The sequence below is a fragment of the Psittacula echo genome, assembly GCF_963264785.1.
Source record: "Psittacula echo genome assembly, chromosome: 7".
Taxonomy (NCBI): domain Eukaryota; kingdom Metazoa; phylum Chordata; class Aves; order Psittaciformes; family Psittacidae; genus Psittacula; species Psittacula echo.
In genome coordinates, this window is record NC_137740.1 from 13,441,452 (window position 1) to 13,585,630 (window position 144,179).

At 39.1% G+C, this 144,179-nt stretch overlaps 2 protein-coding genes across 2 annotated transcripts in view; one reads left to right on the forward strand and one right to left on the reverse strand.

Moving 5' to 3' along the window:
- Positions 1–15,721: 15,721 nt before the first annotated feature.
- Positions 15,722–87,514, forward strand: ST6GALNAC5 (ST6 N-acetylgalactosaminide alpha-2,6-sialyltransferase 5; the record flags this gene model as incomplete). The annotated part of the gene is made up of 5 exons (XM_080623362.1): positions 15,722–15,787; positions 16,388–16,609; positions 74,277–74,686; positions 79,977–80,084; positions 87,283–87,514. 5 exons carry the CDS (start codon positions 15,722–15,724, stop codon positions 87,512–87,514), a joined length of 1,038 nt encoding a protein of 345 aa, XP_080479488.1.
- Positions 87,515–99,555: 12,041 nt separating this feature from the next.
- PIGK (phosphatidylinositol glycan anchor biosynthesis class K) overlaps positions 99,556–144,179 on the reverse strand; it is a gene marked incomplete at its 3' end in the record, with an annotated part of 68,533 nt that continues 23,909 nt past the window's right edge. Inside the window, exons 10-11 of the mRNA XM_080622670.1 lie at positions 119,376–119,451; positions 99,556–99,672 (exon numbers count right to left, since the gene is read on the reverse strand). Of these exons, the coding sequence (XP_080478796.1) occupies positions 99,556–99,672; positions 119,376–119,451 (193 nt within the window). The remainder of the gene's footprint in view (positions 99,673–119,375; positions 119,452–144,179) is intronic.

Genomic DNA, 144,179 nt, shown 5'->3' on the forward strand with positions numbered 1-144,179 from the left:
AGACTACATACAGTGAGAAAAGGTAATGACAGAAATGCTGATGAAAAACAAGAGAAAGATTTGCTTTCCCTATTTAGGGGAAAGCAAAGAGCAGAATCCTCTTTTATTCTGGTAGGTGATCTGGAGTTGATGGCCTTATGTGTGTTGATGTGCTGAGAATCTGGGTAGAGATTCCCCTGTACTCAGTAACTGGGAACTGGAGGTTACAAACCACAACAACCGTGGAAATCCTCGCTATTTGAAAATGGAATTTTTCAGTGTTTCTGCTTCTCCTGCTGTGTTATGTTCTCAGTAACAGTCCTGACTGCTTTTGATCTATGCCAATGGTTGGACAAGTCTTGCAAATGCATGAAAAATTTTTCATGAAAAAAGCCAGGGAATGGCAGAGGAAGGTCCTAGGAAAGGTGAACTTTCAGGCTTTGTGGCATGTATACATGGTGAAATGGAGCAGTTAGCTGTGCTATCAGCAGCTCTGGACTAAAAGATTGTGAAGTTTTTATGATATGCAGCATCAACAACAAGTTGTATAACTTGTTTAAGTCATTGTACAAATTCACAACGTAGAATGACTGAAACCTACAACTGTTCCTGAAACTAAACATAAATATTAATGGTAAAGCCTGGGAATATGTCCAGGCCTCTACAATACTTTCTATATTTATATTATTCCTCTGCACAGAGTTTCTCTTTGTAAATGGATGAACAGGTGTTAAGATGAACCAATAAAAAGGTTACAGAACATTAGTTGTTGCTTTGAAGTGTTACCTTTAGGGAAAGTAAATTGAGATATAAAGAAAGCAAGCAGTGAGTTTGCTCCTGAGGCAACAGATAAGACTCGCTTGGAGGAGTTTCAGCACCAGATGACCCAGCATTTTACTGCTGCTGAGGGAGGCAGAAAGTAAGGTATACAGCCAAAGGCTGGCCTCTATCACAAGTGTCCACCTCTGAAGCCAGGGAGGTACTTAGAGTGGATACTATTTTCTTAACAAGTTCTTCTGAAGTGGGTAGTTCAGAGCTATTACACCAGATCTTCATCAGAGGAGTATTCCTTAATTAGCAGAATCTGCAGGTGCCTAGCTAAACAGGTGCTATAGCTGGTTTGTACAGTTTTTCTGGAGGCCTGTGATACTCTGTGTGTGGTAAACTTTTGCCCATCTGGGTATTTCAGAGTCACTTACCTGAGTAAACTCCTAGGATGTTGGCTTGCGCCTCTGTCCCACCTGGGGTTGCAATTTCAGCCTTGAAGTTTACATGGCAAGTGAGTGAAGTCTGGATAGAGACAAGGAAATTAATCTTTTTCTCTGCTCAAGTCACGAATAATTTTGCTATCAAATTCAGTGGTAATCAAAAAAGACTTTACCCAGGATATGTAACTCTGACTCTTCTGATCACAGGGCTCTCTTGAGCTTAGCTGTATGGCATGACCCATTCAGAATCAAAGTGCTGCTGTTATGGGCATCAAATAATGTGATGAATTCCTGAGATATATGCCAAGGTAATTCTTTGAATTCCCTTTTAACTTTTGGTCCTATTCGGTGGGGTTTTTTTGTTCCAGTTCTGGGATTTGACATTTCATATTAATAAATAGTGCTTGTGAGACAGTGGGCATTAATATCACAGCAGGTAGGAGCTTTACTGACACTGACATTCGATGAAGACCTCATCTACCTACATAAATCAGCTTGGTTATTGGAAGACTTTCGTGATGTGTTTATTTCTGAACAATAACACAAGCCAAACAGATGCATCAGTAGAGTGAAAGAAAGAAAACATATCAACAGGAGCCTGAACAGAAACCAAATACTGATGAGAATGAAACCTTATCTCAGGATGCAGGACTTGGCATTCCCTGCTGCCAACAGCTTTCACAAACCAAAGAAGAGAGAGAAATGGCTTATAAAAATTATAAAGAAGTTGGGAGACCCCCTTAGATAACTATCCACCTACATGTAGCTGTCACTGAAAAACCAAACAGCAGGAATAAAATCCAATAAATGCTTATTCTTCAGTATGGCCAAATGTCAGCCATGGGGCTCCAGTGAAATGAACGTGCTCCGTCTTGTGTAAATATATATATTAATAGCTTGGAGCTGCACTATCAAAGACAACCAGCTGAACAATAGAACAGCAAAACAAAGAAGCTCTGAGGCCTTCCACTGCCTACAGCAATATACAGTCAAAGATGAATACTGTGCTCATTTCCATTCTGAACTAAACTCCATCTTCAATGGTATCAATATCATCAGTGTCATTACTGCAACTGCTGCATGAGTTTGATGCAATAACTATTAATTAGACCATTTTGCTCTCCTTCAACAGCAGCCCTAGTGCTTCAGTTCCTAATGGAGTTTATCTTATTGTATTTTGGTTTTGCTCAGAGCAGTCTTTCTGAATTCCAAGTTACTGTAAGGTAATTGAAAGTACAGCAAAGGTTATAGAATACCCTTCATACTTTACCAGCTCATCTGCTTCACAACATTACACATCAGCAGCATAAACAGCCAGCTCAATAATGAAGAATGCTGACATAAAAAATAACACCCTACAATCACACACTCCAGCTCTTTTCACTCCTCTCTCGATGGTCAGCAAGGGGAACAAAATTGGGAATGGCAGATCAAAATGAGAGAGCACAAACCAATTAAAACTCTTCCCTCTCAGAGGCAAGAACTATTAATCCTTAAAACATCATCAGCTGTTCCATTTGTCTTATACCATGATGGTTGTCTTGTATATCTCAGATCTTTTTGGATTAGTCTAAATCTATTAGTTTCTTTGGTCAGTCTATAGGTATATTTAGCATATTATCTAACTTGCTGGTTTAAGTCTTTCCATTGGGACATGAAACTGCAGTAAGTTAATTTGCATTGTAGAAGTGTAAGGTTGCTGCATCATCACTGCACAGGGAGTAATGCACATCTGCCTGTGCTGACATCGCTGTGGCTCCTGCCTCCTTTAGTCATTGAGTAGAGATAGGATAATGACTACACATCTTGTTTTATCTAGCTCTGTCTCATCTGTTTTCACAAACACAGCTAAGCTGCTCTGCTTCTGCAAAAATGAAAAAAGAAAAACTCTGGGTATCTCCTGAAAACATAGCTCCTTCAGTTTGCCACAGGAACCAGCCACAAAAAGGTTGTAAAGATTTCCTGATAGTCCCACCAATGTTGAGTTCCCTTTTCCTAATCTGTGGGTATGACACTTGTTGTTCACTGATTCATGAACGTGGAAACTGATGGACAATAGGTTTTGTAGATCATTGCTATTGTAATCCTTGCTGTTACTAGGGGGGAGTTCCTGCTTACTCATTCAAATTATCTGAAGTTTAAGAGCTAACCTGTCAAGCAAGGAAGTTTTAATGTGTACACTCATGTGTATGCAGATATGTATACACACATACCATAGTGTATATGTTAGAATCAGCTGTTCTATTAAATGGCTCAATTTTCTGCATCTGAATTGAAGTATATTTTGAAGGAAAGCACATTCTGGTCAGATTTAATTTCAGAAATTATTGAGATACGTGGGGTTTGGGGGTTTTGTGGTGGTGGTGTGCTTAGGGTTTTTTGGGGGGGTTATTTTTGCTTGATTTTATTTTTAATGGAAAAGAAACTTAGATGGAACCTAAGTTTTTGGAATGACAAAATTCTGTGCCTCATATTTGGTACCAGTTCCTGTGTTTCAGGTTTATCATAACCAGTAAGCCAACATATAACTAGACAGCATGCCTCTGATCCAGCAGCTTCTATGGAAGCAAAACCCCTATTGACTCCTGCTGACTTAAGGGAAGCTTCTTATTGCTAGTGATGCTGAGTTTGAGTTCCTGCAAGTGTGAAGCTTTAGGCTTAAAAATATCCATGAACAGAACTACTGATAATCAGTGTTGCTGAAATGTCAGAGAAGTAACCCAGAAGTGTCATGATGCAGCTTCCTTATCAGTAGTTATCCCTGAAATGGAAGAGAACTACAGGGGCTTTTATAATCGTTTTGTAACACCATTATGGCCTCATCCCTTTAGAACACTTGATACTCTTGGCTCCTAGGATTGGAACGTGAGCGAAGTGAGCACATAGGATACTTGGCAGTATCACACACTTGCAGTCCTCAAATCTTTGATTCTGAGGTCCAGTGCATGTTTTGACTGAGTGATCTGTGAGGTTGATGTTAGGAGGGAGGCTTAAGGAATTAGCCCTAATATGTCTCTTTGGTTTGGACTCACAGGTATTTAAAACTCAATTATTGTTTTAGTAAAGCTATGTAAGAATTTGCTGAAAACTTTGTCTCCCTTGATTCTTAATGTCAACAGGATATTCCTTGTGATAAATATTAATAATTTGCAAGGGCATGGATGAATGCATTTTTATAATTATCAAAAACCAGACATACTGGTTTAGTGTTTAAAATTAATTATAGTAGGGAAACTAGCATTCCATAAGGGAATTACATTAACTCATCAGAGTGAGTTCATTTTGCCTTTCAATTTACATTTGTTAAACTTTATTTACTGATTTTGTTTTAACTTCTAAACAGTGAAATCTCAGTTTTTCTAATGAAAAGGCTTTATTCCTTAATGTTTGGTTTCATGTGTATTTAATTTACATCACCATATATTTAAACCTGTTACAAGTCCACAAATACAAATAAGAGGAGAATAAGAGTTACGAATTTTCAGAAAGGTCCTTCAGCTGCAACATTGTTTATGGTGTGAGACTGGAAAATTATCATTCAGGGCTTTTAGATTGGTTTTCCCTCCATAGATACCTCAGTTTCCCGTGTTACTGACAGGCAAGGGATGTCAAGAACTAGTGGCAGTTAGACATTGCTGATTTCAGGGCGAACCAAAAGTCCCACCACCTTGCCTGGTTCACCTGTGACCTACCATAAAGATCACATTTCATAGAAGAAATGTATTTCCTTGGCCGTGCAATCTTTTTCATAGAAGGAATGATGATCTGATTACACCTAATTACAGAAGCCTGTGATAAATTAGAACCAGCTGCTTAGTTAGTTTCATCAGGTACCTCTCAGCATTTCACCTGTACTTTGCTGATTTCTCTGTTGCCATAGGGACTAATTCTAGCTTCCCAAATCTGTAGCATTGAGAGTGGTGTGGAAGTTACAGGTTAGAGCTCTAGATGAGCTGGTTAGAGCTCTACGTGAGCTGGTAGTGAAAGGATCTTTGCCAACATCTATCTGCAAGACGCTCATCTGGTGCCTGAGAGAACAGAAAGAGAAACTAGGAATGGGAAAGGCTCAAGTAAGCGTTGACATGTACCAGAGAGCACCACTGTGGGAGGATGTTCTCTCGGAGTTATTGAAGTGAGCATAATGCAGGACAGTAGTACAGAAAGAATCTTAAAATATCATAGTAGAGGGTCTGACATTTAACATGGGGGAAGCAGGAAGCCAGGAAACAGAGGAATCCTCATCTACTGTATATCTGGGGAGTTGTTTAGGAACTGTAGATCCCTGCCGAATCTGTTTTAGAATCTCAAAAGGGTCACTAACGTATAATAAAATGGGATACCATTTAAAGGGCAGTTCTGGAAATACAAGCCCTCAGCTCTAACACATTCTATTTTAGAGTTGCCACCCAATCTCCCTAGTTTTTTAAAGATTGGTTTGCTTCCATTACCAAAAATAGCACCAGTGGTGGGCACCCTTAAGTACTCTCCCTCGAAAGTCAAAATTGAGATAGTATTGTGACATTAGTATGCATCCTTGCTCAGAACAGTGTAACTGATGCAATACATTTGCAGCAAATTTTAAAATTTCCATCATAGTAAAGAGAAACTGCCATTCAATCCAGTGAAATGCTTTCTCAGCGTCAAAAGATGCTATTACCACAGGACTGGCATCATTTTTCATCTTAAAGAGGATATTAAATAAGCACAGCAAATTCGTGCAGGTGAACCTACTGTACTTAACATAAAATAAAACCACGCATTGTCCAGGATGAATTATTTTAATGCTTATACTTTGAATCAATTGGCCAATAACTTTGCCAATTTGTTAATACCTGCATTTAGGAGTAAAATAGATCTATGTAACCAGTATTCCTATATGGTTTAGTCTGTTTCAATGTTGCCACAATCAGCACCCTGGAGTTGCATCTGCTGGTCAGCACCTGGTTTGCATAATCTAGTGTTACAAAGATGCAAAACCAGCCAACATCAGCTTGCAGAAAGATGTTCCCTTTCTGAAATGTGAAGGCTAACCTTGTCTAATGATGACAAGATTTATGAACAATTCAATAGCAATAGACTAGAAATGTGAAAGGTCAGCTGCTGTGTAAACAAAGACTAAGCAGCTTTGGGTGAGATGAAAGATAAGATGAAGATCCAGCTTAGATCCAGAGCTGTATTTTCAAGATAGCACAGCATGCTAAGAAGTAACATCCTTATATAGAAATATTTAGGGTTGAATTTAGGAATATTCTTTAATCACCCAGATTTGAATATAGTCTCCCTCTTAAGGGGTCTCAAGCTCCAAGCAGCGTGAGGCAGAGATATTATTTCCCTTTATACCACTTCTCTATTAAGATCTAGAAATGGTATTTCCCTTATATTTGGTATGGTCAGAGAGCAGCCATTGCATACCATGTTTTCTTTGTGTACTATCTTCTACTTCCTTTGCTAAATCCTAATTAGCTGGCTTGAAATGTCAGCAGCCCAGGGCAGCCTTTGGGCCCCAAAGCTATCTTTTCTGTTTGTGTGAGTGAAATTGCACAGATCAGACTTAATACATTTCTTAATATCTCTTTTGACTTCCTAACTGCCTGTGGTGCTGTCTAAGACCTTGTTTATTCCTGACATACTCCTCAAAGTTCTTCCCACACTGCACTGTATCCATATTTGCTGCATATATTCTTTCTGTCACACTAATTTCTTCCCTGTTCTCTTTCACCCTCAAATATGTAAAGCTGTGAATAGGGCACTCTTTCTTCTGTATGTTAGTTAATAATGCCCAGACTGTGAAACTAAAAGTACAGTGCTGCATTTCTAATTAATCAAAAAGACATGCTATAATAATATATCTACAGATAAGTAGCTGTGCTAGCAATCACCCCATGCTTTGTTGAAAAGTGACTTGCCAAGCAGACCCACCATTAGCCAGTTATATTATGGAGCTCTGCCTGGATTGGCTAAGTACATCGTGGAGTGGAGGAAAGAGTATCCAGAAAGGACCTACTCCAGATATTCAGTCACTGGACAAAGGACAGTTTGAAAAAAAACCCAACAACTCCCCCCTCCCCCCCCAAAAAAGAACCCCAAATAAAACAACAAATAACAATAGAATGAAAATAAGTGCAGGTGTATCTACTTGAAGATGAGGGTGGGGGGATTTGAGAAAGGTTAGTTGAAGGTGTGATGTGTTGAGAAAATCAGTACAGGGTAATTTGAAAGTATTGCAGAGATCAGGGGCTCCTGGACATTTCTGGCTCAGCTCTGCATAGTTTCTTGTAGGTCCTTGTACCTTGCTGGCTTGAGAGATGGTGCAAAGCAAAAAGAGCTGAGCAAAGTCCCTACAGAAGATAAGAAAAGGAAACTTAAAACCATAACTGGACCATATGTCTAGCACATATGCTAATAAAGGCCAGTCCAGTTTCTATTAAATGAGCCTGTGCATAGTCCATCTTTACCTTTTGGGAAGAGCGAAGGAAAGACTTTTTTTCCAATGGCCCATTAGTCTCCAATGTGTCTCATCAGCTTTTGATAACTGCTGATGAAAGACTGTGAGATTCTGTAACTTACAGTAGCTAGAAATGTGCAGAATAGGAGTCAAGTAATGTTCCAAGCCAGCATTTGTATGAGGACACTTTCTGCTCAATTCTGTTTGAGACTTTTTTAACTACAAGCTGAGAAGGGAGACATTGATATCACAGCAGTTCTCAAGCGATGCTGAGAAGTAAGAATACTTGCTTTTGAGAAGTCAAGAAAGTTCAGATTTCCAAAAGAGGCTTCTAATTTTCAGTGCCTAACTTCAGGCTTCGTGAGCTTCAATAGCCAAGATACTAAATATTCATAATTATGAATATTTAGCTGGATTTGAGTATCCAGCATTCCTTACCTTCATTACAGAACTATTTTCTGTAAATAGGGATGAGGCCACATGGATTTTGTGAGGACTAAGTAGTGTGTAGACAATGCTTGAAGATGAATAGTGCTTAGGATAAAGCATCCTAAAGAAATAGACCAAGTCAGTAGTTCTGTTGATTAAAATGATTGAGCCAGCTACACAAACAAAACTGGCAGATAATTGCTTCTTTCCTCTCTTAGGAAGAAAGTCCAATATTGTCCACACTTTCTCACCAGCAGGATATCAAATTGTGTACAAAAAAAAATATCTCAAATCAGTGACTGAACAGCTATTGCATTATTTTATGCTAATGTATCATGCCTGTTGTTTTCACTTCTCTGGTAAGCTTTTGTTCTTCATTACTATTTGCAAGTTCTTGAACCACAACCCACAGTGGTTCAACCTAGCAGACTGCTAGTGAGTTGGAGCTGATGGTGCAGATGGACCCGAGCTCCTCTGCACAGGCTCCAAGCTGGGTGATGTGAGCCAGCTTTATCCCAGAAGGCTTTAGTCCCAGTAATATGCTCCTGTGCCCAAGTTAATGTGCCAGTATAGGCATGCTTTTGGATTCCAACCTCCACAGACTGATATTGCTTGGAAGCAGAGAAGCTCTCATTTATCAATGGACAGAAACTGAACCCGGCAAAATGGAGTAACCATTGTTGGAGAGTGATTTGGGATTGTGACAGAGATGAAGCAGTAGGACACTGCAGAGGAAACTCATACAATGAGCAAGAACAGCTTGTGTCACGTTACCACCTGTTCCTTTGACATCTGAATTTATGGTCTAAACCATAAATGGCCTAAGGCTTCATTTATTTGAACTCGGAACAGCAACAGCACATGCCCAACAGAGCTTAGTTTCACATTTGAAGTACTGATCACAAAAAAAACTGAACAAACCTTACAGAATTTGAGGGCTTTCGGTATCAAATAAAATTAGATACTTACCATATGAACAAAAACTATTGTAGAGAAAGAAGAAATAAAATAATCCCATCTAAACTGAAATAAACCACAAGCAAAAAGGGAAAATAAAGCAATTAGATAAATGAGTGTTCAATTAGAATGATTTGGTCTCTTGAGAAATTCAGCAAAACAAAAGGCCAAATGCAATTCCCACCAAGGAAATAATCAGAAGGTAGTCAAAGTACTGCAACAAAAATGGAGCCTGTATCTTCCTGGTACTATAGTTTATGGGAGAGAATAGATACATAATCATAACCTTGAATAAAATATTTAACCGTGATTGGGAAAAGTACAGGATTTTTTAAAGTTCTTTCACTTGAATCAAAAGCAGGAGGCAGGTGGTGGTGACAAAAGCTGGGGAATGTGATAACAAGTATTAATAGCAGTTCAAAGAAAGGAGGGTACAGCTGCTGCAGGAAATGTTGGATCCAGCTCTGCAGCTGAGCTGAACTTGGTCCTCTGCCCTGAAATGTAAGAAAAAAAAAAATGAGTGTATATAGCCATGGATTTGCTGTAATCCATGATTCAAAGTTGCCAGTAGACACCCAAGACATCTATCCTGTACGATAGAGAGAAGACTTCTTTTTGTATTTGTTTAAAAGTGACAAATATCAATAATATGGCAGAAATGTTTAAACAAGGACACAGCACATTGCAAAGGAAGACTATCCATCTGGTTTAGCAGCTGCTTTGAAGCATTCAGTTAGGTATCTATTGCAGAGAAGAAACTCTCCCACTGTTTCAGGCTAGTTCCTACAATGCTTACTCATCCTGGCTAGAAGAGTCATTTAGGGTGGTTTGCAGTCCCAGATTTGGACATGGGAAATAATTCCATAGCCAGATATCTTCTAGGTCCAGATTTCATGTTCAATTGCAACTAAGCAAGCCATATAAATGCGGTCACTATCTCCATACCTTTAAAATGACTGCACCCCAGGCCCATGATCTCTGATATTTCCTGGTAGAAATCTATGCCCATATGAATCTGCAAATGTCTAGAACCAATGCTGTTACATGCAGCTCACTTGAATACAGAGACCCTCCTTCAATTCCTGTCACTTTCCCTGGGAAACAAGAATACTCAGAACCTCTCAGCAGTAAGCTCAAATCCTCCAGACTTCATTTAGGTAGCTGTGTCTGGTGTATACTGGGTAAATGGAAGTACGTGTAATTTTAAAAGCACCCAGGACACGAGCATGAAATTGCTGAGCTATGACAGGAGTCTCTGGCAGCTATTTTCACACTGTACATTAACTGATTTATGGCTCTGCATTTGCATATATGCTTATATAGTGATATACTATATGAATAGTAAAGATGGTTTCTATAAACCTGTAGATAAGAACAGCTATTACCAAAGCTATATATAGCTTGACCACTGATGGACTTTACTTGATTCTGTGACTGTGCCTTTTCAGTTTGATGGTAATGGATCCCCTTGTTGCCAGCTGTTGTTCAGCCTGTCATTGTAAGTGATGTTTGTGTTTGTTTTAGTAATAGCAGGAGAGTTTCTATCGACTCTCTAATAATACACAAAGAACTGCAAACCAATCCATAATGAGCACTTATCCTTCTTCGCTTCGTTTTTTCCTTCATATCTGATATTTGCTTGGTAACTTTTTTTTAGTTTAGAAATTCTTTTCCGTTTAACAGTTTGACTTCCTGTTGGTATAGTTTTTCTCTGCAAAGGAACAGACATTGACACAATGAAAGCCAAGCCATTCAGGACCCTGTTGAGATCTCTTTTATTACAGCAAAGTTACCCCCAGAATATTCAAATGTATCCAATCTCTTGTCCTTGGTTGCTTTAATTCTTATATTGAATCTGTGGTCTGTTTATAGAGATAATGTATGTTCTTTTGTTTTGATGGTGGATGGTAAAACAAGAGGCCATGAAGAACAGTTTCTGGTCATGCCTGTTGGCTTGATCGAGTGGTATTGGGTACCCCCATCCAGAGCCCCCTGTGCTATTTTCTTAACCTTCAAAGTTTCTGAATTTAGACATGGAACCCTGAGTGTACTGTATACTCCAGGATGTGCCTTGTCTAACTTTCCCTCCTCCCCGCAAAAGTGATTAGAATGAAGCATGGTGTTTCACATGTGGTCTTAAAGCAGACGAGTCCATTCAGTTGAGCTAGACAGATTGTTTCTGAAACATCCAATACTTTTATTTATGCTTCCTCGATTGGGGAGAAAACTAAGAAATAAAAAAATAAAAAAAAAAAAAAACACAGCAGATTCAGCAGATCTTATCTCACTATTTTCTCCCTTCTGTTTTCATTTGCACTTCTATTTCCATGCAATATTTCATTTTTTTAATGTGTCTATCACTGTTTGCTTCTGTCAGAAGTTCAAAGGCAGCCTGCTTTCATAAAGAAGAGACAGTATTGACTGATCTGTAATATTGTTTCTGCCTTTCTTGACCAATCCTCAATGCATATTTCCAGTTTTGAAAAGCATTTCATGAATCACTGGGCAGTTTGAAAAATCTATAGTGTAAGCTCATTACTTTGCTGGCTGCTGAATGTTTTGTACCGGTTGTGTTTGCGATGCAAAAATGCAGCCCTTTCTCTCAGGAAAAAGAGGTTAAAATTTCATGTATACATAAATAATAAAACAACACATGGAGGTGGTATCAGTGTGATATATTTCATTTCCTATATACCTTTGGCTGCCCCTCTGTTCATTAATCCACACAAACTTTCATCATCTTCCAACCTCCTTAGTAGCATCTTTGGTTTCATTTTTCTCATCAAAGAATGCTTACTTCTCCCCATGAAGAGTGGCATTCCCAGCCATCCTCCAAAATGTCACTGGCTAGAGGTCCAGGACGAGCAATATTCTTTTCAATGCTAATGATTGTGGTTTAGGCTAATACCTCATGAGGCTGCAGAACTAGAAGTGGGAGCTTTATACTTGTTTGTGAGCTCCTTGCACCAGCAAACGATGAGGGATAAAAGATGTATAAGAGTTAATTTTGGTGGGGCCAGGATTTTACTCTTGAGGAGACAGATCCAAGGCTTCACAGACCACAGAGTATAATGGAAATGATAAAACAATGCAACTTTAACAGGAATCACTTTTAGATTAATTTTATAGTTTGAACAAATATTTTCTTATGCTTAGCCACTTACAGAATCTTGGTGAGTCAGACTTTTCATTTCAAAGGCATAGGGATACCAAAGTGGTCCTGATACAATTAAACTCTCCCCCTCCTCCATTCTATTTAAGCACTTCTATCACCAATATTTTTTCTGGAAAACATCTTCATACACATAGCGTGATGGGAATGTATTTAAGTGCTTTCAGCACTCCTGCAGAGTAAGAGGCAGAACTCACCTAGAGTTTAACTACTTATATCACACAGATGCCTTTTTTTCCTCACTCTTTTGTGAGGCGTAGTAGATAAACAAAACCTTCATTTTCTTACTCTTTTTAAAACTGGGCACAGATCTAAAACAGAGCTCTAAAATATCCTCCTTTTTTGCAGCAAAGGAGTCACACTGCCATCAATGAGTCACAAAATAATAAAACATTTAAGACTGTCTGGGCTTTCGTTCTGAGGAGGTGACAGGGCTGAAGAGTAGCTCCAGCTTCCAGTTTGGAGGCATTCTGTGTACTGACTGCAACCACAAACACCCTGCCTCTGGTTAGGGAGGGGAGAAGAGAGGGACAGCAAGGTCCAGAGCAGGGTTTGTTGGAATCTCACAGGTAGTATCCAGTGTGCTCAGGGAAAATGTCCTGGCAAATATCATCTGGGTCATCAGCAGAAATACTAGCCATTGCCCTCACCTTAACTTCCATTGTATAACTTGGCTGCCACCAGTTGCTGAGACGGACTGGCAGAGATGAAGAGTAAGAAGCTCTTCCGCTTGAGTACTCATTCCATTCATTATATCAAGGTGTAGATTATGCTGTGTTGTCTCTGTATCAGCCTCATGAAAATCAACCACAGTTTGAAAGGGTGTTTTATATCTATACAGTGAAATCTCTGAAAGACAACCTGGGTTAAAATGCATTATAAAAAGATAGTTGTTTCATTCATCCAGACAGCTCAGGGTCAGTTGGTGTTTGAGCAGTTTTATTTAGGAATCAGTGAAAGAGCTCTGTTGCTCCAAGTCCATTGTCAGTTTCAAGAAGTTTGTCTGCATCACTATTTCTTACACGGTTTTTTCACTCATGGATTTTTATTTTGGTCATTTGCATCTTAGGTCCTCCGGAAGCTGCCACAAGCACATTTTTATTTCATTAGACTGTTTTGTCAGCCTGTAGCTACCAGAAAGCTGGAAACAAGAAGGGTAAATTCGAAAAGGGGACAGCCCACTCCTACTCATGCAGATGAAACGTTCTCCTCAGTCAGACTTTGTTGAAAAATCTAACCATGGCTCCTTTTTCTCCCGGGCTAGAGAAAGCAGCTGTTTATGTTTTAATCTGTCTATATCCCTAGCTCTAAAGAGGAATAGAAATGCACAGACAGTGCCGCATCCCTTGCATATTGGAAATAAATTGGTTGAAGGAGGAAGTCACATGAACTTTAAGATGTTCTCTGTATTGACTCTTTTCCAAGTTGATGCAACACTTATGAGTTCAGCCTATCCTCTTCTCCTTTTTGCAAGTCTAACTATTGGGTATACAGATGTGTATCTACATGTATGTAGATTCCAACAGTGTTGAAAGACAAACCTCCAGATAGCTAGAACTATTAGTTCGTGGCAATTTAAAATTAAATTAAATAGCTGGGCTGTTTTCCAGATGATTTCTAAAGTTCCCATACTTACGCGTAAAAATCTCTGCAGGATTTACATTACACTACTGTATTTGTTTCAGTGAGCATTTGACTGCCAAGAATACTGTCTATGACCATCATGGCAATCTAATTAAATATTTGACGAGCAGAAAGCTGGACATTATTCAAGTCAAGCATTAAATTAGAAAATTTAGTTTGTCTCCTTTATCAGTAGATTTTTAAATCAGCCTATTCTAACAAAACCCACAAGTTTAATGAATTTTGTCTGACATACTGTGTAACAGCTGTCTAACATACAGCCACTAGCCTAAATCATAAAAATGGTGCTTCACTTTGGCATGGCAAAATACATTAGAAAGGCTTAGAAAGGTCAGTCACCAGCAACCTGCTTGTGGTCGTTGAGAAACAGCACTGTAAAATGCATGAGCTGCCATTCGTAGTCTCTTGCAGGAAGCCTTGGAGAGCCACTGATAATTTGCTTTCAATGATTCATCAAGTTGGCCCTTTGTTCCACTAATTTGAGTGTCAAATGTGATCTCCTAATAAAGAATTAGCAAGACCTGATAAGATTCTTCTTATATTGCTTCGTTTGTCTTAACAACTGGTACTATTGAAACCAAACCCACAAACTGAATAAATAGCAAGCATGTGTGCAGTATGGCATTCTTCTCTGGAATGATGAAGCGTGTTCACTGCACTATCCCCTGATGTTCTTGTTTCTTTTTGCTTTCTTAAAAGGCAGTGAATGCTGCACACTGTGCCTGTGCTAGGGATGACATTTGTTTCACTGTTAGTCCTCCAGTGAATTAGTAAAAATAAAAAATGGACGTCAATGGCAATTCCAGCCTTGAGAAAGCTGCTATTGTGACCATGGTTGAGTTAGCCTCCTGATCGTTTTCTCCTTAATGTAATTTTTAATGTTATATAGTTATAGGTTAAATGAGAAGCCATCTATTAGAACCATTATTTCCATCAGTAGCTTCAAGAAAAATATGATTAGGAGATAGATGATTTTCCTTTTTAACGCTATGCTGTCAGTTTAATAACTCCCTAAGAAATCAACATTAAAATGGCTTGTTTTGAAGGGGCACATACATAAATGTGGAATTCCCAAAGCAAGAAATCTATGTAATTTGAGATCTGATGAGAAAGTTTTCAGAACTGAACTGTACACCATTAATACAAAGAAAGAAATAATAAAAAACTTTGGGAGGCTGCTTAGGGGTGGGAAAATGTCCGTCCTCAGAAACCAAAAAGATGGCATGGGGAGCAAGCCTGTGAGATTTACTGTTAAAAAACGAAGAGACGTTCTGCCAAAAGGTTTTGAAACCGGTTTTTACGGCTTGGGGCAGGTTGTGTGACAGAGGGCGGTGTCAGCGCCGCACAACGAGTTGAAGGCGTCGATTTTTTTTTTTTTTTTTTTTTTTTTTTGACTAACGTGAATTTAAAGAGTTGCCTGAACGCCGCCAGCCTTGGGAGACCCAGCTGGCGGCGAGAGAGCGACGAATTCTCTGGCAGGGAAAAATACAAAGAACACCATGTGAGGGTCGTGCCCCGGTGCTACCAGCAGGACAGAAGCCTGGGCCAAGGGAGGGAGCCCCTGCGCCGACCCTGCCCGCTCGCCCGACGCCCACCGCGGGCCGGAGGGACGGTGCCGCGCGGTACCTGCCGCGGCCATCCCGGCTGCTTGCCAACCCCCATCCCCGCCCGGGGCTCGCCGGCGGAGCGGGAGGCAGAAGTTAACTTCCACCGGCCGTGGAGCCGCCGCTGCGCCGGCAGGAGGAGGCGGAGGAGGGGGCGGAGGCAGGCGGGGCAGCTGAGGACCCGGCTCTGGCAGGCTCCGAGGGTCCGGCCGGGTGTAATTCCCCCGTAATCCCCACCACGGCGGCGCTTCCCTGGCCGAGCCATGTCTGCGGCTTCCCCGCCATGCCGAGCCTAGCGGGGAGCGGGAGGACTGGCGACCGGGAGGCGCACAAAATGAAGACCCTGATGGTAAGTGCATTGTTGGCACTGCTCATCCCGGCTCCGGCGGCGGGGAGGAGCGGCGCCGCGCGGGGCTGCCCCGGGCCCCCTGCACACGCTCCAGCGTCCTCTGGGCTGCAGCCTCACGGCGCTCCGGGATCGCGCAAAGGAGAACGGAACCCCAGCGGCGGCGGCGGCGAAGAACTTTCCGCTTGCTTTCTTTTATTCGTGTTGCTCGCTGTTTGGGGGTTTTGTGTGTGTGTGCGTTTTAAGGAGCGGATAGAAAACCGATATGCTTAAAGGATGAGGTTGGAGGTAGCTGCGCGGGGTGTGTGTGGGAGAAGCGCTACAATCCCCAACACTCGTTAGAATGCGGGAATGAGATGCCCGACGGGAGACGGCTGCATGGGAATGAGGGGCGCGGGGGAGCTGGGCACACGGAGGGGCGAAGAGGCGAGGAAGCAGGGGTGGGCAGGGGGCAGGAGCAGGAACGAGAATGTTCCCCGGTTCTCTCCTCGCACTTTGCCGGATCTCCGGTGGCGTGAAACTTGCGGGCGGCGGTGCGCGGTGAGCGGGGTTGAGTCTGCGGCGGGTGGACCCCGCTGAGCTGCCTCTCTCTGTCCCCCGCAGCGCCACGGGCTGGCCGTCTGCTTGGCGCTTACCACCATGTGCACCAGCTTGTTGCTCATGTACGGCGGTATCGGCGGCGGCGGGGATCGCCCGGAGCCGCGGCGGAGGCAGCAGCAGGTGGCGGCGGTGCCCAGTCGCCCGCCGGGACGCGGCCAGCACCATCCGGCGCTCCCCGTCGGGGCAGGCCTCCTGGAGGGCTACATCAGCGTCCTGGAGCATAAGGTGAGCCTCGGCCGTGCGGCTGCCCTGTCCTCCCAAGGGGGAACCTGCCCCGTACCTGCAGGGCTCTCTTTCCTGCCCCCCGGCTAACCGCCCAGAGATCGCGTTGGCTTGGCAGCCTTGCTGTCAGGGCTGGCTCCTGCACCTGCTGTTGCTGCTGGCCCTGTGTGCATGGATTAACGGGGTCAGGACCCGGTGTCCAGCCTGCTGTTAGGCCTATGTGGAGTGTTGGTCATCTCCTCCCTTGGCCTGTAGAAGATAGAGGGTGAAGTGTTTTGTTTCTAGTGATGAATGCTAGAGGTACGCTACAAATGTATGTTTATGATGGTGTTAGGAAGGGTTAAAGAAGGAAGTTTAGTTGCTGGAAGGAAAAGTCAGTAGGTAGGTGTTTTATTCTTAGCTCATTTTGTCTTGGGAAACCAAGAGAACTGTATCTCCCGCACAAACGACCTTTTCATCCTTCCCCTGGGAAGCAGAAGTTGTCAGCCATAGTCGCCATTCTAGAAACTGGGGGCATCTCTTTAATGGTGAACAGAATGGTGTCCCTCCCCTTGACACAGGAATTAAGAGGCTGGATTGTCAGACACTAATACCCGTTTACCAGAGATAGGCAGCCTAAGCTTTGATATCTCACAGGAGACATAATGAGATAAAGTGAGCAAGGTGGCACATCCATGCTGAAGAGATACTTCAGTTTCAGTAATTTTCTCAGAAGGCAGATTCCTCTACTTCTTGTGCTGTGCTCAGTTTGCTGCCCTTACCTGGAAACTCCAAGGATCCCCTCTGCCAAAACCCCAGATAATATTTAGTACACACACTTCTTGCAGTAAAAGTCTACTGTAAAAAATAAGCACAGGAAGTGAGGATTCTCAACTTTATGTTTTCACATCCAGACTGACATCTTTCTGAAAAATATGTTTGTCAAACAAGTTACTGGGCTCAGTTTAGAGGCACTGTGTGAAGACTAGTGACTTTGATGTACAGAGCTTTTTATTGTTCCTTCTGGCTTCACTTTCTATGCAAGAGTTATCTGTAGGGCTCTTAACACAGAAAAATAGCTCATGATGGTCCCTTGTAGGCTTTATTTGTTTTCTTACATGATTCTTCTAGAAATCCTCAAGCGTAATGTCTGTGTAGAAAAAGCAAGTTTGGCCATGCGGCTTACTACTGTGTTGAAGTGTTCTCTCATCATTCTTTTGTTCTTCTTGAACATGACTGTAGTGCTGAGGTGTAGATATATATATGCACTTTTTTCTTTTATTATGTTTTTTTTTAAGCAGTAATAATTGAAAAGGCATCTGTGGGAGTTTTTTAAGTTGTATATGTGAATAGCCCCTCTGACACCATAACCCCTTACATTGATTTCTGCTGACTCCTGAACACCCCTCATTAATAGAACATATATAAAATCATTATTCTGTGTTTACTATTTTCCAGAGTAATTTTAATGTTTCCCTGTGTTTTGGAGAAAGATAATACTCTTTTTTAATATATTATAATATGGCTCAAGCCCCACAGATACTGCATTTCTGAATTTCATTTAATGTAGCTCATGCCTCACAGTAATACTCTGCTGAAGGTTTAATAAGTTTTCCACGTAACTTCTGTGGGTCAGAAAGATTGTGCAGTCCCTGCTGTGTTCCCAGCTTGCTTTTTATTTTAATGCACATGAGATCATGCAGAGAGCTGTGCCACTGTGGTCTACAGGGGAGTGAGGACACTGTATTACCATAAGGAGATGGAGAGAAGAGCTTTGACTCTTAATAGTGTATTTGTTTTAGTAATTTAACAGACCTGTATATTTAACGTGGATTTACAATCCCAGAATACATAGGTTTCCTGCAGAAATAAAATTGGAGAATGCAATATAATCACAGACATTAAAGGCTTGAAAAAGAAGGATACAGGATTGGTGATGATGATAAGAGGGAGAGAGATTGCAAGAACTGAGAAATGGTGAAATATTTTCAGAGAGCATGGATTTTTTTTGGGTGGAACAGCGGAGAATACAGAGAAAACAGCTTGAACGGCAAACAGCATTAAAGTCCATCCCAAAGTGGGAGAAAATGAAGGAATTGAGGAGGTTTTAAGGACTATTAGGAGAGTGGCAAGAAGAGAGCAAGATAAAATTCTGTAGCTGTTAGAAGGAGGTGATACTTGAAGGAACAGGGAGGCCTGGAGGGAGTTGACAAGTACCTGTTGTATGAGGACAATGGGCTGGGAAGGGTAAGGGAGGAATGACTTCAGTAATGGTGCATGTTTTTCTGATGGCACAGGGGTGTCAGCTTGAAATGACAACGGATGGGAGATTTTCACAATACAACTTCCTTAATTTCCCACATAGAATCTTGGGATTATTTGTCAGGTTGAATGACCTGAAGCTGAATGACCATTATACTAAATTCATCCTTGGAATGTGTTCATGCATGAATGACAGTTATGGGAGATTAATGCCTAGATCATTCAGATCTAGGAGCTGAAACAGGTTCTTGACTTCAGGAAGACTTTGTTTCTGGATCCCATAGTTTGCTTTAATGGGAAGATGTGTCATATTTTTGATGGTATACCCATTCTGATGTATTTAATGTGAGTAAGCATGCACATATATGTAAAAGCTATTTGATAAGTACTGATGTTATTATAAATCCATAATTAAAATATGAGTATTGACACAGGAACTGTCATAAGGTAGTATAAACATTTCAGGGATAGAATTTGACAGTTGTCTACTTTGTGAGTTACTATATATTACAAATTTCTGTCACTGTGAACAGTACAGCTCATTTAGTAGCGCTGGGTAATCATATATGGAGACTGTTTGCCAGAAAATCAAGGCGCTTAGTAAAGTACCAATGATTTTGAAATAGATCCTGCAGTATTGTAATTACCAATAATTTTCCTCCTTTTATTGTATATTCAGTAAGAATTGTAGTTTCTCATTCATCCTGTCAAGATAAACAGGCAGTTTCTGAAAATACAGCCAAAATACATAATATTCTTTTTACTGTGTTGAGTAGTCTTTTTGCTGTAGTCTTTTGTCATTTGGTCAGATTTGTGTTGTTTTGTTTCTTAGTGCTTTGCCTTCGTGGTTTCTGCAAGCCCAGTTTTTCCCAAGTCAAGCAGCAGAGATCAGAACCCGTGTTCTCAGCTTTAGCAGCCTTGTGCAGTTTAGCAGTGCAAACTTTGTTCTTGTTGAGCTGAACTCTTAAACCAAGAAAATTCAGAAATGCAGTCAATTCAGAGATTGGTTCTTGGCATTTTGCCTCTGCATGTCCCAGAGCAACAGCAGTCATTGTTGGTGGATGTTTGAAATGAATGAATAACATCTCTTTTTGTTCCCAATAGCCAGATGTTTATATCCTACAAACTCCCACATCTGGAACAGAAAACATGGATTGCTGATGGTTACTATTGAAAGGTCAAGGATTGAAATGGAGAAGTAGCAGCTACCCTGTTCAAGGAGCTGTTGCTTCTCACAGATGCATATTGGCAGAGTGTAGCACTGCTTAGTTATTGCAGCTGTTCAGCAATTAGAAAGGACAGGAGTCCCAGGCTGTCAAACTAACATCTTTCATGAGTTCTTTGACTGTAATCCTGAAATTAAAGAGGTTTTGTCACTGGCATGGAGGGAGGCAGAATTATGCTCTTCCATGCAGCGGCATGGGGATAAGACTTTCTGTTGATTTATCATAGTGCTAGCAAGAAATTACAATGCTAATATTTTTAAAGCAATTGCTGCATACAAATAAGAGAGTGTTAATGAAAGTAGGAAACCTAACACTCTTCCAGAACTTGCAAGAAATAAAATATTTAACTATTATATTACTATTCTGAAATGAATGGGAGAACATGTCTCTGGATAGTTAAAAAGCTTTCTACCCAGTATTGACTCAACAGTTGGTACTGTGAATAAAATATGAATTTGTCACATATGTAATTGAATAATATTTCAAGCCATCAAGGATTTTGTTTCTTAGAAAAGAAAAAAAACATATCAAAATCAATCTTGCAGACAAAATCTATGATTTATTAGAACCACATTTAAATACCTTGAGAGCACTGAGATCAATGTGATAATTTAAGTGATCGCAATGATTTCTTTATGCTAATGTAAATTAGCATATGCAAAGAAATCTTTGTGATCCCTTTAAATTAATGTAGATCAGAGAACAGTGTAGTTAATGAAGTGTTTGAGGAAGACTCATTCTGCAAATAGTGCTATAGCTCCTTAATCTCTGAGACACAGTAAGTTGTTCTGGCATGAAACTTTTTTTTTTTTCCAGGGTATTAAACTTTGTGCACGTAAAATAGCAGGTTGGATATCTCAACATTTTATATACTTTTTAATGAGTATTAGATATAAAGAGTTAGGAATTGGAATTTTTTACCTAAACAGTTAAAGCATTTACTGTTTTGGGCTGGGAGAGGTGGAGGGTGTCACTAAACCAACCTTCATAATGAACATATGTGGAGATGGGAAAGAATTAAATTACTTTGAGGGTTGTAGTGTCTTTCAAATGAATTTATCACAAAATCATAAGGGATCTTATGAAAAACCAGCTTGTCTTGCCTGAGGTGGGATCGAGCCCATTGAGTTGTAAACCGTGTACCATGATTTCATTGCGTGTTTCTATTTGCCTCTGAAATTGTTACCTCTTATATTATGCAATTATTTGATGGAGCTTTTATTATGTGAGAGATCCGCCAGGGGGAGTCTTTATTCTAGAATAACCTTGCTGGGGACACCTCTGTCTGCCCAAGATCCAGACGTGAGGTGAGTCCGGGAGGCCCCTGGTTCACCCTTTGGTTGGCTTCCTGGCTTTTTTAAGATCTATTTTATTATTGTTTTGAGGTACTGTAGTTACCTTTTATGCTGATAAGCTGCAGGTTTATTGAACCCCTTCATAATGTTGACAGCTTAAGAAAAGAATTAAAACCACGAGAGTCAGAGAATGTAACTGAATATCCACACACAGGGTAGGGACAGTTGTTTTACCAGGTTTACCCAACATTTGAATAATAACTACCTTATGCTTTGTATTTTCTTACTTTTGAGCTACTGCAGTAGTGTGTTTTTTCAGCCTAACAAATCATAGTACTGGATTAATTCTTTTTGGTGACTGTTGTCCAAAGTCTTTAGCAGCGTCTGTGTGCTAGATGATACTACCTAGTGTGCAATACAGAGTGCACAACAGTGACAGGAAATGATGGTACGTTTTACTGCTTTCCAGGTTGCTTGACACCTCTGCAAAGAACCAGTAGTCCTAGCCTAAAACTGTTCCTACTTAAAGTATTTTCAAATGTGCACATAAAGATATCAGTTAGCTGTGCAGCTTATGCATTTATTTTATGAAAAAGTCCATATTCTGTAGTTGGACAAAAATATTTTTTTTGGTAGAATTCTGACTCCGGTGTCTGCTTGAGAGAGAACACAAATGTGCTATCAAGGGAATAAAACCAAGTAATATTTCACAGTTATCATTATTCTAAAACAAGTGCCATTAGATATGAAATCCAACTAGTGGAGATAGTGACTCCAGGCACGGGTCAGGGCCTGTTGTTTAAAATAATTGTCTAAAAGGAACACAGGTACAATTAAATATCCAGATGTCCCTGAAAATGGAAAGATGTTTGACTTGTATATAATGTGTGGTGTTATTATTTTAATTCTTTAATGTGATGCATAAAAACCTACCCAACCACGTACTAGCTGTGTTCTGATCATTTCCTGGTTATCGAGAAGATAAAGGAGAGTAAATAATAATTGTTATACTGAAAACAGAGAAAGTATTGGAGTTTATATCAGGTGAAGATCTTGCCCCATGTAATTTGTGACATCGTGTGATGTAGCTTTATTCTTTCACAGAAGTTGAACCAAACATTATTTCAGAGACTGTATCACAAAATCTTTATGATTGATTTCAGTCCAAACGTAAATAGGAGGTAGATGGTCAGGTCAAGACAGTTAATGCAGAATCATGTTTTAATTTTATCACATTTCTAAAAAGTCACATCTCACAGCAGTGCCTGATACCAAAAATTGGTCATAGCATTATCTTGGGTTTACAACTGACTAAGACGAATTTCTTTTATTTTCCTTCATAAAAGAAAAATTGCAGAAGCATGAAGATGCTCTTATTTATTTTGTGCTTCTGTTTTTTGTTTGATTCTGGATTATAGCCTCTATCCTGAATCATGAAAAGTGACAAATGAGTAAATACCCACTTTCCTGGTTTATGAATATCTTATGCCTCATATTTTAATAAGTGGGTGCTGTCCATTTCCCTTGTCTGCTTCCCTGTCTTCGTTAGTGAACATGCAGAATTCTTCATTTGATGTATATGCAAATACTTCCAGGCAGGGAATTGGCAACACTTTGTCTGCTAGTGAGATTTGCCTGTCTCTCATGCAAAACCCCTGGATTGTTTTTCTTTTCATTTTCATCATTAGTTTCAGTGACCACATTTGAGCACCTAGTGACCATGAGCACCTAGTACGTGCTGAAATATGTTATATTTGATAACCATTTAAAGTTACTGTATTGTGCACTTTTTTCAGAGTCTCTCACTGTGAGCATTTTAGGCTATTTTCATCTTCCTGTGAAGACAAAGTGTTCTTTTGAAGGGTTTTAATCCTTAGTGGAAGCAAGTCTGAACTAAATGAGATTTTCAATGACAGGAAATGTAATTTTTGTTCACAGCTGATGGATATCTCTCAATAGAGTTCCTTAAGTTCTCCCTTTCTGCTTGTCCTGGGGCGTAAGTGTATATTGAGTGTCATCCTAACTATGTGATATCCTCAGAACAGTAGACTGCAGGTAGTTTCCTTTTTCCCAGTGACCTTCCTTACTATTTTAACCTGTATTACTAGGTAGTGCTCTGTATGCACAACCTTGCTGCTGAGGTGGCATTGAGAGGAAGAACTGGGTGTATTAATTGAACTTCTAATTAGGGCAATTATGATCAAATGAGCAGTTGTTTGGTGCCTATGTAAGCAGATGTGACAGCACAAAAGCTACCTTGAAGGTGAGGTGAAGCATTATGATGTTTCACCTCACTCTGTTTCACCTCATCCCTTAGCAGTCTCCATTAGTCATCACTCTTTTTTGCTCTAACAGTTAAAGCTTAAAGGGTTAAAAGCAGCTTAGTTACTGAAGTTTTCAGTCAGCTGGAAAAGCAAATATTTTCCAGTTCAGAAACTGCTATTAGCTGTTCTCCATTGTCATTCTGAATATATCCAAATACAGTTAAGTGTCACATTGGAAGTGAGGGGACAGGTCAAAGCTGAAGCCTTCTGTCTTCAGAGAGTCTTTTTGCAACAGAAGTGCAAAATACAAATGGAGAAGTGGAGCTCTGGGGTACCCCGGATGGTGTTACATGAAAGACATGACAGGTGCTGAGGAACATGTATACATTCCTATACAGAATATACCACATTTGAACAGAGGTTAGGCACATCTGGTAATACTGTTAGTGCCTGGAATGTATTCAGAGAGATATACAGCATAAGAGCAGCAAAATGTGTATATTAAGTGCCATAATGAATACTAGGTTCTTGTGGAACTCAAGCTTGTAAGAATACTTCAGAATAATATTGGGTTCTTTAAAATACTAGAGTATTTTTTTCACGATGACAGTGAACTCTTGCAGAATGTTCATTGTCAAATCAAAGGGAACAGTAATGGGTTTATATGGGATACAGGCCACATAGATCAGATTTTCTTAATTCAGATTTAATCTGGACTGTTGTAAGTAACATAGAACAAGAATATATAAATATGTACTTCATAATTGAATACACGTTGTTAAGAATTTGTTGCAGCTGTAGAAAAAAATTCCATTACAGAATGGATGGCTTAGTAAGAAATAATGTGGAAAAGAAGAGGTGGTTTCTCAGTAAACAGTCAATATGTTTGGAATATGTGGGTTTTGTTTTGTAAATGTTATATTTTGATTTTAGTGTGTTATTAGCATCCTCAGGTACTGGCATGATGTTAATATTGCTGAAATAAAATATTCTGTAAATTTTATACTGTTGGACAATATTAAATTAGAATGTATCTTGCCCTCAGCTATAGCAGGTCATAAAAGTAAATGTAATAACACTCAGCAGAGCATCAGTCTAAGAGTTATGTCTAAGGAAAAGAAAAATTCAATGGCGCAAGTTTGTGTAAATGTATATCTGTCTAGAGCTTTGTGCACAGGAAGGTTAAAGGACTGTTGTTCTGCTTAAGAAATGGCTTGCTGAGAAATAGACTTATGGAGACTGCATTCATCACCAAGTACATGCTACTTACCAGGTTGCCTGCATGAGGTTTAAACCTTTTCTGACAGTTTGAGAAACCAGGCTGAGTTTTGTAGATAGTGGTGTGGGTTACATTCAGGCCCATTTCCTTTTAAACTTTCTCACCTGCATTGCATTCTCTGTGGGTAGACATTTTTATTCAGTTTCAATGAAATTCACCCTTGTGACTTGTATGAAACATAAGCATCTCAGGAAACAGGTAATCAAGGCAACTGACACAAGGGTAGCACGTGGTTATGGGCCAATAAAGTGTGATGGAGAGATCCCAAAGCTAGTGAAGGTTGGGTCAATAAGCCGACATGGTGTAGTTTGGGACAGGCTTGTTAGCTTGAGTTGCACAGTATTAAGTGCACAATAGTCACACTGTATCTGAGCAAGTAAATCCTGACCTTTTCAGGTAAGTTTCTTCGAGGACTGGCTGGCTCTGCTTTGTGCTTTCAGGAGCAAGATAGGCTGAAGCTAAATGGGGTGCCAAGAGAATAGTGGTACAGATATGCTCAAAACATTTCTGAGCGATTCTCAAGTGCAGTGTCAGGGACTGAAAACAGCATTTGACATACTAGCTGTTCTTTAACTTCAGCTAGCCAAACTATATACGCCTTGTATTTGCAGAGATTAAGCATTTGGCCACAGCAAAGATATGTTTAGAAAACATTGTGGTTTCCAAGACTTGTCCATAGTCTTCATGAGAAAGCTTTTGGCCAAATGCCCGGAAGCAGTGCTCTCCAAACCTTATCCTCAGTCTTTATGCAGAGAGCAGAGGCTCACAGCGAGTGTGTGCTGTTGTACCACCTGTGCTGTCCCTTCCCTGCCTCCTCTCTAGCTTTCAGTTTGGCATCTTAGGGTCAGTCCTTCAGACACTTGGCTAAATTTCATCCCTGGAGATCAGGATAATGACACGTGCTCCTAAATTTTGTTACTGTCCATTTTATTCTTAATGCTACTGTAAAAGGGTAAGTTTTACACATCTTGGCATATTAGTTGACTCTAAAATAGGAACATAAAACCTCACCATACAGCCAGTGGTCTCAGTGCAGCTGCCAGAGTGATGCAGAGTTAATACTGCCTGTCCTTCCTCAGCTGATCTGGTTGTGCCTGGATAATTGTAGGTGGGCTCTTGTTTTTTAAAAACAAAACATAGCAAAACACTTTTTTATTTAGATAATTTCTTCCTTAACACTTGTATTCTATAAAATGCTCATTATTGATGTTATTGATGACTCTGCAAAATACATTTTAAAAATTAAAAACCTGTGGCAAAGTCACAGCTGTTTCCATTTGTTCATCTACTTATGTATTCTCTTTGTAATGCTGCTCTGGATTTCTTCCTGTTTTTAACAGTGATTCATGAGCCTTACAAAGACTGAGACAGTTTGTTATAATATTGCTCACATTAGCCATGAGAACTACCTCGGACATGAATGGGACCATACATAATAACTAGCACTTCACTGAGGGTTTCCCCCTCTTGCTGAGTGCCAGCTGACATGATGTCTAAGCATATGGCTGTGTGGGATTTTGCCAGCAGACAAGAGTGTGCTCTGCCCTCCCTTTGAGCTGGTTGGAGATGCACCGGCTCTGCTCTGGCAGCTGAGTAGCTGCAGTTAGCATGTTGCTAAGCCAGAACTAATAAGCTTGACTGAGAGGCAGGGTTTATTATCTTGGGCTCAGCAGTGTATTTGGTGCAGTTATGTAGCTTACACCATAGAGCTTCTCTGCATACTGCTATCTCAGTGCACAGGCAGAGTTTGCTTGTGGTTGGTTGTATGGAACTTGGTCAGTATTTGCTTGCATCTCTGTGTGAAAACCTGCTAGTCCATATCTGAATGGTTTCCTAATCCTGCTCCAGAGGAGTGTTTTCAGTCCTCTGCCACACCACCAAGAATTTCCCATCAAATACAATTGAGAAATATAACTACAACTTCCAGATTTATTGTAGAATTGCCCACTTCTCTGTGTTCAGTCAGAAGTTCTACTTAACCTGCCTCAGAGTACTCTTGTTGCTTAAATTTTGGTCATTAGATTGCCACCAGTTTAGTGCACTTAACAAAAGAGACTATTTTTCAGCATTTCTTTTTTGTAGAGCAGCCTATATGATAGATGATGTTGTGGATCATCTTTCAGAGTTTGAAATGAGACCCTAAATTAAGTTCACAGAGCATGATTTAGATGACTAACTAAATCATGCTACTTAGATGACTAAGTCACCATTTATGATGAAATTGGCTCTTTTCACTGGGCATGTACTTATCAAAGAAAAGATTTTAATTGCTTTATAAAATCATGAAGTTAAGAGGGTTTTTTGCTTGTAACATGGCTATTTCTATAGACTGGTTATTTCACTTGCAATGTTTGTGTTTTCATTTATGCTTTCTGGTATTCTTACCATGTATATTTCCTGCATATTTCTTTGGAAATGTTGAGGATTGTATCTTAATTTCAGTCAACAAAGAATTTTTGCTGATAGGATATTTAGTAATAGCTTCACTAACGTAAGACTGCTGAGCCTTAATGTTACTCTTTCTGTATGTAATTACCATAGATTTAATTTTAATTTATTTTTTAATTTTTATGAATAGCCAAAAGCTCTACTTTTTTACAAGTAGAATCAAAACTAGGGCTAAATTCTTCACTTTTGCTGTATCTGCTTTATGTCTCAGTAGCAGTGCAGGGCAGCAATGAACCTAGTTATAGGTCTGCTGAATATTCATTCTCAGGAGTAGTGTTGATGTATCCCTGATAGTTTAAGGGCATAAATGAGGTACTTCGTGCAGCTGGTAGATGTAGAGGAGGGATATCAGGGCCAGGAGGGTATCTCTGGTATTAATGTGTCTGATTTCTACAGCACAGTGATCCCTTTTGATCTGCAGCAATTTCTGCGATACAGAACAGCTTTCGGGATATATTTAATTATGCCTGTGGACATTTTGGCCTGGAAAGTGAAATGAAGCTTTAGAATCCTCTTTCACTCTCAGCTGTGCTGATCTGAAACTTTGCTCGGCTTGATACCCACCTTTAAGTGTAGGGATCATGTTTCTGCTCTCATGAAAGATGCTGAATGTGCAGCATCTTGGGCTTCAGTAGAAGGTGCAGATGCTCTGTCTTTGTGTCAGAGCTGTCACTGCTCTCAAGATGGAATAGCAACATATCCTATACATACGTATATGTGTAACCTGTAAGATCTTCAGATCAAAACTAGGTTTGAGACAATTCACAGGACCTGAAAACTTGTCTTTGGGGTTTCATATAGGTATGGAATACAGTGAAATGGCTGCGTTTGGAGCACCTTAAGAGTTTGTGTTAAAATCAGAGCCATTATGTTTTTATCAGTGCTCTCAGACACATACAGAATAAATGATTGATGATAACATGCATCAGCTTTATTAAGGTTTCTCAGAAATGATTTTTTATAATTATGCCGCTTCCTAGGGATATTTTTCAGTGTGTTATGAAGATGACATATCCTATTTGTAGAGCATACTGTGGAAAACCAAATCATTTTAACATGGCAATTAGTGTCCTAACATTTGAACTTTTGGGTATCATGCTTAATTTTATTGGTCTGTAGCCAGTAGAAAAAGAAGATTAATTTTACTTGAAATTGCAAGAGGTGATTTCAGCCACGTCATACTAAGTCTGAGGACCAATAGATTTGTAAGTTCTCAAGACTTTCTTAAAATGGAATGCATTGCTCACAGGAAGTGTATGAAAACCTTGTGACTGAATTAGAGGTAAACCCAGCTATAACAGAGCACTCTGGAAGCCAGTTTAGCTGAAATTGTAGTCCCATTGCCTCTTGATTGTGGATGATGAGGTTGCATCTGCTTGTCTATTTTTATTGGAATTGCTTTTCTGTGTAGCAGTCTGTGCACAGCAATGAGACTTTGAAATTCAAAATAAAGGTAATCTTAAGAAAAAAAAAAGTGAGCTTTCTAGTTTCTCTTTGTTTCCTTTGGAAAACAAATAGATCTGTCAATATTTTTTTTTCTGTTTCATATCCCGTACTTTACATCAGTAAAAGTACTGAAAATTGCATTACACTGTGTTTATTAAAGTTGTGCTGCTATGCAGTAATACACATAAGACATACTGCCTTAAGGATTAAGTTAAGCTCCTTTGTCAAGCCTGTTGGTGTGGCAGGACTGTTAATCTTTAACTGTCAGAGTCTGGTTAGATCCTTCTTTAGACTGGGGCCATGTCTAAGTGCAAAGAAATTAAAATGAATAAACTGTCCTAGTATTTATGCCTTATTTTTGCAGAGAGCAATCAATTAAAAAAAGAAGCTGTGTTATATATATTTGTATAAGAAGATTGCATTTCAAGCTCTTACTTAGCAGCGTTGGAATTTTATGTTTATGCTTGTGAAATACGAAGACAAAGTTGACAGAAGGTGTTCAAAATACTAAATTAATGAAAATAAAATGCGCAGTGGGTGACAGCCCATTGAAAGGAGAACAGGGGAATTTTGTGGACCTACATTTCCTAATTAAAAGTCCATAGAGTTGTCTACAGTATGTTCATGTTTTATTATATCAGTAATTATTCTTATGATTTCCTTTCAAATTACAACATTAAGTCACAAAAAAAGAAGTGTGCTGTAGTTGCAGCATATTTAGGCAAGGCAAGACTTGAAACAAAACTGTATGAAAAGAATGGTGAAGCTGGGAGGCAAAGTTAAATTCATTGTGGAAGATTAAAGCTAGTATTTTAGCCCCAACAGAGTATAAAACTGGTAGTAAGGAGCCACGGTATTATGCTATAGGTATCAAAGGTTTCCATTTCACTGTGGATGTCTGTACAATTTAATTAGTGTTGTCCTACCTAAAACTTCTGAAGATTAATTTTTAAATAATTATCTGATAATAGCCAACTAGTGCAATTAGTGCAAGTATTCATTCAAAGTGGCAACATAATCATACAATGAAATCTGCATTGTATGTTGAAGCAGTAGGTAAAATACGCTATATAGAAGCTTTTGAGTGTGGTAAATGCCTAAGATGTACTTTTCTAATCAGGCTGTATTTTTCTTGAAGTAGTCAGAAAAGAAGCCCTCAAGTAACAATTTCTTTTCCCATTCTCCTGCAAATATAGTTTCAAGTGTCTGTTTTTATATTTTACACACATATTACTTTCCCATTTTCTGAAACGAGATTCTTTCCCTCAACTCATTAAATAATAATACTTTATACTTACATATCGCCTTGCTTCTGAGGATCTCCAGGTGCCGTAGAAGCATTAAATGGAGACTCCTGCCTTAAAGTACAGGAGTATTAATTCCTCATGGGGGATAGTAAAACAAAAAAGTTCAAACCATATATTTGACCTTGAGTGCCCAACAATGAATTTCAGGTAAGAGTTTGAAAACTGAGGGGGTTCAGCTTCATGATAGGTGCACAAGCAGTCACTTGAGAGACCTGACATTCATGCGTGGCTTGGAAGTGCAATTTCAGACCTTGTTCTGTATAACATTGAAGATATATACAGTGGATTGGGAGGGTTATGCACCTCAGTAGGAGATATCTATTCTGCTGTGTAGACCTGCCTGTCAGAAAAATACTCAAGTTCTCTTGCAGTCCAGCTCTTCTGCTGGGACAGGATCATGGAGGATGGTTTAGCCCAGATAAAAGATAATGGAAGAGAATGTGATTTGTGGTCTTGAGTTCGGGATCTTACATGGAAAAGGTGTGTAAAACATTTGAGCTCCTGCTCCAGAAGCTGTTAAAGCACATACTTTGAGAAGCACATAAACTGGAGATTACAGCATTACCTGATAACTTTCCAAAGAGCTTTCTAATAGTTTTTACTGAACTGTGTAACTCCTTCAACTTCGTCATATATGAAGATGTTGGATGTCCTTTGAGGCTGCCGGACTTAACTCTGTCAGATCATAGCGAGACACACAGAAAGAGCAGTGCTTGAGCTCAGATTTAGATGGTGGCTGAACAAGGCTTTTGAGGACCACACAGCTGGTTTTGGCTTTCAGGCTCTGTCAGTGTCATTTACTATGTCTGAGACACTAAGAGCTTACTCTAAATGAGTACACAGGCACTTAAATAAATCACTTGTTTTTCAGAGCATGTTGAACCACACACATTTTGCACTAACTCTGGTGACTTAGGGCAGGTTAACTCTTTAAGCGTGGTATTTGATGTTTGCAGGAGGGCTGCAGTGTTTTGGGCTCTGATAAACTCTAATGGGGCTTGCAAATACAGGCACTGAACAGCATAAAGTGGGCACCCTTGAGTTGTTAGGGAAACTGTATTCATCATACTGGCACCAACTATTTACACAGAGTTCATTAATTGATAATACCTGAAAATATTTGGCATCTATTTTATATTGTGTTCAGTTGTGCATTTGCTATCTGTCATATGACATTAAAAATATATTCTGCATAAAAATCAGATACATTAATTTCATTGATGGGGAGAAGAATCATGATGGTGCATCTCAGATTTCTCTTTGCATATTCAAGTAGTCCCCTCATTTTTTAGTGTAAAGAAAAATAAAATCCTTACCTGACTGCAGAAGATGACCAACAAATAGGATGATTTAAAATGTGTTTGAATATAAATGTGCTTGCATAAAGTAGCTGACTGATAGTTTTGAAGTATGAAGTCTATCACAATGCTGTGAAACAAAAACAGTTTGGGAAGACGAGGAAAAATCTTGCCATATACCCATAAAGATCATCATTAAGAGCAAAGCTCTTGACTTTAGACTGTCAGTTCAGACCTTAACCTTTCAGTGAATGCTGATCCTCGGTTTCCCTGGACATTGAGTCATGGCAAAATCACTTGTGGTATGACTGTGTTTGATCCAGTAGATGAAAACAGTAGGTCTCCTGAAATTCTGTAGACTGAAAGGGCATCCACTGTATGCTTAGTGTTTAGATAGCTCTAGGTTTTCTTTGACTAAAATTTGTGAAGTCTAAAGAGCAAGTACAAAAATTATGAGAATACAGTTACAAAAAGTTTCAGTTATTTCCTGTATAGCTTTAGTGAGATTTGAGCAACTGGATACAGAAGTAGAGGCTTTAGGGAATATTTTCTCTGAAAAAAATTAAGGTGGTCTTTCAGGCTTAAAATTACGCAGCTGAAGTCTAAATGACCTCAGTTTGCCTTGTTTTCAATGGATTAGAAGTAAGTATTTTTCTCTTCCCTTTCAAAGAGTAAAAATAGAGATAAAACAATTCTGTTCCTGTCATTTAAATGAGGAAAGTTGGAGAAGAGAACTGCAAGTAGTGAATCCTGTTATCATGGATAATAAAACTGCAATAAAAGCTGCACTGCACGGTTTTCAAAGGGAATTTGTACAAACCAAACCATTCTCATTAGACACTGAAATACACATATTCCTGCCATGATGTTGCAGCTTAAGCTAGATACATGACTCACAAATTCACAAATGGTGGACCCTGACAAATAATCCATCAAGTGATGTTGAGACTCTGTCAGGGAAGGCAGCCTCAAAAAACCTTCTTTTTTTCCTTTATTATAATCCATCTTGTTGTGCATCTCCTGAGGGTCTTAGATTGGGCAGGCATTCTTGTAACTTTGTATTTCTTGGGAGAACAGAAGCATAGAATTGGGTGACCGAGGCCGTTCCCACATGCTGCTTTGTGGAGCTAGGAAGAGGCATACAAGCTCAGGAAATGCTAGGAATTAAATACTGTTACTAAAAGAGCCCAGTTTTGCTTTTGCTAAAACTGTGGAATTCTCCCCTGGAAATCGGCAGAAACAGGATTAGTACCCACGTCTGCAGCCTAATCAGTTGTTACTAGCAGAGGCAGCCAGTGCTGCAGGCATGAATATGCGAGATGTTGAGCATCAGCTGCTGATCACCTAGTAGAACTCCTCTCTTATGTTGGTGCATAGATATTTCTGGTTCTACTTTGAAGTGCTGAAATCTATAGATCAATAAAATTTGAAGATGGAAGGGACAAGTAGCATGCAAAATCAGGCCCTCTCTGTCAGATTCGTACAGATTAGGGAGAAGAATGGGAGGCTGCAGTCCAAGGCTAATAGTGGTTAGGTCCCAAATATTTCCTGCACTGAATGTTTCTGAAATTTTTTGTATGCGGGTCTCATTGTTAAAGGAGCACAGCTTAGAATATCGCAGAAGAAATTGGAGCCGCAGTGTAAATACAGAATTGCGATTGGGGAAATAATTACAGTATTCTAAAACATTTTTTAGGATTCTCTACATCAAAGGGCGAGAGTGATAGTGATACTTGGTTTTTCTATCAATAGGTCTAAGTTTTAATAAAATACAGACTTTGGCAATACTTATTGTCATATGTTATTCTGATAGTGCCTGTGTATTTGTAAGGAATTCTCATTTGAGGGTTGTTGTTTCAGTGATCATCCTCATATCTCAGGAAATCTCTGTGGTTTTATGAGCAGTGCAAGGATTATACTATTGAGGGGCACTGAATCTCTGTCTTCTCATTCTTGAGACAAGCACTGAGCTCAAGTCCCAGTGGTGCCCTGAAAGGCCAGAACTTCCTTTCATAAACCACTGACCTTTCTTCTTGATTGTCTTTGTGAACTGGTGCTGTCTTTCAGTTAATAGAACTTTGTAATCAGGGAGCTAAGAAAGATAAAATAGAAATGACAATTTTTGCTGCTGGTTAGATGTTAATGTGAGCTGTGAATGCTTTTTAAATGTGTTATTCTAAATCTAAGAAAATGAAGAAGAGCACTTTCATGTATTAAAAAAGCTAGAAAAACAAACAAAAACCGGTTTGTCTGGTGAGATTGAAGGATGTGTCACACAACTTGAAACTGGAGATACAGGTACAGAAACCCTTTATGAGTGTAAAAATACTTCTTATACTTTTGTATGCCTTTTTGAGAGATTTACTGTTTTAAATATAAATCCTGTCTCTAAATATTACTACACAGCAACTGACTTCTGGTTTAGTCCTGTAGTTGAGACTGAAAGAGAAATTCAAGCAGCAAAATATTTCTGGAGCTGGACTGTATCACTTTTGGCCCCAGGTGAGAGTTAGAGCAGCTCCATGCTAACTCTAAAATTATTCTCTCCTTTTGGTATCATCCTTTGTTGTGGTAAACAGAACGGTTCAATTCTATACCATTTGCTGCAGCCTGTACTAATGGCTGAGGGAAGGGTTGGTGTAAAGCCAATCTTGGAGACCTCACAATGTGCCCACTAGAACAGTCCTATATAATATTTTAGGAGTGTGAAACGAGTTTAGTATAAACTAGAACTAAGCTAACTAGTCTTAGTTTAAAATCTTTGGATCTTAAACCTCCAGCATTTCAAGATGAATTTGTCTGTGTCTGGATGTGCTTCAGGTTTCAGATAGGGTGCCCCTCCCAAGAAAATTAAGGCTCTGCATCCTGAGATGTTGCAGCCTTTCCACCAGTAAAGTATATGGTTGATAACTTTATAGAAGCCATTAGCAAAGCTGAAACTGGTGGTGAAAGCTCCATGTCTCCAAACCTTTGCTGTAGCTCCCGCTTGTAAACATTGAATTCTCATTCCTACAGAGGCAGTTTAGAAACAGTGAAAATACAGAACAAATGCTGTCAGCACCCTCATCTGACCAAAATTCAAGAATCCCCATGACTGCATTTTTTGTCTTAAGCAAATTGTTCAAACATTTCTCTAAAGACTCACTGTGGGTGATGTTCTATAGGATGCACCTCTCATGAAATGGTCTTACCTAATGCTTTCTGTTGAAAGCAGCATTTAAATTATAATGTGGCTTCAGCAAGTGATGTTGTGCGGTTCATTTGCTTTTTTAGTACAGAAATGAAAATAATATGACAGTATGTGAGAAATAGTTTATTCAAGGGCATACAAGAAGGAGACTGCTATGAACAGACCTTGCTGTTGTTCCTGACAGTGAACTAATTGGCTCTGAGGGCAGTGCAAACAGGACACAGTTACAAAATGTTTGTTTATGTTAACATTATTCCTTTAAACCTTCTAGAGCAGGCTCTGTGGTGCCAGGTGCTTTCAAGCACAGGACAAAGAGATAGTCCCATTCTACTGATTGTTCTTTTGACATGATACACCTAGCACTTGCATAGCTCTTCCTAAAGCGCTTTGAGCCCTTAGGGTAAAGAATGGATCAGCATTATGACTGTCAGTTTAAAGAGGAAATTCAAAGTGATAATTTCACTATAAACTAGGCAGCCTATGGGCTTGAAGTGATCCACAGGGCTGCTTCTTAGACTGAAAGGAAGCCTGTGTTGTTTGCTTGGGAAATCTCTATTTCTTGGCCAGTGGCTGACCAAGAGGATACTGGCAGCTGATTGAGAGGTACAGCCTGGCTAGGCAGAATAAGACTTACTCAGTTCACATCTGTACCCACACTTGCTGGACCTGCTGCATATCTGCTGTTCACATCTGTGAACAGAAAGAAGATTCACATCTGTATCCACTCAGTTCACATCTGTACCCACACTTGCTGGACCTGCTGCATATCTGCTGTGGTTGTTTGATGAAAGGCGGCAAATACTTACTTGTTTAAGGGGGCTGAATTTCAGCCATGAAATTGGGTAGAGAACGAAATTAGATGTTGTATTTGGTTTGCATGGCGGTGTGTTGGTAGCAGGAGTGAAATAGGGGTGGCTGCTGTGAGCAGCTGCTACCCCTGTGTCTGACAGCCAGTGCCAGTGGACCCACCTCTGGCTAAGGCTCAGCCCATCAATGATGGTGGTAGCACCTCTGGGACAATGTATTTAAGAAGTGGAAAAAAACTTGCAACAGCAATTGCAGCCAGAGAGAGAACATGTAGGAGAAATACCTCTGTAGACACCAAGGACAGTAAAGGAGGGGAGGAGGTACTCTAGGCACTGGGGCAGAGATCCCTCTGCAACCTGCGGTGCAGATCATAGTGAGGCAGGCTGTCCCTCTGCAGCCCATGGAGGTCCTTGCTGGAGAACATACCTACCTATAAAAGCGGGCATTCTTTGCCATCTTTGCCATTTAATCCAGTGGTGTATGTGAAATCACCAGTTTTGAAGATATGAGGGAGAGGACACCAGATTTAGTATTTTCTCACTGATAAAGCTTTTGGAAAGATTATTCCAGCTTTTGAAATGCTTCTGTTGTGCCAGTTCAGATTTGTATTTCAGAATGGTTCATCATCTTATTCGCAGTAAAAGTGAGGGATATGAATGTGATATGTAGTGTTGGGATATGGGGTGGGATGCAGATGTAGTAATAATTCACCTGTAGTTAATTAGTGATATATAGTGAATTTGGTTTAAAACAGAAAAGGTTTGTGTTTTGAAGCCCAATGATGACAATATAAATCAGCTTTTAGTTACATCGCAGCTGTGTTTACCTTAGATTATTTTGAGATGCCAGTGCTAAGGCAGAAGCTGGTGAAATATTTGTTCCCAAGTCAGAGAAACTACCTCCTTGATCTTCTTTCTGTAAAGGTTAAATCCTCTATTAGAAGAACAGTAGTCCCAAAAATGCCAGGTGGACTCCATATATCATCTCAGTGTGACATTTTTTAAAAAAAGTTGATTTTCCTGTGTGTTATTTCCTCAGTTTCCTCAGTGTGTTATCTCAGTGCAGTCTGATGCTGAGCATTCAAATGAAATACACCATTAAGATACATAATACTGAAAGCCTCTGTTTTAAAGTCCAGTGAGACACATTTTCTCTTTTACTAGTAGATAGTAATAATACAAGTCTCTAATCTCATTAGTTCAAAAGAAGCACCCCATAGCACTTGGGTGCTTTAAAAAAGCAAGAAGTAGAAGAGACATGATTAAGTTTGTAGAAATTGGAAGGAAAATGTTTCTTTTGAGGTAACAATACACCTATGCTAGTTCACTATTAATGTCTTGGAAGACAGTGTAAGAGTCTTTGATTCTGAAGTTAATTTGCCTGTGTCCTGCATGAGAAAACTTAGTATTTTGCATTAGTATGTTTGTGATACAACTACAAAATGGCATGTTGATGTCTTTTAGTATTTGTAATTTGTGTAATTTGCTGTCAGTATTCCCTGTTTATCTTCCTTCCCTCAATGAGAGGAGTTGGCGACTCCATTTTTGTTTTAAGCTACAATGTTTATGGTTATTCTCAGGTGTGTGTTGCTACTCTTGGCAACTGCAGAATCTATCAGCATTTCATAGATAAGTTTAGTAAGTAGCATTATTGTTTTATTCAAGCATTTAAATTTTAATAATGAGTTCATATATATGGGGTTTGCAGAAGTCTGTTAAATCCATCTATTTGATATTCTGATATAATTGCCTGTGCTTGTGTTAATGCTGTTTTCCAGAAGATTAAGCATATACTATAGAACCTAATTCTAGTTTTTGAAAGAAAAGTGCTGATGATTTCAGTGTTTGATTTAGGTAGAAAATTGAGCTTGATAGGGGACAAACAAGAAGCAAGTAGTAAGAAAATACATGAAGAGTTGATCTGGCATTTATTCATTATTCCCCTGAGCAATTTTATTGTCTGGTTTGTAGGTCCATCCCATGCCTCTGGATGTCACAAGTCTCATTCCTTTATGCTGCCCTTTAATGTAAATGTCATTTAAAATGTATTTCTCAGCCTGTTCCATTGAAAACATGGAAAAAGGCTAAAAGGTCAATCGTCTTTATCTTAATCCAAATAATTTTAAATAATTGTATTTTCACTCCTCATTGATTCTAATGGAACATAATGTATTATACATGCCCTAAAATAAATATAATATGCAAAGTACTATTTATAGAATTATATGTTAAAAAAAGAAATACTTATTATTATTCTTGTAATGCTGTATGTGTTTTATCAGCCGCATAGTATAATTTTTCAGATATGGTACATTGAATCCCATTGAAATCAATGAGAAATGGATATGTGACTATTCACCATGCTCATTTATTGTAATGTTTTGGTTATTTAGAGCTGCTAAGGGCTGATTACCAAAAGTGTGGTTTTGTGTATATGGCAGTTACCCTTAAAACTTATCAGGTAAATTAGCACTTAGAATGGAATAATTTGCTGTAGCAGCATTTCTGATAGGCATATCATGTAATGTCTTGTCTTCCCTTCCTGTCCTTTGTTTTGTCCTGTTATAGGTAGATGATAGACAGATAGATAGATAGATAGATAGATCTCATGCATATGCATTTAGAGAGTGGTGGTAGTGATGAGGGGGTTGCACGTGTGTATTAATGCAAGCTTGATCTGTCACTTTGAATCTTGCTGTGGAGAACTCAGTTGTTCTGTAGGTAGTGAAGCAAGAATGTTTAGAGGTCCATAGCATGCAGTGTGAAGACTTACTATATTTATATATATATGCCATCTAAGAGATTTATGATAGAAGATGAGCCACATTAAGAAATGAGAGGAAGGACAATCAGTAATCCTAGGGTTATAGTACCATCACCTTGAATTTAAATAGTTACAGACTGTACACTCCTCTCCATAAGGACAGATGCTTATTTAACATAAGCTTGTCCATCATGTTACAGAGATCTGTGTCATTAGTTGGAGAGTTATAGTCCTAAACCTGCTCTTTCTCTGTGTTCTTTTGCAAGCTTGTCACTCTGAAGAACTGTCAGCTTGTACCTTAGTTATTCAGCTGTCTTGATAGGAGTGCATATGGCTCCATATTCTGCCTCCTTGCTCTGCTCCCTGTGAGGTGGTTCTCTAAAATTCGGTGCTTTTCCAAACTATCTACTCAACCATAACCTTCAGTAGCAGTTGTGTCTTCTGGAATGCTAATGACTAGTTGTTCCTTAGGGTTATCTTGGTTTTCATCCTGAATGTCAGATAGCCTGATGTGATGTACACACCATTAGGCATTCCAGGAATGTAGACAGCACTTTCATCTTGTACTTGGTTAGAATTTATTAAATGAATATGACTTGTTTTGGATTCTGATGTCATGGAGTCAATATTGAATTCATCAGTGACTTGTATGGGGCATTTTAAGTGATAGTAATAAATACTGAAATGCATTCTGTGATAGTGTTTTGCTCTTTTTGTCATTGACCAATAAAATAAATTAAAATCATTCTTTACTTTGGGACATGCAGTCTCTTGTCTCCAGGAAGCTAGGAGATATGTTTCCTTTTACTTCCTTTCCACAGAATTTCCAGTTATGTAGAATTGAAAGCCACAGTCCTACCAGCATAAGTTCAGAGGTTGAGCTGTTCTAGTAGTTGTATCAGTATTTTATTTAGTAATGTATATGACAGACACCAGAGCTTGTACTGCAGATCCACATGTTTAAAACCAAAGGGTGCTGTAGTAGGAGCGAAAGGACTGAGTTACTCTAGCTGGACTGTAACAGACTGATATCTGTGATAGAATGGATTTTCACTGGAGACCTATATGGGGATATACATACTGTGTGTGATCATATAATACATTATTCTGATTTGCACACTGAAAACTATTTTGGTTCCTGGAATATGAAAAAAAACCTGAAATGTGGAGGAACTTGTGTCGTGAATCTTAACACTGTAGCGTAGGGGTTCTTGAATTAGAAACTTGACGTGTTCATATACCATCTACTAACAGCTTTTAAGTGAAATGATGATATACAAAGGGCATTGCTTGTCTCCCATCCTATACATTCATTAGCATAAGCTCTGGCTTCTTGAAACCAGAAGATGAGATTTTGTAGTTTTCCTTCCTTTTAGAATAAAACGATATGATTTTTTTTTTTTTTTTCTTTTCCCCAAGATTTCAGTTTAAATTCTCAGCTGGACTGAACACAGCTGGTCTAGTCTTTTGAGTATTCAGTCTTTTCAAAGCTACTATAATGCTGGTGAAATGATTCCTACTGCCTGCACATGGCTGGAACTAACACAGTTCCTATTCTTTCCTCTGTAAGTTAGGTCATTCACTTCAGGTGTAAGAAAAGTCCTGTTCAATATTCTTACGTATTCTCTCTAAGGCTTCATTGTTCATTGTTGTTTTACAAGTATGTCTCTGAAGAGGTGCTGTGCCCTTGTACTAGCTTAGTTCTTGTTACTTCAAGTCTCCATACAGAAGTGTGATACAGGTTCTGTTTTTATACACAGATTTGAGGAACAGAGTATAATCCAAACACTTTTTAATCAACAAATGTGGTTTCATAACCTCTAATAGCTCATTTACCCACTGATGGTAGGGATTACCATTGTAGGTAATGTAGTGGTACCATTACCACTTGTAGGTAGGGATTGAAATTTTTCTCCCTATAGCTGTAGGTTTGTCGTGGTTTAAGCTCAGTTGTAAACCAGCCACGCAGTCCTCACTCACTCCCCCCGCCCTTTCCTCCCCCAGCTCCCGGAGGGATGGGGAGGAGAATCAAAAGAACGTAACTCCCATGGTTGAGATAAGAGCAGTCCAGTAACTAAGGTATAACACAAATCACTACTGCTACCACCAATAATAATAATGATAAGGAAAATAACAAGGGAAGAGAATGCAATACCACTCGCCGACCGATACCCAGCCTGACTGAGCAGTGAACTAGCCCTTCTGGGTAACTCTCAGTTTACATCCTGGGCATGACATGCTGTGGTATGGAATACCTCTTTGGCTAGTTTGGATCAGGTGTTCTGTCTCTGCTTCCTCCTGGCTTCCCCTCCTCCCTGATAGAGCATGAGACTCAGAAAGCCCTTGGTCAGACTAAACATTTGAGCATTAACTAAAAACATCGGTGTTATCAGCGCTGTTCCCAGGCCAAAAGTCAAAAACACAGCACTGCACCAGCTATTAAGAAGGAGAAAAAACGACTGCTACTGCTAAACTCAGGACAAGGTTGAAAGTCAATGCAGGAGGTCAGTGCCTTAAGACCTCTGTGCTTGTCATCACACCAGCTGATGTTGCAGCTCAAGGTGGAGTCCTCCTGCATGGGTTTAGTGTGACGCAGCCTTCCTCCCTCAGGCTCCTTCTCTTCTGTAAACACCTTGCACTGCATTACCTGGTTGGTTGGTAGATGGAGTGTGCTTTTGATCACCTTCCTTTCTTAACCCGGTTTTGATGTTGGGAACAAAGTTGACGAGTGTTATTTTTTCTGATCCTCTTTGAATACCAATTACAGTTGTGAGATGTGTTTGAAAGACCATGAGTTGTGTTCCCACTTACTGAAGACATTTTCTTTAAAAATAGTCCCATGTCATTATCAGTTATATTTTCTGTAAAAGTACTCTCTTTGAGACTTTTGCCTTTTGCCTACTCAATAAGTGAAGTTTTCTCTTTTATATTACAGTGTAATGCTCTTTACTGAGTTTCACATTTTCTTGCCTTTAGCTGTTTCTTCTTCTTTCTACTGCTTTCTACTTTCTGCTTGCTTATTTAATTCTGTTTCATGTTTTGTTTTACTTCTGCCTTTCAGTTTTCCCAGACTTCAGTTGTATCTTTGTGCTCAGTACATCTTGGAGGCTTATGGTACTAATAAGGGCTTACGATGCTTGTTTCGCCTGTTACATATAGTAGGGATCAATACCTCAGTTTGATTCCACCTCAGACTTCCATGTCTTTAAACAGGAATTAGGTTTGAGCCCAGTAACTCTAACTAATGCTAGACTTTATGCCCATAGTCAAACTACTGCAGACAACTTACCTGTTTAGAAACAGATGGAGATTTGGAGGACCTTAACACTGTCAAATTTCCTGATACTCAGTGCTCAACAGAGTCATACCTCTTTGGAGTAAATCCAGTCAGGCATCCAGCATGGATCTGTGCGGAATTCTCACTCATATTTAATTACACAGGTCTGTCTTTAAATTGTGTTTCAACAGGTGCACATTTGTTGTCATAGAAAGCCTTTATTGTAAAAAAAAAAGGTGGTTTGAATTTAAGCATAGAATAAATTTATGGTTAATTGCCTCCCCAAACTACACTGTAATAAAAGCGAAGTTAAATTTGATGCTAGGCACACAAATCTTTATAGTAGCTACTAAATAAAAGCTATCCTATATGGTCAGTTATTTGCAGCTGTAAACATCGTTCGTTATTCTGTATCAGGTGTTTTTATTGATAGCTTGTTTGTCTGAATACAGTTGTAGATATGTTCTGACAGCTGTGAATATTCGTTATTCCTATGTAGGTGGTTGCATGAACAAAACTTGTAAGAACAAAACTTGCCTTCTAGAAGCCAAATGTTACTGAGTATAAGGAACATCGCAGGATATGACAAATGTTATTTTAGCTATTTATTGGATAAATTAATAGCCTGTACCTTTGCGTTTTTTAATGGGCCTTCATAAATAACCCATGTGAGAGAGGTAATACTTCTGAGCATTGCTATATGCTTTCTTAAAATGGGACTGTGGTTTGGTGACTGTGGTTTGTGGAGGAATTAATGACAGTGAGTATACAAAATTGCTTTAATATGCAGTATATTTCCTTGTGTCTTGAAGATCAAAGAAAGCATAAACATAAAACCAAATAGGATCTATTTACTTACTTTGCTCTAAGATAAAAAGGAATCCCAAGTTAAATTAAATTTATTTTAATTACTGATTTAATATCAAATAATTTGCTTGGTAGGAGTGTTTCTCCAGTTGTTTTTAAATGAATGGAATAGATCTGAAAGTGTTATGTGTAGTTTGTATACTTTGTGTTTACCAGTGAGCCATATTATAGTAGTAAAGACGATGAGTTTCTTTCACCATTCTCATGTATGATCCTGTATATAAAGGGACGAGCCTTAAAGAAAACATACTTTGATATCAGTATATCAGTCTTCTTTTTTAGGGATAACCTGCCAGAAGACAAAAGCATTTTAAGAAAAGATATTATTTTTTATTTCAAGGATTTCAAAACCATTTTTTGATATTTGGAAAACTGTATATTTTTTAAAACTATGTTGCACCTAAAAATAAAACCAAGTGAACTTGGAAGTGAGGGACAAAGCACTTGTAAGAAGCTTTGGGGCTATTTTTGGCTTTTTTTAATAACTTAAACCCAAAAGCATTTTGGAAAGTTTTCTGTGACGAGAATCTGTGTTCAAATTGTGATCATCATCAGTATTTTTCTTTTCCTCTAAAGGAACCAGTAATTAATGGTTATGATGGGAGATTATTTTGAGAGGTACAGATGTGCCATTATGAACTTGTATTTATTCTGTCAAATCATTCATTGCCTTTCACAGTGCTGGCATAAGGTTGTAAGTTTGACCACTAAATACATAACTGAGATACTTACATACATCTGTAAATCTTTCATACCACGACTCATCTAACTCCCTCCAAGCAGTTCTCCTTCCCCCTCAGTCCATTCACTGTACAACTTCAGATTCTTGAGAGAAAACAACATCTGAAAGCCCAAAGCTTCTTTTATAGTCTGTAACCTTCTCTTCTGAACAAACATCAAATGCAGTAATTCAGGTTCCAAGTTCCAACATCAGTGCTGTGTGTTGTTACAGCATGTCAGGGGTTCAGTGAATAATCAGGGCAAGTCACGCTTCTCTGTAACTAACAAATTTGGTATTTTCAACTGTACCAGTCTTTGCAAACTTTCTAAATGTTTAATGATGGCAGCATTTAATTGAGTGTTCGAATTCCAAAGATTGTGTTCATCATGAATTATTTACTAGGATGAAGATTTTATTAATTTTTTTAATTCCTTATAGAGGTTTTTAGGAAAGGGGACTTCAGAATCGGTTTTAAAGCCTATTTAATACCTAACTCTCTCTGGCTTTCTGTTGCTTCACAGGCCCTTGGGGAGGCACAGTGTTTAGTCAAATAATGCATGCTACTGTATTTCAGAGGCATCACTGCATTGGCTTTCTGAATACTTAGGGATATCATATCATGTATGGGATAGAGTAGCATGCAAATACTAACTTGGATGATGCTAAGAAATGATTCAATGACTGTGCTGTTGAGGCTCCCTCCTCTCAGCCACTGTTAGTCTTACTCCAGAAATGTCCACATGGTTTGGAGGTCTTTATTGAAAGATACTGGCAGGAAGAACAGACCATAATTACAGCTATATTTCATTGAGGTACTTAAGCATGTGAGTTCATCTGTTGCTTCAGTGAGGGTAATTAAACATTTAAGCATATGCTTTACTCTTGCGCTACTGAGAGCTGTAGTAATCAGCAGTAGACTTCTGCTTACACTAGTCTGATTCCAAAATGGCATTGGCTTCCGCCAGTGCATGCAAGTGTCATCAGTGCATTCAGGAAGTGATGGCCTCTCACGAAGTGATCCAGTATCTTTAGAAGTATGTGGCTACTTAAATCTGCACATGGGTAGCTATTGATCAGTTACGATTGACGGGATCCATAAAAGTGGTGTTAGTGCTTTTTTATCCAGAAATGAAGCCTTGGCATGATAAGGGCTCCTTCTACCCGATGTTCAGTTTAATGTCGTACATTAACAATACCAAAATGCATGATATTTTGTGCATTTATGGTCACAGTCTGTTTGAAAAAGATCAGAATAAATAAGTGTCAGTTTGCTCTACCAGAGAGATCAGTTGTAAATAAGCATACACTCCATGGATCCTACAAAGTAGAGAGTGGGGTTTTTTTTTGCTTTGTTGGGTATTTTTTTAAGGATTGTTAAATTGTACTTATTATGTCTAGCTGTACAGGTCAAGCTGTGCTGAGCTGCCCTTTGATAGGTGCAGTAGCTTGCTGTGAGTGGAATGTACAGATTTGCATTGCTTTGGCCAGAGAGCTAGAAAGAAATGGGTGCTGAGGAGTTGGTGAGTAGCAGCGCAAGAGAACTGCAGTAGAGAACTCTGTTATTGTGTATGTATTTTAAGGCACAGGTAGGGAACCAAGCCTAAATGTGCCAGGAACTCTGCAAACATATACTAAAGAGATCAATTTCCAGACCTTAAGAATCTGAGGATGAAGTATGATGACAGTAGGTAAGGCAAGAAGTTGCAAGTTAACATGTAAGAGTCAGGCGACTGTTATAGTACACCTGCAGCTGAACTATGAGAACTTTCTATAAGTGCTAGAAGGTACTGTTTATCATATTGGTACAGTTGCATAGTACCAATTTACCATAGTACCATAGTTACAGTTGCATAGTACATAGTTACATAGTTACAGTTACATATAAAATAAGTAACGTAAGTGTATTGAACACCAGAAAAAAATACAAGAAGAAAGTTGAAGCATCACAGGATAAAATAAGTAACTAATTTACCTAGGAATATCTGTACTTCTTGTAAGTGCTGCTGCAGTGGAAGGTTCCTACAGATCTGCAAAATGTTTTGAAGGCTCTAAAGTCCTGTGATCCAAAGCCATCTGCCTTAGTAGAAATAAGGTTCTCAAAACAAGTGTGAGGATATATACCTCTGTGTGTCGCTCCTGGTTAGGCTGAATGTGTATGCTAGATAGAACAAAATGTTTTACAGTGTTAAAAATATACTAGATGACATTAGGATTATTAACTACTTACTAGGCTGCAGAGGAATGTTGTAGTATTTCTTTAGAGCAGTGATATCAAAGCAACATATCTGATGCATGGAAAACATCCACTATGGGGATTACCTCATATATCAGGTACATTGTTTAATTAATGTCTGCATGCCTGTTGCTCTCTCAGATCAACCATCCTGTGTCCTTATATTGGTTCTGATTCATTAATACCAAAGGCCACATTTAGTTTTACTCCAGCATGTGTAGAAGGATCGCTGTAGACACACAGTGGAAGTAGAATATTTTGGAGAATGCAGCTAAATATATTAATATTGAATTTTAATTTGATATTGAATTGAATATTTAAGAACTTGGGCATGATGCGGTTATTTTTTGAGGTACATTCCAAAGGAGAAAGCTTAGTATTTTGTAGAATATGCTTTGAAAGAAAGACTCTGCCTCAGTTCATTTTGGCTGTTGCGACATTGTGCTCATCAGCTGTGTAACACTGTAAGGTACTTCAGTGTCTGTTAGACTTGTAATCTGATGAGCTATACTTGGAATAAACCTGAGTTGATGAAACAATCAGTGAGCCTTTGGCACTCTCAGAACTGATTAGTGAAAATCTAGCTGGTCTTTGCTCACGTGGCACATAATACTGTGCTGTATATACTAAGGCTGAATCATCTGGATTTTCCACCAGGACTGACCATTAATGCTAATAGCTGCTGAGGGCATGATCACCTCATTTAGAGAGTTCATATATCCTTTCAAACATGGTGCAACTGTTATTAGATAGATACCTCAGTGTCTATTGATGGGTACCCACCTATTGTGGGTTTTGTTATTGATATTCCAGACAGCTCTGGTCATTTTTCCATGGATAGCAGTAGTGCAGTGACTGTTAAATGCAAAGGAATGATTGATTCAAATTTATGCATGTTAATTTTCAGACTTTTTGTCTAGACTGTGTAAAATTAACCAGTCATCCACTGAGATATAACTGAATTTCAAGGTACTGCTTGACAAACTCCATCGGCAGCTCATGTGACACACCTCCACAAAAAGCGGTGGCTACTTGCTACATAGCTGATGCATGACACGTATGATACCCTATTTGAAATATCATATTCTATGCATTACGCTTGTAATAAATGCACGTAACGTGGTTCAGAAAAACAAGTATGCACTTTTCTATTTGAGAAGGATGTGTACAAACCAATTGATGTGATTAGTCACATGGATCAGATTATGGGATTGGTCCTGAAGTCTTTGGATTTACTTGAAAGCCCAGTCAAGGTTTGTGATCTTCATCTGCAGGCAAGCAAGAATACTACAAAATAAACTGATATATATATATAGCTTTATAGTGTTATATTGAGTGATTTGAACCAAAATCTATCTAATAATAATTTAGTGCAATTCAGAAAATGTCTTTGGCACTCTACATTAGTATCAAGTAATTAGATCCAGCTAAGATAAAATGATGGTTGAGACTGATTCTGGCTATTAGAGCTGGAGTGTTGCTTGCTTTATTGAACATGTTAATTTAAAGCTGCATTAGGAAAAGTTGAAGAAAAAAATAGAAATAGATCATCCAAAGTGAATTTTATAGTGACTTTTTGAAGGACTGGCCACAGGTTGTCTTTAGAAGTTAAAAAAGGGCTGTTGCAATTAACTGTATCTTGGTTGGATGCACACAAGCTGCCCTAAATTGATACTAGTTGGCTACTTCTGGTGTTGAACTTGGTATCTCACATTTAGGACTCTTAAAGGGAAAGATCTCATCTCTTACTATAAAATAATGACACCAAATTTATAATTTTGTAAAACTCATCAGAATGATACATGTGGGAGAAAGAACATAGCCTGGTGTCTTACTCTCTGACAGGCCTTAGACTGGTAAAATTGTAAATGATGTCACTCAGCTTGTGTGGCTTGATCTGGCCATGCTGTTATGGAATCTTTGTATCTAGGAGTGATCAGCAATGCCATCTAAATGTTTTGCCTGGTACCCATAAATGTCATAATACTATAAATACTAGATCATTAGATCTGACACTGATGTTGCTGTGGACTGGATATTGCAGCACAAATGAATGCTGTAATCTTGCTGTCCAGCTTTTCCTTTATGACAGAACCCTTTCCCTGCACTGCTGTCTTCTTCATCTGTATTCTTCTCAAAATCTAGATACTTTTTGCATGAGTTGCATAGCAGCTCTGCTTTTGCTTTGGAGAGGATATGAACAGCTCTACACACTGCTCCTGTGGGCCTAGGAACTCCGTTTCAACCCATCCCAAGGCCATCCATCCCTGCCCCAGTGACAGCAACACCAACTCTGTAGGGTGCCAGGCTCTGGCTCTGCCCCAGCCCAGCCCTGCTGAGGCAGGCCCAGCCCATGGGCTGACATCCTGGCCTGGCCTCAGCACATCCTCATCCCCATGGAGTTACCTGATGTCTGGGCATGGGGCTGCCCTCCCCAGCTATCCTACTCCCTGGCTGGGATAATGAGGCTCTGCTTTGCCAGTCACTGGGAATTTCCCACTGCTTGTGCACCCCAAGGAGCTGCTGGAGCTCGCTGGCCCACAGATGGCATGACAGCGTTGTACGTTCAGCACCCAGTAGTTTGAGCATAATTCAGTATTTGGTGGATTTAGAACCCTAATTTTGCAGTGATACCAGCATAGTAGCCATCACGGTAGAAAGGGACCCAGCTGCCCAGAATAATTGTAGCATTTAAGGCAGTTTGAAAATGTTCAAAATTTTAATACAAGATGATTTTCTTCAATGAGGAGAGTGCTGCAAACCTCAGCTGATGGATTGTATGACTAAGCCAATTTCTTTTGTATGCGAGTGCATTAACTGTGATGATAATACCTCGAGAAATCCAGAGGGCCAGTTCTTCAAAAGTAGTTTGATAAAAATCCTCATTAATTTCAAACAGATTTAAATTAATCTGTGTCTATGTGTTTTAAAGATCTAAGCTAAAATATTTTAAAATCCACAATATTAAGTAGGAATAATGGACATTAACATCTTTTGACTGTGACTCAGGTGAATGTATTGGTTAGCTATTCATCACTGCTGTGGTTCTCACCTAATTCTTTAAATTAGTATTTGCTTGGAGGTTTGTCACAGTTAATCAATTTTTCATAATGGCCCCTGTAAATCCAAATATAAAAATAAATTCTCAGTTGTTTATATTCCTTTCTTCTAGCACAAGAGGAATACTTTAGAGTATGAATTTGCATCAGAATAATTCATAAAGCAGAGTTTGTTTCAGGGCTATTTATTTCCTTCCAAGCCTCTCACAAAGTTGTCATAGCAGAATTATGGATGTTGTGATCTTTTTGCAAATTACTTGTGCAATTGCTGCAGGAGGGCAACCTGATAGGGACAGTGGCTTAGTAGATCTAGGTGCAAGTTTGGGTTCTAGGAGGCATTGCTGAAGAAAGCAACTGGAGATAACAGTGCTCAGTGCTAGGGACAACACAAAAGTTAACATGTTTCCATGCTCTTGAAAGCTGTTGGAGAAATCCAAGCAGAGAAAGACAATATGTATGTTATAGCACATCGCAGTCTGTTCAGAGGGATACTCCTTCAGCTACGAGGAAAAAACCTACATGTATGTTGGTGTCCCAGCAAAACGTTTTGAATATGTTGGTGTCCAGAATATATCTTGGCCACAATTGGGGAAGATGTAGTGTTTTTACATGAAAAGTAGTTTTGGCTATACTCACGAGTTCCTTTGGTATTTCAGAGGAACATTTCTGGATAGCAGCTAGAATGGTTCTGTCAGTGAGAGACATTTCAGATTTACTAGCAGATATTCCTGTCTGAGCACCTGTCCTGCAAAGGTCTGTTCTGTTGCTTTGCTTCTCAGACAGTTTTACATTGTAAACATTTTGGTTCTTATCAGCCCTGTCAGGAAGGAGACAGCGCTGCTCTGTCTATTCATTAAATTGTATTCTGAAAATGGAAATATTTGGAACACAAATGTTCTGAATAATCTGAATAAATATTCCAAGTAGCACAGAGATACAAAGCATCAAAAATGATAAAAATGCTAAGCTCAGACTTGCAAAGTGATAACTTCATTGAAAGCATCTCCTAACTGCAGGTCTATTTCCATCTTCTATAATTACACAATGCGGAGGACTATTAGTGGAAAGTCTGTACATGGAAACCCTGAGGAGGGCATCAATGAGAAGCGAAGTTTCCTTTGTGTTGATAATGGTGTGCCTTTGATGTACAAACAGAAGATAACTGCTTTTTTGGTTGAGAACCCCGTTTTCCCCATTTCTTTTTAAATTTAACTGTTAAAATGTTAAATTTAACAGAAATTTAACATTGCTGTTAAAATGTGCCTTCTTTGTTGGGACTGGTCTCAGTGTGGGTTTTATTCTATTGTGTTAACATCCCTAATGGAAATAGTTGTCATCTGCCATGGGCATAGATGTATAGTATCGGGAGACCTGGCTACCCGGGATTTGGAGAAGGCTGAGGTTCTTAATGACTTCTTTGCCTCAGTCTTCACTGGCAAAGGCTCTGACTGCACCACCCAAGTCTTGGAAGGCAGATGCAGGGACTGTGAGAATGAGGACCCTAGGCCTACTGTAGGAGAGGATCTGGTTCAAGACCATCTTAAAAACCTGAGAGTACACAAGTCCATGGCACCTGATGAAATCCATCCACGGGTCCTGAAGGAGCTGGCGAATGAAGTTGCTAAGCCACTGGCCATCACATTTGAAAAATCATGGCGGTCAGGTGAAGTTCCTGATGACTGGAAAAAGGGAAATATAACCCCCATTTTCAAGAAGGGGAAAATGGATGACCCAGGGAATTACAGACCAGTCAGTCTCACCTCTGTGCCTGGCAAAATCTTGGAGCAGATTCTCCTGGAAGGCATGCTAAGGCACATGAAAAACAAGGAGGTGGTTGGTGACAGCCAGCATGGCTTCACTAAGGGGAAATCCTGCCTGACCAGTTTGGTGGCCTTCTATGATGGGGCTACGAAACTGATGGACAGGGGCAGAGCAGTTGACGTCATCTACCTGGACTTGTGCAAAATGTTCGACACTGTCCCACAGGACATCCTTGTCTCTAAATTGGAGAGACATCAATTTGATGGGTGAACCACTGGGTGGAAAAAGAACTGGCTGGATGGCCGCATGCAAAGAGTTGTGGTCAATGGCTCCATGTCCGGCTGGAGACCGATAACGAGTGGTGTCCCTCAGGGATCGGTGTTGGTACCGGTCTTGTTCAACATCTTTGTTGGTGACATGGACAGTGGGATTGAGTGCGCCCTCAGCAAGTTTGCCAATGACACCAAGCTGTGTGGTTCGGTTGATACGCTGGAGGGAAGGGATGCCATCCAGAAGGACCTCGACATGCTTGTGAGGTGGGCTGATGCCAACCTTATGAGGTTTAACCATGCCAAGTGCAAGGTCCTACACCTGGATCGGAGCAATCCGAGGCACAGCTACAGGCTGGGCAGAGAAGAGATTCAGAGCAGCCCTGTGGAGAAGGACTTGGGGGTGTTGGTCGACGAAAAAATGAACATGAGCCGGCTTCAGTGTGTGCTCGCAGCCCAGAAAGCCAACCGCATCCTGGGCTGCAGTCAAGAGGAGCGTGACCAGCAGGTCAAAGGAGGTGATCCTGCCCCTCTACTCTGCTCTCGTGAGACCTCACTTGGAGTATTGTGTGCAGTTCTGGTGTCCTCAACATAAAAAGGACATGGAACTGTTGGAACAAGTCCAGAGGAGGGCCACGAGGATGATCAGGGGACTGGAGCACCTCCCGTATGAAGACAGGCTGAGAAAGTTGGGGCTGTTCAGCCTGGAGAAGAGAAGGCTGCATGGAGACCTCATAGCAGCCTTCCAGTATCTGAAGGGGGCCTACAAGGATGCTGGGGAGGGACTATTCATCAGGGACTGTAGTGACAGGACAAGGGGCAAAGGGTTCAAACTTAAACAGGGGAAGTTTAGATTGGATATAAGGAAGAAATTCTTTACTGTGAGGGTGGTGAGGCACTGGAATGGGTTGCCCAGGGAGGTTGTGAATGCTCCATCCTTGGCGGTGTTCAAGGCCAGGTTGGATGAGGCCTTGGGTGGCATGATTTAGTGTGAGGTGCCCCTGCCCATGGCAGGGGGGTTGGAACTAGATGATCTTAAGGTCCTTTCCAACCCTAACTATTCTATGATTCTAAGACTAGCTTATCATAGAACAAACACCTTTATACCTCTAAGTCTGCATCCATATTAAGACAATTGTACTGCTTTAATTATACTTTCATAATTAGAATAATATGATTTCTGCACATGCACTACATTTCAGTGAACATGTTGCTTTTGAAATTCTCTGTAAGGTATCCATCTTATTCCTAGCATGTTTGTATATAATCCTACCTCTCACTACCAGTAGTCTCTTACATGTATCTGAGTCCCTGATGGTGCATTGCGCCCTCAAGTCATTTAGCCCTTTCTCTGTTCATAATGGTACCACTGACCCCTTTGAGGCAATTCCTTAAAAGGAGATAACAGTTTTTCCCCTGACCTTGACCAGTGGGCTGACTGTTGTGTTCAGCTCTCATGAGGACACTGTTCTGTTTCCCTCAGGAATGTGAAAAAGTAATTTCCCCAGATAACAGCCAAAAACCCAATTAAGCTTAGATTAAAGAAAAGGAGGATTTATTGGCATTTTATGGAATAGAGAGAAAAGGAAAATACAAGATAGGAGATATTAAATTGCCTGAAGTGGAGAAACAGGCTGTCCGGCTTCTAGCATTACTCTTGAGTTTACAGAATAATTGGTGGATTGTTAGCTGGTTTTAACCATATAGCCGTAAAACATTGGCTTTCTCACAGCCCAAAGCCATGTCTGTCTTTTTCTATGAGAGCTGGAAAGACTGTGACATTCTGTCTTTGAAACACTGTGTGTAGTTGAAAACCCCCTCAGTGACTTCGTCTCTGAATTTGATGCGAAGGTGTCAGTAGTTACAAAACATATTTATTTTCCCAGTGGGATGCTAAAATACATGCAGATTGGGCCAAGTGTACAAGATTTTAATTTCCGTTTTCCTAGTACATTTTATCTTAGCACATGATTTTATAATACCTTTCAGACAATGTATTTCACATATTGTGATCTTCCACAGGATCCATTGTCTTCTCATCACCTATTTAAATGGAACACAAGATACTTGAAACACAAGAAAACGAAGTATTTGCCTATCTTTAATTAACCCTCTCTGTGTGTAGATTAAGATTGCCTTTAGTAACTGTGAAGTTTCTTGGCCAGTTGAATAAACAGCTTCTTGCATGCATTTCAGTTGCTGTGCTTTTGTATTGCTAATGAGACTAAGCAACAGTTTCTTGGAGGCAATGTTAATTTAGTGATTTCATTCCCATTTTTATACGGGTACAGTGTTCCAGCTATGTAATTAATGGTGCCATCTCGGCTTTAGAGGTGGATAGAGAATTAAAAATCAGCATGACAAATGTATCAGGTATAATTCAAATTGTGATGCCATGTTATAACTTATTTTAAATTATTTTTATACCGCAAAGTCCTAAACTGCTTTACAGAGTATATGCAGAATGCGCATAGTACAGACCTTTCTGTCCTCAGAAGGCAGCAGCAAAATGGGCAGTATCTGATTTAAGAAGGTTTAGTCATGGCCAGAACATGACTCTTCTGAATAAGACATGCCCTCTTCATTACTGGTAGCAGGCAGGACTTAGGGCTTTTATGGTGCCATTAAGAGGGTTTCCTCACAGTGAACTGAGTGAGCGTCACAACGTGAAAGGTTGAGCTCACCAGTCTTATTAATATAACCAAATTTCTAACCAAATTAATATAACCAAATATAACCAAACCAAAATCAATGTTTACATATACAGTTGCAGATTTTGAAGTTTCGGCAGCATTCAGAACATTCTACAGGCAAAACTGGGTTCTGACAGCTGCAAAAGCAGTGGGGAAAACTGCAGTACGATGATTTGTAAATGAGCCTTAGGTCTTTTGTAGCTGGTCAGAAGAAACTTGATTAGAAATAATTCTCACCATACTATTAAAACTAGCATTTAGCTTTTTGGCCAGATTACTTCAAAGAGGACTTTAGAATCATTACACCAGGAAAAGCTACCCAGAGATATTCCAGGGTCAAATGGTAAAACAGCATCAGGGAAGGTTAGAGGGATGCATTTGCAAGTCAAGAAGACATTGAAGGGGATCTAATTATAGGCTTAATTGCTGTAGGTAATGACAATTCAAGCTACTATATTTAACGTAGCCTGGATAGTATAACTGAGGTCATCCAACAAATGAATCAACAAATCCAAAGCAGATTTTCAAGAAACATTTAGAAAGGGATGGAAACTCTTAGACCCGCTGGAGCCAAGAGGATTTTTATCAGTGTGTCAAGTTTTCCAGCAGAGCCCAGATTTTACCCTGTGCATAGGAGGACCGTGACTTTGTTTCAGAAAACATCTTCAATGTGATTATTCATAAATTTCTAGTAATGTATAGACGTACTGTTTCACTGGAGCAATGCCCATGATATACTGTGGGTTTCAGAGCTGGAATTCAATCCGGGGTGCTATGGCCCTATTACCAAATCCATCACTGGCTTGCATGGTGACTTTGGCTGAAGCCTCTGTGAATGTTTATGGTTATTTGCTCCCCAGTGTCTTCACATCTAAACTACCTATCTGTCTTCATAAAATGTATACATCTATGATGAATAGTGCTGTGTAAGTGCAGTAACTTCATGTTTTCAAGGAGGAGACAAAAAAGGATCAGTGAAAAAGCTGACCTGCGTAGGTGAAGGCAGCTGTATTCTCTGCATTCCTGCTTGTCCATATTTGTAGTTCACAAAAGCGGAAACAATGTGGTATTAATTCATGGTCTATAAAAGAAATCACATTTTTAGTCTTGCATTTCAGTCGCTCTCATTTTTATGAACTTTGCAGTTGTGTTTCACTTGGGATGTATTTGGCTGCTTGACAAAGTGACTGGAGATTTATAATTCTTTATTAGTAACTCAGGGCTCTAAAGGGAATAACAGAGTACTTATTTACTTTTCTAGGTCAGACTCATGATGTAGAAGTTTAATGAACTTCTGCTAAACAGGAATTGAAGCAGAATTAGAATTTCAGAGTGCATCTGTCCAATAAGGTTATTCATCTTACTTTCTATAGGTTAGATATTTTTTCCTTGTGCAGGGCTGTTTATGCTGCACTTTCTAAGTAATCAGCCAAGAATATGAGATTGTCACATAGAACCTGGTATTAAGTCAATGCACTGATTTGATTTTGCTCTGAAATTACATTATGTCAGATAACTGTATTTATGTATCAGTGTTCAGTGCAGTAAGATCCCGCTTCAAATGTGCTGAAAAAGATTTTGTGATTCATGTTAGCAGCTAAACTATTGCTGCGGTTTTGATGCCTCTCGTACATTGTTTGAATCAATAAGGTGGGCACTTCTCTGTCAAGAACATACTCAAATCTATGTTCTGGAAAAGCAGTGCAGTATCTGGGCTTCCCTGTGAATGTCAAGGGAATACAATGTTTCATATTCTCACAGAAAATACACATTGGGATTTACTTGAAACTACGAAATTAATGATGGAGATAAAGATGCATGGAAGAAAACCAAAAGCATATTACATAACCAGAGCTTACATAACCAGTGCAACGTCTAGCTTTGCGCTAGACTTGTATTGCAGGAAGTAACAGCTTCTCTTTATTGAAAAAAAAAAAAAAGAGTTGGTATACATTCAGAAATGCCTGTGAATTAAATGTGTAAAACACAATATATTTGAAGATCCTAAGTATTTTAGTAGATACTGTTTGAGCCTTGGAGGTATAACTGTGTATGCATATAATATGCCAAATCTCCTTGGTTTATGCAGCATTTAGTAAATATATATCCATTAACATGCGTTTAAGACAGTGTACAATTACCTAGAAAAAAAACCCAAACCAACCACACCAAAAATACAAATCAAGAGATAACAGCAAACAATGAGTGAGGGGTTATGTCAGTATATCCTATCTTCATGCTTATTCATGGCTCTGAAGAAACACCTTCCTTCATGCTGTCTTAAATACTGGTACTGGAATAAGTTCCTCCACCCTTTTCTCAAGAATGAAAGATCAAGGTCACCTTTGCGAGAAAACATCTAATGTTCAATCAAACCAGAAGGTCCTCTGCTTTGCTCTGAAGAGTAGCCTTGTGGTTAGAATGCTTATATAGAATGCAGAACATAAACCCTTCATGTCTTCCTTGGTGAGAGGTGATTTACAATTTTTTCTCTGAGGATACAACCCTAATCTCTAAACTACAAACTAATGTGGGGGTCAGAGTTCTTTGCATTTCTTGTTGGAGCTGTGCCTTTAGGCACAAAGAACTGAGCAAGAAGAAGTGAGAGTTGAATGCTGGGAAGAGCTTGGTTTAACCCCTGCTTCTCTTTCTGCATATTATCCAATGACCATTTTGCATAGAACTCACAAAAGTCCTTGGCGCATCAGCTAGTTTCTTCAGCCTTCAGGCAGGCATATTGTACACTCTCTGTTCACCATTTCTTCTCATTATTCACACTAGTTTTTCCTTTTTCTGTGGCTGATTTTTGCGTTAAGTGATAGGAAAGAGTATTGAACTTTGAATTAATTTTCTGCCTTACTCCTCATCAACCAAGTTGCCAACTGGCAGAGAGTGCAGAATCCTAATTGATCTCTATGATAGAAGAAGAAAGAACCTAGCTCAACATTTGTATCCCAAGTGCTAAGAGATAGATGGGAGAAAATAAAATGGCTTTTCTATTAAACAAATCTGATGTGGAAGAGAGGGAGGAGGGATTTTATGTTTGCTTTCCTGGTTTTGACCACAGAATACTTGGCTTGGAAGAAATAAACTACCATTTTTTGTGCTTGTAAAAAGCACTTAAGAAGCAGGACTGCAAATAGTAAGATGAAATTCATATTTAATAGTAGCCAAGCAAGGATGTGCCCATGTGACAACTAAGCAGAGAAGTGAACAAAGCAACCTTTCAAAGTATTACTGGTCAGTCTGACTTTCAGTTGGTCGCTGGGAGGATTAGGTGTAATGGTTTGTTTGCCAAAAAGAAAGGCTAAAGATAGCAGAATTTCTAGAGCTTTTGACAGGAATGCCTTATTGAAAGGTAGAGATTGCTGGCTTCTTTAGGATGTGGATAATGGGAATAAATTTGTCTGTATTACTGTTGGCGGTGAAGGGAGGAATTGAACACCAGACCTAAGCTAAGGAGGCCTGTGGGTGTTGAGAGAGGAGAAAAGGTGTGATCATGGACGGGCACAGTTGTTTTGAAAGAGATTTTAATGTAGAAGCATTTGTACCCATAAATCTGGTAGAATTTGCCTTGATTGAGAGGGGGTAATGCAGCCTGCCTAGACCAAAGCACTTCTTTCCCATATAGTTGCATCCCTGCTAAGACTGCCTTTTTTCTTTTCCTTCATTTTTTTTTTTAATAATATACTTGTTTTGCTATAACAAGAATGTGCCTCTAGAATAAAAATGACCTAAGAATTGGAAAGGCTGAATACAGAGAAAAAGTGTCTCGCTTTCTCTTTGGGGAGGGGTCAGTAGAGACAATAATGTAATAATAACATTCCTGTCCTATTCATTGATATGGATTTTTTTCTACTAAGATATATGAACTAGCTTGAAAACTAGGTCAACTTAAATGCTGTCACAAGTACTCATCACCAACAGTATATTGCTGCATACCTGTCACACTCGGCAGCTAGAACGAATTTCATGAAGAGACTGGGGTAAAAGGTGAAGCTCAGCAGGATTATTGCCTGTGAAGGAATCACATTTTCGTGGTTTGTCTGGTACAAAACAAAGGAAATGGGGCAAAATTGTGTTAATACTGATAAGTACAAATAGTATTTGTCTTTTTGTTTTTAAAGTGATATTTTTTGTTAGTCAAATTTATTTGCATACATTTGGTAAATGAAGTAGTATTCCCATGGTGGGTTTTTTTGCAGCTTAAGAGACTGAATTTATTGACATATCTAGACATGGAAATTTACTGAGAATTGCTTGAAGCCCTTTAAGGGCTGAAAGTTCTTTAAATGGAATCAGTTTCAGTGCAATAATGGTATTGTTGGTGATAAATTACAATATTACATATTTACTGCTAGCCAAGAAAGAGCTTTTTAGAAGATGCATTTTCCTTTATGCCAAAATGAGGTTAGATGGATGAAAGCCATGTTGTCATCTCATTGCATATCTTCGCTTCAGCAACTCTCGGTGATCATAGTTCACTGCAGAAATTTTAGGATTTGTGCTGGAGAACAGCAGCATCTCATCCTTATTGAGCTGTCCCGGAAGGCTTGAAAAAAAATAGCATGTATGATTGTTGTTCCATGTAAGTAGGTAGCTTGCCAGCCTGGAGAGGGCAGACAGCAGGGCTTAAGCCTGTACTTTCCTCATTGTGTTAACACATTCTGAAAGCATCCTCTGAGACAGATCATAAGCTTTCCAGTGTGGGCAGGAAAGTGACAGGGTGCAGTAGTTCAGGCTACCTCTGCGGCTAAAGCTTGCCCTAGGAGTAAGTGATTCTCATCTGCTTCTACATTCAGTTCTTGGCTTTCTCACTAATGATTACCTTCAGGATGCCAGGAGGCAGTGCTGGCTTTGTGATGCAAATCAGTCCTGCCAAATCTTACTAAGGTGATTCGTTCATTTGGGATCAATTTTTAAGGCAACTTGCAACATCTCTCTCGTTTGGCATGAAGGATTTTGCCGAACATTTAAATGAGACAGTTACAGTCTCACTCATGGTGTTTTTTTTCTAATTCCTTTCATTCCCATTGTCACTTGGGAGTTGTATATCAGTGCCAAGAACTGGACAGAGAAACACATAGTTCACTCTCCCAGAGTGAGGAGAAATTTTGCCTGCAGGAATGAGTTAAGTTGCTGTTTTTTCTCAGAAGGAAGGCAAGAGCAGAGAGGACAAGAGTGATCCAAATGGCCTTACTGTTTTTACCAGAACATGTGGCAGGTAACTTCTTAGTGGCTTGTTGTTCAGAAAGAGAAGTGGAGAAGAAGTAGCACAATCTTTTACTATAGTGGGAAGAATAAAGCAAATATGCAAACCTCAGCAATTTGGTTTAGTGGTGGTCTTGGCAGTCCTGGGGTAATGGTTGGACTTGATGATCTTACAGGTCTTTTCCAACCTAGCTTATTCTGTGATTGTATGAGTCTATGAAATAGAGGCTCCAGTGCATTCGTTTGAGAGGGAGGGAGTAGAATAGACTCACTGAAACTTATGTGGCATGTTCTGTCATAGAGGGATGGAGCCAGCAGCAGGGTGACCCAGCAGAGAGGAGTTGTTGTGATGCTGAAGGCAATGTTACCCTGCAGAAGATTCAGGAAATTCTCAGGTTGTGTTGCAGAACTTACTTTGGGGAGGAGGACATATTAAACTGAGGCTGAGGAAATGCTGGGCTTAAGTGTTTTAGAGCACCTGACCTCTAAGCACTGTTCTCCAAATCCCTGGTGGGAATCCTGACGCTAACAGCGTTAAAGAGGAGAGTATGGTGCAACACTTCCCAGGTAGAATTACTCAAAACTTCTGGATAGCAAGTGTTCCCTTGATAGATGTGTGCCCTTCATCCTTCAGAATGGATTTCAGGGATGTTTCAAATGTGTTCTTAATTTGCCGTATGTGCTTCACTTATGTTGTATCACTGCGATGGCATATATGTGGCACAGCGACTTTAGTCTTGAAAATAAAGATATACTGGTGAGTGAGCAACCACGAAGGAAAGGAAAAAACACTGAAAAAATAGTGAGTGAAGAAGCTTGGTGCAGAGGAAGCAGCTTGGGTTTGAGAGAGAATTCTGTGATGCCAGCCTGCCTTTGAAAGCTTGTTGAAGTGTGTTAGGCAGTTGGAAACGGAGATGTAAAGGAGAAATTTAGACAGTGAAATTTAACTGATGCTGGATAAAGGGGAATCTCCTGTGATGGTGTGTGGCTAATTTTCACAGGGAATGTTTAATTCTTTCAGATATTGCAAGACTGATTTTACCGCTTTAATAAATAGAGATTGCTGCTTGTGAAAATCCCCTTAGTAAATGTTATTTTGGAGGGTGTTGGCATCATACATAGTACTGAGGCTTCTTTATCCACTTTCTACCTGACTTGCTAAACAACTGAAAGTTTTCTTCAATTCAGTAAGCTTTAGCTGAATAAATATCCTACCAATTCTTGATAAAATAGTCAGATAAGGAAAGTCATGGTATTAAGATGAATGGTTAATATGTGGAAAATTATTCAAAATAGAAATATTCTGCCTGCAGTTCTATCAATGCATATATAGTGCACAATTATGGAATATAAGAATTACGTACACCCGCGTGTAGTAGACTGCATGGTATCTACCATATCTTCACATAGTAAATAGTTTACATTTATTACCAAACAGAATCAGAATTTTCCAATCTCAGAGGAAAATAAAGTCTTGTCAGCCATTCATGTTGTCATTATTACTGAACGTCTAGTAACCATTTCCACAAATGTAAAAGCCTAGACATCTTCTTGGATGAGGTAAGTTGATTGATTCCTGGAGCCAGTTTGCTCGAGATGCAACTGTCTGTCTTGAACTTGATGTAGCATTTGCTCTGGGTGAAACAACAAAGAGAATGCTTGTACTTGTTTGTGCTTTGGGCTAGTCTGGAAAGGGTAGAATATTTTATTTTATGTTTTATATACCCCTGCTACAAGTCTTGCTAGCAGGGAGAAAGGAGTCATTTTCTACCATGATGCTCAGAGTGCTTAATTAATACTCACCAGAGATAAGCCCTGTAGAAAACCACAGATAAAAAGAAAAAGAAAAAAAAAAAAAGAGAGAGGCCCACCAACGACTAAGACGCAAATTGCCATGGGTAACACAGGAAGTGTGCAGTTATTTCTGATGAAGATGGTGTGTTAACATTTTGTCTATCTGTGGGTTTGAATTGGTCATTTCAGTTTTTCACTCAGGAGGGACAAAAGCATTGTAAAATACTGCAACATAATGTTGGATAATTGGTCTTCAAATAGGATTAAAAGGCATCATTCAGAACATAAGAGAGAAAGCTCTTTCAGCATGCAGAATGCACAGACTGTATTTGTCTGCAATTAGTAAACATATATGTAAATCACATTTCCATAGTAAGAGTTTGCAGGCTGCACAGAGCCCGTATAGGCTATACTTGGTGGGCAAACACTGCTGAAACAATTCAGGGGGGCGATCAGTCCAACTTGTGTCACTTCCCTAATTAGAAAATTCCGTTGATAAAGAGTTACACAAGAAAGCTGGTTTGACATAAAAAGATATGCATTGAACTTGAATATATAGTTCATCTGTGATACAAGTGCTGCCTCTGTAATGCAGATTTCCTCTCTTAAGAACCATTCACTTCAAAGTGTTATGCAAACTACTGCACTACAGCAGCAGCCACAGAAATATACTGCAGTATGTCCCAGCTATAACACACACCTGTCGGGTACAGGGATCGAAAAAACAATCAGCCAGCAAGTGATAGGATCTCACTGGTGCAATATTTTCTGCCTATTGAAAAATAAAGACCTAGGATAGGGTTGGTGTCATGTCCAAAGGAAGCCTTTTGTGGATATCAAGCTATGGCATAATGCTTTAACCTGTCATCAGCCCCAAAGGAAAGAAGAATCTGTTTTCTTTGGATTATCTGAGTGGCTACTATCTGGCAAACCAGAAATGTCTTCCACTTAGGCACACTAAAGTGAGCATTAAGCAGGGCATGTCTTTATTAGCTCTGGTAAAAAGCTTTCCTGTTCTTGTGTTAGCAAAGGCTAGTATTTATTACAGTGTAGTGTGGGAAGAAATTAGTCATCCATGATGTGGAGTAGGGTATTTTCTCTTTCACATGGTTTCTCTATTTCTGCCTTGTAAGCCACCACTAGCACTTTCCTGCATTTTAGATGATGCATTTGCATTTTCAGGTTGCACATTCCCATTTCTGGTTTTGCTCTTCATTGGCAGATAAGAGAATAGATATGAGAATTAAGGGGAAAGGTGGTGAGGCACCTAAAGCCGTGACAGAATGGTTTTGGGAGAAGTGGCGTCCTTAGATACTGCTGTGGCATATGGATACTTGGAAACTATGTCCATGCGTGTGGACTAAACATAGAAATGCCAGGGTGCTTATAAATGGCCTAATTTACAAGTCATCATTTTTGCACTGAATAACTGATTTGTATTTGCAGTTAACACCATTTGTGTCTGAGACAGAAAAGTAACTGTTGTGTCCCTGTTTGCGAGCAGTTCAGATTTGGGACTGAGTCTTGCCTAGTCAAATTTATGGCTTTGGAACAGCTGGTTACACACTCGGTGTGGGACTGGATGATGGGATTAGAGAAACCCCCACCTTTTCATGTGCCCTAACAGCAAATTGCCTGGTCTGCAGAGCAGTGCTGCATCAAAAGTAGATTAAATCTTTATTTAAGAATCACAGGATGGTGATAGTGCTCTTAAACAGTAGCTGCTATTAAAATGTCAGCATTGCTGTCAGTCACCACTGAATACCTGAGTTAGCTTTTCCCCTGATATTGAGAATGGAAAATAGACAGGTTGCTACTTAAAGTGAACTATTGTAAATGAGGAGCACAGATCTAATCCTTTCTGATATGGCTTATTATCCATCTGTAATATTAAAAATGTATGTTGTATTACTTCAGGGGTTGCACTGACCTCTAGATTTCATGCTTCTGGATTTTACTACTTCTTATGCACCGTTATGTTTTTATTCCGTATTTTGGTAATATAAAGGCTTAGTCATATCTGTGAAAGAAAATGGAGTTAGAGATAATGTAGTAATTGTCCATTTTATGAAAACCTGAGAGCCTTGTCTTGTGAGCATTGTGCAAAATGGCAGATATTGATATCTTAACTAATTATTCAACCAAGGATTGGCAGGTCAGTCAATGGGAATGATGTACAATGGCCTAGAATTGATCACAGTTCATTTCCCATCAATTGGTAGTGCAAATGGTAGCTCAGATAAGCGGGGATCATTGCCAGTCATTTTTGGGCTCATGTCTTCTGTTTGTTTTTTTTTTTTCTCTTCCAAATGAGAACCCCCAGACCCTTTGGTGAAAGAAAATGTCTTCTGATGTTGGTGAATAAAGCAATGCAGAGTTCTTGTAGCCTCTGAGGGATATGACACTATTTCAGGTTTCATAATTGATGCTGCTGTATAGTCCTGTAGTCACCTAATCTTACTGAATTGTCCCCATGTGAAGATTTGATTTCAAATTTAGTAATCATTATATATCATTTATTTTCACATAGATTACAGGTTCATCTGTAAAGGGACAGAATTTCACCCTAGAGCTCTTTGAATGTTTGGCTCTTCACTTTTACTCTTTTTGGATATGCTTGTGACGATGATTTACTAGCAATTAGTAGGCTTCCATGACAGATTTATTGTAGCCTTCCAAAGAGTGATAAATCAGGTATGTGGCTGTAGTTCTCTAGGACTTTATTTAATACAGGAACACAGAGTTAGTGCTTGTGGAGAGCTTTGGTATGTGAGGCAGGACTTAACACAATTAAAGCTCCACTCCTAAACCTAAATGTAAAATTGCAGTATTAAAAATCTTTGCTTAGCTGCTGCCTAACCCTGAAAGCACTAACTCGCTGTTTCCTCATTTGAATTTCAAGTGAACTGGGTGCCTACACTTCTTTTCCTGCATCTGCCAAAATCTTTCTATGATTCACATATAAGGCTGCTCAGGAGCTGGATATTAGTATTTCTTTCTCATAAATGGTGTGCCTGTTTCAGCCAACCCACCCTCCAAACAGCCAGCCATGCCCCCCAGAAACATAGCTGGAAGTGATGATGCATCTACCCAGAGAAGTTGTTTCTTCATAAAGTAGTTCATACTTCATAACAGAATGGTTTGGGTTGGAAGGGACCTTAAAGATCGTCTCCACATCCCCTGCCATGAGCAGGGTCACCTTCCACTAGACCCTGTCCAGTCTGGCCTTAAATACTACTGGGGATGGGGCAGCCACGAGTTCTCTGGGCACCCTGTGTCTCACCACCCTCACAGTAAAGAATTTCTTCCTAATATCTAAATCTACCCTCTTTTCTCTTTGAAACCATACACACACACACCCTTGTCCTGTCACCACTTGCTCTTACAAGTTCCTCTCCATACTTGGTGTGAGGCTTCTGCAAGCATTCCAGTTTCTGAGGTTGTGTTATGTTGTTCTTGTCAAAAAGGTAATGTCCTATTTAGCTTTGGGATAGATTGATTCCTTTGGAAATGGTTACTATTCAAAAATAACCTGGTTTTGACAGGACTACTTGTTTTTGTATTAACAAGCTTTCTTTTGAAAATACATTGATCTGTTCTTTATTTGCTTTCCCAGATGTCTGTTGCTCAATACTGATTGAAAAAAATACCTCATTTCTGATGTGAAACCATCCACATGTAAAGCAAATGCATACTGAACCAAAATAGACTATTTTAATAACTTATTTTTTTAATTAAATGGAAATGTAGCATCCATTGCAGTCTCTGAAAGCAAACAAAACCCCCAGCACGTCTAGCATGTTAAAAAGATTTTGCTGTGTTCTCAATGTAATACAATAATTAAAAAGGAAACCAGTCAAACCTTCAGAACCTGTCCCCTTCTATAGAATGTAATTAATTTCTGTTGAATTATCATAGCTGTAGTGTGATAATTTTTGAGGGGTAGAAAGCATGCACTGGTGCTGTTTTCTGTGGTTTGGGAAGCAGGACACATAGAAAGGGAGAGATTCGAACCACTTCCAGCTCTATAATTAAATGCTGACACATCAGTGGAGTTTGGCTGCTTGTTTCTTCAAATGTGCATTTCCAGGACAGATGCTCCTCCTGGCTGTGCTGCACTAACAGGAGCAACAGTTTCTCCTGGAAGGATGTGTTGGTTTCTCTTAAGATGTGCAAAACTGGGAAATAGGCCTAACACAGTGCAGACACTGCCATGCTCAGGGTGAAATTCCCACTTGGTTAATACTATCTTGGTGCCAGCTGTCGTCAAGGGCTCTTCCTTGCAAGCAGTTTGGACACTCGTGGTCTGACGAGCGTGACTGGGTAGGCCGAGTCAGGATTATGCTCTCATGCCATCTCCTGGCAGATTGTCACTGTGTTTGCCTCTCCTGCACTCTTGGTGTCCCTTTCTGCCTTGCCTTGCCCTATTCTCTGCAGATGTATTTGTCACAGCAGGAGAGATCAGCATGAAAGGTGGCCTTGTGTGGCACAGGGAGGGGAATGGTGAGGACAGCGTAGGTAAGGGGCACTGCACAGAGCCCTCCTGGGGATGCTGCAGGCTGTTGGGGTCAGATGTTACACCTCTGCTCGTGCAGTAAGGTAGACGCGACTGCTGGGCTCTGAGAGTGAAGCGTCAGGCAGCTCCTGAGAACCACCTGATACATGTCTGGTGCCACCTCGCCCTGTCAGCGAGGCAGTGGGGTTTGGGCAGCTGCAGGCGGAGGATCCTGGACCATTCTGCTCCAGGGTGAAGCAGCCCTTGAGGGCAACCCAAGGGCCATGCAGGAAGGACAGATTGAATTACCTGGTCACATCTTTGTTCAGTGGACTGAAGCAGATACACCTGATGAGTAGCTGGTCTTCTTTTTTTTTCTTTAAATTCTTTACTGAAAGATTCCTGTACAAAAACCTGTTGACACTTCAGTATTTCTCTCCTGCAAGAAGAAAATATCCTGTCATCTCTCCTGAGAGCAGAAATTGTGGCTCTAGAGAGGTCTAGGTTTGTAAAAATATCCTGTTTAGGTGGGTGGGTATTATTTGGGGGGGCAGTAAAGCTGGAAGGATGACCTACATGTCCAGTGCAGAAAAACTACTTTAGAATGTGCCTATAGCTCTGAAGAAACCATTTGACAGAAGTTCATTCACATGAAACAAGAATCCTGGGCTGCAGCCAGGCATGGTACAGAGTCCTGAAAAGCAAGCACTGCTTACAGGATTTGAAACTTCCTGCTGACAGGTATCAGTTAGATGTCAAGGCATTCAGTAATGGTGATTTGAAACAATGAAAGATTAAGAGATGCTTTAAAGAAAACCTCTGCAGCCTAGCACTTCTTGGTCATGCTGCCATGCTCTCCTTTCCATTCTTCCATGACTACCATCACCCATCTTATTGTAGCATTTTGGGTTGAATTTTATGTGCATTAGATGTCACTAAAGAAAGCAGTATCATCCACCTATCTTCTTTTTTTTTTCCTGCCTTGTTTTTACTTATCTTTGCCTCCTGTTCCCATTATGAAACGGATCCAAGGAGTGATCCAGTGAAATATACTCCCCCTGCCCACGCAGGAAGAAGTGAGCAGGAATTGTTTAATGCCACTACAAGGTAAAATGCATTTAAAATGACACACACATCACATCCAAGGAATACAATTTAGGACTAATAATGTAAGATGAAAAGAATATAAAGTGCATAAAGCACCCACAAATCCCCTGGTACTCCGCATTTCACCTTTTTGCAGGAAGGTTCCATCTCTACTGTTGCTCACTTAAAGATGATATATTTTTTCCTTGATTTCTGTGGTATCTGTACTTAAACCTACCTCTTGCATCCTGTCTGTGGCATGCCCTTCTACTCTTCAGATTCCTTGACCATGGTTGGGTAACTGTGGATTTAAGTTATATCATTCCCCCAGTTATAGATAACCTACATCTTTAAGCAAGGAATATACTAGAGTTAGCCAAGTGCCTGGGAATCATGCTTCATTCAAATCAGTTGATGGTAAAACGTATAATAATACAATGAGTGTGTTTATGTGCCACAGCCACAAGAGAATGCACTGTTATAAATGTCTGTGAAATACATAGATGCAGAAATAGACCTCTTACCTCTCTCAGTGTAATTAGCTGACTTGATATCAATTCTTTCCTGGCTCAGTTGTTCAAGGTCTCTCTCTTCTCATTTGCCCTGCAGCTCCGAGTTCCTTCTTCTGAGAGACACCTTCTTTTTTCTCCAGTTATCAGAAACTGGAGTTAACCTCATCCTTCTCACCCAAACTTACTTACTCCTAACTTACTCAGAAGATAGTTTCAACATCCTGCTATGAATTGAAGAGCATCTCTTTGGAGAAGCAATGCCATGTTGGCAGACAGAGAGCCATCTCCTGTACTTGTCTAATTATCCCTCAGTAGGCACATTTCAGTGCTGAATGTTTCCATCCACCATGTGTTTGTCTCCTGGTCAGGGCTGTGATAATAGTAAACAATAGGAGAGACATGTTTGGAATGCTTCAGACCCTTTAAAAAAAAAACAAAAAAAATCTCAAGAGCTGACCCTTGAATTCAGAGGATTGTTTTTCAAATTTAGTTGTAGTCCAAAACCAGTTAATATTACAGTGATAGAGAGTTGCAGATAGAGATATTTTTAAACATCTGTTTTCAAAATGTTTTCTTTTCAGCTGGATGTTTTGACCAGTTTTGCTGCCAGTGCCTGTTTCTAGCATCTATCTTTAGTATCAATATGATTATGGAGGCTACCTTGGGATGGTGCTGTGGAGGTGGTACAACGTTGTGTGGTGTTGAGCCTGAAGCTCAAAACCACCTTTGCACGTCCATGACAGGTGCAGAGAGAGCAGTTGAGGGAGTATGTCCATGGAGCATTTGAACTGGAAAAGGTTGCCTAAACATTCCAAAGCAGATAAGAGAAGTTGATGTGAAAACTTCCTGAAGCAAAAATCCAACTGTCCAATACCTTTTTTTTGTAGGCTGTTGAAATAACTCCTGTTTTTCTGACACTTCAGTGATAACACTTTGCATAGTAAGACACCACGCTTGTGGCTTTATTGCATATTATTGCAAGTATTTTAGCTGCAGAACAAAAGTAAAGCAGTTTGATGTAATATGGATGTCTATTTGCACTCCTTTTAAGATAAACATTAGGTAATAACCATTTCTTTAGAGCCTGTATATTGTTCATATGATTCTTTCTCTTGTATAACAGCTCATGTTCATCAATGTGATACATTCCTGCCTGATTTTCCAGTTCTGTCTTTCATTGAGGATATTCTTTTCTTTCTCTGATTGCTTTTTCTTCTTAGACCATTACTCTAGTTGATAGCTTCAGGTTATCATTGTATCCTATCTCCCTCTCCAATAAGCCTATGATTGATACTAATCTTCCTCATGGGACACATTTATAGGATGCAGGATAGAAACTACTCTCTAAATCTTAGCTTTATATGTGCTGACAATTTGCAAGGTTGCACCTTATATTCACTTCAGGTGGCTTAGGGGAAAACATCAGCACCTGTAATCATGCTTCCAAATAAGAAGAGAAATGTGCTTCATATACTGAAAGTTATCTTGTTGTTCAGTCTCGTGTGCTGCTGCTGCTGCTTGTATTTTATATAACTAGAAAGGGCTCAGTTTCTGTAGGTGGTCAATGTCCTGTAACCAAACTCATGCCTTTTCTTTCCAGTGAGAGGAGCCATATTTTAATTAATCTAATGGAAGCTTTGACTAGCAGGCAGTTCCCTGAAAAAGATTTAATGTGCCGGAAAACACTCCACACAAGCAGAAGACTCTTCAGTGACTAATGTGCTTAACAGTACTTTTTCTAAGAAAATTATCCCAGTGAAAGCTTTATGGAGTACATTTGTTTTTCTATTTTTCTTTTCATAATACAGCCTCATGTTTTGAAATTGAATTAGACATGTCTAAGGGCCTTTTTAAAATAGAATGATTGTACTTTTATTACAGGTTTTGCAGATGCCCATCAGTATAGTATCATGGAAAACAAAAACACTCCATTCCTTGGAGGAATAAAGCCTAGGGTGCTGTGATCACTACTGTAATGAATGCATTTGCTGAAGGTTGGTTATTTCACTGTTTCTACTTATCATATATCTGAAGGCAGAGTCCAGTTATATAATTAACTCTGAAGAATCAATGGGAAATGAAGATGCTAATGTTTCCATAACATTTGCATATGCAAGCTCCACAGCCCAAGAAACAGAGAGAAGTAATAAGAAATTCATTTGTTTTATCTTTTATCTTGTTAAACAGACATGCATTTATCTTTATGAACAGACTTGCCAGGCCTTTTTTGAATTGCAAAGTTTTGTTGCAAATGCTTGTTATTTAGATTTGCATGAAACAATGTTGGGCAAGTGGTATCTCCTACCCTTTCTGTTTACTTGTGTGGTATCAGCCACTAGGATATAGTTTTCAAGACAGTCAATGCTTTTAGTTCAGTGATAATGCAGTTTGTTTTCATGGCAGATGCTCTAACATTCCAAATGTCTAGTTCAACAAAAATTATAAATGTGTTTGCTCAGAGGATTTTTCTCCCCCCTCTTTAAGAGGTCTCTGTATCTGCTAGCATAAGGGTTAAAGAATAAAAATGCACAAAGCTTGAAGGGGAAATCTGAGGTGACATGCAGAGTGTAGAAATTAAGCTACACTCTGCATCTGAACATACATGTGAAAATGTCAAAGCAAAATCATCTCTTAGATCAGAACTTGGCACCACAAAATCAAAACTCCCAGAGACTTGAAAAGGGTATGTACCAGAGCAAGTTGTAGTTGGTTGAAGTTCAAAATTCTCTTCACACGTTAAGTGTTTCAGTCTGGTTTTTTGTTCCAGCTTTTTATATACAGAAGTGTTACCTAAAATGTCCCGCTATGCATCTGAATGATTTTTTACTGTTCAGAGACTAGTTTGAGAGCATCATTTCATAGTGCGTCAGGTAGATGGGACTTGAAAAATAGCAAAGCAAACTCTTTGTGCTTGTATGCATTTTCATTTTTAGTTGTTTTCATATTTTTATGAAACATCAAAATATTACAAAGCAAAAATAATCAGGGATCTTGCATTATTTTCACAGGATCGTGTCTCTCAGAGTACTTGCACTGTAGAAATCACTACTGCAGTGCAGTGCAGTACAGTGCAGTGCAGCTGTACTTCACTAACAAGACAGGTTGAGCCCCACAGCTGCTGTGTTGACTTACAGAAAGGAAGTTACTCCGCAAGTGTGAGAATTCAGGGTTTCTATTCTACTTTAAGGTGATTGTTAGGAATTTCTCAAAAAAAGCAGATTTGGCCTTTATAATTGTCAGTCTTCTAGTGAAAACATTAAGGAAGGAGGCAATCAGATAGAAACAATATGTATAGCTTGCTTATGAGGGATGGATGTAATGGATAGAGAAGCTTTATACTTGGAGCAGTGCTGAGTGACAGAGGCTCACAAGAGCTGGAGCAGCCACTTGTTACTTGCCAGCAATGGGCTGGGGATGCCTGGAGCTCCTGCAGCGGCTGGGGTGCCCATTGTGAGAGGGAGATTGTCCTCAAAGCCTCCGGGAGAAGAAAACTGGGAAGGAGGAACCAGCCTAGTGGGGCAGTGGTCCCAAGCCAGCAGCTTGTAAGAAACCTCAAAGCAGCTTAAAGCTGCAAGTAAAAAGTTAGAACTGAAGCTGCCAGGGAAAAATACTGTATTACTGGAAATGCATTAATTACTCAGTGTTGTTGCCAGTGGCTGATGACCCAGGAGTCAAGAACAAGCCATAAGTAAGTCTCGAATGCTTAGTTAAAGGTCATTCATCCGAAAGGAATTTGGATATTCTTTAACTTTTCTCAGTCTCTCTTGCTCTTTCACAATATATTTATTTTGAAGTCATCTGTAGTTTTTGCAGACGTATCTATGAGGAATGCTGGTGTTCATGAACTGACAGGTAGACTGACAGGTAGACTTTTTCTGCTGAACTCTGTAGTGAGCTGTTCTTCACTGCAGAAGATCTCAGGTTTGTTCTTGGTTGGTTGGTTGGTTGTTGTTTGGTGTTTTTTTCCCAAGATAAAATACTCTATTCTTTATACTACTGATAATGGAGTGATCTGAACCCAGGGGTCTTGAAAGTAGGTCATTAAGTACTCTGTATAGGAAAAAATGTATTTGCGAGGAAGGAATTGTCTTGTTTTCTATATCTTCTTTAAGATAAAAGACTTCTATAAGGGAAAAAAAATAATTTGATTGCATCACAGAGAAAATAATTATATCTAGGAGTAACATATTTTGAATCAGGAATAACATTTTTCCATTGATTTTTTTTTTGAGCTATAAAGTGTCTGAAAGTAACATTCTTCTATCATTGAACAACATGGATTTGAAAGTCAATAACAGAGCAGATTGCCTCAAATTGGAATATACAGAAACAATTGTGGCATTGTTTTTTGTTTCTGTTTGTTTGTTGGTTGGTATTAAACAAATCAGAGGTATGTGATATAGCAGCAGTACTTCCCAGGCTATAATCTATGTAACTGAAACTTACCAGGAATTAGTTTGGCCTATGCTACTTACAGTGGTGCAAGGTTACACTCATTTGCTACAGGGTTAAGGTGCTATTATGGGGTTTACCAGCAAGGTTCACCTGCTCCCTTCATTCCCTTGGGATAGCCCATCTATCCCAGAAAAGCAGCAGCTGATTTTGCCATCTTCCAGGTTTCTCATGCTGTGAGCTTGCTGTCCTGTGCCCTCTCTTCTCCCTCTCCCTGTATGTATTTTTAGGTGACTGGAACTGAGAGGTAATTTGGGCAATTTATGTGGTAAATTCTTGGCTTGTTCACTGTCTCAGTGCCCTCAGTGTTGATATGACTGCCCTGTGTTGCCCAAATAGCTACATGCACTGCCATGTTGTGCAAGGTGCTGTACGTGTGGTTCAGGTACATATGGAACTGTGGCTGCTTACTGACAGTGGGTATGACTTGAGTGTCAGCAGCTTTTACATGCTCGATATGCTGCATTTCAAGGTAATTAATACAGATGCCATAAAACTCACCTGTCTCTCACCCTATCCCTTTTCTGGTCATTTTGAAGCAAGGCTCATGAAACAAGAGTTGCATCTCCTACCTAAAATGTCACTTGTATGTCATGGGTTTGTTTTTTTTTTTTTTTTGTTTGCCTTTTTTCCCAAACATCACTGTAATAATTACTGTAACAGAGCTTTCTGTGGAGCTAATGTTCTTCTGGCTTAATGGCCCCTGGTTATTCTCAGGCCATCAACTTTTCCCAGCTGGTCATCAATCCCAAAGAACTGCCTTGTGCCTCCATTATTATTGCTTAAGTAGATGACATTTCTAGTGCAACTGCTGCCTCCCAATGAGATGATATTACAGCCAATAGCTTTTCCCCCCCTTGCTTTCAATATTGTCAAAGCATTATAAACAGCTGGTAAGAGACTGTTGTGGCTGTTGGCTGTGAATTCATCTGACAGTTTTTAGGTGTGAGTTTTGTAGACTTCAACTGAAAGCATCTGAGTGAGGTGACTGAAAATGACTTGCCCAGAGCAGCTACATGGGCTCACCCACCATGCATCATTCAAGTAGCAGGGCAATACCTGAATGTCTCAGTCTAAAGACTTTTTCCCAGAAGAAACTGCTTTCAAACAAGATCTGGGACAGGTGGTTTGGGGGGTGTTAATGTTTATCATTTAGCAAATGTTGACATCTCCTCACTCACCCTCCCTCCCCAAGTTTCCACAGCTCCACTGATGGTGGCCCTTGTTTTCTAACAACTGATAGATTCTCTGGCAGACTTTTAAAAGAAAAGAGTAAGTCATAGCTCAGTAGGCCAGAAACCAGCAGAGATTGTTTAGGTGAAAATGTCTTGCTATGTGGATATTCAAACCATGTGAGTTAATATTGGTGCTGACTACATTTCCTTTAACCTCATTAGCACTTCATCTTGCTTTCCGAAGCATGATGGTGGAGCAGCTAGTTCACCTTAGAGCTTTTGCTTGGTAATTCATCAAACTGGCAGATGAAAGCTTAAAGGAAAATGCATGTAAATACTGCATTAGGAACCTTGGCTCACAAAGGCATGAACATTTCTACCCATATCATTAGCTCAGGATTATAATCCATGTATGTGAAAGAAATGGGACTTTGTTAACAGTTTGGGGAAGATGGAGATACAAAGCTTACTGGTTGTATCATTACACAGATTCTCTCTTTAACTAAAAAGCATTTAATCATTCGTTAGCTATTCTCACAGAAGAAAGGCTCAGACTACAACCACTTATTACCTTCAAAATTAAAACCAAGTTACTTAAGTAACATATCCCCTTCAAATACTGGGGGCCAAAGCATTTTGGAATGGAAGTCTGAGATAATCTCAAACCTATGCTATGTCTTCTTTTCAGCTTTAGAGTTGTAAGCTGTGCCTCACTGCACACTGATGTAGTTATTTGATTCCGATATACATGTGGTTGATACTAAGTGTAATTGTATGTCACCATAATGTCCCCTCATTGCTAATAAACCCACCAAGTAAGTTTACACCTGGAGGTATGCTAGCCGTGTTTATAATAGCATGAACAACAAGCTGCCATGGAGACCACAGGGTTTGATCCTGAGGTGTTGAGGCCCTTGTTGTAAAAGATGGGCTTAGGTTGCTAGCGCTCTTCAGAGCAATGAATACTGTCACTTCCTTGGTACACTTGATCTACTTGGTATTACAGGATCAGGCCAGTGCCACAGTGCAGGAGACAACTGCTCTCCACATGTTGTGTGCCTGATTTGGAGCCTCTGGAATTAAACCAACCTGTTACTCACTAGGAGGGTATTGGAATGCCATTCTTTATGGTTAGCAATGAAAAGAAATTTCTGATGGACATCCTTAGGGAAGAAGATCAGTAGATCCAAATGGCCTTCCAAGGAAGCTCAGACTGGTGAGCAACCAGAGTTCAGGTCTGCCAGTTTTGGTTTTGGGGTTGTTTGTTTCACTTGTTTGTTTTTTCAAAGAAAGGAGAAGACACGCACTATGTATGTTCTGTAATATGTTACTGGTCTTAAATACTGCAAGATACAGTTTCCTGGAAGGCTACCTTCTTAAATAGTCTTTACCTCCCAGTTTATTGTATTCTTGTTACAAAGTAGCAGTTCGAGGATAACCCGTTGCTCCTTTTTAGTTCTCATGCTGAGCAGCAGATTCAGTTTCATACTTATCTTACTTATATCTGTTTTGGTGGTATACTTCAGTAATATGATTTACCATGCATTTTCATTTTCATGAAAGCTTGTTTTACTCTCTTGATTCCATTAGGTCAGCCATTCACTGATCAGGCACCTCCTTGTTCCATTTTACTGTGTAACTTTTAAACATGACCTGACAAGCTAGAAAAAGTTCAGTGCACTAACTCACTGTCATGTAAAATATACACAGACAGTAATGACCAGCTCTGACTGTTGAAACACAGAGGCACAAGAACACTTGTTCTATAGCAACTTGGAAATAGAATGGAAGGATTGGACCAAGCTGTAGCTCTCTTCCCATAGCAAAATTCCCTGGCCCCAAGGCTGAAAAGCTATTAACACCTGTGCTTATGAGAACTTAAAATTGATTATGTCCTGCAAAAGACTGAAAGGGAAGAATCAAAAATGCTCTAATTATAGCTCATTTATGGCAAGTGGAAGTACAGTCCTGGCAGCCAAGAACAGTATAGAAGCTGCTGTGAATACTCTATATGAAGCAGCAGTGGAAAGGAGGATTTAAACAGTGGACTTGGATATAAGGAAGTTTTTTACTGTGAGGGTGGTGAGGCACTGGAATGGGTTGCCCAGGGAAGTTGGGAATGCTCATCCCTGGCGGTGTTCAAGGCCAGGTTGGACAGAGCCTTGGGTGACATGGTTCAGTGTGGGGTGTCCCTGCCCATGGCAGGGGGTTGGAACTAGATGATCTTAAGGTCCTTTCCAACCCTAACTATTCTATGATTCTGTGATTCTATGACTTGAACCCACAGAGGAAGTTTAAGGGCTGTAGACCTACACAACATTTTCCCCATCTACAAAATGTGCAGATAATGTGTCCCCAGTTATTTGGGAAAACTGCTGGCAGAGAGTCATATAAAGTGCTCTGAGATATTTGCTGTAAAATATGCCATGTACATGTAAAACATAGTTGTCGTGAGTGGAAAGATGTCTACAGCTAATTTTGAAGTATGTATGTCTTTGCAGCCTTTAAAAATGCACTGCAAGAGCTGTGCATTGGTAACCAGCTCTGGACACCTTCTGGGAAGTAAACAAGGTGACAGAATCGACGAGACAGAGTGTGTAATACGAATGAATGATGCACCTACTCGAGGTTATGGAAAAGATGTTGGAAACAAAACGAGCCTTCGAGTCATTGCACATTCCAGTATTCAGAGGATTTTGCGAAATCGCAACGAACTCTTAAATATGAGCCACGGTGCCGTGTTTATCTTCTGGGGTCCTAGCAGCTACATGAGGAGAGATGGTAAAGGCTTGGTGTATAACAACCTGCAGCTGATGAATCAGATACTTCCTCAATTAAAAGCATATATGATTTCTCGCCACAAGATGCTTCAATTTGATGACCTTTTTAAACAGGAAACTGGGAAAGACAGGTGAGAACTTACGTGGATACATTTGGGGGATGTTTATACAGCAGTAAAATAACATAGTTTATATATATACCAATTTCAGATCTGCTCAGAGGGACCATCACACCCATTAAATCCTCTGCCTCATGAGTTGTAATATTATATGACATGCCAAATAACATCACTTGTAACATAAGTAAAAAATATGCATCAAAATAATTTGTATGGAATATTGCCTCATCAACTTTGAATACCAGAATCTGGATGTTCTGTTTACAGAGCCAAGGAGGCAGGAGCTGTTTAAGTCTCACTTTCGGGTAATACACCTGAAAGGTTTTTTTTACTGATTCTGAAAAATCAGAATGGATAGGTTATGTTTTCTTATAGAGGAAATGTCACTATTCAGTAAATTATGATAGCTGTTTATTGAATTTAAGCATTCTTGGAACATTGCAGCTGTAAAGCTGCTTGTAAAACAAATAAACATTAGTTATACATTAGGTGTTTCAAACCAGTTCATCTTATATTTCCAACTGGGAAAAGGAAAGTTATTACGATAGTTACATCTTTATAAGACTGTTTATGACTTGTAGGCAGATCTTCAAATCAAATTTTAGTAAGTGACCCACTGCAGGACGTGAGCATTTTCACATACAATGTCTGAAAATGGACATTTAAAGCAAAGACTTCCTAGCAAGAAATAAATCTATTTTTAATGAACTTCTATTTTTTACTTATTAAATATACTGCTATAAAAGTGGAACAGGGTCCCCACCACTTAAGTACAAATGAAGAGGTAGGTTTATTGTGCAGTAATTCACGGTGAGATTTTCTAGCTTCACAAATACTATACATACGCACCAAAGTGTGTGGCAGGGAGGACTCAAGAGCACAGACTGTGTTTTCTGGATTGCACAACAAAGGCAGAACCAGTGTTAAAGGAAGCTTTTGTATCCTCTTAGCTGACGGTGACTGTATCTTTGCTTGGCTTTTGCTGCCTTTGTCATACCCCCTCAGTTTGCTTGCAGAGCTCTGTTCAGTTATAGTGGATCAAACTATGCATCTAAGTTCTTGACTGATTCACAGTAACTTGGTCAGTTTCTTACCATTAAAGATCCTTTTCATCTTCAAAACACTGCTTGTGGGTCTCTGCCAGAGACTGCCTCTGTCAGAACTAGAAGGAGGGATACTAAGGGGAGATACCCTGCCAGTTCCGATGTATTACGGTCTTTCTCAGGTTTGTTCACCTAAAGTACAGTGATGGAAAAAGGTGAATTAAGCATTTAAACCCTTCAAGAACAGTGCAAAGGATTAGCTATTTGTATACCCACTGTTTGCAAAGGCACGTAAGTTAAGAAAGTTGTAGTCGCACTGTATCATGGCCCACCATCAGCCCTAAGGGTCAGATCCTTTACACAAGGAGTGCATACTGCCAACTCCTTTCCTGGATTACTCTTCCAGGGTAAGACCACTTGCAGTTCCCAGTTTTGAGGAACAAGTTACCTCCTCTGCTTCAGTCTGGTCAGTTCTGCAAGAGACAGCCACAGTCCCATTCCTTTCCTGACACTTTCTGGGCAAGCTCCTCTTTCTGGGTCACCCATCCGGAGCAAGAGGCCTACAGCTGTGCATGTGATGAAAGCATTTCTCTTTCTGCACAGGCACCAGGCTCAGTCTTGGCTTCTGAAATACTCTCAAGGCATTTGAGACATTAATGGCATTATAACGAGTTTATAGCAGACTCAGTCATGGGCACCCTATACTCCCAGTGTGAATCAAGGGCACATGAACACTAGCAAAATTCAGCTGCATTAACAGGTCCTGTTGCTTTTAAGAAATCACAGGCTCTGCTGTGTACGAACTGCTCCTTTAGAGGGCACATACAGCATACTTGAAGGACTAAGAAGATTAAAACAGGAGATGAAAATAAATGAATAGGCAGTACAGCAAAAGAGAGGGAAGATGAAAAGAAACACGGGTAGGAAGGAATTAGTAAGGGGAGAAAATTTATGTAGCTGTGGGGGCAGGAGCAGAACATTGTACAGCCCAGAACGCTGCTTGCTGTTCCCTGTGAGGCTTCTGCTGAGCTCTTGACATTAGTGCCTGCAAAAAACAAAGGAGGGAAAGAGAAGCCTTATTACAAGGTTGCAATAATCATTCATTTCTGTCTTGAGAATAATGAGAATAAAGGTAATTGGATGTATTGTGCTTTTCAAAAAAAACCACCTGATTTTGAAATGAAGGGAAACCTTCAGAAAACACTGCCACTTAAATTGTTTGGTGAATGACAAAGGCTGCAGAGCAATATACTTGGTATTATAAAGTACCTGTACTTCAAAATAACTTTATAATTGAATAAGGGTACATTAAGAAAATATGATTCAGAACCAATATTACAGTAATTAGATAAAGGAAGCATAAATGAAATAACTGCAGGAAGAGTATTTCCGTAGAGATTATAAATGAGATTTTGGTGGAGCAGAAAGGCCTTTAATTGTAATTTAGTGTGCACTACAGAATTATCAGCACAGTGTGTTAGTTCAGGATATAAAAGAATATCTGATAATTTCCCCTAATAAGCACATGACAGTTCTTCATATTCTTCCATTACAGCTGATTAGGTATAAAAACAGTATTCTTTTGTTGGACTCTTGTTCAGGTCTATGAAAAGGCAAGACACTAACCCTGTGTCTGTATTGCTGTCCTACAGACATGGTATTTAAAGAGGCTAGAGTGATACTTGAGTAAGTTTTAAATTTTATTTCATTTTTTAGCTTTTAAGCTAGTTTATTTAAATTCAGTTACTCTCCTATTTACTGAAAACATTAAATTACAACATAAGTGTGTGTAAGCAAAAAGAAAACTAATCCGGCAGGCAGCCTAGCTGGGTTGCCTGACCTGTGTAAAGCACAGCCACTTTGGTCATGGTCTAGATATAATTGCTCCCTTGGCTTTGGAATGTAAAGTCTTAGACAGCTAAAACAGTGGCCTTGTGCAAGGTACTCCAAAGTACTCTTAGCCTGACCATGTTCCTGATTTACCTAGCAATTCACAGGCTCAGGAACTCTCCAGTGGCAAGAAAGCAGTTGGGTTTTTTTAGGCTTTTCCCTATCTCTCCCTTTCCTAATAATTTTGAGCCAAAAATTATTTACTGGTTTCACTGTATTGTTTCAGTGCCTGAAGGCCTCTGCTGAGCTTATGACCCAGCTATGACAATGTGACAAATTGCACTGCCAGCCCCAAGCTTAAGTGCAAATTCAGAAAATAAATAAGGCTCCATAATTGGAACTAATGAGATGCTTAAATCATGTTATTCTCCAAATGCTAGCTTGGCCTGAAAGTCTATATGTCAGGAGCAATAAAAATATACATTTCAGGTGTTCACACACTGTCAGATGCCCAACAAAGGACAGGACAAACTACACAGGCTCTCCAGCATCCTTCAGACAACTTTTGGTTAAAGAGTTTCCATATGTTTACAAGTACCTTTTAAGCAACAGGTATTGATACTACCACTTGGGGTTTTTTTTCTTTGTAATAGTCTAACTCACTGAGGAAACTGGGAACCTTCGTATAAGGCATTCCTTAATCTGACAGTGCCCAAAACACCTCCCTCCTACTGCCCTTAGGTGACCTACTTGGAACCAACTTGTTCAGCATTAGCTTAGGAAGCTGCTTTCGTACTGAATTACTCGTTAGTGATCACTGGCACTTGCTCACAGTAGCTGTTGTGGCTTCAAGCCCCTGCTTCCAGGATTGTGGTGCATTCTGCTGTCACTGTAAAAGATGGCCCTAGACTGAGGTCAAGACCTGGGATTCCTGGGTGACTGCTCTGATGAGAGTTCTTTGCTATGCCTTTTTTGGGGGGCTCACAAAACTTCACAGGTGTCAGGCAGATATAGGTGTAGTAGAATGGGGTTAATGTACATTCCATGTCAGTACAATGAGATACAGCGCACAAGCAATCCATGAGCCTGCGCTTGCTCTCGTGGTGCCTCAGATTCAGCAAGAGATGAAAGGACAGCCAGTCACTGTGACAGGCTGCCATCAGGAATCTGAGGCCTTTCTCGCTCACAGATGACACCAGCTTGAACTTCTTCCTGAAGGACTTCTTTAGCTGAATGAGGAGCCATTAGGGAGGCCAGTTGTCTCCTTTAACAACATTTGAAGAGAGACCTTTGAATGAACTTGTTTTTTGTGGAGCAAATACCCAACTTTATGTGCCTCCATTTCTAAGAGAGGTGCCCGACTCGGTCTTTCAGGGCTGCCCCTAAACATGCCTTTACAACACCTTTAAGATGTGCTTCTCTCTGGCATTGCCTTGACCCTCCTGTTACAAGACTGCCAACATTCCCCCAGCACAGGGACAGTGCAGGAACTTAACATACGACCAGGACTTTCAGTGTATGTGCCATGCAACCAGTAACCATTACAGTACCCAGCTCTTGCACACTAAACAGCAATGACTGGCAAATGCTAGGAAGACCAAACATTACTGTTGCCATTTTGCAGATCAGAACCTGTGCTACAGCAGTTTAAGCAGAGCTTCTAAATCTCTTGCATCTGTGAGCAGTTACATGGAGATCTCTCCTATTTTGCATAAATAATGCTGGGATCAGTTGTGCTTCTTTTAAAGATTTCTCCCATCTTGCAGAGAAAGCCAGGAAAGGAGCTGCCTTAGAGGGCTCCCTTGCAGCAGTCACTCATATTCAAAGGGCCCCCCAGACAGGGAGGGAATCTCTGGGCAGGTTCACTCCCAAGCTGGCTAAGGGACAGGCATAGCAGCTAACTAAGAGTTCTCTGCCAGCAGTCACAGTGAGGTTCTGGGAGCTTCTAGAAATCATGGACAGGGTAAGAGGAAAGAGGCTTAGACCAGGCACTTGAGGCTCAATCTTGCTCCAGCAGACACACTCCTCTGCATGCTGTGGGAGGCAGCATTTTAAGCAGCCCTCTTTACCCCTCATGATGCATCTTCCTGAGCACTTAGTATGTGATTATAGACGTGTATACATTACTAGCAGAAGATTATAAATATAGCATATGGAGATTCAGTCACTTACAGTAAACTTAACAAAAGGTCAGCTAAATATTAACATTGCTGTGCCCAAAATGAATTACAGCAAGGACAGTTTCTGCATAGATTAGTCTGCTGACAGAAAACACTAGCAAAAGCCTTAAAAGGTGCACAAGCAAAGTAGTCTTGGTTGCCCAATTTTCATAACCTTTCACAAGAATAAACTAAAATGCCCAGAAATTGCTTCAGATATATCACGAATTATTTGTCAGCCTAGAAACTTAATTATGTTTTTGCTTTCAGGAAGATATCCAACACTTGGCTTAGCACGGGCTGGTTCACAATGTCTATCGCATTAGAGCTCTGTGACAGGATAAATGTTTATGGCATGGTGCCACCGGATTTCTGCAGGTAGGAATTATTTTGGAACCATTATTAGCCAACAAGGTTGAATGCTACAGATAAATATCTGAATCTTTTAATTTTTTTTCTCTGCAACATCTTCAGCCCTCTTAAAGCAATTAATTAACACGTCCAAAGATCTGATTCCGAAGACAACAAACAGCATTTAATTATGTTATATAAAATATTTTAAAATGTTGTTTGTAGTGTGGGAGAGTTAATCCATCTTGCTAGTTTCGTTTAGTCTCTGAATATTTATCAGCTAAAAGTAATGCAATAATTGGCATGAAATTAGTCTGAACATTACTTTTGTTTTTAAAGTTTTCCTCCAGCTAACAGAGGAACAGAGATCTCACAGTGACTAGTTTCTAAATTGAACTTTCTGTGCAGCTCAATTAAAATTGTTGTATCTGTCACATAAATCCCAATCTTCCAGTCAGCTAGCTTCCTAAATAATCCCCACCAAAGAAAACCAAAACTAAAAACCAAACAGGATTTGGACCTACACAGAACAGATGATCAGTCCTGTAATCACCCATTTTGGGCATTCAGGGCATGGGCTGCAAGTGGTAGAAGCAGCAGCACACAAATTCTGCCAGTGGGAGCTGGGCTTAAATCACTACACCCTTTCAGGCTGTTCATGAACTAACAGCTTGGGTACATTTTATGGATACATTGTGCCTCCAGACATATTTGGCACTTGGACGCAAGGTGCTGGTTAAGGTTTCCCGCTACGGATCAGTGATAACAGGGAAACAGTCTTCAGGATTTCAGCTATGGGACCAAAATCACGTTTAGCCACATGATGCAAAGTCCTGATCTAGTATAAATTCATACAGATTTTTTTTACATCAACAATCTTTATGCTGACTTAACTATCACCTGTCCATCCATTCCTAGGCCTGGCACTTTCGGCTTTCAGAAAAATGTACTTGTGTAGCCACACCTTGTCCTAATCCCGTCTGCACTGTTTGGTGACCAGCTACGCACACAGAGCTGGTACTGGCAGTCTGGAACAATGGCATCAGTGCAATGCTTTGTCAACTGCTCATGAATCCCTTTTACTAAGAATTACTTGTTTTAATTTTCTGTTGCAAATAGAGTGATCTCACTGAGGTCTGGTCCATTGACTAATTCAAGATGCTTTCCAGGGGCAAGGGGAGCAAGGCTGCAGTGACAGGTTAGCTCATCTGTCAGAGAACATGACTTCTTTGACTTCCTTCTGAGCACTGAAAGGATCATTCAGGAATCTGCATTTGTCCTGGGCACACAGCAGAAATCCCTGAAGAAATTACACTATAAAATGTCAACACTAAATACCACTTTGTGAGAATTTCTACAAATTATAACAGAACACTAATGATAAATGCTGTGATGTACTGCCAGATTTCATTATGAATTCTCCAAGGAAAATAACAAACTAGATCAGATATTCCAGACAACATAAATACCTTCCACAGCACAGCATTTCAGTTCTCCTGTCACTGCAGTTGGCCAAGACACACTTCTTCAGTTTCTGTAAGTGGCTGGTCTGTCTTACTTCAGAAGTATCCCAGTGGCACATGGAAGTAATTCTTGAATAAACTGATGATCTGAAAATGCAGAAGACTGCAATTCACTGCAAAGTTCAATACTAACTTTTCAGGTAAAGTTAGAGACCATATGAAAGGCTTTCATATAGCTGATACATTTTATTTTAGGATACATCCTAAAATAAAATGGATATAATACTAAATTATAACACAAAAAAGGCTGTACTCAATCCTGCCACTGATAGCTGTAATAATGCTTACAGCCTGCATAAAAACATCCAAACATAAAGGTACACTCACCCTTTTTACAAAAGGGAAATGGTCATTTCTTAATGAAAAGAATATAAAGTGTCTTTACTTCAGGTTTATTTGCCATGTGATGAAGAGGAAAACTGCAGTTGCCATGCCTGGAAGAAGCTATCCATGAAGATCTACAAAAGGAATCTCTTGCCATAAATACAGTTAACCTTCTTAGTTTGCTCTTCAGCCACTCATTAGGAAGTTAAACAGTGCTTCCTTTCAAAGAAATAACACAACAAAATAGAATAGTAGAAAGAAAGAAATGTTTTGTAATTTTAAGCCACATTTCCTGGTTTTCAGTCAGACAAAATATAAACCTACCATGAAAAAAAAACAAAACAAAAACTAACCAAACAAACCCCCAAACAACAAACCCCACCCTATTTCTCATGTGTGTGCACAAGATGGTATACGTACTTCAGTTGCTGTGCAACAAAAGAGTCACTAAGATTAAAATAAACCCAAGCCTCTTTTCTCTATTCATAGTTAGTATCTCCAAATTTAAACTGCAGCAGTACCCATTATTTTTTAAGTATTAATTTGTGGAGTAAGTAATGAGTGTGGGTGATCACTGTCATGGAACTCCATTAGTATCACATCTATAACGTGAAGGACATCTCAAAGGTACCGTGAATATCATACTGTTGATTCTGCTACACATTATTAGCTTAAGATCATTAACCAAATTGCTTCCCACCCATGCAGGGAAATTAGCCTGGTGAAGGAGTCTGGAGTAGAGACTAAAAGATTTGTCAATATTAATTGCAACAATGTTTTTTAGGTTCATTTCTATTTACTTTCACTGGACATTTATTTTTATAGCTGAACTGGAATTGGTGACTTGATCATTATAAATTTTTAGTACTTTACAAGCAAAGCTATATGTTACTTTGGATCCCTTTATTTTGCTACAGATTTATGCTGTAGTAAGGGTTAATGGCTTTGATACTGCTCTCATGCTGTTAAATACATCTGATTTGCACATTTTAGAGTAAGATGAAACCTTGTGCTTCCTTGCACATTGCAAAGATTTTGGAGAGCATGTGCACCTCTCACAAGAAAGACAAGCCATCCTGATATATTTTTTTCCAGTGCTCAATCCTAGCCTTTGCTGGAGCAAACTAACATCCCAGAGAGGAAGTATTTCCCTTTTTGAGTTCCCTTTAGGAGCCTGCTGTATGGAGGATTTTCCTCTTGCCTCCCTAAGAAAGCAGCTAGATGGTGGTGCACAGAACTAAAGCAGCTAGATGGTGGTGCACAGATTGCACCACCATTCCTGAAGACACTTCAGTGCTGCTGCTGTTCTTTGTGGTGGCTCTGCAGCATCGGCAGTATGTGGGAAGGACAGAAGGACACAGACAAGCCTTAATGCAGCTTGTAGTAACTCCAGCACTGGAGTATCTGTAGCAGCAAGAGGCTGATTCCTTGCAGGTATCTCTGGCTACTCATGCACACAAGGAAGACTTGAAGTGTTAGTGAGAAAAGCTCTCTTTAACCCCCCTCCTCTTCATGGGCCTTTTTGAACTACCAGAAACTTAAAGCTCAATTCTAAGCCTTATTTTAACTAATATGAATAATTTTTGCTCCAATTATGGAACCAGATCATTTTCCTGTAAGAATCCTCATTTGACTGCCAGGCCATTTCCCATCTGTGATAATTTGCCTGAAAATTGGCATTTGAAATCCTTTAATTTATTCCTTTGGGTACAGCTTTTAAATCTAGTGTTTTCTTACCTCCCCCTCTCCTCTTTCAGTTGCTTTAAATCAAATGCAAAGAAGCAGTTGTTGCTAGTTTACGTTTCCTGGGGCTTAATGGAAGAAGGGATGTTCACAGGACTGTAAACTGCGTGGGAGACAGTCATGCCCTTTCGTCCATATGCCTGAATCTCACTTCATTACCTTAATAACAAAATGCATAATTGGTTTGGCAAACAGGCTCTTCCAGAGCTCAAAGAGATGGGATCCTAGGAATAGAAGGAAAAAAATATCCAGAAAGCTTCATAGTCCTGGCATAGCACCTTGCCTATCACTCAACATATTAATGACCCTTTATTCACCCTTCAAAATACAAATTATTTTACAAAGCATACATACAGCTTCAGTGGGTTGATTCATAATATCTCTTCCCCTGTAAAAGAAGATGTTGACCAAAATGTGATATGGGATGCCCTTGCTTTTCTGCCTTGTTTCTTATGAGGCAAACACTGTTTGCTGTATTTTCAGCTTTCACTGTGGGTGGATACCATCTGTGGGAAAATGTGCACTGAAGTGGCAAACAGTAGAAGACTGACACTGGTTACAAGCGCTTAGGCGGTTGCTGTGCTGGCAGGCTGTTAGGCAGGAAGTACAGCGTATTTTACAGAGGAACTTTCCTAGATTCTCCCAGCTGTGATATTAATATGCATGCAAAGTCTGACAAAATACTGATTAATGTCCAGTATCAGTCAGTGATAAAACAGCATCTGTTTTAACGTTAATAAATGAGGTGGCAAGCAATTTCCGTATAGAAATTACTCATGCATTTCATTTGCTGGTGACACAAGCTAATTGCAAAGTTAGAAGATAACACAGTACAGTTAATTTGGGTTATGGTGTAGCTACTCAAGCCAGAGTTCAAATGCAAACCTTACTAGCATGCAGTCTGGTGGAATCCAGAACTCCCACGAAAGGAGAAAGACTTCACACAAGACATCCTAAGTAAGTATCCAGTTGCCTTTCAGAGTTCCTAAATCCAAAATACGACATTTAGAATTTAGCCTCAAAGCCTTGGTCAGCTGCAGAGTAGGCTTGGAGAGCTACTCTAAAGCTACCAGCATTTTAATTTTTGCATTGAATTCACATCCAGTTCAGCCAGCAGACCTGCATGCAAGCCTTGACAGCAGCCAGCAGGGGATGCCTGAACCCCACAGGGTGCTGAAACTATGCTCCCCTGCCTCTCTCCTACCAGGCCCTGTGCAGCAGTTGGCTCTGGATTGTTTCTAATGAGCCATTGCACAAAACCCGGTGACCCATTATACAGCCTGGAGCTAAGACCTTAGGACACTCTGGTGCTAGCTTCAGAGCCTTTGATGCAATGTAGAATCCCTGTCTTCAAAAGGGAACCCATTGCTAAAATATCCACTGGTAGAATACTAGTAACCTAAGAGCGAAAGCACTTACTGGGAGGCTTCAAAATGTTTCTTCAAAGAGGCAACAAAAGAGTACAACCCTAAGTAAATACTAAGTTACCACAGTGATGGAGAAGCAAGAGGATCACTGTCAAGCCTTCTCTCCTTCCTCTGTTTCATTCACCAGCACCCTGTACCTGTATGCTCTGGGTTTTGTGTGGAGGAAAAAGAAAATGACCCGACTTTCCACCAATTGCTAATTTCAGTTATAGCAAAGGAATAGGGAAGAGACGTACAGCAACTGATTTTCTGCAAACCCAACTCAGGCCTTCATAACAAAAAGAGTTGGGGTGAGGAGACAGACGGAGGAGGATCCTGGCCAAATCTACTGCAGTGCTGGGCTTTTTCCCACTGTGACTGCATTTGTTCAGAGTCCGATTTCAACTTCACTAATCCTAATGTTAAAGCAGTTCATTTACCCAGAGCAACACAGGTTTACCCTCAAGAACACAAGAGTAAAATCCAGCCTCAGTGCAGAGAGGAAGAGCAGTCTAAATGAGAGGCAGAGGCCTGTGCATTTAGTACATTAAAATGTGTCCTGTTAGACTTAACAGTAACCATAAAAATAATTCATTTAAGAGATTATAATAAGAGGTCCAATTTATCAAAAAAGTCTGTAAAAATTAATTGAAGATTGAGATCTAATAGTTGTATCTTTAAAAAAAGTATTAGATTTCTATATGAAGGGTTATTTTTTCCATTACAAATATGTTTTCTGTAGGTGAGGTATTGAAGGATTTCTTCTCACTCTTATGTATTCCAGTAGGAATGTATATAGTAAATTTAGAATCCATCTTATTCTAGAAGTGTAATTTTATTGTTATTCTGTATGATTGATCACTGTGTTGTGTTGCTGGGAAGCTAGATTGATTGAATTAAAACATTAATCTATGGTACAAATGGAAAGCAGCAGCAGTATTGTACATTACCAGTGCACATACTATATGGATAATGGTAAAATAAGAAAAATTAGAGAATTGTCTAGGTGACAGAATTACACAGTAAAAATAATGACCAGGACAAAATACTGACAGGTTGTAGATGCATTCAATTGAAAGTGAGCTTAAATATTACCTCTTCAAAATGAAAATAATCAACTCTATATTAGAGCTGACAGCCCAGAATCTGCATGAGATTTCTTGCTCTGTACTAGGGTCCTATTTAGCTCAGGCTTTAACACAGAGCAGTTCCAAGACTTCACTAAATGGTAATATTTGGATTTATTTTTCTGCCACTACAAAATAGTTTGTTGATAGGAGCTGTGGAGATCGGTACAGTTGGGTTAATTCTGTCTGGGACATCTCTGAATTTATGATAGAAGGTTGTATGAGTTCTTGTCAGCTCAAAATGCCTGTGCTCAAAGTAAAAACAGAATGAGTACAGTTTAACATAGAGAGTAAAACAAAAGGAGAATGAATCACTGGCTTATTTTAACACAGATGTGCCTTTTACAGAACATAACATCAAAACATTGAGGTTAGAACTGCTAAAATGAACTTCATCCTAAATATCTAATTGGTCTTCAGCATATCCTGTGTGTCACCACAGGAGTACACATTTCCTGCTGGTTAATGCCAATGGACTCACAGAGTCAGAAGGATACTATGGCAGAACAGTTTTAATTTTTGCTTAGATACATGAAAGTTGCCATTGTAAAATCAGAAAGAACTTATTTGTGCATCAGATGTATGATTATAAAACCAGCAACAGCAGACTGTATCACTGACCTAGCATGCATATGCACTCAGCAACGTGCCCTCAGAACCTTGTGTACCATGCTGGGAATGCTCTGAGCTGATGTGACACACATAACCACTTCCCTCTGTATCTCTCTCTTCCCCTTCTTCCCTAGCCCAGTAAACACCTCTGCAAGGCTTTTTACAAATCACAATCTAGATATAAATGTCTTTTAAGCACTTTGCTTCAAATTTCAGAGTAACACAGCCCTGCAGCACTCTCCCTTGGTTCTGAGCTATTGCTGTCCTTTAACTGGGAGGAGGCGATTAAAGGAGAGTAATAGAAAGAGCAAAGAAAACACCTCTGCCGTATTCTGATGTATTAAATATGCAAAACCAATGCAACCACCTAGAAATTTGGTTTAACTGGGAGAAAAAGTGGATTTAAGCCCATCAGTTTATTAAAGGTAGCATCTTTTCAATCAGTGAAAAAGAACATCTCGGTCTTCCATCTATTTTCTTTCTTCCACAGGGATCCTAATCATCTTTCAGTACCTTATCATTATTATGAACCTCTGGGACCTGACGAATGCACAATGTACATGTCACACGAGCGGGGACGGAAGGGCAGCCATCACCGTTTCATCACAGAGAAACGAGTGTTTGAGAACTGGGCACGGACATTCAATATTCACTTTTTCCAACCAGACTGGAAGCCAGAACCACTCACTGTAAACCACCCTGAGATTAAACCGGTGGTCTGAGGGGCGAATGCACAAGACCACAACCGCAGTCACCTTCTCTATCAGCCTTTGGGGTGTTGGACCTCCTAGAATGGCAAGGCAACCTCTGGGAGAAGGGTGCCGGGATTTGGAGTTGATCACTGCAACAACCACAGTCAGGAAGTTATGATGAAGGAGCAGAGCATACCAAGAGTACTTTCTGTTGAGCTGTGTGTTAATCCCGTACATAGCCTTTTTTGGCCATCTGACTTCCTGTATGTGTACATGATTTGTGATAAACAACTTGAGCATCATTACAGATGGTTACATCATTATGGTTTTTTAAAGTACAATGCCACTGAATTTTCATAGTGAAAACTTACAGTATTTATTTAAAGGAGGTTTTTATGCAACCTAGGCCAGTATTTTTCTAATTCACAGTTAGGTGGCTGTTTATCTTTCAAATCCAAAATTAATATTGCTGATGATTTGAAAGGCCTAGCTTTTTGTTTATAAAATTTGTTTGAAAAATACAGTTCTATATAGCATGTAATTAATATCTGATCTGCAAATGTTGCATTTCTTTTTTAAAAAATGGGGCTCTATTCCAGTGTAAAGCCTTTAACAACAAGAATGGTCCCATGTGCAGATCTAGCTAACTCTGCATACTGACGTCCTATGTTAATAAGAAAACGGTAGTGAAAATTCTGTTTGATATTAATGTGCATTTGCTGCTGTGCTATGAAGCTGCTGTTTTTTAATTAGGGGTGGGAGGAAGGAGGGCAAAATTTATCCAAAAAGATCACTGGTTATAGCAGCATGCTTTTCAGTGAAGGCTAAGGCTGGAGGGGTTGTGTTCTTTTTTGCCTCTTGTAGCACTGCAAGAGGCTGAGGAAACAACCTTCCTGAGGGAACAGACTACAAAACAGGAAACACCATGACCAAATCTCTGCAATCAAGACGTTAAACTACCAGGTTCTACAATACCAGCCACACTAGCAAAAAGAAAATATTACAACACTGCAGCTGCAAACTTCCTGGCATTCCAATGGTTCCAAGATCTGCACTGACCTCCGAGATCCTGGATCATGTTCAAGATGGGATGTGAAAAGAGTTTCACAAGTACAAAACTGTCCCTGTGAAAAAAGCAAAGTTACACTTGGCAGTTTCTTCATGAAGTACTTGTGCATGGCAAGCCACAGGACAGACAATGCGAGTGCTGTAAGCGGAGCCTCACAGTGTGAATTACTGGGTTACATTACTTCTTGTGAATAAAGAAGATTCAGTTACGCTATTATTTTTCCTTTTGCCTCAAAAACATTCAATCTCTAATTTCTTCAAAGTAATCAGTAGGAGTTAGCTATTGCATGAAACATTATACCTCAGGTGACAAAAAGTGTCTCTCATTAGACAACTACTAAAGCTAGAACAAAAATACCTTGAAATGTGTAAATCCAAGAAGCTGAACCTTAGAGGTAACTGGGACCAAACTCACTATCATTTAAACCCACTTATAACGCATGGTCTTCCCAAAACTGGACAGCAGTAGCTGCAGCTACCCTATAGATACCCCGATTCTCTGGGGACAAAGTGAACTGCCCTGTCAGGGGCAAAAAGTGCTACTCCTGTAACACTGCCTGGAGGGGAAAGGCAGGCCTGCAAAAGCCACTCTCCTTGCTGCAGCTCTCCACACTATCAAAAAGCAAGAAACTAAACCTTACTTTGCCTTAAAAGCTGTCTTTTGGTGTTCTTCCTGGTACACCCCTCTCAGCATACAAACTGAGCACAAAGCTGTACTATTGCCAATTGCTTGTAACCTGGCTCTTGTCAGCTGGTGTTTAACTCTCCCTCTTACACTGATGTTTTATTCCTTCCACTTGATTTCACAACATTCTGCAAAAACCAGAATGGATTTTCAACTAATGGTAAGTTGAACATCCCTTTCAGCATGCGTACTGGGGCGTGCAACCAGCATAGATTGCTCAAACTGATGAACTCTTGTCAAACTGATTTACAGATCATTTCTAATGTGACTGCAAAGAGATCGTACAAATCATAGTAGGTGCTCTGATGCCACTACCCTTTTGTTATTAGTGATGTAATAATAAAAAGACCTTGCCATTCTAAAATAGAGCTCTTATTTTTCCATTAATGAAGGGCCACAGGATGTGTATGCTAAATGTTTTGTTACATTATTTTTAAAACAAAATCATTTTAATATAGATTATACCGATCTACTTTCAGTATTCAGTAGAAACATGGGGACTTGCCAGGCTCTGTTGTGCTCCACATGCTTGTTTTCTGTCTGAAACACCAGTCAATACCAAGTAGAGCAGATGAAGCATGAAGAAGGTGAAGAAGAAACATGGGATAAACTGACAATAAATATCCTAACTTCTAATAGAGCAACTCTAAGGAGGGTAATTATTCCTTCTTCAGTTTTTGTTAATAACAACTGTGTTCTTGTTACCCATACACACATCCAGTCTTTTAAGTAAAACAACCCCACAACTCACTTCAGCCTTGACCCGGCAACCTCCTCAAGTCTCAGCAAGTTCCCCCTTCTAATTACAAGTATAAAAGAGTATTTTCTAAGAGTAAGTCACGACGTGTATATGAAACTCACTGCAAAATGAATCTGATGAAGCAAAGGAGACATCAAGTTTTAAATAGGATTGATCACACAGACTTATATGGAATATAAACAGCTTTTAAAGTGCTGCAATTTTAATTTACAAATTAGTGATGTATTTTTCTGTAAAAGCACGGTTTTTGAACCACAGCGTATACTGCTACATTTCAGCCCAAACTAAGGTTTTATAGCCGAGTTATAAACTAAACAGATTTATGATAGAAAATGCTGCCAGACCAGAGATAAACAGTACAAACTCGGCACTGCTTCCATTCCCTGACCTATGCTGTCATCTTATACTCTTCACTATAATTTGATCGATTCATGATCTTCATCACACATCATTTCACATGTTAAAAACTGTTGCAAAACTGTGTTTACAGACATCAGCAATTTCAAGATCTACGTTACTTTAGTTCTGAACTCTGTGCATACCTTACGCTTTTATGCTTGGCTTCACCAGAGTAGCTCTTTTTCATCTCAAAGAAATGCTGTGATATGTACAACTGGAATTGAGAATGGTAAAGTATTTCTGCAAGTAAGAACAGAAAATCCAACTGCTGCTGTCTGTCATTTTGGCACAATGGTTGCAAGATGCTCAGCTACCAGCATTATGGTACAAAGCAAAACCACGATTCACTTTGAGAGAACCTTCCATCCAAAGTGTTAAAGCACCTCAAAAAGACAAGTTAATACTGTTTATTCCTGGGTAAGGAACCCATGAGAAGGGGAGGTTATGAAACTTGCAAAGACCAAGTTGCAGCCTTAGAACTGGCTCTAGCCAGTAGAATACATGATGGCAATTTCACCTATTGCATATTACATACGTGTGAGCAGGAGTGAAAATGGATCAAATTTTGCAGGAGGTGCTTACCTGGGTCTTGCCCTGCAGCACTTCTCAGGCAAACTTCAGAGCAAATTAAGTGATTTTTACCTGAAATAGCTCTTAATGAGGCAAAGACACAATCATCTAAAAACAGCAGGAAAAACATTGTGGGGGTGTGATGAGGAATATCTAATGAGTAAGGAATAAAATGTGGTTTGTGTGTCGAGCCCTATTCCCCTGGAATATGAAGACCAAAGTCCGTCTGGAGCTGGAGTGAAAAGCTGTGGTGCAGGAGCAATGCCTGTCCTGCAGAAACTCCAGTGTTCTATAAATCAACCACAGGTGCCATATAAACTCCTTGAAAAATTCTGGTAATCACCTCTCACTAATGAAAGTTTATTTGATGCAAGGAGATGCAATTCTTAGCTCAATTAAAAACAGCTTCGGGATAAAAAAAAAATCATCCAGAGTTAAAAGTGAAAGAAAACTTATAAAACATCAAAACATAGTGCAGAGGAGAAAACCTCACAGGTATCAGTACTTAACTTTCCTGGTACCCCAGTTAACACTAATCACTTCTGAGTTTCCAGCTGCCTACTGCAAAAGCACACCCTGCCCATCACATGTATAAGATTTTATAAGGAGAAAAGAGAAGAAAAATATTTAAGGACAATCCTTTAAAAAAATTTAAAAAGGAAATACAGAAGGACAAGAGTCTTAAGGTTGTGAGAAATTTCTCTGTACTGAAGCAGAAAAGTATAAAACTCAAAGGATGTTTTGTAAAATGGCTTTGCTTATGCTAAATACCACTAAAACCATTTGATTGTTAAATGTTTTCTACACTGAAAATCACAACAAAGCCCGAAATGTCAAATGAAACCCTTTTACCACCGTGTGGATGGAGTTTCAGTATCACAGTGGAGACAAAGATTGTGACTTTTATGACAGCTGCCTGTAGAACAGGCTCCATGGCAAATGCAGACGTGCAGAAACAGGCCATAAACCAGCATCTCCTTCCTTTCTGTGGAAGGAAAGCACTCAGCTCTCACAGGACATGCTCTTGCACTGCCAGCAGAAAAGGGAGACACTTCATGTTGTCTGCTGCTGATCACCAGATCAAGCCAGAGAAACCACTCAGCAGATGATCAACTTACAGTGTCCTTGTTCACTGTGGAGTGCTTTGACTGGGAGTTGTCAGGAAGAAAGACAAGACAGGAAGCTACACAAGACAAGTCAAGAACCACAGACAAACAGATGAAAAACTGTAACAAAGACCAGAATCAGCAGTCATAAAGAAGATACACTGGCTAAGATGTAATGCAGCTTTGGTAATAAAAGCCATGCCCTGCAAATCTATTTAGATTTCTTCAAGTTCCCTCAAGCAAGTGGACAAGAAGATCCACTTGGAGTTCCACAGCTACTTTTGCAAGGTGTCTCTTAAAAGAATTCCAAAGAAATGACAGTACCATGTGATAAAAGAGGAGATCCTCACCTATGCAACCCATCTGAACATCTGAAATAAGGCTAAGAAGATACATCATCAGCTTAAGGTGACAGGCAGAATTCCACCAGAGAATGTCACAATACATCTTCTCTGCTTTTCTATACTCTCCCCTTGACATCTGCCACAGGTCACTCCTAGACACAGGATACAGCAGCTAGACCCTACATAAACAGATACATAAAATACATGGGGGGACAAAAAAAATGTACAATGAACATCAGCTCACACACTAGAGCCAGTTACAGCCCTGCCACACTCAACATGCAAGGCAGCCACAAGATCTAACAACATTCCCATTTTACTGAAAGCCATGTCAAAGCATCCAGCTCAGAGAGCAAGACTGTAACCTTTCCAACAGCCAAGGAAAGTCATCATAGTAACTTGGCTACTCAGAACAAGTTTAACTCCAGTAGATGCCCAGTGACACCTAATCCTTCACACAACCCAGACAGCTGTTAAGATAACATCAGTAGCTTTTAGGACACTAGATACTTCCTGATGTATAGGAGGACACAGGAAATAAAGCACATTTAGCAAGGTATAAGGTTTTAGTACTTTGCTGACATCACTTGGCTATCAGATCAGTTGGAGCCTGTTAGGGTGCAGACATACAGCATGATGCAAGTCTGCTAACAGCAAACTGAAGGAAATTCTGAAGGGAACCATTTGGTGTGGTTTAAGGCAAGAGCTCAGGTGAGGTTTATGTTTTAACAAAAAAGGCAAAATAAGTGAGCAAGGATGTGCTTCCCCCCAGTGCATCCTTGCTGTAACCAGGCTGCACACAACGCCAAAATGGAAAGAGGTTACTGGTATTCAGTGGGACTATTTGTTTGTGTTGGACAAAACTGGAACACTTCCCATACAGTGTTATTTTTAATATGGCTGTACATCTTTAGTCAAGCATTGCATGAAACACTAAAAAAGCTACCTCGTCACTCAGCTGCAAATGAGATTGCAAGAGATGGAACAGCTATACAAAAATGAGCAACAAAAGCACAGGCAGAAATCCTATACAAACAAGAAGACTTCAAAGGTAGGGACAAATGCAGGGAAGGGGACATAAATGATTTGTACAGAACACAAACACACATTGCAATGATACACTGATGTCCCCATTTGTCATTCCATTTGCACTATAAAGACTGAGGGGGGTAAGGGGACCCTAAAATCATCACAATCTGAGTCATGATATTTTGAGCCACAAACTTAACCTGCACAGGAAAACCAGTACAGAAAAATTAACTTAACAAAAACCAAACAGCTCTATCTAATTCTTAGTGACACTCTTCACTGGTAAATATCAAAGCATTTGATGAAGGAAATAAGCACCATTGTAGCAGAACAGGATATAAGGACAAAGCCTAAGCTTTAAATGCTCACTGCAAGCAAAACCAGTGGATTGAGTCATGCATTTAATACATGACAGCATGCTTCCAGTCAGTCCTGGGGCAGGCAAGAAAGGAAATGCAACTGCTATTTCAAATTAGTCAGCAGTGACATAGGAACTAGCAAGACATGCCATGAATCACCCAAATAAACCAGAGCCCAGTGGCCTGGTCTCTGCAGAGCTGTCATCAGAGCAATGTAGTGGTCAGCAGTGTAAAAAAAACCTGCTTCAAAAGAAATAGCAACTAAGCTGGAGCTTTGCCAGCACTGCTGTGACACTCGAAACAGTCTGCTCCTGCTATAGCTTATTCTGGTCAATGGATTGCTCTAAGTGATGCCACCGAAGTAACTTCTGCTGATACACTTCACATCTTTATTCAGCCTGCTGGCCAGAGCAGCAAACCTGGCTCAGTTTTGGACAAGGCTTCAGTGTTCTTTGTGCATATACATTAAAGGAAAAAAAAAAAAAGTTCTTAATATTTGCGTGGGGAAGAAGACATGGCACAAACATCAATAGACATACGTCTTCATAAACTTTAAACCAAAACCTTAAACGCTATCAATTTAATCACTAAATCAGGCAGAAATCCTCATTAAGGGAGAAAAAGTAACTCATTTTAAAGAACTTGCAAGTGAAATTAGTGCTATGAAATGCTGATTTCAGTGTTAGCCTGCCTATACAAGTTTCCATCATAAAGCACCCACACTTTCGAGATGCATTTCCCCACAGCATATTATTTTTAAAAGCTCACACAAAGAGGAAAAGCAGAAAGAACGGTAGAGTGCACACAGCAGAGGATATCTTCCAAGAGAAATACATTTCTCTTGTGGGTTTTTGTTTTGGGTTTTAAATTTGCCTTTCATAACTTAAAAAAGGCAAAACTTATTATGCTCATTATTGTACAGAAGTGTTGAAGTGAATGTTGAAAAGTTTCTGTGGCACATGCAATCAATTTGTAGAATACTGGAAAGAAACTTCTGCAGGACAGCCACTGCAACTAAGCCACAACTTTCCACTCCATCAGCACTGCCTCAATTCAATCTTCATATTCCAGGGGAATAGAGCTCGATGGTTGAGAAGACACTTTCATTATACACACTGCTATTTTCTGTAGTTCATCACTTAATGGAGATATTAGTCTCTTGGGTGAAATATTTTATGCCTGTCCTGAGTCCGAAAGTGGATTAGTCTGAAGCATAGTAAAATTCTACCAGGTCACACAGTGCTGTGTGACAGACACAGAGCTGGAAGGTCTGCACACAGGCACACCGAGTTTTCTGCTACACCCAATCTTTACCCCCCCAGATTGTAGCATATACAAGGTTGCCTTGTCTCCAAATGCCATGATCTCCGTGAAATGCACCATTCCCACTTCATCAACTGCCTTCCACTTCACCTGTTCTGATGAAGTCCAAACAACCCAGAACTTGTAGAAGCATTTCAGTGCACAACACAATAAAGAACTGGATCAAATCTAATTACCAGCAACTGGCAGCATCTCATTTCCCCATCTATACTGAAGGAGTAATTAGGTCAGGTTTTGGAAATCTTTAGACCAGAAACTTGTTTTAATTCCTTCCCTCTAAGTATCCATCAGAGAAGAAGCTCTTGAGCTTCATAACAACCCCTGAATGCTACACTGCAGTATCGGGATTTGCCAGGGTTGAAGCCTTCACTTGTCCGCCTCAGAGGGTCAGTCCTTCAAACCTCTCTTACAGGAGTACAGCACAACCCCTCCCTGTCCTTGCCACTTTGCAAATCCTCTCCATCCATGACAAATTTACAGCTGAATCTGGTCCTTCCTCCCTCACAGACCACTGATTTAGTACTATGTCAACTCAGCCCTGCTTTACCATGCAGTGATGCCCATCTGAAAGCACATAAGTCCGTGAGATCCATTCATATCCAGTACATTTTGTGCATGCAGTACCAGGGAATGGAAATCCCTGACTGCTGAAACATGAGATGGAAATGGGCTCAATTTGCAGACACCCTACAATGGAACTCAAGCCAGATTATACTTGCTTTTTTGTAATCAATAACGGAGACCAGCTTTGGGGGCAAAAAACAACTGACAAACAAAACCCCACAAACTCTCAGAGTCCCCTCTCTGGAATAGGTGTGCTATCACTAATGATATTTATAAAGAATAGCCCATGTTCTTTTCTTATGCCGACAGCATTTCATGGTGACAGCCACATAGACACAAAAAGATTCTGCTGGCATAGACCAACGAAATCCTGACTGCTCATGGCTCTGGCTTCTCCACTGATTTTGTGGAAATCTCACTGTTGAGCCTGTTACACAAGTGTAGCTTAGAGTCATACATTTGTGTAAACATTTGGGCATGGTCATACATTTGTCATTCAGAACAGCATCCTCAAATGTATACAGCATTTCATAGAGTTCAGAACTCAAATGCAGATATGACAGAATGTGTATGTGAATATCACCCTACTGTTAACTTACCATTTCTTCAGTTCAGAAATAGTAACACCTTTCAATATGTGATCCTGAAAAAGCTGAAATGAAATGAAACAACTTACATTCTTATCATCCATAAGTATTCTAAACAATATCTACAGCACTCGCTGCAAGACCTGTCAATGCAGTTACATGGTATATGGTGCAGACATGAATATATGAAATCTTGCGAGCCCAGGCATGCTTGGTTCACAAACCTATCTACGGAGACTCACAAAATGCTGACATCTGACTTTGCTCTAGAAGTTTCTATGCAAAGAAACATCAAGAAACTGCCATCTGGCTTGTTTGCTGGATTCCATTAAAAAGATCATCTGTGCACAATGGAGGAAGCATCTCTATTGCATGAGCACACTGTCTGGCCTGCAAAACACAAATGGTTTGTAAGTGAGAATGACCTAGCTGGTTCCTGGAGCCCAGATCCGAAACTGAGTTCGAAGGGCTTTCAGGGAAAATTAAAAGATTACAAGATTTAAATAAATAAAGAAATAATTGTACAAACCACATTTACAGACAATTCTGTGACATGTCTGTACTTGCTTTCAGGCTATAACTATTCAAGGAATAAAAGTTATCACAGTATGGAAAATACCGTCTCATAAGTCTATCACAGGCAACTTTATGGTGATTCTGAGAACGATCTATTTAAGCTCCCCACTCTGTGCATAGAAAAACATTGGAATTGCCTGAAGCACAGTTTGCTGCATTCCAGTCAAACTGTTGTTCTCACTTCAATTTAATCACCTTCACAGGCACACTTACTGAGTGCTTCTATTCATAAATTGCATTTTAATAACCCACCTAATTGCCTCCTTCTCCCCCAGCAAATAAGCTTTTAAGAAGACAGCATCTTTGGCATCTTCTGCTACTTGCAAAATTCAGCTGAGTTCTGTAGATGTTTCTATCTATGGCTTCCTGCAAAAGGTGGCTGAAAGAGGGAAAGAGAAAAATTGAATAAGGCCTGAGGAGCCTGAGAAGCGTAATTGCAACTGAAGCAAGGCACAAAGCTCTATCAGCTTCACTTTAACCACTTTTTAAAGTGTGACAAAACTTGCCTATAGAATAAATATTTGATTAAAAAATATTCGTTACAATTGAAAAAGAGTATCAAAGGCTGGATTAAAAAATGAAAGGTAAGCAAATCCTCTCAGAAATTCTGTAGGATTCATTTCTGTACTGGGTCTACACATTTCTATAGTGTCTATCTGCATTTCTATACAGTCTGTCTACAACAGATCTTAGTCAATTGTTGCATTAGAAATAGCTGGGGGGAGGGGAAAGAATGTGTTCCGAATTTCAGAAAAGTCACCATTGCATCAGGTTTTGGATATAAAGTCATTGCTTATGAAAGGTGCTATCCAAAAAAAACAACCCCAAACCCCATACATTGTGTAGAGACCCAAGCTCCAACACCTGCAATGCTGCTCAGGCCCATCCATCACTTCCAGCAACCAGAGCTTTCATCTTTCACAGGAAGCTGCATTGCTGTTGGCAGGGGGTACCTGTGCAACAGTTATACAAAAACTGCTCATCAGCAAACTGGGAAGAATCCTCTAATATTACTTAGCACAGAATATCAGTTTGCAGAACTATAAGGATAGTGGTGTAGAAAATCTTTCGGTTTATATGCAAATTAATTCCTATTCCTGGTGCTTAGTATGAGCTACTGAAAACAATCGCTGCTGTTCACCAAAAAGCACAACAAAGGTGTAGCAGGTGAGTGTTTACATCCTGATACAGATCATTTTGTACTTTTATCCTCTCCAAGCCTAGATGGTGTATGGAGAAAAAAAATAAGGTTTTAGTACTCAAGAGCTGTACTGCACTGCTGCTTTCATTGTTCTCTGGGAATCAGCCCTTGGATGCAGCTGGGAGCCTCCACAGCTGCATCCTCTGCACCCCCCCACTGAGCACCTACACAGCTCTGACAAGTTTGCTACCCCGGACCCAAGGACATGATGCCACAACAAACCTGAAAGAGAAGAAAAAAGGACAACAAAAATGTTTATGTTCTCAGATTTGCCTGTTTTGTGCAACATGAAAATGCTCAACACCATATTCTAAGAGAAACATATTGGCTCTAACATTATGTGTGATTATAAATATTTCCTAATAACTTTTAGAAAGCTGTATCTAGCATTTACACTATGTACGCATCATGTAAGCTTTATTATGAATAAGCTACAGAACAGGTTCCAAAAGCATACTGCAAAAGCGATCCTTGCTGGCAGACTTGTTTCTATACATGCACTGTTTGCCCTTCTCTTCGCTAATATCAGTATATTATGCAGACAAAACCCTTTTAGCATACATTCACCAGTAAAAACCCAAGAAGAACAAATCAGTATGCCAAAACAGGATTTACAAAACCTAGGTGATGAAGCTCGTTTTCCAAGAGCTCAGAAAAACAGAACGATTTATAACATTTTTCATTCTGATGCCAGAGTTGATTTTCTTCTTCTCTGCAAAAATCCAATGCACTGAAGATCCCGAAATTATCGAAGTCCATATTGTATGCAGTGAAAAATACCACACCTGTGAAGGGTTCCTCGTGGACATGCTGAAGTCACAGTTGCATTTTTTTGGCACATGTTTTGAAGTTAATTCAGTGAGCTCATCATGTATTTTTGTTTCACCTTCACCAAGTCATAGAATCCTAGACTCAAAACTGCCTGAGGTGAGAGGACTGATCTAAAGGTCGTATTTAACAGAGAAGAAGAAAGAATAAGAAAAAAAATTCCATATATTCTAGGGTATGATTATTTTTGTGAAGAAAGCTTTCAATACATCATGCCAAAACCTGCAAAATGGCTTGACATTCATAAAATGACACCTTAAATAATATTCTGTGCAATGCCTAGTTCTTTAGTGGTAGGTTGGCTACTTCTAAGATTTACTTTGATATATGGGGAAGAAAATTTGCCCATTTACAATTCACAGCCTCAGAAACTCTGTTACTTGGTTTAGGTCCATCCTCTTTTTTAAGTTTATCCAGAAAGAAAAATTGCTCAGAAAAGCATTAAAATGTGTTTAAAACAAGACAACATAAAATGGTATCTCTCACCAGTAACATTAAAATCATTTGTCAGACTCTTTGCAGAAGAAAGTACAGAAGACATGACTTCGAAAGAACTTTTAGAAGCAATCTGAACACTGTTTTTCACTCCAGCCATAACACACGTACAGAGAACTCAGGTGACACCAATGAATCCAACATAGCAGCCAATGCAATCATCTTGTTTGTTTGAATTCAGAAGACGTGTTTCATGTGCTTGATTCCGTATGTTTTGAAGAAAACTATGATGATCAGTGCCCAGAGTCCTAAAATAAATCCTCCAGGAGGATGCCAATCCTTTTGTTTTGGTTTCTGAAAAAAGAAAAAACAAACAAAAAGAGAAGAACAAAGAATTCATACTCAGTTTTCACATCAAACAGGCACCATGTTGATCAAGTGCAAATAAAAAATGCCCTTGCAGTAGAGAAAAATACCAGTAAGCTGTATTTCTTCCTGAAGCAGAGGCATCTTTCTTCTTGATGTGCTGGCAAAGCTGGGCAGGAGGAGAGCTGCCACTCAAGGAGGGAGGTGAAGTACCACAAAAAGATGACCAGAACTATGCCTGAGACACCACTTTGACAGTGCACTTTGATCAGTATTGTGGGACATGTTCAAACTTATTTGTTTGGACTGAGTTTCTTGTGTCTGGCCTCATGTTAATACAAGAAAAAAATGCCGTATGAAAAACAGTTCCTACAAGTGGAACTGGGAAAGAGAAAAGAGAGTACTGTTTTCCCAATACTTAGAATGTTTTTTACTGCTCCTTTTGTACTCAGAATTATATGAAAAAACCAGATATCTAACCACATGAGAAGCTAAGATTCATTACTGCAGGAATATAATAAAACAAAACAGGATTGGTTTTAATGTCAATCACATTTCCCAGGGGCCTCATTGAGACTAACTGCCTTTTCTTAATGTAGAAATAAATTCTTCAGTTCAAATACCTGTCCCTTCAATAATTTTTTCATCTTCAGTAAAAAGCAGTACACTGCAATTTGTTAGGGCCTTTCCATATCACACTTAGCAGTAAGACAAGATAAAACTTGCCTGTCCTCTTCCTCCTCCTCTTCTTTAAAGAAATTCTCAGATAGTCCATATTCAGTGAGAAATGCATTGCAGAAGGTAAGAGCTGCTGTGTGCCCCAGGATCTGCCCCTGGGGCTAAGAATAAGGTGCAGCTACAAGAATGCAGAATTTTAGTTAAGAACATCACGACAAAACTATCAGAATTACCATATTCAGAAACAGAACTCAGCCCCTCTTGCCTGTGCCTCCTCTTGCCCTCAGCAGGTACGTTTTACAGATCTCCTAGGCAGACAGGGGTGATTTACTATTACAATAATAAACACTGAGGTGCTGGCTGAGCTTTTTATTCCTGCCTTCCTGCAAGATTTGCACTATTTTGTCCTTGTATAGAATGAGACGCAAGGGGCACAGAGAGTATTCTGGGTTTGTTGCACTTAAGTCAGTTTGAAAATTCCCTTTCTGCCCTGTGAAATAACTATTACAAAAGATGGTACCATTTCAATTTCTGCATGAATCTGTGTATGTGAGCTTGTTGTCCTCCACTAAATGTAGCAGGTGGCTGGTGAACTTCAATGCAATAAGGAACAGTTTGCAGCGTCTGTTCTTTCAGAACAGCTTCCCTATCAACTAGAAAACAATGTTTGTTGATTGCTCTGCTCCTATTTTCTAAGCTACAGAGGTTTAGCTTTAGGATTTTTCCTTCAAGTATTATGTTTGTAATTAAAAATATAACGAACAGCCATGTCACCAAAGACACCCAAAGAACCTGGCAGTCTGAAATATCAATGATTTTCCTCTGATACAGGAATCACAGAACCAGCATTACAATTTATATCAACAACAACAAAACCAAAGATACAGCAAAGATGGTGTGTGTATACACAAGCCCCACAATCTCCTAAGCAGCACTCATCATCATCACTCATCATCACCGTACGTGCTGTTGGTAATCTGCCACCTCGCTGATACTCACAACCACACATCTCCACATCAGCAGAGAAAACCAACTCTGCATGTTCAAGAAGGCTGCCAGCACACCTCGCTTCTGAAAGTAACAGAACACGACACTTTTCCCCACAAAAGAACTTTCTTGTTTAAATCCTCCTAATTAACCCATATCCTTCTTGCAGTGCCTGTTTCATCCATCTCTTTGTACTATCAATCTTTCCTTTCTTGGATCTCAGACAAATACCGTACCACAAAGTGGCACCTGACCCTTCTAGACAAACGACTTCAATTTGCAGTCTGTGACACTAAAAGCCTCTCTCTCCTATTTTGTATAGAACACATAATTTAATTTCTTTAAAGAATTTATATGAATAAATATTTATAAGGTGATCTATGAGTATGGTTTTACATTTTTTCATGCCATATACTGAAGCCTCCATGAATTCCACAAGGAAATGGAGGCCAGTGCAGTGGTGGCTCTACACTGGGAAATCAAGGACACGCATACAGTCAGTTTAAAGCCATGAGGTGCAATGTTAAAATGGGAAGACTTAAAAACATGAAGGAATGACAAAAAAATACACGAGGCTACACAACAGCCTTTAAGATTACTTAGTATTTTTAAAAATAAATTATCTTCATGAGAAAGGTTTAAAGGCCCAGAACTGAAATCTACGCACATACTAAACCACAGTAAAAAGGCAAAGAGATGAAACTCTGTTGTACATCTCTAAGTCAATAGTGAGGTTAATTGAGCACAAAATTATACTGAAATATGCCAGGATTTTCCACTAGGGGCATACAGACATCAAAATCTTTTGAATACCTAAAATGGAATTACACAGATTCATCTCTAAGCCTACAAAGTATAAGAGCTGAAATAGGTAATTTTCTTTAAATTAACTTGATCATAGATTCCCAGGTTCATCACTGAATTAAAAATGTAGTCAGTTGTCAAACTGACAAGTTCATCCTTCTACAATCATGACAAATATAACACAGAAAATGTCAGTAACAGATCTTTGTCCAGCTGGGCACTTCAGCAAGCAGCAAACAGCACTAAAGCTCCTTTACAAAAAGCTGCATTTTGCTCCTGCGAACCAAACTCATCTCTGTGTAAAATGGAGTTGCTGCTTCCATCAATTATGTCAGCAAGTTGTGCTTGTAACACAGGCTGGCAAAGAGCTTTCAGCCAGCACTGCTGTAAAGGCAGACCCAACAGTTCTTTCCTCTTGGCACAGCTGTGTCACTACCGAAAGCACTGCCTGTATACTTCTGTCAGTGAGGCAGCAGGCACTGCTCCCAGCCGTCACAGCAAGGCCAGCAGTGTTGCATGATGAAGTCAGAGGCCAAGGCATGATGCCCTTCTATGAACATACCTAAGCCTTAACTGCATTGCTGCAGAAAGTGCTTTGACTGTTTTGTGCAGACAGGCGAGGAAGAGTCACAGAGATTTCTCCTAGTGGGAAAAACTATTAAAGCAAGACGGAATCAATTTAAGAGCAAATGAGTAAATTTCCTTTTTAGATCCACATACCAGAAAAATGGTTTAGAAAAAACAGAGTTTCTTTCTACGCTTACACCAGTTCTACAGCCATAAACAGTTCCCAGATAAGCTGTTCCTTTGCACCAAGTTTAGGATTGATCAGAAAGAACTAGTGAATATAAAGGTGTTACCAGATTCCTAAAAAAACCCCCAATAATTCAGTATTTATCCTATGAACATTCCCTAGTTCAGAGTCTTATTCCAGCGAATTTCTGCAAAAGGCAATTTTTGAAAGTCGGGCATTTTCTCACTTGAGAGGAAATGCTAAAGGGATAAAAAATGTGAAGTGTTGCAACATTTTCCTTAGCAATTAATTATGTCTCTTATTATGCCTAAACTGATGTGAGAATGTGTTCTATTAAAAGACTACAGATTGGTTACAGAACTTACAAATGATGCATAATTTCTCAAATTTGGGCCTGATCTGGAGGAGCAGAAGCAATAGCTCTGTTGGCTCAAGTTACTCTGAATTTCATTGCTGTGGTTCCCACCTCACAACTCAGTATACACCAAGTGCTGCTTTTGTAACTGACATAACAGCTTGGGTTTGCAATATACACAATATAACGCCAACACCCTCTTTATCCCTTGAATAATAGCAGGTACACACTGGTGAAATGCACATGTAACACAGTACAGTGTGTCAAAATGAACAAATACAGTTAGCAGCTTAAGGGCTAGTCGTTATCGAATTGCTGGAGATTCCAAATTAAAAAGATAGGTAGCTAAGCAACAGCAAGCTTCCTCCTGTGAACAGTTTTCTGTCGTATGCTCTCTAGTTCTGGTAGACTCATTATCCTGTGGAACTTAAGAACAGTTAACAGAGAGTTGCTCCAAGTACTGTAATTAAGGAGAGGATAAAACAGTATATTTTCAAACTGGATGGGTCTGGAGGAACCCAAATGCAAAGTATCCAAGACTTTCAATGAAGGTGTTTCATAAAACATGCAATACTTGTTACTCCAATTAAAATTTTGAGCTTTATGCAAAAAAAAAAAAAAAAAAAAAAAAAAGAAAAAGCATTAAAGCTGAATTAGATTAACGTAATTAGATTAAAAGTGGTTTAATTTTAAAATGTTACATCACAAAAAAAAAGAAAAGATTTAAAATATCATGTATTAACATTTCGCATGTAAAACACTATGTTAAGTGCGATTATAATCCATATCCTACAGTCCTCTTCCAACAGAACTCCCTTTGCATTAGCGTCCACAGTCAGGACAAAAATAAAGGTACAGAAAGGTTCGGGTTAAACTCATAATCCACATTGGGATGGCAGCAGTAGAGAAAGCAGTGCATATAGTCTGGAATGTAGTAATTCCCAAATGGAAAACGGATATGCAAATTCTGCAGTCTCCTCCAGCACCTTATTCTAAACCAGGCTTTAAGAAAGTGAGCAAAACCTTAAAACTGACTGTGCACATCATCCTTGTTACAGGGAATGTCCTCCCCAACCTGAGGCAGATGGTGTGTGCTTGTACCACGAGTGCAAAATATTGTATGCAACTGCACGAAACTAAACCACTACAAGTGCTGTGTTCCAACGAGCCCATTAAAGTGGCAGCTATTGTATTTCAAATTCTTAAATTCAAATGCTTAATTGTCTCTGCAGTTTCAGTGCAGAGTGCCCTAGACCCAGTTTTGGCCTACTTACTGCAGGACATGTGGTTTAAGATGTCACCCAGGACACTGGGGCTGCCTGGCAGAGAGCAGAGCTACGGCACAGTGAATCCTGTGCACACCCCTCTGTGGGGTTCGCCACCTCTACTAGTCTTGGGGATCAGGAAGCACTTGAAGGGAAGTGACACACACTTGTCTGTGTGGTGCTCAGCATCGTTGGGGTGTATTTTATGTATTTTGGGGTGTAAATTTCCAAGTTTTCTTTTTGGTCATTCTCCATTTAAATGAACGTTTATATTTCTTCCAGTACAATACTAAAGGTTTTCTTTCTTGCATCTCAAGATACCCAGTTTTATGTTAGGTCTGTGTTAAAGACCAGCACTGAAATTCAAAAAAAGAAAGATCCGCATTTCAAAACAAGTCTTTGAAATCCAAGGTCAACCTTGGATGCAAAACTGAACCAACCAGCCTGCTTCTCAGCTCAGAGAAAAAAAACAACCCACTGATCTCAAGCTGAACTACAAGAAAACCCTTTGGAAAAGCCAAATCCTGCTATGCAGTGCATTGTGCCAACAGCACACCATGTATTTCCTTGAGGCACTCCATAATAATTCAGGTTTACTTGCAATTCAAAATTTCAAACTCGGTAATCCTCTCAATTCTTATGACAAAACACACAACGTTTTATTTCAGGCTGAATCTGTATGTATCACAAGCAAATTGCCGCACAAAGTATGTCCTCAAAGCTTTCAGTGGAAGTATGCACTTCTAATTTGTCAGGTACAGTTTGGATTTGCGGTCCTCACAGGGGGTGGGGGAAATCAAATAACTCCAGCCATCTAGTAATAGTTTAGTCCTCTTTTGTGCCCACAGCAAGATTAAAGTTGTAAGAGAAATCCAACATAAAGGGTGCCTGTTAATCTGCAAAACAATTTAAAGGAGTTTTGTCTAATCTCCCAGTTTGCATTTATTAACCACAGTTCCATGATTATGGATATCATCAATATTAATACAGTAATGAAGAAAGTTCACTCATCAACAACAAAAAAACTCAAGAACAACACAGGAAAGAAAAGCAGTTTAATGACATTAATGTATCAATGGCAACAACTGCATTTTAAATATTTACTTTGAAACTGTATAATCACCATAATATAAACTACAACATCGTTATGACAGCTTTAGTTTTTCATTTCCTTCTATGATATGTAATCTATAACGGCTTTTTAGAAATGTACTTCTACTTATCATTCTCTACTTTCAGTGTTATCTTTCAGCATTTCATAGCACTTCAAAGTGCTTTCAGTGGTTTAACAATTATTCATTAATCTTCCAACCTGTGACGCAATACATAATATACTTCCTCTAATCAAAAGGAGCTGGGATCCCAGCACCTGGGATCCAGTGCAGTTTAATTCCCAGACCAGCCAGTGCTCAGATGACTGATGCCTGCCTGGCAGACACAATAGGGGTTGTACTATGGAGGCTCCAAACCAAGGTGTGTGATCCAAAGCTAGCAAACACATCTCTGTACTGGCAGCAGCAACCACTCAAATCTGTCTTTGACATACCAGCTGTGCTCAGGTATAAGGTACAAGGGCTGAGCTCCTGCCTGTTCAGCTGCCAGGGAGTTACGTTATGGGACTCATGTATGCTTTAGTTTGAGATGAAAAAAGTCACAATTTAAAGTTGTTTTTAAAAAAACCCACGACTACCTCTATTTAAGGTATATTGAGCTTAATTTTTTTTAATATTTAATCAAATTCATACTTTCATATGAAGCCACAATCATGATTTTTTACACATTACCTAAATCCACAGCAAATACATGAATTGCATTGGCAAACACAAAGCTTCAGGCCAGCTGAAGCATGCAAAAATAGAAGAGGAGCAGCTTAATTAAGCAGACTCAGTATTCAAAATTTGGCCACCACCACTTTGAGAAGAATCCTTTTTTAGTATGTTTATATTTAATTAATTTAAGAAAGAGGCGGATTATTAGTAAAAGCAAGACTAAAGGCATTCAGTGCACAATGCCATGCCACAAACAGAATGATAAAGTTCCTGAGGGCCTTAATTGGAGGGGATCAGAAAACAACAAAAATACACACTAGTGAGGCAGAGCTCAGTGGAGAGTACCTCCCAAAATGATCAGATATGAAAACAACTCACTCACTGCTACTGAAACTTCGGGTTAAGCAGAAAGAAATGGCAGCTGCAAACAACAACGGAGGTGAAAAGGGTAGTTAGGGACCGCTAGAGGGACAAAGATATTTTGTATTCACAAAACTACAAGTGCGTAAATAAGGCCAAGCTATTCTCAGAGCACTGTTTTCCCAAGCAGCATGCACTGCTTGCTTCCCCTGAGAAAAGATTACTCCAAGTCTATGGTGCAGATGTTGTTCACACAAATACAATGCCATGTTGCCAGTGGGAGCAGAAGCAGAACCAACCTCTGAGCTCAGCAGAGCCAAGGCAGTACATGCATGCCTGATCTCCTTCCTACCTGTTTCAGCCTGGGATGATTTCCCCAAGTTCCAGCCTCACTCAGCCCAACCCTTCTAAGGAGCAGAGCACTCCCACTTCTTCCTTGGAAATCTGATTTAGATTTCCCACAGCATCTCTCTGGACCAGAAGGTGAGTCCATTCAAATGCTATCAAATCAATGCATCTGAGGCAGGGTTTTTTTTTCTTAATCTCATATAATTAATTGCATGCCTTAGAACTTCCATTATGAAGTATAATTTTGATCATTAAAATTCCAAGTTGTTTCTGTTTATATGGAGAAACCATGATGTTCATAAATTATTATGCTATTCCTTTCAAAGAAGTAGTGATGCTTCTAAACACACTTCTTTTTTCCAGATATCCCATGAGTATCTATTCATTTATTTCCAGGTGACAGGCTGTATTAACAACAGATGTTAGAAAACATTAGATCTTATACTCAATATTCCATATTGAGTATAAGATCTAATCAAATATCTCAACAGCTACATTATAAGAAACCGGAATTCAAATAAACATGCCTTATTCATGTGGCTTTCACTGCTCATTTCTTAAAGCTCTACAATTCTAATTTTAAAAGTTCTCCTTTGCCCTGAGCTGTGTACTACATGATACGTGTGTGCAGCAGAGCTCCACATTTTCTAGCTCCAGCTCGCACAAGTCAAACCGACATTACATTTAGGTGGCTGGCATGAAAAAATGGATGGAGCAGGGCTGAGGCAAAAGGTGCCTGCACATTTATATGAGCAAGATCAAATATGGCCGTGGGTTTTTTGCAAAACATTTTCATTTTCAGGGAGAAACCAGTGTATTACAGCTGGTGATAGATTGGTTTGTCCCCCATCATCACCCAGCTTTTGAAAGGCGATTTTTGCATTCAACAGTTTTGCACTCATATGCCAGACAAGTATTCTCACTCAAGTTTATGTTGTACAGACTTTCTATGTGAGCAGAAAAAAAGGAGAAAGAACTATTCTGAAATACCAACCTAATACTTTCGGTTACTCTAGCTGCTATACAACCTCAAAATTGAATCATGAAATATAGACAAAGCAGTTGCACATAATTACACCTACAGCAGAAAGCCATTTCTGTTACGGCTGGTATGTCAAAGAACAAAGAGACCCAGAGAGCAGATCCGTTCCTGCAGAGAGTTTTTGTAGGCAGCTGTCATTAGGGAAGAATGGCAGATTTATGGTATCATACATGCTCACTGTTCCCACATGGCATTCACATGACACTAGGTTCATCAGTCAAATGGGGCTTAAAGACCATCTTTCTGGAAGGATGAATGAGCACAGCTAATACACACCCTTCCAGACTTCCTTCCAAAAGGTTAAGTCTTTTAAAAAAGATAAAACCACAGATGGTCTTATCTAGTGGCACCATTCCTGCCAAACAGCTAAACTAACCACAGGTTAGTGACCTACTGACATCACGTGTCACTCAGTCCCCTCTAAGCACTACTCATCATTTGTCAACCATGTATTTGTAGATGGTCTCCTGTGTTAAGCACTCTCTCCTGAAAACACACCATCTCACTATATCAGAGCCCACCACTGGAGCCTGGCTTCTCCAGGGACACCAGAGAAGAGACCGCTGTCAATGTGCAGGGCCTCTCAGGCCAGGGGAAGGCTGAAGGCTGGCTACGGCCGAGTGCCACACACCAAGCAAGAAAGCCAGTCACTACAGAAGTAATCACTTGCACAAAGCTAAATCACAACCTCATGCAAAGAATTTGGGCAGGAACAATGATGCGGGATGCTGTCTTGTCTGTCCAACAGTATGAACACAACTGCTCCATTACTGGAGTCTTTATTCATTTACCCCTTCCATTCATTCTTCAAATGGAAATAATTTCATCAAATTTCAACCCTCTGAATTATTTAGGAAAACAATTCTAGACAGAGCACTAGAGAGCAGCCTGCCAATATCTCTATCTCTGGCCATTCATCAGTCCTGTCAAGAGCTTGTGGGTTACACTGCCGTGTTCCTCACAGCATGCTACTGAAGGGTAAACAAAATATAATTAACACAAAAAATCACCAATAACACCTCGCTAAGTTTACACAGTTAAGTGGGATAAATGAGTAAATATATTTGGAGCTAACACTGCCTGCACCTGAGGAAGTGTTCAGAGAGGTATCTGTCATCACAGAACTGCAAAATATGTCAAGCTAAGATTGATAACATTTATATTTTTTCCTCATAATTGTGAGCTTATTGGTAACAGCTACTTTTTATGCTGCATAAGCTCAGAATAAATACAATAGACAGAAGAAAAAACCTAGCAAAACTGTTACTGCTAATTTTACTACTCAATGAAATACCATTTAAATAAACACTGTCTATCAGAGAAGCTTTCATGTGCAAACAATAAAAAAGTAATGATTAATAAAAACTGTAATGTGAGAAATGAAAACGTTACAGAACACTGAACTGACACCAGAAAACAGAATTAAATCTTGCATTGTGGACAATCTATAACATACTCCAGTAATCTGCTTTATAAAGAAAGGCCCTGATCCTGCATGTATTTAGTGACAGGTAACACAAATTAAGTAAGAACTTAGTCTTACATTTAAATTACATATGTGCTTACACACACACTAGTGTTCTTTCAATGCCAGTGCAATCAGTATTAAACTATAAAACAAGGAATGAAGACTAAAAATACTTTGCCCTTTGCCTAAGGCTCTAACAAATCCCCTTCTTCTACTTCGCGTAGACATCTGAGACGCACTTGGCTTTCTTATTCCTGGCACTATTATTCCAGGCACACAAACACAAAACACCAGAAACCTGTAAAACGGAGAACTAGTTTAACAGCCAGAACAGATGCTGACCCTCTTATCCAGGCTGTGTCTCGCAAAAACTGCACAGCTATACTGTATTTCTATCTGGATAGTTCTAAGGAAGAGCTAAGAAAGAACCAGACTTCTCTACAGGTACATGTGTTAAGAGAAACTGAAAGTGGACCTTGTCAGAAGCCATTCAGCAGTCTCAGGAAAAGCGGTAAAGCACAACATGCCTCATCCCTGTGATACAGTAGATCTCTGTCTTTTTGCCAGTTTCTACTGCAGACAAAGCCAGAAAAATCCTGAACAGGTTGGGCATAATTTGGAGATGCCAAAGGCAGTCCATAGCCAAAACAGGCTTCTGCAGAAAAATTAGCTGAAAGCTAGGTAGTAGACTCTTTCTCTGCATATAAACAGCGACCAATGTTACCACTAACCAATGACCACTTACTATCGCTTACTTTCATGTTTGCCAGTAAGTGTCATCCCAAATGCAAAGCTTGTTCCAACAAAGATTCCTCCTATGGAACAGCAAAACTGATCACCAAAACGAAAGTGACTCTGGAAGATTATTTCTTCTGTTAAATACTGTATTTACTAAAAGAAAAAGTGATTTAATTTCCCATTTTGCTAAATCAGTTTTCCTCTAATTACAGAAGTCCTAAAATTCAATTTAGGTCAAGCATAAATTTTATGTTACTACACTACCACTTTATAGGCTGTTATGATACAGACAAGATTTGCTATTTTTTAAACAAATGTAGCACTAGCGATTAATTCCATGATATTTTCAGCTTTTAATTTACATTAAAAGACAATAAATAAAATTATTGAGAAACATTTTTTTAATGTAGACTTTTACTGCTACTATTTACTATAATAATAATGAACATGATAGTCTCCACAACCCCAAAATTCTACTGCTAGGAATTAAGCTTTCTCGCTAAGGTTTTGTAGTTTAATTGTCTATAAGTAATACTGATATTTGGTACTTGGCTGTAATTAAGAACATGGGAGCCATTCTTAGAATACTATTTCAATCCATTAGGCAAATTTTCTCACTATGATATGAAAATTTTCATCTACTTAATTAGCACACCTATTCCTTCCAAGCCTAAGTGCACCTAAGCTATGTTTCATGACGGCCCAAGGTAAAAAAAGAAACCACAACACATCAATTATGCCTCCGCTCAATTGTACAACTATTTTAAAATGTGTGAACAGTTAAGACAAAATTGAAAAATTACCATAATAGGCTTTGACACTTCCCTGCTTAAGCAAAAATTAAATCTAACTCCCTGTTTTTATGCAAAGCCTTTATAATTTCTCTAATCTCAAGTTCCCATGAGAGAGAACACAATACTTTCAAGTACAAGAGTGTGAGGCTTGGCATCTTCTCTTCTTAGTTATGCAGTTTATTTGATCGAAGTCTAACCTGCTAAGCCTCCCTTTGTGCTTAATATAAGCCATCCTCAGTGGAAATACAAGTTAATTTAAGAAAAATGAAGTTTTTAGGAAGAATGCATTCTCTTGCACAGAAAGCTTCACTAAAGCAAAGCTTTTTTTACATGGAGCATCTGTTTCCTGAATTGCTCTGGAACCTGCAATAAACTAAAAAGCAGCAAAATTTTTAAAAGGTGCTTTTACGTGTGAAACATCATAAACATAAAACCAGCGTGATGGGAGTAACGTATTTATCATTTTACAGTATGTTTTCCAGTTTCATCTCACATCGTGCATGAAGACACTCTACCAATGTAATGAATTAGCGTGTTTTAAGTGCAAGACATTAAGCATCTTCTGTTTTATTGATGGTGACTATTATTAAAATCTACTGCTCATGTTACAACAGTAAATCAGCCATATAGCTGGTATACACTTCCATACACTGTAAGGTGTGTGGATCACATACTAAATTCACAGAATTATTTCATACATTTCTTTGCCCTGAACCACAGCTGAAGTATCTGTACATCAGATACAGCAGCACATGGTGTATTATGATGCCTACAAACATATTAAGGTCACAAAAAGCTTGGGCGCATATTTAGTCTATTCCCATGTGAAGCAGAGGTGTATTATTTGCATACCATTATGCACTGAAAAATCTATTCAGTTATCCCCACTGGAGACAACTCACCACAGTGACCTAAATAGTATTCACTTTTCCTATATTTGAAGGAACAGCAAATAAATTGGACCCAGTGCAGATAAATCCAAAAAGACTCAGAACATCTAAGAATCCAGGCTTATAAATGACAAATGCAAATGAATGCAGAGTAGGGTATCTCAAAAAAGTCCCATGGAAGCCAAGAATGATGAAAAAAGTGAATTATATGCTTAATAGAGGACTACAAAGTTGAGGATGAAATGGCTGGAGAGATAATTTTAGCAAAAAAGATCTGACATAAGCCAAGATTATTATGATCACAAAGGAGAGCAAAGAGTCTCAAATCACAGAACTCACTTAAAAATAACCTTCTTACATTTGCAGTGACAGCAGCAGTTCTAATATCATCTGCCCAAAACAAAGCAAGATCGCTATTGATACTTTTATCTATAGCACTGTGCAGCAATTCATGTGACATTAGCAACTGAGACCCGTGGGACACGTACATATTGCTTCTTCAGTAACAGCTGCAATATTGTGCATACTTTCTGTAATCATGTACATCTACTAACATGCTGTAATTGTTCTCCTCATTTATATTCCCTCCATAATTACAATGTTTTGATTAAACATCTACCAGCCTCTACTCACTCCCTTAATTCTAGTTAACCTTCCTAATTTCAATATAGCCACAAAGAAGGGAGAACATAAATAAGGTATCTACATACTTTGTGCAGAAAGTCAGAAGAGATTAACATAATGGTCCTTTACGGCCTTAGTCTGCAAATCAGAATCTCTCACTGTTAACCTTCTTTTGCTTTTTGCCAACATGCTATGTGAAGTTTACTTTAAGCTGTAAGCATTTTTGAACATGTCTCTTTCTGTAAAGCTCAAACATAGCTACAGCACAATAGAAACAACAACCACAGTTTTAAAATCACACTTCTGAGCAAGTTGCAAAGCCCAACAAAAGGGGATCATGGCACAATCAGTCCAAAGCCAAAACAAAGACAAAGAAAGATCAATACTGCATATTGAAAGGTTTGTGCACACAGGATCTTCAAACACAGGGCTGATTCAGATAAAAAAAAGCACAGATCATTTTTATACATAAAATAATTTTTAGAGGTCATGGTCATACAGTTACTACCAATGCTCCAAATGCAGATATTTGAAGTTCAGATGAGTAAACAGCAAAGATCTACAGCAGTCCATAAAGCCTGATGTATGACAGTCCCTTCCTGAACCTCTTCCTTCATTTTACATCTTAGATAGTGCTTATTAAAAAGAAACACTTACAGGAATTACCTGTTAACAATTATAGTTACTAATAAGCCAGGGTACCTTTTCACGTATTTTTTAATAGAACATCTGACAATTCTATGTGCTGGTGGGTATGAAACTGATGTCTCATAACCCATTAAAAGGATGATGCTACATTCACATATAACAACTCACATTACCACTGTTCTAAAAGGCAAACTGCGCACTCCCATGATAAGCACAAAAGCTTTAAATTTACTTCAGTTTCAACAGAGTAACAATTATTTTCACTCTCACCTGCTCATGAGAAATACAAGCAAAAAATTTCAGGGGATATACATACTCTCTATCAATTTGGGCTGATACCAATTGTATATGGCTTTGGAAATGCTATCTTCACATCCCTAGACGGGCTTTTTTAAGGAGTAGTTTTCAGCTCACTGTTGCTTAATGAGCACAGGAATCTAACAGGAAGAGTGCGGCCACTGGAGGGGCAGGCCCTAGTTAAACTACTCCGAGCTGCCTGTCAAACTGATATCCCATCCTGTGCCAAAGACAACTGAAGATACAATGCCGATTTTCAAATGTAAGGGTTTTCATGTGTCAGGGAAAGAGAATGGAGACATGACCTCAGAAATCTGAACAGTTCAGTGCAATATTTCTTTGTCCAAACGGTAGGAAAAATGCAGCTGAAAATAGTAATTTTGAAAACACTGCATCAGTTGCATCTGCTTCTGCTACTACCTGTCCCTGAAGAGGTGACTGTTTTTGAGGAAGAACATGGTCCAGGGGTTATCATCACCTTGCTGGATGCCGCTTGTGTGAGTAGGTGATAAATTCACATTCCAAGAAATGACAGCAGAGACTGGACCCTACTGATGCCCAGACAAGCTGATAACGTACATGCACATCAAACGGAACAGTTTCATAACTGCTTAACTAACTGTTCTTGACCAAGCTGTGTAATAGGAAAAAAGAAAAAAATCTTTCATTGTTTTTAAAATATACTCTGGTTTAATCTTTAAAAATGGAAGGAAGGAGGCAAAGTTACATATTTTAATGTGTAAGTAGGGAAGAAAGGATGGACCGTGCATGCAACATTTCTGTCAAGAAAAAGCTACTATTCTCCAATGTTTCTGGATAGCTGGCTTACGGAAAATATTTAGTGTGGTATATCTGGTAGGAAATGGTTAGAAACAAGAACCCTACAACTGACTGTTCAGGTTCCTCATGGAAGAGACCTTTCAATGCATTTCTTTATTCATTGCATTGTATTCAGCTATAATTGGAAGAATTTAATACTATTCAATTCCCCTGTAATGCTTGGTCAGCAACAAAAAACACTTATGCTTCTTTTCTGTCTCTGCCAAGCAGTGTTGTGTGCAGACAAAAGAAGAGTTTGCCGGGTATGAATATTTTGTTGATCTTTTCCTTACAGAAATTAAGTTCCTCATAATTACTGCTAAATTTTTAAGATTTGGGAAGCAGCATCTGAAAGAAAACTAATTCCAAGATACGTATCTTTATTGTGTCTTGAAGTTTAATCTAATATTTGAGTTTAACAAAGAGATAAAGAAGCAGAACTTTCCCTGTGCTTGAGAAGTGGTAAAATAATGATCCTGGGTAGAGAGTGATCACCCGCAACAGTCGTTTAATAGGAAGATGGAAGAAAAGAGACTGCTTTACTAGGCCTCTGCTTCCAGAGGGTTTCCCTCATGCTCAGATGAAAAACAAAGCAAAACAAAAGCAGCTGCGCCTTGTCTGTAAAAACAAATCATCAGTAATTTATGCTAACTCCACATCATTGTATTCTGTGATTGGAAAGAACTGATGAGAAAAACAGCAGCAAAACAAAAAAATTGCTGTTTAAATCTTTAACAAAAATGCTGCACTCAGAAATATGCTCTATTTCAGGAATGTTAAGACTTTGCTCAGGAGGCTTCATTAGGCTAACGGTGCTACTTAATTTCTGAATAAGAAAAAAAAGAGAGAAACAACCTTTTGTTTGTGTGCACTACCAGCTTACATATAAAGGTCCTGAATAGCATCACTGACTGCAGTAGTTCCCTGAATGCCTGAAAATATAGCTGAGAAAGGGCAGCTATAAGGCAATGGGCAAGGCACCAGTGCAATGCCTAAATTTTAGAGTTATGCTTTCAAGACTGTATGAACATGTGATGGGTTAATTTTCATATTGAGCACCTCACAAAGATTGTAAGCCACCTAAAAATACTTTAATGTTTGTGAAAACATTTAAGTCTGAGACTAAAACTGTCATGTTACAGATAATGAAAAATACTTCAGAAAATCTATACAACAGTGTGTTCTGTTTTCTTAATACTGTTTCAACAATTTCTGTCAAATGCTGCTTAAGAAAACCTCTCTCAAATCAGCGTGAGAATGGAATAATATCAACAAATGCAATAAACTAACACCCTTCTACTATGTGAGAACAAGGTCCTGAGAATGAATGAAAACTGATCTTCAAAGCAAAAGGATTTTATTGGGGTGGGGGCAAACTCAACACAGAAGCACAGAAATTACAGAAACAAAGACCTTGAAAGACTTAATACAGAACTACAACTTTACAATCATCATTGATGGCCATCAGCCTGGGCATTTATAATTCTGGAGATCCCCCTCCCACCTGCTTTCTTAAATTTCTTATTTAATTTCCCTTATTGTGGCTGCACTCAACACCCTCAAAGTGGAGTGGATGTGGCCACTCCCTAACGTCTCTGAGCCTAAACTCAGCAAAGCTAATGGTGCTCACGGGAGTTGCTCAACTGGCATCTGGAAGAGTGACACATTTGCTCAGCAGGGTTAGCATCATCTCCCAGTAATCTCCTGAGATTATAGAACGCATTTTCCAATGAGGCTTCTACAGAGATGCTACAGAAACGCACTGGTTAAAAACCTCTGCAAATCCAACAATCTTAAGACCTACCTCCAAAAGGAAACTCAATCTAATTTAATTAGAAATTACATCCAACACTCCCCCATGTATTCCCCCACATAGGAAAATACTCAGGAACGCTATTTTTAAGTAACTGTGCAACTGCAAGCCATGCCAAATTTAAGTAAAATCTGCAATTGCTACCACAGGCTGGAAGTCAGTTTCCTGAAATACCATCCTGTTTAAACAGCATGTCACTTTATCTGCTTAATATTTTACAATAGACACAAGCATGCAAGTTGATCATGATCTCAATTTGCTGTTTCATTTTGTTTTCAATTATAACAACATCAGGAGATCTGGCATTTATCCACTGAAATGTGCCTTTCATCAACAAAACATTCTTCAATCAGTAAGACACCTGTAACAATTTAAGTCCTTTCAATATCCTAAATCCCAGTTAGGCAAAATATGTTAACACATACTGACATTCAGAGCACGAGCACTGGCACTGAAGGTAGGTACTTTTATTAAAATACCCTGCTGAACTGGAAGGCCAGCAATGAATATCCTCTATGATAAATGAAAACAATCTTTTCCCCATTCTTTCATCTGATCTCTTTCAACTAAAGACAAGTGCAGAATTAAAGTAGTCTCTCCATCCTCCCCCCTTTTTGGGAGGGAGTTGTGTTTTTTGAAACAGAAATCAGAAGTACATTTCTGTTCATTAGTGTAACAGCTTTAAACATACCAGAGATGAAGTACTGAAAGGAATGTTAGAAATCACATGTAAACACCCAAGGAAAACATGTAGACTTTTAATAGTGTTCAGGAGAATATATTTACAGTGAAATTTTGGATAGAACTAGCAGCCACACTGGCTAACAAATACAGTTAAAATGCACTTTGGCATTATACTGATTCAGGATGCCTGTCTACCAATGTGAAATTTTAATGTATATTTGTTTTTATTTCTGCCTAGGGGTAAACAAAACACAGGTTAACATGACAGAAATCTTAATCTGATACAGAGCCAACAACAAGGCCCACACTTAAACACAGTGATTATTTATTTGGACGGAGCATCATAATTCCACAAATAGTATTCATTGCTTTTACCCATGTTATTTTTTATTTCTTCTATTTTCTTTTTTCTTAAAGTAAAAAAATATTTGTTCTCATAAACTTAACATGGGCCTTGCACTCACCACACATCCCAATTGTCACAGGTCCCTCAGAAACAACACATTATAATGTATGTTGCACTAATTCACCAGGACACCAGTGCAGAGTATACTTAGCTGATTACAGCTGCTAGAGGCTTGAAAAGGGCATGTACACCATTCAAACCCAGCGCACGATGTCTGACTTCTTGACAAGACAGCTAAACAATGAACATTTTATTCTCTACATCAAGGTTGTTTGCAGTTCTTTTGGGTCTGTTCTGCTGCTTTGAGCAGACCACAGCTCTGTACTGCCAGTAAATCTGTTATAGTAAACAGGTAAGAGTACATAAAAAACAGGCTTTTGCCTTTCCACAGTGCAATATTCTATTGCAATGTAACACACAGTAGCCAAATGAACCCTCTGCGGTTATTACCCACCTAATGTAGTAAAAATATTACTATGACATTTTGTCTGGTCGGCCATCTTAAAGGTTAATTCTGTTTCCTATTTGAGATTTTCCTCTAGGTGAGCCAATACATGCACTTTCTATTTACTGATTCCAAACAACCCTCAAACTGTTTCATCGCTCACTCTCACTGTTAAGAACATATTGACTGGCTGCCTGCTCTGCTGTTTAATTCATTTATGCTGAGAGTCAGGCATGAAGACAGAATTTTAAATGTGACATTTGCAGGCTCTTGGGTCATTTGAAGCTCTGACAACACCAGGGAGCTCCTGACATACAAACTGGTCCTGATTTCCAATCTTCCATGTTCTGAACACATCAGAGATTCTTCCCAGTGGTGCAGATTTCAGCCAGAAGTTTTTTAATCCCTTGTGTTTACATCTCACAGAAAAGACTTGTACACTTTAAAGTTTTAAAATAAAGCTTATGTTTCCTTTAAGGCAGAACCAGCACTGCCTGCAGTGTGCAACTCAAATGCCTGAAAACACCCATGACAAAGGTATTCAGAAAGCTCTACAATAATAATTAATACTTATAGGATATTGTAAGCAACTTTGACGTTTGGTGGACTTTTATTTGTCCCTGTTGATCTTTAAGCATTCAAAACCAGCTCCGTCTGAAACTACAGCTTTATCGAACATGGTCTGTCTGCCTTATTGCTACCCTGACCAACACCAAGTCCCAGTTTTCAGGTTGGAAGTTTTCTTTATCTCAAGGCAGTGAGAATGGACTGCACTATTTTGCCTCTCATGATGAACTTTCATTATCTTCCCCAACTTACAAGTCAATTTTTCAGAGTACACCTGATTACCTGAAAGATAACACACTGTCAAAGTACCATTAAGAAAACTGTACTCTGATCTATTTTTTTTTTGCTGTTGCTGGCTTTTTGCGGTTTTGTTGGGTTTTTTCTGACTGCAACAGAGCACATCTTTTTGCTTCCTTTAAAGCATCACCTAGAGGAGAGTTGCAAAGTCTCAACACTCTTGTTCTAAAGTGTATTGCAAATTTTATGTATGTTATTTGGCCATGAGTGTTTCCACAAAATAGGCAGAGCCCACTGTGGCTACTAGCAAAAGATCAGAAGACCTGTGAATGCAGACTGGGCTTTTAATCTACCAGCAAGATGGATTGAAAATCACACCTTGAACTTTGAGAAAAAGGCAAGAACAGAGCATAAAATCTGCACAGAAAAGATTTCTTCCTCCTCCTTGCCATAAATTGAGACAAAAAAGATAAGCTATAATAAAAACCATCAGAAAATTCAGAACTGCATTAGGAAGTGAGATTGTTTTCCCTACTCAACTTGTCATGACAATTATTCCACAATAATGACTCTATACTTTGCTGCTTTTTCAGGAATGGGAATACAATTTAGGTCAAGATGCAAATTCAGAGAAATTAATGGATTTTTTTTTTCCTGTCAGCAGACAGCGATTTTAACAGCAACCTCTGAAGTGTTAACTATGTTATACAGCAAACATCTTTTCATTGCCATGTTCAGAATAAGACTTTTACAATCTAACAGTTGTCAACTAAGCAACAGTATGTTGTTTTTACATACTTACAGCATGAGGACATCGATTCTGTGTGACCTAGAAAAGCAGCTTAAGTATTATAGATGTTATTTATTCTCAAAAAAACCCTGAAAATAGAAAGACATACCTGGTGTATTATCTGAGCTACAGGAAGCTGTTCAGCATATTTTAGTGGTTCTGTTGCCAACTCATCCTTTGGAAGCCTGGGCAGAAATAGAAGTTAACGTGGAAGTTAGTACACTATTTACCAAGTTAAATTACTGAAATTTAAGAGTTTCAAGTACATTACTGTTAAAAATATAGTACCTGGGATAATATTTTGCTTAAGATGAAGAAAAAGTGTATTTTAAGACCTTAATTTCTTACAAAGTTAAGTGAAAGAAAAAATTTTTAGTAAATAGAAATGTGCATAACTGTGGAGTTTTTCCTGACTGACGCACATTAACCATAGATTTACCAGCAGAAACCTAAGAAAACTCATACATTCAGTTTTAGGTGAACAAAGTGCTGGTGAAAACTGGATTGAAATCCCCATACTAAAAATCCTTATGTATTTACAGAGCAGATTCAGCACTGTTAACAATACAAGCTCCTTCACTCAATCATGCCAACATAATTCAAATATGACCAACTCAAAAGGTAAGAGGCATTCTTCACCATTTCCCATGTCTGCTGCAAGTACACATCAGCATTCAGCTGTAATAGAAGTTCAACATCACAAACATTTGTGCATTTGCAAGCACAGTAGTGTGGACTACCGGTTTCAAAAAAGCCAAAGAACCAGCATGAACAAGAAGAGTAGAACACTTCACAAAGAAAAAGCATCATATCCCTTTAAACTCTGAATAAACTGTAGTTGCAACTAAAAACTCAGAATCCATGAGCAGTCTCTTAGAAGAATATTTAAATGATAGTAAATTATTACAAAAGCATGCTTTAAACCCTTCAAGCATACTGCTTCATCTACTTAAACTGCACAGCATGTGCTACATTTTCTAAGTATCATTCGAGGTTTGCATCAGCCATTCCTCAATGTTTCAGAAGAGTTCTGAACATAGGAATTTGAGTAATATGACAGGACATGAAGAACAGAAAAAAGATTCCTACGAAAACAAGGCCTTTCTCTAAAGCTGAAGAATTTCTTTCAGACAAAAACTGTGGCCAAGACATTATTTCTGAGGTTCAAATTACTACTTCATACCCATTCTAGTCTAAAAATGATACACATTTGCTGGGTTAAATTTACCTGCAGACCAGCTGCCAGGTAAGAGACAGAAACTACAGGCTTAGTCAACACTGGGAGTCAACAGGCTGTGGTAAAAGGAAGGACAATAAATGCACATCTCTTCCATTTGTGAATTTCTCTCATGGTCTGCAATACTGTTAAGCTCCAAATAAAAGCCTGAATACCCAGAAATTTGCTATGAACAGAGTATGAACGTCTTACTGTATAAGAAATTTAAAAGTGGAGAAAGAAAGAAAGAAATATGGCAATAATTCAAAGATCATAGTGACAGCCCGTCTAGAACCATTAAATGTGCTTAACAAAAATTAAGAAAGCAAGCTTTGAACTACTGAAGCTGGTTTAGTGAAAGGGATTTTGGACTATTATAGCAATGATGAATTTGTACTCGCAGTATGAAACACACTGCTGAAGCCAGGACACCAACACAACCGTCAGAACTTACAGTGAGCTCAGCAACTCCGCTGCAGTGTGCAGAAGGAACCTTTCCACTCGTTTCCTTTCTACTTTCTGCCATTTGAGGAGTACTGACTAGCAAACATACCACAGTCAGTGTGAATTTGAGATGACTTCTGTTCTACTGGGAGGCCTGACAGCTGACACAAGACCTTGATTTATGGACACCAGCTACATAAACCTGTTTCTTAGCCATAGTTGTACATATGAAACCACTGTACACAGAACAACATATTCATCAATTATCTTGAACACTTATCTCTTACAGTCTCTACAGACTGGAAAGACTGGAAAATCTGCAAATCTGTAAAGACTGCAAATCTGGAAAAAAGAAACCAGTATCTCAAATCCCAAAATTAAATACTTGAAGCTGCAAGTAACAGCTAAAATTACTGTAAACTGAATGCTAGCAGGGAGAGAAAAAAAAAGGCCTGTCTGTTCTATCAAGGACTTTGTACATTTGGCACTGTTTTCTGTCTAGACAGAGTCAGCATTCCCTTGCATATTCAAACACCCTCCTTGCCAACTGCAGGAAAAAAGACCTTTCTTCAAATGTCAAAGGATTAAAAAAAATAGAGAAAATTATCAAGATAATTTTGAGCTTTAGGAAGCTTTACTAGAAAAATAGAGAGGGGAAAATAATATAAACATGTATTTTAAAGTAATTAGATTTAAATTGAAATTAGGCTGATAAGAGCCTTTCAACACCAAGAAAGACTTTTTTATTTCTATCTGTTTTACTTTCTGAAAAAACAAATCAAGTCAATTGAACTACACTACATTTTGTATATACATTGTGAGATACAGATTACACAGGTGCACATTATAATATATACCCATGTACATGCATATATATATATACCCCCACAATAACATACATAAACACATGCACACAGGTAGTTTGGAAGAAAAGTTCTCAACTGTTCTCTCAAAATCTTTGCTTAAATGCCATGAAGTTCTTGTATATGTACTCAGTGACGTACCAGCTGTCAAGTGTACAAAACAGAGTTTTGATTCTTCTCTCCTGCAGATAAGCCTCCTCAAGCAGATGAGCATATATCTCAGTCTTTGATATGAAACTGCATAAATTAAAGCATGGTAGCTCAAAGCTCTTGACAAAAAAAAAAGCTTACCAAATTTTACCCAACTATATTCTCTACCTGGAGCAAGTCATTAGCTTGAGCTAGCAGGTTTGATAAAGCAGTGTATCAATAATCTTTCTAATTTTCCTATCAAGTGATGATACCTGTGACACAAATTGAGAGGTACCTTCCAGTCCTCAGTTTTCAAGTACTTATTATAGTCTGTTTGGAAAATGCTTTGAAGTGTTTCAAAATGTCCAGCATGCTAAGTTCTATCTGTGTAACCATGTCAGTTAGCCATAGCACTTTCAGTACCCATTTTAGCAGATACAAGCAGTACAAACTCCTCTGAAGAGAATTATTATTATGAGGCTCCATAGATCCCATTTTCATTTCTCAGAGCAAGCACAAGTTTACTGGTCTAAATATTTGTGTAATGCGTATAAGGCAACTTGCTCTACATGTCTTTTTGCTTCTTCTATTTTGCCAACAAGACCTGTTGTACAGTCATTCCTTCTAATAAAGGTGAAAACTGGACAATGCAACAAGAAATTGCTATTCTATAAGCAGCACAGGGGATAAAATACTGCATATGAAAGGAAGCAGCATCAATCCTGAAAGCTCTAAACCAGGAGTAAAGTCAAGATTTGTCTGTCCCAAGGAAAGGCCAGAAACAGCTTCTGGAGTCTTAAATCCCCTGCAAGTGGGCACAGAGGTCATATTTTGAATAGTCTTTTCAGTAAGAACAGAGACAGCTTACTACCAGTAAGATAAGCAACATGACATAGCTCACAACTACATGGCTGAATTCTCTCCCCCAAAGCGAGGGCTGCATCCAAAACTGGGTACTCACAGCATATGTTATCTCCATATCTTATGCACCAATATTGTCCAGGAAAGCGCTGGCTGGCAGGAGCCAAAATAGCATCAGGGACCATGATAACAATTAAACATCACATATGCCTGCAAGTCAGTCTGACTATATAATTTACAAGCACAGAAACAGCCTCATATTGTGTCTAGATTGGTTAGCTTGGTCAGTTTTGCAAGTGGATCAAAGAAAAGCCACAAAGGCTTTTGTCCATCAAGGACAAAGAAACTTGCCACAAAACCAATACTTCATTTTACATGAGCCCTAAGCTAGTAGCCTGCTAACACTGGGCCTCCACGAATGGCAGGATTACCTGCAAAAGGCAATCCTCTTCTCAAAAGCATAAGGGACACTGCAGGCCATGACAAGAGAGAAGAAAAAGGTCAACACAGAAGAGGATGTTCTACTTCCTCCTCTCTTGCAGGGTGGAGTAAGAGAACAGGTCAGGAGAAAGATCATCTCCATTACAATCATCCTGACCTTGCCTCTTCCTTTCATACACGAATGCAAGTAAATTGGTTACTACTCTCCTCCCAGAGATCATCTCCAGATGCCTGGGGTGTATTCTGTTCTGCTCAAATCCAGCTATGTACAGAAAAAAAGCCCACAAATACAAAACAAACAAAAAAAATCTCAGTTGATGGAATTTGTGCTCAAATCATGTGAGCACTTTGAGGTTATAATTTCACAAAATTAGTTGGCCTCACGGTTTAGTTCTTTGATATTTGACACTTGAACCTTTATAAAATTAAGGGCTAATCTGTTGTAATACACATTTCTTTATATGTTTAATTCCTTTCAAAACAATTCTAGTACAAAAACAAAAGTCATTTTTCATGAATTAATTTCTCACTAAGAAACGGTCCTTTCTGTCTCAATTGAGCATGACAGCAGAGTGCTGCCAACAGTGCCAAAGCAAGCTAACACAGCAGAGTATCAGTGTATACAGCATCACGCCTGACAGCTGGTAATGCAAAGCATAAGGAGATCCTGATTTTCAGGGAGAAGACTAGAAAGAAATATAAAATCAGAAGAGAAGTGGGAAGCACTAAGAGATAGCAGAAGAGGAGGATCTTGAAAATTCAATTTAAAAGTTATTTTTATACTGCCACTGTGACTGCTCTTAGATGAAGGAAAGTAAGCATGAAGCAAACTGTGGAAAGTGAATCTAAATCCAGTAAAATGCGTCAAGATATTTAGTGAAAAATCTTATTTGTTATTTATATTTGCATGCTTGCTCGTATGGGAAAAAACCTGAGCGCGTCAACGTGTGCTAAAGTAAAATAAATCCCTAGCATCAAGAGGTGGCATATTTTGCCACAAGTGCTAACGCAGCCTACGGTCTGCTACACAGAATAGCTGCAGTGGCTTTAAGGCAGAGATATATTTTATCTCATCAAGTATTACAAAATACAGGCAAAAAAGAGCAACATGTGATCACTAACTGGTTTGCTCAAGGCAGAAATGGGCTGTTAAGACACTTTGAGAGAGAAAAGTCTAGGTAACAGGACATGCCATAAAACCTGGTTCTCTGGGTAAATACACACATTTACTAATGATTTAAGGCAACAGGACTAAGGCCAGTATTTCTTCCTTCCTATACAATCTCTACATTTGATGGTTTGGACAGTTCACACATTCTTTCATGCATATGACCCATGCACAGGTAACATTGTACCTCTTTGAAGCTATTGTTCCTGGATGATAAGTCCTAATATATAATCACCTCTCTTGGAAACTACATGTAATCACTGAAATCAAAAGTCAAGAGTGTGAATAGGGTAAAGAAGTTGATATGAGAGACAAAAACACATTACGGGAAAAGGTGTTTGAGGATTACCTTCTTTATTTGCTGTAGATGTACACAACTCACACTGCTCCTAAAGCACAGCCTGGTTTGCTTAACACATAACCTCTGAATAGTATGAACAAAAGACTGAAATGGATTGTCCCACTTCTAGAAATGGCTTGAAAGCAGAAGCACTGCAATGGATTGGACAGTCAGTGTGTGACCAAAGGATGCAAGTAACACAGCACTGGCCTAAATCGAACACCCCAGACAGAAAGATTTAAATTATTAACCAACATCTGTATATAGTGCTGATAGCTTTATTGACTATAAATACAAGAACACACACGCATCTGGCAATAAAAATAAAACAAAATACCAGAGCTTTATACACCACATCACAAAAAGTTATTAGGCTTCCTATTAAAGACAGGCTGAAATGAGCTATGTCGGGTTTGAGTGAATAGTTTTTAAAATTGGCCATTGAAAAATTTATCTACCATAGCCATACTATAGAAGATTAAGAATTAGACCTTGGATTAATGCCACGTACTTGATCTATCTGCTAAATCCTGACTTTACACATGTACACATATTAAAGAATAGGGTATGTTTAAACAACAGAAGCATTAATGTACATGGAAAATGCCAGTGCTTGAAAATGAGATCATGGTTAACTTTGCTCTTCCCCAGAAAGTGTGCTAATCAATCATTTTTTATTATCTTTTTAAGGGAACGCAAGATTTGCTTAGAAGCTTGTTTACCACATGAATTCTCACAAAGAGGAGACACAAACACTCAAGAGCATAATCATTCTGGGAAATTCCTCACAACATCTCCTTCGTGGCATCACTTTCTTCAGTTAAGGGGTCAAACCAAGTCTTTTGGCTACTTAAGAAAGCTATTCAGTGTACGCTTTGTTACTGCAACCTTTGCTCGGGTGACTGTGGGTCTTCCCCTCTGAAAAAACTGATATACCTAATAATGCAACCAACTTTATTCACTATCATAGTACTGAGCTTTGGTAGGCTGGACAGCTGGCAGCTTGCGTTGGGAGACCTTGGAGGACACTAACAGAATGCTAATGTGCATCTTTTGCAGTTCACTGCTGTGGAGTCTGAAAGTCATGACTTTGAATGGGTAAAAGATTATTCAAAGACAAGGAGAAGAGGAGCTATGTCTACAGCGCAAATATGCATGCATTTCACACGTACAGCCGAGCACACCAAAGTCCGCCAATGCTGTGACCTCCACTTCATGATGGTTGCAGAACCTAACACAGCGAGTGGTGCACTATGAAAGACAGCTTGAAAAGAAGACTGCACAAAAATGAACAACATAAGGAGGTAAAGTAAAAAACATACATTTAAGGCAAAAATTAAAAATTAAATCAACGTTAGACACAATCAGATTTACGATTATCTGAAAAAGCAAGCTACTGACTTACACTGAAAAGAACAAATATTTTATTCCTGTCTGCTGGCCTTTACAGAGAGATACTGCTGCAGAATAAAGCAGCAAAGTACCTTATGATTTAGAAAACACTTTCTGTAATCTGTTCACTTCTTTTCAAATAAATGTGAACGATTTTGAACCAAACGAGTTGTACAGACTTATCCCTGGAGTTTATAAAAAAATACCTCCAGTCTCTTAATGCACAGGGATTTCTGCTGGAAACAAACAGGCCTGCTGGTGTTCCCAGAATCTGCCAGACACATTCAGTTATAATCTGTTGTCCATAAACTGGATAAAACTAGAGGGTAACAAATGCTTCCTCTGCCTTGCTGTGATCTACGTGTAATTTCTTATCTAAAGAATTTTGTGTGATTAACCTTTGTCGAGCCACGTATTTTTAACCATCCCAAAATCCTAAAAAGAGGTGACAGAAGTTTTAACAAAGGGTGACCAATTTGTGTCTTTGCTCTTCTCTAGCAACGACTTTTGTCAAAATATGTGTAGTTGCTGAAGGGACTCTCTGTTCTTCCTGCTTCTATTTTTATACTTAGGCAAGATACAGGAAAGGAATTAAAAAGAACACTAGCTTAAGTAAGCAGAACTGACTTTGTTACTACTGGAAAACACATGACCCGTAGGGCTTCATTCTGTTATCTCAAATATTCCACATTTTAGGTAAATTAGAAAATCTCTTTTGAATTAATTTAAACTTCAACATGATGATGCTGCTGAAGCACAAAATGCTAATCAAAAAATGAAGATAAAAAGACTAGCTAAGTCTCTCCTCTATCACTGAAAATCACAATTTAAGTCCACAGCTAAAAGTAGGTACTCATTGCTCAATGTTAATTTATTCCCATAGGTTTGGGGCAAAAAAAAAAGAACAAGTGTCTCTCTCAAAATTCCCAAACTCGGGACATGTCCCGCATGGGACAAGGCCAGCAACATCAGAGAAGTCTCTACTAATGGTCCAAACTAGTCAGAAAAAAACATTGCCACCTAGACTGAACTAGAATCATAGAATCATAGAATAGTTAGGGTTGGAAAGGACCTTGAGATCATCTAGTTCCAACCCCCCTGCCATGGGCAGGGACACCCCACACTAAACCATGTCACCCAAGGCCTCATCCAACCTGGCCTTGAACACCGCCAAGGATAGAGCATTCACAACCTCCCTGGGCAACCCATTCCAGTGCCTCACCACCCTCCTCTCAGTAAAGAATTTCTTCCTTAGATCCAATCTAAACTTTCTCTGTTTAAGTTTGAACCCGTTACCCCTTGTCCTGTCACTACAGTCCCTGATGAATAGTCCCTCCCCAGCATCCTTGTAACTAGCAAATGTTCAATCTAGTTCGAAGCGGCTATGTGCTCTATCTAGTAACTGTGGCTGCAAATTTCCTCCTTGGACCTTATTCTTCCTAATTGCATGGGAAATGTTTAAAAGAATGGTTAAAAAATCCACAGGTTATTATTGCTTTATGACTAGTAGTTTGGAAACCTGTGATTGAATTTCACAGAAAGACCAAACCCTCCCCTGCCATCACATCACACATGCAGTTTAAACAGTACTACCAGTACCTGTTAGAATTATATTTTTAGATGGATAAAGCAAGCTTGTTCATTTTTCATAACTGAAAGTTTACCAGCAGTGCCTAATCTTTATGTAGACCAATTCAACACCACCTGCCAGTGCACAAAAAGCCAGAGAAAACAGCAGGAAAATGTTTTTAAAACAAAGAATTAACATGGAAATGTGCCAGGATAGCACCTTTATTCAGTGGCCACACACAGTCTTTACAGCAAAGATCACAGTTTGTTTAATACCACCATTCCTTCCTGCATATGTTCAAATTAAACAATGTACTTGCATTTGTTTATATTGTTTCACTTTTCAACAAGCACCTTCTAAAAACCCGGTAATACACACATTTTAAGTTCCAACATTTCTACACCTACTCGATATATTTCTATTTTTTCAGTTCATGAGTCATGTAATGTACCATCCAGCTATAATTTCTCCTGAGACTGTATAGTTCAGTGTAAGAATCTAAGTAGCAGTGACAATGCCTGTTTTCTACCCAACACTGTCTTCAGACCTTCTATCTTACCTCCCCATTTCAAGCTTCCTACTTCACTTTTTTGTCCCTTACTTCAATTAATCAATGTAGCTAAATATACAGAAATAAAGAAGTGCTGTTTCTAAGGGGCTTTCAGAGATCACTCAGTTCAACCTCTCAACACTAGATCAGGTCAGCAATGGCTTTGTCTAGCTGACTCTTCAAAACCTCCACAATCTCCCAGTGCAACATGCTTTAGTGCTACTTTACCCTCTTTGCAAAACCACTTCTAATGCACAGTCTGAACCTCCCAAGCCACAACCTATAGCCAATATCCTTGTCACCAAAAGAAGAGTTTACCCTAACCATCTCCATGACAAACAGTTGCAGCCTACATTTCCTCTCTTTTCAAGGCTAAGCAAGCCCAGATCTCTCAACCACCTCTCACAGGTTGTGTGCCTAGGCTCTGACCATCTTAGAAACCCCTCTCTCCTATCTCAGCATCTTTCTTGAAGGGGAAGGCCAAAGCCAGACTCTGTATTTCAGGTGGGGCTTCACCAGCATCAAAGAGAAATAATAGCAATATTGCTAATCTGCTAATCATTTTCCTCCTCATGTAGCTAAGGAGGCAGCTTGTCTTATTGATGATGACAGCACTCTGCTGGTTCATACTCAACCTGGTGTCCACCACCGCCTCCAGATCCTTTACAGCAAGGCTGCTAATCAGCCTGTCAGCTTCCAGACCCTACTGAAATGAAGTATTGAGAAAACACACTAACTGAACTTCTTTCTACAAGTTTATAAAAGACCATATATTGGTACCAATAATAGACCCAGCTTTTCTGGAAAGAAACATGCTATACCCTCAGCACTCAGAAAATTAATCATAAAAATTACAGTTCTGGGCTTTTGCAGAATGGTTTACTGCGCACTCAAGTCTCCCCTGAACACTCGATGTTGCATTTTATCTTTTTGAATACAACATGATCAGTAACACATTTCCATAAATCTGACAACTAAGATACACCAAGAACTGCAAAACGCAATACCACAAAACCTAACCAACTGCTTTCCCTTCTTTCACCAGTACTGCTCCTCTGTAGCAAACCCTAAGAGTCCTAAGAGCGACCACAGCAGACAGAATGGGTAGCATTCCAGTCAGCTAGCAGTAAATGCTTTAGATCTCCTGTCAGTACATGTATCTAGGTAACATTATATTGCTAAGCATGTTAGGAGGACATTTCTTCACAGAAAGCTGCACAAAATGTATGCAGCTCTTGAGGTTTTTATCAGTCTTATCCTCCGGACCATGATTTTCTGTTATTTATAGATGACTTGTGCACTTTCTTGTCTGTATTCTGGTTTTGTTTGCTCTTGTTAATGGCAGATGAAACCTCAAGTTCAAACACACTTAGCCAGATTACATTCTCTTGAGGCCAAGATACTGCAGTTTACTGAGTTTGCCAACGTTGAACAATGAAACTCTTAATGTTTGAACCTGTAAAACAATCATCCTTTTTCTTCATATTGGTATTTTATAGTCTGCCTTTTTGTCCTCACTTATTTTACAGTATTAGGACCAGAAAGGACTCATCTCTTGTCCACCACAGACCACTGCATGCCCTACGTTAAATTCAGGGACTTTACAAACATCACAGCCTTTAAGCCTGAATGATTTTAGTGATCAACTCCCACGAAAAAAAGCACTGGCAGCAAGTCATACTTTGTCTAGGTCAAGTATATGGCACACCGCTTGCCAAACTCCCAACAGGCATACATTGGGAATCGGGAATTCTCCTGCCTATCCAGGCAAGCCACTAGGTCTGAGGTCTGTGGGACAGAGAGAAGCACACTGTTTCCTTCCACCTAATTCTGTGCCACCTGATTCTTTAATATCTGCCAGCTATACCTGTACAAGACATGTGGATTTGCAAGTTATTCCTGGTTCCTAAAACAAAAAGTTGGCTGGACAAGCAGGATTTCTAGTGTTCGAAGGTGATTTCTCATCCAAATACTTGGCACAAAATCTGGCATCTCAGACACTTGCCAAGTCCAGATTTACAATTATTTCACTCTCTTCTTGCTGGGAAGGGACAGATGCGATAGCTCAGAGCATGCCACTAGCTATCAGCTCCCTTTCTCTCTCCAGTCTCCAAGGGACAAGGCTGAAGTAGGAACAGAAGCAGCTCTGAGGGGTATGGGCATGTCCCTCCCCATCTTTCCTTCTCAGTTACCTTAAATTCTCTGTAGTGTTTTATTTGTCTTACTGCAAGGGTAAAGATGTAAAACCATTTAACATGGAAAACATTTTTCATAGAAGTTTCAGGTTATTTCCTTATCTATGTTGATATAAATTCTACACCATCTTAATCATCAACATGGTAAACACTAAGCAATGTTTAAGCAATCAAAGATCTTTTTCATAATGTAATAAAGCAAAAGCTACTTCTATGAAGTGTTAAGTTGCTGAAAAATTAAGTGCTTTTTTCAAGAACACCTATATGGGTTGGACCTTGCCCACAGCAAAAATAATTTATGAATTAGTAGAATTATTCTGCTAACAGAAATGTCTAACAAAGACTAATATTTAATATTTTTGAAAATAGGACTTTGATTTTTAAAATTCAACCTTCAGTATTCAGTCAGAACATGCCCAAACTTAAGCTGACCATGACATTCTAAGACTGTCTTATGGCAGTAGAGTGTATACATTAAATGGGTTGATCTGGTTTTACTTTCAAAAACAACACACAAAAAATATTGACTGTTTTGTCAGAGGATTATTCATGGGTTTATTTGTTTTGCTTGGATTTTTTTAACAAATGTAAAGGTTTACATAAAAACTATCTGCAATTTTAACTAAGATTGAAGCCCTAGTATTAGTAACCTAATATCAGTCTTTATCTCATTCCAGTGGTAGGTTCTTCCATTATTTAAAAGCAATTTCTTGTAAATGTTTCCAATCTACAGAACATTTTACCAGTCAATCTGAATGTTAAGTATACATTATCAGTAGATACTGCCAGCAAGACACTGCATAAAGCAGAAAACATCACAATGCCAACCTGTCCCTCAGGTTTTAGAACTTCAGGCTCTCAATACACCTTACACAAATGAGCAAAATCCCCAGTGCTGCTAAGGTCCTTCACAACCCTATATATAAATATGTATGTGTCTGTGTATACACATATACATAAAACACAACTATGAAACTAAGGCAAGAATTAAGTTTCTTGGTTCATTTACTACAGATAATGAGGCCAGATTTCTCTTTTGCTACCTGCATATGGAATAACTAACAGTTATAGAAACAATGGAAGAATTCCAACTGTACTGTAATATGCTCAAGAAAAAGATTCAAAGTGAGGGAAACAGAAAAACATGTAATAGCCAAAAGACAACTTCTTTCTACACAATTTTGCATGGCACATATTATCAAATAAATGAAGTCTAGTGAAGAGTTTACATTCTGTCCTGCACCCTTTAACTTCGTATTTTAAATGTTTTGTGGAAAACAAACTTAATTTCTAAATCATAGAATCATAGAATAGTTAGGGTTGGAAAGGACCTTAAGACCATCAAGTTCCAATCCCCCTGCCATGGGCAGGGACACCTCACACTAAACCATGCCACCCAAGGCTCTGTCTAACCTGGCCTTGAATACAGCCAAGGATGAAGCATTCACAACTTCCTCGGGCAACCCATTCCAGTGCCTCACCACCCTCACAGTAAAGAACTTCTTCCTTATATCCAATCTAAACTTCCCCTGTTTAAGTCTTAACCCATTACCCCTTGTCCTATCACTACAGTCCCTGACGAATAGTCCATCCCCAGCATCATTATAGGCTCCCTTCAGATACTGGAAGGCTGCTATGAGGTCTCCATGCAGCCTTCTCTTCTCCAGGCTGAACAGCCCCAACTTTCTCAGCCTATCTTCATACAGGAGGTGCTCCAGTCCCCTGATCATCCTCATGGACCTCCTCTGGACTTGTTCCAACAGTTCCATGTCCTTTTTATGTTGAGGACACCAGAAGTGCACACAATACTCCAAGTGAGGTCTCACGAGAGCAGAGTAGAGGGGCAGGATCACCTCCTTCGACCTGCTGGCCACGCTCCTCTTGATGCAGCCCAGGATATGACTGACTTTCTGGGCTGCGAGCACACACTGAAGCCGGCTCATGTTCATTTTCTCATCAACCAACACCCCCAAGTCCTTCTCCACAGGGCTGCTCTGAATCTCTTCTCTGCCCAACCTGTAGCTGTGCCTGGGATTGCTCTGACCCAGGTGTAGGACCTTGCACTTGTCATGGTTAAACTTCATAAGGTTGGCATCAGCCCACCTCACAAGCGTGTCGAGGTCCCTCTGGATGGCATTCCTTCCCTCCAGCGTATCAACTGAACCACACAGCTTGGTGTCATTGGCAAATTTGCTGAGGGCGCACTCAATCCCATTGTCCATGTCACCGACAAAGGTGTTGAACAAGACCAATCCCAACACTGACGCCTGAGGGACACCACTCGTTACTGGCCTCCAGCTGGACACTGAGCCGTTGACAACAACTCTTTGCATGCGGCCATCCAGCCGGTTCTTTATCCACTGAGTGGTCCATCTTTCAAATTGGTATCTCTCCAATTTAGAGACAAGGAAATCATCAGTTTTCTCTCATGTTTTCATGAATTTTCAACATTCTGTCACCAAAATTGTTAGAGTACTTTGAATGTTAGCACCATGGCAGCAGAGATTTATCTATCTTTCAGGTATGTTCATTGCTTAGCTACAGTGGATCCTCATTCATGAGTAGGACTCCCACACACCACCACAATATTAATAGCTAAAACAAAAGACACCATTTTTTTTTCAGCAGGAATACCAAAGTATTTCAATATACACACTACGAAGCCCTTCTAAACACACCATCTACTCTGATTTTGGAGTTAACGATAACCAAAAGTGTATAATGACAATCAAGTATTCCAGATCTCTACCCAAGGAAACTAAGAAAAAAAAGAAAAAAAAAATTCTTTCTTCATTTAAAGTTAATAACCGCAGCATTTTTTCCATGGCTACCCTATTGAGGCTAACCAAATCTTATTGTAAAACTCAGAGTATGTGTTGACTATTTGTAGCTAGCATATGCATTCTTTATGGCAGCTGGTCAAATGAGATTTCATGGCCACAGGCTTTTCATACTTTAATGTCTTCCTACCTTATTTCCAAAAACCCATCAAAACAAACAAACAAAAACAAAAAAAACTGTTCCTACTGTATTTATCAAGACTAGGATGAATGTGGCAAATGCACCCATCCCCAACAATGAATACGAGTCACTTTAAAATGAAGAATTTCCATTTCAGTAAACATACTGCACTGTAAAGTACTGAACTTTCACTAAAGAGCTGCTTAGTGACTGCAGTTATTGTTTTGTTACAGAGTCCTGGACTGAAACGTGGTAACATTCATGGAGAGAGACCTGAAAGACAGATATATTGGGGGAACAGCAATAAGAAGATGTAGTATCTCAAGCTGACTGCTAAGCATTTGACTATATTTTCACTGCAGCACTCACCCTTTAACCCAGGCAGGGGTTTCCTCGGTATCACAGCAGAGCCATGGTACCATCACCTTCCCATAGGAGTTGGCAGCCTGAGGTTCACTGGCAGCCAGACAAACTCTGGTAAAATACGATTTATGACAATAAAATGATAGTGCTGATGGCTCTCCATAACTGGAAGACTCCAGGATTTCTACTTATCTCAAGAATTTGGGGGTTTATGTTATTCAAATACTTTTGCTGTTGATCTTACAGCTATAAAAAGATGTTGACCAACAACCAGCCAGTCCATCTTTAGTAAAAACCACCATTACGAAAGAGGTCTTTTCAGTGTCAGGGAGAAGAAGCAGCAATAGAAAAAACAGTTAAAATATGAGCTGTTGAAAGATTATCTAGTCTGAATTCAAAACAATGCTATATCCAGTGCAACACAAACTGATAATGTGATATTATAATTACCTCCAGGAGCACAATGAAGGAGTGTTTCCAGGTTTAATGTTTTATTTTGTAGTTTTCTAGTTGGTTTGTTTGCAGGTTTTTTAAACAAAACATAACAGAACCACTGGCATACTACATTAACCCTTCCAGACCAACTGCATACATTATATTTCAAAAATTATTTTCTACTGGAACCTTATTCACTCCATTCAGGACAGTAAACTGACAGTACACTATTGTAACTTACTGTTTGAAATCTAGTTTTCTCATAATTAGTTTTGATTGTATGTACACAATAGTGCTGTAAAGGTAAGCAAATTCAAAGTGAAACTGGCAGAGGATAAACAGTCACAAGAGAGATCCTGACAGAGAATTCTCCAAGCAGATGTTAAGTCTGAAAATGCCTCAGTAAGCCCCCAGGAAGGATATTATTTCACAGCAGCTACTTTTGATAGCACAGCAAAACACAGTGGAAGTCCTCTGCTACTTCTTCTGTAAGCCACACCCCAGCAATACACACAACATCGTGACACCAGCCTATACCATAAGAAAGGCAGATAACCCATGTCTAAGCCAAAATCATAACACATTTTTTTTTCTTGTATGTGGAAACAGCAGTCTAGGACAGTTAAGTGTTAAATTTTAATAACTATTGTACACATTAACAAATAAAAAACCCCCTGAAGACTGTATATTTAAATTTAGTGAAAGACACACTTTCCCAAAATTTATTCATCAGGAGAGAAGTATGCAAAGTGATTTATTTGCTTGCACCACCTAGTGGGGTCTAGTTTAATCTACCAAAACAGTCAAAGCTCAGTCCTGTTCCTGTCTCGTGACATATCACATTTTCTCACAACACGCTTAATATTTCAAGCCTGCATGACCCACTAATAGCACTACACTTCTCATTTCCACACACCTATAAAATCATAGCTTTAAAAAAAAATAACGATAGGAAACAATAACTATTTTTCTTATATTAAGTTCTGCAGGAACTTCACAGAGATGCCATAATAAACTGTTTCCCAATATAACATTTCTGGATTTCTAACTTGCAGTACATGTCAACAGCACTTCTTCAGAGCATACCATACATAATCTCAACAGTCCTAACAGAATCGTTATGTGATAGCAAGGCTGCACTTTGAGATTTGGAAGATTTCCACAGGACTTTAGGATCACACCCCTGGCAGAGGAAGGCACACAACACAAAGGGCTCTGTCTGCAGGTAAAAGGGGTCTTCAGGGAGCTACAACCACGAGTGATAAAGTCCAACTGCAGCAGGAAGAAGCCCCTACACTGTCTCTGCAATAGTTGTTCCACTCCAGTTGGTGTATTAGCTGACTGCTTTATAATGCAGTTCCCCAGGACAAAACTTTACTATGTGAAATCCAGCCACACTGGAAAAGCTCTTTTCTCAGGTCAACCCACAACCTGATGATAGACAAGAGTTCATTAAGTATGCCGTTTAGGACCCGATTTAAACACTGAGCTGATCCAGAAAACATTTTTCTCACAGTTATTCTTAAGGAAAAAATTATATACTGTAGTTAAGAAGTCTGCTGCATTTAATCTGGAGCAGAAACCATGCTATCCAGAAACTACAGAACGTTTTTTAGATGGTGGCAATTAAACAACAGTTCAGTGCCAAAGTGCTTCTAGATCTCCCACCTGAAGTTTCCGGAGTAGGGTCCTTGAACATTCACATAAATTCATACCACCTTTCTTTTTCTCAATATTTGTTATCTCATTATTTCAGCTTAATCAGTTTTAATTCTCACTTCAATATAGACATGTAATTTGTAACTCGTGCGATATCAGAAGAGAAAAAAACACTAAGCCCACTTTACAATAAGGAACCTACTGCAAATATTTCATTTGGATTCCCAGGGAATAATGCAAAGCTTTTTATCCTTCTACGAAAGAAGAAAACATTTTCATTTCGCAATGGTTTATAAAATCTGTTTATTCAGAAACAAAGCCTATTTTTTCTGAAGGAACAGACAAGTAACAACTGTACTGACACATATACAAAGCCCCAGGCCACGGTACTGTCTAGGCCAGTTAAGTACAATCTGCTCTTAAATGACACAATTATATTCTAACAACATCGGAGTGTAACTGTGCTGCAACCATGCAGACACCAACACAGTCCTCTGAAGAGAAGGCAAGAAGTGAGTCAGACTGGATTTTAAAGATGAGATAAAGTGGGTTTTGTTTCCCATCTTGTACTCAAACTTTCAGATTGTTTCAATACTCATACAAAGTGCTCTTTCAGGATAGACCATTAAACTGCATTTTTCATTGTTTTCTTCTTTGCTTAAGGTTCCAACATGGGCCATTTTGTTCCATGAGGACCAAGATTAAACTTAAGGCTTAACAGTTGATTAGTTAGTAGAAAATAAATGATGCTTGCAATTTTATCCCATGTACATTTGACGCTCACCCACATAAAACCTAATTCTGCACAACTGCGAAGCAATATATAGGCAAAATACTAGACTTCATAACCAGTATCAACTCACTGAAGAACGCTGACTCCATTCAATAAAAATAAAATAAAATAAAAAATAATATAAATCAAAAATAATAATAAAAGAGACCAAAAAAGTATCAAAGCTCAGCCTTTAAATTAATCACTGATAGCAGAACATAGGTTCAGATACAAAAGCACAGGCAACTAACTGCACACATTATTTTACGTAAACCTGTTACGTATGGGCAACTTGCACCGCTAAACCTACCAACACTGCTTTTTCTTGAAGTTTTGATGTCCAAAAAATGTAAAGCTGCCTTTGCTGCTCCTCAACTGAAGGGAGCGCTACGCAGTCATTTGACCCAGCATACCACTCCACAAAGAACTGACAGTATTTCCACTATGGGACCACGTTTGTATTAGGGAGACTTTTGATTGATTATACCACTAATAGAATACTCTGTGAAAATGCCATCACACAGGTTAAGACTGCAGTTACTCAGAAAACTGTCTGCAGAGAAAAAAAATAAGGAAGAAAAAAAAAACCTAACTTCATCAAACTTTCACTCATTTTTCACAAATTCATGTAAGTGTCTCTTTAAAAGGGTCTAACGGACTCAATACTAAAACTTCTTTATTAATAGTGGTCTTCATATTTTTATTTCAAAGATAAACTGCTGCTTATCAGGGATCTCTAAGTGATAAAAGCTGAGTTATTAATTATATTTGCCTTAAAACATCATTTTTATTTTTAATGCTCTATGAAATGGCCCTCATTTTTCTGTTACATTTCTCCTCATTTTACTTAGCTTCTCTCTAAAGCACTGGTGGTTGCTATGGCAACTTTGGCTTTCTTCCCCACTGTTCATGCAGGTCTTCATCAAACCCAATGACTTTTTTTAATCTTATCTGCTCTATAACAATAGTTCCTTGACTAAGGTGCTCTATACTGTACCAGATGAGAATCCTGGTGTTTCATAGTAGTAACTAGAAAAATGACAAGTTGTACTAAATTCTAGAAACTAGCAATTGAAGTGGGAGTTTTAGGGGGCTTGTTTATTTGGTTTTTAATGTCTGAGTACCCTTCTTTCTTTTAATCTGAATATTATTCAGGTACAACATACTAATTAACATGCCAGTACATGTAAGATAGAGCAACTTTTAAATCAGTAATGCCTAAGGAACAAAAGACACAACTAAACAAAATGAGAACCGAGTTAATTTCTGCACTACACTGCAGATTAACATTAGATCAAACCTTCCTGTCATAGACCAGAAATACTTCTGGTCACTTCAATAAAATATTTCTTAAGATTAGCATGTAGTCTGTTTCCAAGTGGTCTATAACCTACAGGAAACAAGCTCCATATGTCAACAAACAGATGAAGCATGTGCAAAGGCTTGAGTCATTTCCAAACACTCTGCATTAAGATTCTATTTTAAATCTATTTTTCCAAGAATACTGAAGTTTAGGGCTAAGTTCTTCAATGCAGATTTGTTCTTGAAGTTTTGATTTTCCTTGAATTAATGCAAACGAGACGCTCACTTGGTATTTTCTACAAGATAACGTCATCTTTTTCTGCTCCAGATAGGAAGCTCCTCTCAAGAGTACTTACCACCTTACTCACATAAAGTATCGCAAACACAGGGATTCAGTCAGACTGAGCTGATTAAACAATTACACAAAATTCATCGAACACACGGGACTGATCACTAAATCCATAAATCCACACCAAGTTATTAGCAACAAACAGATTACCTACTTCACTCACAAAATAAAGAACAAAAGTAGCATTCCTGGACTAAATTTCTACTTGAACATGGTTACCTGACTCTGGCCCCTGACTTTACTCTGCAATGAATACAGGCAGGGCCGTGCTGGGACAGTCTGGTCCAGTTCAGTAGAGTTGGCTATTGAAATAACCTCAGGTAAAATTAATTCAACTTTAATACTGCCATCCTCTTAAGTAGTATCAGTAATGTAAGCAAAAAATGAAAGGCTTTACAAACTAAGAAAATTACTATTTTGTAGAATTCAACCCTGAGAATAATTTTGCATTACTTTGTTTAGGGATGGGTTGCATTCAATATCCATTTTCCTCAACAATAATAATTCACCTTTTTGTCATATATCATCGATATGGGAATTTTCCTTGCTTTCAGGTTTTATAACTAGAAACACATTATGGGTTTTGACTTCGGTAGACTACTAGCATGTATATTGCTGTTATTTCTGGCTGTACTGATTTCCTGATTCCCTCCTCTCCTATTAGATTCCCCGCCCCCCAACTCAGTATGAAAAGAAGCATACCTAAAAATTACTCTTTTATTTTACAAGGACAATTACCAATGAGAATAAATAATATACAATTTGCTTCATTTCAGTGATTTTGTTTCTTTTCAAATTTATGGTGAAGTTAGCTGTATTATATAATAACTCTTTTGTACAATTCCGATTACATTTAGCAAAATAATCTGATTATTAGATGAGCACAGGAGGCACAAAATGCATTAACACATTAATTATTCCCTGTTTCAATTCATATTGCCCCAGCTTTACTGAGTCTTCAGTCTGTTACCATGTGCAGGTTGCATATTCATTTGGCACATTCAAAGATGGAGGGATTTCCTCAGTAGGTAGGATCTCCTTTCTAATGATATCTATATCAGCCATAGTTTCTACAGCTTTCTCCTATGCTCACAGCCAGATACAGGCAACAGCTGCATAGGGATTAGGTCTGTTCCACAGATGCATTTTATGATATAATCATTGACACGTAAAGTTAACTCCCCTCCCTCTTTTCTTCTCCCCCCCCCCCAATGTGTCTTGTAAAGGACTTCATTTTACATCCAGAGAAAGTACAGAGAAACAGTTAGAAACCATTAAGAAACAATTATCTATGATACCTAAAAACACAACAAAGTACCTCATGGGTGATGCACTACCATAAATAAATTCCACGTCCCACTACTAAGTGCTACTATCCTAAGGCATCTCTTGCACCTATTATTACCAACCATAAAACTCACATATGTGTACACAGAATTCTATAGTGATAATGATAATCTTTGAAGAACTGCATTGTAATTTTAAATGCTTTATATTTACTATTAGCTGAATTTAAGAACAGTCATAATTCGGGTCATAATTACCAAATGACTCATGTATACTTTCTCACAGTGTTAAAGAAATAACTACATTTGCAGAAAACCTTGAAAGTGCAATACAACAAGAATTCTGTGACCAATAATGGAAGCCCTCGCCAGAATATGGACACTGCCAGTACATTTTTTCCCTCCACATTCCATCACCTAACTGGAAGCATGCCCCTCCTCATACCATTTCAACATCCACCAATGCTGTCAGGAAGCATCCCCAAGAACGTCAACAACTGGGGAAGCTGTTTTCATGATGCCTCCTAAATGTTTAGTAACTGAACAGACAGACACATGTTACTTAAAATACAACCATTATAAGTATAAAATATTTAGAGCAACCAGTGATGTGAACCTTTAAATCTATGGCATGCAAAATCTTCCTGCCACAGCTGGCATAATTCTTTCTGCTGTCCTTCCTAAATTACTTTATAAACCCACAGATTAATGCACAGTCTAACATTTTTCAATAGTGCCATTAGACTCGCAAGCCACATAGAAATACTGTGTTTTAAGGACAATGTTCCATCTAACCACATTTTTTGTGAGCATACACAATTTCTAGTTTTAAAATATTAGAGCAGAGTGCAGATTTATCCATTTTACAGATACACCATATATTTTTATGGAGACATTTGTAAAGCTCCTAATCATCTAGTAAGACAGAAGTCAGCTCAGAATACTTCGTAATAAAATACCTATTAGTAAAAACTGTATCAGAGGGAAACCACATACAGAGGAAAAAGGAACTAGGGCATTCTGTTTGACAGCTAAGGAAGAAACAGAGGTTATGTCCTCTATGGCTGAGATTTAGAGCAGTTTCACTAAGTGGCTGTTCTGCTCCAATTCCCCAGATAGAATTTAGACCTACAGCAAGAAGTCTTCATTCCTATTCTATTCGAGAAGGAAGTCATGGTTCAGACTCTTAAGTAACCAATAGAAAAAAAAAATACTAGTCAGTGGGGAACTATGAAGCTTAAATATTATGTTACAGTTAAATTGAGATAAACCTTACAGTAACTACAGGGTTCATTATATTCTCCCAAACTAAAATGAGTCATAAATTGCTAAATATGTAGAGATGTACTTTTGTCCTACTATTTCAAACAGAAAAATATTACTGAAATTTTAGAGAGGCTGAAACATGCCTATGGCAATGCATCTCACTTGCAGGTAACACAGGACCAGAAATCATCCAGGAATACAAGTAACTCTGATTTTTATCTCATTTCAATTATTTAATACCATTACAATATTACATGAACTACCTCACACTGTGGAACTATAGGAAAAACATACTCTTATCTGCTTCTTTCACAGAGTTTACACTTACGTAATGTTTCTGACTGCACAGAAAAATCTGACCATTCCTATCCTTCAGAGAGCTGTGCTGCTCAGGAGGAAATTCAGATGTCTAATCTGCGAGCCAGATTTGTTCCCCTAGTTTAGGAAAGCTTCTGCCAGCAGAACCATTGTCCTAGGCTGCAGATCCAGGAAGGCAGCCATGGGGAAAACACACTGGCACCAAGCAGCCCCAGCTCTCCTGTCCTTCTAAGAGCCCATCTGGGGTCTGCACAAACTGAAAAGCAAGTCATGCTGTCCAGGAGGACACTGTCAGCCATGCTGGCCAGCACATCCTAGCCACAGATTAAATCTGCCCCCTCCATGATACAGTGCCTTCAGTGAAGAGCAGAAAGACCATCTGTTCTCTCCTTGCAGTTGATCTCCCCTGCAGTAAGGGCAGCAGGCTCTGCCAGGCCAGCAGAGTACAAATTAAACAGACTAACAAACTACATGGGACCAGCTATGGTATGGATTAAGTAATGTGGAATATGCATTTTAGTGGCTCACTTTGGTAGCAGACCTGTGAACAGACTACATAAACCCAGTTTTGGCTTAAGAACATGCAACATCCCAGGCCAGCAAAACCACTTTCAGTAATGGTTAACTTGAAGGAATATGAGTACCCCTGTCATGCTAAATGTGAATTTAAACTTCTTGCAAAGTACAAGAGGTAGCCCATTTCTACAAAATAACCTTCCACACACCTTCTGAAACTGTGTAAATCCAAATGTCTGTCATTTACCATTCATCACTGAAAAACCAATAATCTAATATACATTTTTTTAAACATTGAGATAAGAAACATAAAAAGAGTGAAAACATACCATCAATTTAAAGATTATAATCCACTGAAGATTATTCTGAAAGACTGGCAGAGGAACTAAAAATGTACCAATACATAGCCAGTATTATTCAGTCTTTTCCTCTGCATCTGGCCCCTGCAGAATCGATTTTTATTTATTTTTTTATTTTTTAAATAGCAATTACACAGAGACTTACAAAGAAAGTACCATTGCAAATAAAACTCCAGCAGTAGGAGGAAGGCGCAACATTGTTAATCGTTTCAGTTTCTGATCAACCATTCCCTTTAGTATTGGAACAAATCCGTATGTCAGCTAGACTTCAGTGGCAGGGTTTTTTTTAACCAGCAGGAATAGAAACTTAAAATAGCTATCACATAATTCAAGGAACTTATTCTAAAGCAACTGTGAATACCAATACTCAACATTTATTCCCTTCCCCAGAGGAAAAGAAATCCTAGCCTCCACTGTGATCTTGCCTTCTCTTGGGAACTACTGGATTGAGCAATTTATGCCTCAGCAGGGTGGGAGGGTGACACACTCTCCCTCTCCAAATTTACTTCTAAATCCTCATTCCTGTCAGTCACCAGAATGCTATCCAGTCAATTCTGTGCTATGTAATTCCATATGTATGTACAAAGTAAAAGTGGAAATCCCTGAACAATACTGGTGGTTTTAATTTATATTTTCGGAAGTCCAATGATTTGAACCATTCCCACATCCATAAGAAGCATATATATAGTTCGGTTATATAAAAACCTAGTAATATCAGTTTGCAATAAAAATATATTTGTCCCGTTTATGATACACGAATATACTGCTTTCAGTGGTAATAAATTCTGGTGCTGTATTACAAAACATGAACACACCTCTATGTATATACTTACAATAGAATTTCCAGTTCATTTTATGACAGATAAATTCTTCCTGTCTTTATGTTCCAAGTTACATCTGACCTTTAGGCTGATGACTAAGTTCATGCTTTTTAATTCTTTTTCAGTATCATGTAAAGTTGTGGCTAAATTAGTCTGGGTTTTTTTTAACATTCACTGGCACAACAGAGATTGGCTGTCACCATTCTATGAAAGCTGAACATTGACAGTTGCTACTATATTCCCTTGAAACCCCAGAAATCTCTAAAATAGTAATTGGAGCCAATGGAATTAAGCTGACTAGGATTCAAAAGACACTACGACATATCCAACCCTGAATAGCTATTCTTCCAACTCCCTTTGTATCCCATTTCCTTTTTCTTTTTTTTTTTTTCCCTTTCTCTACTTCAGGAAATGCAGACCACTTTACTATGCTTCTCTACTTCCGTTAGTTTCTCCTGGTATTTACCAATACCAACTTTTCATGTAAATCATGGTCTCCTGCCCACAAAAATGCTAAATAAATCCCATTTTGTACTAAGTCCTTTGTTTACAGAATTACTTTCTTTTCCTCGAAGGTCAGTCTTACCACACAGGTAATATTCTGCTGTCATGCAAATTTTAAACAGTAATCTTAGCAGTAACTTGGGCACTTTGGTAGACACGTTCAGCATCTGTTATTTCCCCTCCCATAGTTTGTACAGATTTCTGATACTGACCAAGCACATAAAACAATGTTATTTTGTAAAGGAATATTAAACATTGCTCAGCCAGCCATGTGTAAATCCACTTCTTTTTGTCATCAGAAACACCTTTTGTAGTCATTTTTATTTTTCTTCCCATCCTTTGATGCAACTGTGACTTCCATGCTCTACTGTTGCCAGAAGTCTACATTAGTCTGCTCTTAACAGCTAACTGGACAGTGAAAAAAAAAGATACTTAGCAGTAATGCAGTGCTTTTCTGGAGTTCCACTCCTCTCACAACTCACATTTCACTTTACAGCTTACAAAAAAAATCAAAAATAAGGCTTCAAGGACTTGAATTTAGCTTTATGACTACAGACCTGGGAGACGCAGATAGAGATCATTTTCTGGTCTTTTAGCCATCAGTTGTACAAATGTGTTGTGAAGGCAGAATGTCCCTTTCCCTCTCCCTTGCCCCCCGCCCCCAGCTTTGGACAAGACAGGAATTTTCAGCAGCAGAAACCGCTGACCATCTGGAAGGTAATCCCTCAGGCACTCAACAAACAAGCGTAAGCTTTTTCACAGTATCAGAACAAGGAAGGACTAAGAGCATTTGCATATGCCTTAATACCATATTAAAAAAAAAAAAAAGA